Here is a 138,824-nt window from a genome sequence, read left to right as displayed (position 1 = left end):
CCGAGAGAGGATGGCCAGCAGACCCTGCTGGGCCCCCTGGTCCCCGTGACCCCCACCCCAGCTGTGTCGTCCCAGTGACGTCATCCCGCAAGCACCTGGCTGAGGTGGAAACATTCATTTGAAACCTACACAAAAGCAGGAAATGCCTGGCATCTCTTCCTCGGGATCTCCTCAAGTCCACCGAGCCCCCAACACTCTTCGAGTGACCTGGGGGGGTCCTTTCGGTGGGACGCCAGTGGAAAAGCCCCGCATACAGAGCACCTGAAGGCTGTAGCAGACCCACTCCAGCGCACAGTCAGTATTTACTGCAGATATGAATGAAAACATTGGAAGGCGAAGCGAGGCCCCTTTCAGTTGGGAGCTCCGAGGATGTGACTCTGGGTCTGTGATAATAAATATACTGGACGTGCACAAGACACTGCCCAGCAGAGCACACAGAAATCAAGTATTGATCGTGCAGCAGGGTATTGGGGAGCAGAGCAGGCAGAAGCAATCAGCCGCGTGTTGTGTAACACCAATAACAACTCTACCGAAAGCACTCAGCGGGAGCAGCCTGAGAGGGGGCTCACTCGCCTGGAGGGAAACTGCTCTCTTCATTGCCTTCTCACTCAGCGTACACTGCCCCTTGAGGTGGCACAGTTGGCACAGATGTTGTTTGCAACTACAAGTATCACTTCAGAGCAACGTGGGGGAGAGCCGCTCAGATCTCATTTCTGCAGGGAGGGAGGTGTGGCGACGCAGCAGAGACTCCTCCTGGCCCCGAGGGGGGCAGAGGGGTAGCAGGCCTAACAGTTTGGTGTGAAGCCCTCTCTACACTGATCCCCAGCTTCTCACACAACTGGTACTTGCAGCTTGCAAAACACAGATGCCCCGGGGGACGCGTGTTCACAGCCCTGTTCTGGCGGCCTGGTGGACGCGTGTTCACAGCCCTGTGTGTGACGGCCCGGCGGACGCCTGTTCGCAGCCCTGTGCGGGACGGCCCGGGGGATGCCTGTTCACAGCCCTGTGCGGGACGGCCCGGCGGATGCCTGTTCACAGCCTTGTGCGGGACGGCCCGGCGGACGCCTGTTCACAGCCCTGTGTGGGACGGCCCGGCGGACGCCTGTTCACAGCCCTGTGCGGGATGCCCGGGGGACGCCTGTTCACAGCCCTGTGCGGGATGCCCGGGGGACGCTTGTTCACAGCCCTGTGTGGACGGCCCGGGGGACCTGTGTTCTTGTGAGAGCTAGCCTATGAAAGTGAAAGAGCAGCTCCCCCACCCCTTGATTCCCTGCACAAAGGAGCCCCAGCACATGCCTCAGCGCACAGGGATTTCTGAGGTGTCGCTGGGGTCGCCATGACAACGGTTGCTAAACAAAGCATTCCTGAGAGCCATCCTCGCTTTTCGGTTGAGAATGGGGAGAAAGAGTTAGGGGAGGGAAAATAAAAACCAGGAGGATTCATCTCTGCAATACGGGCGATTACTGACGTAGTCTTCAAAGAGACCTGAAAGCAGAAAGTTGTTAATGGGATTGAGGGAGTGAGGGCCCCGGTTTTCTCATTACAGCAATGGCTTTTTGAAGAGCTATTCTCTCTCTCTGACTTTTATTGGGAATATAATGTATTACTGCCTGGGAGCCGCATTTCAATCAGGGGGAATGGGGCTATTCGGCACTTATGCATAAACCATTTCCCCGTTGAGACTTTATTTTAGTTCCAGCGCACAGAGGCTGGCCATAGTGCTGTCCCTGTTCCTTCTGCTACGGCCAGTGCCGTGATGTGGACAGCGAGGCCTCAGATGGACAGCAATTGTGAAACCTTTGCAACCTAAATGAGTCACAGAATTGCCATTCCAGGGTTCCAGAAGTGTAATTGCTTCACACTTGACGAGAGTAATAGTAGCTGGGTAGGATTCGCAATGCAGAAAGAGCTCGGCAAACCGTGAGCTCTGAAGACCTGGTCCAGCCCTGGCACTCCTGGCCTGTTCACTGCCTGTCTGCTCTGCCTCCTGCCTCATGATAGGCCCCCTCCATCACCCTCCTGCCCCGGCACCCCTGGGCTATTCCCCACCAGCCTGCTCTGCCTCCTGCCTCATGATAGGCCCCCTCCATCACCCTCCTGCCCCGGCACCCCTGGGCTATTCCCCGCCAGCCTGCTCTGCCTCCTGCCCCTTGGAAGAAGAACACTTAGCTGAGATACATGATGAAAGAGAAACGACAGAAAAACAAATACAAACTCAGCCGGAACCGGTATGGCAGGCAATTTTGAGAATATACAATTTCCTCTTTCTGTGGCAGCGCGGCTACCCGACGCCTGACACAGCAGCTGTTTGCAGATGTCTCTCTCACGCGCACTTTTCCCACAAGGGCCTGACACACCGCTGCACTGAGCTGGGCACAGTTCACGCAGACCCTCGCTTGCTCCAGGCTGGGAGGAGGAGGGGGGCGGCTGGAATTCCAGGATGGACCTGCAGCTGTTGCTACTTCAGGAAGAGCAATGGATCTCACATACAGGACAGCAACTGGCACAGGGGCAGCCCCAGCTCACTGTCCTTCGATTGCTCAGCAACCTCCCCGCTTGGTCAAGCCAGGAAATGGGCTGGACCGGGCCAACTTGGTCCAAGCAAAAGACCCAGAACTGAGACAAATCCGAGGCAAGTACAGGCTGAGGCAGCAGTCTGGAGACAGACGTGGAAAATCACAGAGGGGAGAGTGGGAGGAAGTCAGGGATGTGCCTCACTTCCTACCCTGCCACAAATACACAAGCTACACAGGGGGTAAAACAGCACAGCGATAGCCCTGCTAGGGCAGGACAGACAGACAGACAGCCAGGAACAGCTGCAGAATTACATCCCCACTTGCTGCAGGCCGGGGGAGAAGGACCCAGCACTCAGGACTCCAAATCAACAGTGAAACACGACCCAGGGGGCACAGAGGGAAACTGGGGGGAAATGAAGGCTATTGTGTATCCAGAGATGTTTTTCTAAGCCCTGATATCATGTCAGTGGAGAGGTTTCCACTGCCTTTCTCATTATCCTCCTCCTGCTCTGGTGTCAGGGTGACAGCTGTGAAGGCTGCGCTAGCGCTCCCAGTTCCCACCCCAGGAGAGGGGCCAGAGCTCTTCAGCTCACCCAGGAGCAGCGCTGCCTGCCAGCTGAGGCTCTCTGGAAATTGAACACTCCGGGATGACGCTCGGACCCGGTACCTCTCTGGGCCTATCCTCTGGTAGAACAAAGCCCAGCTCGGCTCTTTAGAAACCGCTGGGCCTTGGGCCCTCACTTCAAAAGGCAGCGCATATCAATGAGCCTGCCGTAACCTCCCAGCCCAGGACAAAGGGCCTGCACGCCTGGCCGAGCCACGTCCTGACAGGGCGGCAGGGGCAGACAATGGCTGACTCTGCCTGTGTGAAACGGGAAAGCAGGCTCTTGGGGGGGGGGGAGGGCACACTGGCTCTCTCTGGCATCAGACAGACCACACCAGCTCTTCCAGACACATCCTCCAGGCCCTGGACCAGCACCCTTTCGGTGACCTGCACCCTCGTGGGACTGACTGCATCAGGCCTGCGTGGCGACTCCATGGTCATCCTCTCATCTGCTGCCAGATTCTGTCCTGCATGTCTAACCGTCCCCACAATTTTACTTCTCTGCACTGCTCTGACATTACCGCGGCTGTACTGCGCTTAACACCCCTCTCCTTCTGTAGCAACTTTGAGAGAGTTCCACTGTGAATAAGGTGTGAGGAAGGTGTTGTGCGGGATGGAGAAGACGTTATTTTCATTTGATAGAACAATAAAATAAAAAAAAAGCGAAAAAGCAAAAACCGATCATGACTGGTAACTAAAATAGAAAAAGAGGAGAAATCTAATTTTAGAACATTTAAAAAACAGAGACATCAAGACTGTCATACAACTGAACAAAATTTGATTGAGCTCATTTAGGTAACAGGAAATTCATCCCTGCATCTATATTAAAGATGCACGTTCTCTATGTGCACATCACTCTCTGACTGCAGCGTTACAAGACAAAAGCAAGCAGAGATGTTTAACAACCTCTGCTGGCTCAGTTCTCCCTGACGAGAGTAGTAGCAGTTGTCTATTTATAGCTCACATGGGCTGTGCACAAAGACAGCTGCCCTCCTGGGGTTCGCACTGAGGAACAGGAGAACTCTTCACTAACACCTCCTGTCCTAGATTAGTATTTCTGCTCTCGTCAAACACTCCCCCTGTTGCTCCAAACTCTCGCACTCCTTCACTTGTGTGATCCTGGCACACTTGTGTGCGGGAAGACGCAGCGCACACTCTCAGACCACAAGACCACAGGGCGGCCCCCGGGCTGTGCTCAGTGGCTGTTCCACGTCCGAGCCCTGCACTGTGACTGAGAGGAATGACCACCTCCAGGGCCAGGATGAAAGACGCCACCAGAGGGAGACCCCTGCGGACCACAGGTCTGGACATGACGCAGAAGGCAGTGATGGAGGCCAAGAACCTCCACGTCTTTCACAGGGGGTGGGGGAGAGTGGAACCAGAACTGCTCCTCTGGGACTGAACTTCCCTGCGGAGCGTGTTCAGCCCAGCCCCGCGCCAGGCACGGCGAGGCAGGGTGAGACAGTGGCAGCCAGCTCCGAGAGGCCAGGGACAGTGTCCAGCCAGGTGCTGCTCCCTCACGCGGCTCAGGCCTGACTCTCTCCCTGCAAAGAGCAGCGCTCCGATCTAGAGTTCACCAGCCACCTCCAGGGCATGAGGGGAAGGAGGGGGTGGGGGGGTGACGGTTTATTTTTCCCTTTGTCCACTCTGATAATCAGTGGTGCATTTCTGTCACACGTGGCTTTGTCAAAACACATGTCAGACTGCGCGAAAGAAGCTGCCCCATCCATCTCCAGACCCTCCAAGCGAGGACACAGCTCTGCCGCCTGTGTCCTGAGGCAGATTAGTGGCAACAGAGCCAATTAATCATTAATGGGATCCCAATTGGGAGGCAGGGAATTCTCTTCCCAGAACTATTGGATCACAGGGCCCCAGATATCTTTCTTTCAGAGGGCAGGATAATAGAGCCACCTACAGCTCTTAGGCCATTATCAAAAGACACTTCCAGCATTCCTGGCTCACAAGGGTTAACAAGGAGGACAGGGAAGAAAGGGTGGGAAATGCATACTGGGGGAGGGGGGGCAGGAGGGGCCCACTCTGTTTTTTTTGTCATGACAACATTAATGTAACGTTGGGACAAGAGCACAGACAGCTCAGCCATGCGAGTGGCCTGGGCTTTTCACAGGAAAACAGAAAGACAGAAAACGAAGGAGTGAAGCGTTCCGCTCATAAAAGGCCTTTTTGTACGCAACTGGGGGCCAGAAATCCAGCTCTGTAACCCCCGACGTTGGGGGAAAAAAAACTCGACGCTTTTTTTTAAAGAGAAAAAACCCCAAAGCCGCTCAGCTTGTCATAAACTCCCGTCTGGAGACAAAACCCCTTTTCTTCTCCGCTGACCCTTCCTGCTCCGCTGGGGCGGCCCTTTCTCATTCAAATCCCCGGCACAAAGGGGCTGAGGGGACAGGCAGCCGCGAGAACGGGGGGAACCACACCGGCTCCCCTCAGCCCCCACCACGCCGGCGCAAGAAGGGCACAGGGTACACCTGTCTCCGCCAGGGCTGCCCCTCCGGCCTGGAGCGGCCCGGGGAGCTGGGAGGACAGCCCAGCCAGCGCCGCTCCGGGCCGGTAGCGGCCGAGCGCAGGAAGGAAACCATCCAGTCCGGCCAGAGAGGCGGCCGAGCTGCTCAACCAAGTGCGAAGGAGGGAAAAAAAAAAAACGCTGTTACGCAACCAAAACATTTTCCACTAAATTAAGTCGGCATGATCTCCTTCATCGGCTGGGGGGTGGGGATCAAACTGCATAGCCTGCAGTCAAAGAGCGCTGACTTGGAATAAGCGACCAGAAGGCTGTCCTGGATTGCTGTGCCTTAAACAAGAAAACAAGAACTAAAGCACCCCAGTGGAACAGCTGAGGAGTTCGCCAGTTGGCGAGGGGGGTGACGGCGTGATTTATTCACACGCAGGTCTGCAGAGAGCCGCTGATCTATTGATCAGCCGCGTGAGGGGCAGGGGGGTGGGGTTCACGAGGAGAACGATGGAAGCCTTATAACAACGCCACCGGGGGTGGACGGAGGAGAAGGACGCGGGGGGAGGGGGGAGGACGCAGAAGTAAACTATCAATCAGCGTTCCACTGCACTGCGCACACGAGCTGCAATTGATCCAGCTGAGGCCAGACTCCATCACAGAGCCCCCCTCAGGGCCACTTCTCAGGACCACTGCTGCGCCCCAGGCATCCGTACACACACTCGACTTCCAGGGCATGAGCAGATGACTGGACTGACTACCACTGCGCACGGGCAGCTTGGACACGCCCTCCACACAGGTGTGACAAGCAGATGAGCAGGCCCGGCTGTCCTCACTGAATTCACAAAGGGATGAACGCTCTCGTGAACACTGCGCAAACAGTCAGAGCAGTCGTCTGGCTCGACTATCTCCCGCTTTCTCGCAGAGCTGCTGTGGATGAAACAGGCAGCCCACAGTGGATGGGCTCCTCTAACGCAGAGCACAGATAAGAAACAGGGCTGCACATCTGCCACCACCCCCAGTCAGAGGGGGAAGGAGAGATCAATATGCCCAGTCAATACAGTAATCAACCTCAGCAACTGATCAGCACTGCTGAAGGCCCCAGGGAGACACTGGGGGGAGACTCTGTGAAGGAGGGGCTCAAGGAATTGTGCCCATCAGGGTTGAATGGCCATGTCCAGCCTCTCACAATCAGCACCCACAGCTTGCAGGGGGTGAAGAATTCTTCCTTGTGTCAGTAAACCCCCTTTCCCTGTGCACTCCACCCGGGGCAAACACACGGAGAGCCACAGAGAGAGACAGACAGACCTCTCCCCTGCAAGCTGCCAGTCTCCTGCACTGACAGGGCGCGCAGGAGCAGCACGGCCCATAAACCCGCCGCCCCTGCCAGACCCAGCCGGCACACCGAGCCCGAGAACTGCGCCCGACCCGGCTGGCAGGGAAGAAGGAGACGGCTCAGTCCCCCCTCCTCAGATTAACGTGGAAAAACCGGGCTCCTGCTGCAGAGCTAAACCCGATCCGTGGAAATAAATTCTCTCTTCTCACTCAGAATCTGCATCTTCCTTCGCTGGAATCACAAACAAGGAGGCCCAAGTTAAAGGGGTTTTATTTCAGCCGACTGCCTGCAGAGATCAAATCGGCAACTTCTCCGACCTCCTGCGATGGTCGCAGCTCTGTGTGAATTTACTGCTGCAGTCTCACTGAAGCGCTTTCAGTTTGCACTCCGGCCTCCCAGACACAAGCGCAGAGCCCTGACCAGTCCTCCGCACTGAGCCCCAGCTGGGGGTTCAGAATGACAGAGGTGCGGTGATGACCACAATGTGTTCCCAGGAGGCCTTGAGTCTGGTTCCTCTCCAGGAAGGAGGACTGACAGTCTTGGCAGAGGAGCCACACAAGCAGTTCAGCTGGAAGATCTGTGCTGCCTACTGCCTTCCTCACCAGCCCTGTACCCTGTTCTAAAGCCGCCCGCCTTGCAAGCGAGCCAGCGTGGTGCAGGAAGCACTGAAATAACACACACAGGGCTGCACAGCTGCTGGAGAAGTGGCAATCAGGACTCCTGTGTGCTCTGATAACTGTTTACATGAAGTATTTCCTGCTCTGCTGTGCAAGACTTAAATCAACACCCCACACTAAACTGAGCGTCAAGCACTTATTAAAGACAGTGCACACAACTTCAAGGTCAGCAGAATTCAGAACGTACGCCCCGCATGCCAGCGATGGAAAATTAGATGGGACACCGACAGGAGCTTCCCGCCCGCCAGCTCTCTCAATGCTGGCCGCGTGCCGAGCCGCGGAGCCCGCTGCGCCGTTTACGGTCTACACCACAGCCACGTCTCGCCGGCATCAGTCGCCAGTCTCCCCCCGCCTCGTCCAAGCTGCTTATTAGGCAGAGGATATAATTAAGAAAATAAAAATGCAGATTGAAACACCGAGTCTGACGCTCACCCACTCTGCCCCTTGCTAACCCATTCTCCTGGTCTCATTAAGTCTCATTATCGCAGTCACCCAGCTCGTAATTAAACCCACCGGATATCTCCCTGCCGAGCCCATCGTCTGACACTAAACACTATCTGCCACACGCCTTTGTTTCTGTAGGCGTTACCCCTGTAGTCCTCGTTCGTGATGAGGCACTGCACTGCCAGTTGCTACCAGAACTCTGCAGCGTTTAGCTCTTCTCCAGCACAGCGCTGAAGGAAGCAAATGTCTCCTTCTTCTCTGCCTGGGAGGCACTGCTGCTATCAGTTTATCCAAACAGTCTTCCAGGTGCGACAGGATCAGTGTGGGAGCTGGGGACTGAACTCCCATCCCCCCAGCAGTACAAGAGCTTGACCACTGGAGCACAGCCAATACTGGCCAAAGATATGCTTTGGCTGTGTTACGGCCTCAAGTTAAACAACCCCTGAACGAGACCGGGAACTGAGGGTTATCATAATGAGTCCAGCAAGTCCTGTGGTCCACCTGCACCAGTGCATAGTGCACCAGGGCCAGAGTCTAGGAAAGAGCGAGAGACAGTGTCCTGGCCTGGCTGAGAGCTGTCCTGGAGGAGAGAGAAGAGACAGAGCCCAGGCTGAGAGCTGTCCCACGGGAGAGAGACAGGGAAACAGGGAAGCCTGCCACAAGATGAGAGAGACACCAACAACCGTGTCTCTATATACAATTCACTATAAACTGATTCTATAATGCAGCTGTGATTATCTAGACTTTAGATTATGTACAGACGTTTTATAATTTTGCATTCTGTACTTCCGGATACCTGTAGTCCTACATTCTCAACATGTCTACCTGTTCCCCCTGCCCCTGTGCTTTAGGAAATCATGTACAATCTTCTTAGGCCAATGAAGTGGATTTGCTATGATTCTGAAGGCTGAACACTGTGTATGCTGTAAATGCTCTGGCCATCGCGGTGTAACAGGGTGATGCAGCAGACCGCTGGACAGACTCTGCCCAGAGCAGGCAGCTCTGCTGATTGGCTGCTGTCAGCGAGAGAGTGCAGACAATAGAGCCACAGCTCAGGCTGCATTTCTCACACACACAGTCCCCGCAACCCCCCGCCCCTGCCCCCCAGTTCGTCCATGAACGAGCCCTCTCCAGCTCTGCAGCAGCATTGCATTAACATAACGCAGCCAAGACCCTGCTGCGCACCCGCACTTCCCACCGTCTTGCGCCCCTGAATGTGTCCTGTCCTCTGTGCTCAGACACACACGTATGTGGAAAGCCACGCACTCAAACCTAGGGGTAAAGACAGACAGACAGACAGACAGACAGACGCACGGTCACTCCTGACACATCGCACAGATCTCTCCGCTGCTCCTCCCTCCCACACTGCCCCAGAGTGCCTCAGACACACACCGACGCCCCAGCCTGCAGAGGCACGGAGACCTGTCCTACTTCTGCTGTGCTGAGGGACTCAAGCCCACAGGCTACTTCAAGGCAATTAAAATCTGGGAAGTGGCAATTAGCACAATTAACAAGAAAGGTTTATGACACTGCACAAGAGAGTGAGTGAGAGGGTGGGTGGCGAGGTAGTGGATGTGTGGGAGGCAGTGGCAGTGGGTTTGGGAGGCTGGGAGGCAGTGGCGGTGGGTGTGTGGGAGGCTGGGAGGCAGTGGTGGTGGGTGTGAGGGAGGCAGTGGTGGTGGGTGTGGGAGGCAGTGGCAGTGGGTGTGTGGGAGGCTGGGAGGCAGTGGTGGTGGGTGTGGGAGGCAGTGGCAGTGGGTGTGTGGGAGGCTGGGAGGCAGTGGTGGTGGGTGTGGGAGGCAGTGGCGGTGGGTGTGGGAGGCAGTGGTGGTGGGTGTGGGAGGCAGTGGTGGTGGGTGTGGGAGGCAGTGGCGGTGGGTGTGGGAGGCAGTGGCGGTGAGTGTGAGGGAGGCTGGGAGGCAGTGGCGGTGAGTGTGAGGGAGGCTGGGAGGCAGTGGCAGTGGGTGTGTGGGAGGCTGGGAGGCAGTGGCGGTGGGTGTGTGGGAGGCTGGGAGGCAGTGGCGGTGGGTGTGTGGGAGGCTGGGAGGCAGTGGCAGTGGGTGTGAGGGAGGCTGGGAGGCAGTGGCGGTGGGTGTGTGGGAGGCTGGGAGGCAGTGGCGGTGGGTGTGAGGGAGGCTGGGAGGCAGTGGCGGTGGGTGTGTGGGAGGCTGGGAGGCAGTGGCAGTGGGTGTGAGGGAGGCTGGGAGGCAGTGGCGGTGGGTGTGTGGGAGGCTGGGAGGCAGTGGCGGTGGGTGTGAGGGAGGCTGGGAGGCAGTGGCGGTGGGTGTACAAGACTGCAGCGCTCCTCTTGCTGCAGACAATGGAGCTCCGGATTAAATCTGTCGTGTCAAGACCGTCTCTTTCCGGTTCGCTGCCGCCCGGCCAAGCGACTCCGTGAGGCTGGTAGGCCTTTGATTCTCTGTCTTGCTGCGGTGTGAAGAGGTGCTCAGAGCTCTCTTGGCACAGCCAGAAACACAAAAACCAGCTACTGTAACTCTTCGCAGTCAAGTGCCTCTTCATCATGCTCACTTTACCGAAACACCTTGCCGACAGCAGCACACAGACTCCAGGACAATGGATTCCTTTTTGTGTCAACAGGCATACTAGCAAAGTTCAAGAGCACGTCTCCACTCCCAGTCATGATACATTAAGCATTCTTTAAACCTAACCCTCAGTTAATGCACAGCCTCAAACAGCTACTCCAGGTCACACAAGCACCTGAGTCACGGGCGGTGTGGTGGCTCTGTGGCTAGAAGGTTGCCGGTTCATATCCCGCAGCTGGCAGAGGAATCCTACTCCGTTGGGCCCCTGAGCAAGGCCCTTAACTCTAACTACTTCAGGGGCGCCGTATAAATGGATGACCCTGCGCTCTGACCCCAAGCTTCTCTCCCTGTCTGTGTGGCTCATGGAGAGCACGCTGGGGTATGTGAAAAGACAAATTCCTAATACAAGAAATTGTATATGGCCAATAAAGTGATCTTATCTATCTATCTATCTTATCACTGTGTTTGAGCAGATCTATGAGATGCTTCCAAACTGAAACAGGGATGCCTGTCGTAAACCCCACTGGCAAACACCTGTCATTCACAAGACTCAACACACCAGTGGACACGCTAACCTGAACCCTGCACACTGACAGATGGACGGACTGACCCGAACCCTGCACACTGACAGCTGGACAGATCGACCTGAACCCTGCACACTGACAGCTGGATGGACTGACCCGAACGTTGACCCGAATCCTGCACGCTGACAGCTGGACACGCTGACCCGAATCCTGCACGCTGACAGCTGGACAGATCGACCCAAACCCTGCACACTTACAGCTTGACGGACTGACCTGAACCCTGCACAGTGACAGCTGGACGGACTGACCCGAACCCTGCACACTGACAGCTGGACCTGCTGATGAGGGCCCTGCAAACTTACAGCTGCACATCCTGACAACTCACAACTGACGCTGACAACTCACAGAGTACCGGTGCAATAATGAGAAATACTTGTCTGCGCCTTTAGATGCCGACGCTGGATCAGGAAAACCGGCAGGGAACATCCACAGTGGTAATGAGCCCTTCCCATGCTGCTTTAGGAGCCGGGGCCCAGGGTTTGTTCAGCAGCCCAGACCCCGTGGCTGCATGCAGGGAACACATACCGCTGCCCGACAGGTGCAGAGTGCAGTGTGCACCCCAGGCTCCTAATTGCAGGGACGCGATGACAGCTGCTCCACAGTGACCTGCCCTTATTGTTTCCCTCAGCACATCTGTCACCGGGGGGACTGCGTTCTCACCCCACAATCAACGAGCAGCAGAGCGCTGTGGTTGCTCTGAGCCACGACGCTGACTTTAATGAAAGAAACAAGCCACACAGCACCATGTCTCTTTCAGAACATCCCTCTTACCCCACAATGAATACCAGCTGGTCCAAGTGAGATGGGCATTGCAGCCCACACTGTGCCAGTGAATCCACACTGAATACTGAAACACAATCCCATCGTCTCAAACTGAGGAGGCGTTCTGCAATATGCCGCCTAACGTGTGGCATTTTCATAAAACTGCACTTTATTTTCATACAAGCCTGCAGTTGATCACAGTAAAAGAAAACCATGGGGGTTGTACTTGTCAGCCCAAAACTCATTGTCGGCTGTTGTTCCTACACACTTTGTGAAGGTTAAACATTGAAGGAGCTGAAGAAAAGGTGAAACTAGGTTCAACCGGACAGTGAAACAGCAGAATGGAATTCAGATGCAATCAAGAGACCGCCAGTGTGCAACTCCACTCTGGTTCGGTAGATTGCTCCTTCTGTTTAAGGCTCATGAACAAGGCAGAAATCCAGTCACTCCTGGTATCTGCAGGCTGTTTACAGGCAACCAGCACTGGCATGGCCCTGTAATGAAGTTCTTCCAAAAGTAGAAACAGCACACAGGCTAAACCCTTCTGAGACACCAGAACCACTCCGGTCTGCCCCTCTGGCTGTATAAAAAAATCAGCTCAATTAACAAGAATGTCCCCCAGGGACTGTTGCTTAAAGGGCCCAGTGGCTAAATCGACTGAGCAATGAATCTTGTGTCAGAGTGCCTAGATGACAGTTATGTTCAAGTTATTAAACCAATACAGCAAAGCTAGTCGGTAAGCTCTCAGACAGCACTCTTCACTGCACACGCGGCGCAGACTGCCGTGACAAACAAGGACATCGGCAAACCCTGCAAACCAAACAAAACAAGCAGGCAGAAACAAAAACTCAGCTCTTACCGGACACAGAGATCCTCATGGTGGCCTCCAGCGGGCGATTGTTGTCCAGCGCGCTGCTCAGCCGTATCTCCCCAGTGGTCTGGTTCAGGAGGACAAGGTTGAGCTCGTTCCCCTGCTCAAAGGTATAGTGCAGCACATCGGAAACGTCGGGGTCGTGAGCAGGGATCCTGCCAATCACTCCCGTGGGGAAGCTGCTAGACTTGTTGGTGACGTAGTTATTGAAGATGATCTGGAAGTTCTTGAGTACGGGCAGGTTGTCATTCTTGTCAATCAGCTTGATGTGCACAGTTGCCCGGCTCACCAGAGGTGCGGAGGTGGCCTGGACCACAATGACGTACTCAGACTTGGTCTCGTAGTCGAGATCCACCAGGGCAGTCAGTTCCCCGGAGAAGATATCCAGCTGGAAGACCTCGGGGATGTTGCCCTCCACAATCTGGTACATGATCTGGGCATTGCTGCCCTCGTCAGGGTCGGTCGCAGTGATCCGTGCCACCACTAGGCCGATGGGGCTGTTCTCCTCCACAAAGATGTCAAACTCATCCTTCTCAAAGACAGGGGGGTTGTCATTGACATCCAGTATGGCCACCTGGATGTCCACAGGTGACTTCAGAGCAGGGACACCCTTGTCCACGGCAAAGGCACGCAGGTCATACACAGGCACATTCTCACGGTCCAGCCGACGCAGGGTGCGCACGGTCCCCGAGGTGGACTCGATAATGAAGTCGCCATCACCATCATCCCCTCCTTGGAAGGTGTAGAACACCCGACCATTGAGTCCAGAGTCGCGGTCGGTGGCAGAGATCTGGACGACACTGGTGAAGGCAGGCACATCCTCGAACACAGACCCCTGGTACTGGTCCCGCAGGAACTGGGGTGCATTGTCGTTGACATCGTTCACAAGGATCTCCAAGTAGGTTGTGTCGGACTTCTGCGGGATGCCATTGTCCTTTGCAGTGATGGCCAGCGTGTAGGAGACTTGGTCTTCATAGTCCAGTTCCATCCGGGTGGTGACTGCTCCGGAGTCTGGGTCAATGCTGAATTGGGGGATGCTGTCCTCCATGAAGTAAGTGATCCGCGAGTTCTCGCCGGTGTCTTCATCCGTGGCACTTATGGCAACGACAGTGGTGCCGATGGGACGGTCTTCGTTGATGTTGACGGTGTAGTGGGAGCTCTGGAACACCGGCCGGTGCGTGTTGGCATCTGTGACGTTGACAAAGACCTGTGCCGTGTCGAACCGCGTGCCATCGGAGGCCGTGACGGTCAGCATGTACTGCCGCTCCAGTTTGTAATCTAGAGGCAGCGCCAGGGTGATGAGGCCTCCCCCGCTCTGGCTGGTGATGGCAAAGCGGTTGCGGGTGTTCCCGCTGGAGATCTGGTACGTCACCACGCTGTTGACGTCCCGGTCCACGGCAGACACCGTCACCACGCTGCTGCCCACGGTGGCGTCCTCGTTCAGGCGCATGTAGTACGACCTCTGCGTGAACTCGGGGTTGTTGTCATTGACGTCCAGGATAGTCATGCTGACGCTGGCCGAGGAGGACATGGCGGGGCTGCCGTGGTCCCGGGCCTCCACTCCGAAGCTGTAGAAGTCCACTGTCTCGCGGTCCAGCTCGTCCGCCACCACGATCCAGCCGGTGCTGTTGTTGATGGTGAAGGGGAAGTCGGGCGCGGTTTCCACCAGCCGGTACTCCAGCCGGGAGTTCTCTCCTGAATCCGCATCGATGGCTTGGATGTGGATGACAGAGTAGCCCAAGGGCACGTTCTCCAGCACGGTGGCCTGGAAGGGGGTGCTGACGAAAATGGGCGCGTTGTCGTTGACGTCCAGCACCTGCACTGTCACCAAGCCGCTGATGTTCGAGAGAGGGGGGCGGCCGCCGTCCTGCGCCCGAATGCGCAGCGTGTACTCCTTGTTGGCCTCGTAGTCCAGCTGGCTCACCACATCCACCTTTCCCGTCTGGGCGTCAATGTAGAACTGCCCCCGCGTGTTGCCGCTCATGATGCTGAAGTGCACCACCGCGTTGCTGCCCCGGTCGCGGTCTGCCGCGGACACCTGCAGGATCTCCGTGTTGGGCGCCATGTCCTCGGGCACTTGCACGATGTACCGCTTCTCGCTGAACTGCGGGGCGTTGTCGTTGTCGTCCTCCACCGTGATGCAGACAGTGGCGGTAGAGCTGCGCGGCCCCGGGTCCCGGCCTTGATCGTTGGCAACCACCAGCAGCACGAAGGCCTCCACCGTCTCGCGATCCACCGGCCCCTTGGTGCGGATCACACCTGACCTGGGGTCGATCTCGAACACGTCGTTGGTGCCATTGGTGTTGAGGATGTGATACAGGATGTTGGCGTTGGCCGGGGAGTCGCCGTCAGTGGCGCGCACCGTCAGGACCTCGTAGCCGATCTCCAGGTTCTCCCGCACACTCTCCTTGTAGTCCTGCTGCTCAAAGACGGGGTCGTGGTCGTTGGTGTCGCTCACCAGGATGGTCAGGGTGGCCATGGCGGACCTGCGCGGCGTGCCGTGGTCCAGCGCCGTCACCCTGAACACGTGCGTGTCCTTGGTCTCCCGGTCCAGCTCCTCCGCAGTGCTCACTGTCCCGGAGTGCGGGTCGATGGCGAACAGGCTGTTGGAGCGGCTGTCAAACAGAGCATCAAGCGAGTATTCCAGCCTGCCCGCTTCTCCCTCGTCCGGATCCACGGCCTTAACCACCACCACCGCCGTTCCGGCAGGCTTATTCTCCGGCACGGACACCTGGTACATGGGGGGCTGGAACTGAGGGCTGGAGTTCACGTTCCTCTTCCTCCGGTTGGCGATCCCTGCCTCCGAGAGCGCAGCCTTCTGCAGCAGCTTCTCCAAGCGGCCCTGCCTGAAGGAGCCCAGTGCGATACGCCAGTGCACCGACACACTGTGGGCCCCCGCGGCTCCTCTCCCTCCCCCTGCTCCCTCACTGTGGCCTCCGCTTACGCACCTGCTACAGTGGAGATCCAGTTCCAGAAAGGCGCTTCGCCTCAAACAGAGACGCTCAGAGGCGAACAGCTCACCGCTTGAGAAATAGACACCCGGATTGCCCGCCACGCCGCAGCGAAACCCACAGGCTGCCAGTGACTCGGGCAGGAGCTCCGCTGCCCGAAAGAGCAGAGCCCCGGCGTCATAGCAAACTGGCTGGTGACCCCGTTCGGTCAGCAGGCTTATAATATCCATGTCCCGTGTGTCTTTCCTGCGATGCCTCGTAAAACAGTTCCTGCCGTGTACGTGAACATCATAGCGGCTGCTGACCAGGTGGCTGAAGAGGGGGGACGAGTGATCTCTGCAATCGGCGGCGGTGTAAACTGTGAGCGGGTTCGAGGGCAGCTGGGCACAGCTCAGCTCCTTCGAGAGGAGCACGGTTCCCTCTGTCGGGCTCGTCTCCAAGAAGCTGTTTGTGAATCTGGGGGTTATTACCTGGTCCAGCGTGCAAGTCCTGCCCAACCTCGCCACCACTGTCCCAACACTCGCCCCTTCACTCAGGTGAACACTGTACCCATCCGAAAAAACCGCGAGCGCGACGAAACAGGTACAAAACAGCAACACATCCCACTTCAGGAACAGCATTGCCCCGGTAACAGGTTTACCCATCTCTCGTTCTCTCTCCTTCTTTTTGTTTTGATTTTTGCCCGCAATCCTTCCCTCAAACTTTCCTCCGGGTCGGTCTCCGAAACTGCTGCGTGATATCCATGTTTGGCTGTAATCCGCTTTGGAAATGAGAAGACTCCAAAGGCGCTTCGCCTTAGCCGACGGTATATTCCCACAGACGCTGTGTATCCTCCGCCGTGCTGCGTGTGAATGATCAGCTCAAAATGGCTTCTACTATTCCCTGCGCCTTGTGGGCAACTCATTACCATAAACCTGCTCCAGTACAACAGGAGGAGAGGAGGGAGAGAGAACACAGCGGCTGCCTGGATTGTTAAAGACAGCTCTTAAAAGGGCAACTCTGCTGCGCCCGGGGGGTGGAGTGGGGACCCTGACTTGTCAAGTCACGCCAAGACTGGCAAACTCGTGAACCCCTGAGCAACACCGGGCGAGACAGAGAAATGGATGAGAAATGAAACAGCTATCAGATGACAGTGTTTGATTCCAAACAGAACATCCCTGCGGCTCGCGTCGATCGATCCACCTAAGAGCTGAAACTCAGTCTGGGTTTTATTTTTTTACAAGGAGGAAGAAATAATAATAATAATAATAGTACAGTAGTACAGGTAGCGTGGGGGGGTAAAAGAGGCAACTGACGGAGGCAGTTGATGCGACAGACACTATAGATTGTTTAAAGGGATGTGAAGTAACAAAAAGTACTCCAGACGTGTTATTTTTTTCCTGAAACAAGGTTCAAAATATCCTGAACACCGAACAATTTACCCCCGGACTGCAATTTGTTGAGTAGATTCAAGGCCTTGTCTGTATTAACACAATGATAAAACGAATTTAAAAACCGCCTTCGGAGTTTTTTTTTTGTTTGGTGGTTGACAGCAACTGTAAGATTAATAATCCAAGTGTGAGAAATGACCTCGATGATCCCGAGTTACGAGTTATTTTTACTTTTTCGGAATCCGAAATCTCCTACCCTTCCAGATTCCAGCACCGTGCTCGGTACACCCATTTACTGCCTAAGTTTTAATATAGGTGTATAATGAAACGTGTTTCTTTTAAAATTCAAATAAAAAAATAGCGAGGGGCTTTTTGTTCTAAATAATTAAAAGTTCTGAAAGATGTTTCTGCTCTGCTTCCCAGAACCAGATGCTCAGCGGTTTAACTTCCAGTGCGATAAAATTTACATGACAGTGGCTTTGCGGCTCTGCGGGTAACCCGCACACACCCGCCGTGAGGAAGACGGGTCTCGGGGGAATGCGACGCATTGAAGTTACGCCAGTGGACATGCGGCCTCAAATACGCTGTGTTGCTGCAGAAGGAATGCAGCTCGGTAATAACTACAGCATTGTTCATAAACGGAATAATGTTTCTTCCAAAAAGTCAAACTTGTTTAATTGTAAATCACGTATAAGCCAGGGAAATCTATATAAAATATATGAAACCGTAACATCATTGAGAGGATTTATCTCGATAAGATAAAAGAGAGTTATCCTAACCTACTGGCGAAACAGGGGTCTGAACCCCAGTTCCTGCAGGGGCTCGTCTCTTCTTCTTTTGACCCCCAAGAAAACCCCGGTTGAAACCCATCTGCTTTAAAGACCAAAGTTAATAAAGACGGGTGAAGGAGACGTATTGGCTGGGCTACAAATAACGACCAGTACTTAAGGGATAAAACATTTTCTACCATTAATATCTGGAATTTAAATTCAAGTTTTATTTCCTATAGTCAGACGCATTGATCAGGTGGTGTGTTATTTAAAATCTGTTGCTTATTCAGCTTGGTTGTGCTGAGTGCACCTGCCTGGAAAGTTCAATTAGGAATGAATTTATAAGAATCCTTTCCCGTTACTCAGCCTGGAGCCCGAAGGAAAGCCCAAAAGTGAAGTAACATCGCCACCTACTGGCATAATTGAAAATTGGTTGCACCTGTTAGGAACAAAAGGAGGGAGGCACTTTTTAAAAAACTAAGGCATAATATGGAAAACAACGTTTAGGCTGTGAAGCCTTCTTCAGGTGTGAGCACACTTGAAGGTTTTGCAGCCAAAACGTTGTTTTCTCTCTTCTCTTTTCAGCATGGAATAAACCTTTACTTGTTCCGCTGCAGCCTATGCATACTGACACAGCTATCCACCTAAGGTATAATATATAGCATATAAAGCATAACCTTCTACATTTTCTGTTACACCTAAATACCTTATTACTGAAGGCTACAAAAGCACTGTATATAATATCCAAATCATGAATCCTCCCCTTGTTACTATGCCACTTGGTGTCAGGAATAGTAATGGGTGAAACAAGCCCACAAAAAGCCAGAAAAAACACTGAAGCACTGCTGTGGTTTTGACAAGGTAATTTATTGTACTGTACAACACCAATGCAACAATCAGTAGTCCCTTTTCTCTGGTCACTGGTGCAGACAGAAGAGAAGCATGACGGGACAGCGGTCAGGGCGAGACCCTGCAGGACTCACATGCACACAGAGGGATCCCTCTGATCCACGATTAAAAGAAACACGAAAGGCTCAGTTTCTGGACAGTGAATTCCTGCTACTGTCACTGTGTTTCTCTAAAACAGGGGAGGGGGGGTCAAACTTCAAACTGAATTCTGCCTCTTGTCCCCCAACAAGGGCTGCAGGCTCCTCCAACTCCTCACTCCCTCCAGGCTGGTCTTACTTAACTGAATTAACCGTGTCACCTTCGTTTCTTCTCTCCAGACCCCCACAGATGAGGCACTTCAAATCTCCTCTGTTAAACCATCTACACAAGGTGAAAACCTTCCAGGGCTTTCCTGTTCAAATGCATGATCAACCAAGAGCTGAAGTAGGAAGGACAGATCCTGCAGCCCTGCGGGACTGGAGCTGGGCTCCCCTGTGAGCACATGGGGCTATAAGCATTTGGCCCCAAGGCGCCCGAGACAGAAGGCATGGCACCGCAGCACCTGAGGCAGGATGCAAAGGCATTCTGTTCTGCACTTCCCTTGCGCCCAGTCAGAAAGCGTGTTCTTGATTTGCATTGGAAACAACTAATTTACTAATTAAAGGGGAACAGGCCGTACATGTCTTGCATGGGCTGCCTGAGGAAGTACAGCACAGAGCACTACAGCGCAGCTCCCTGATCTCTCAGCGGGGTGCAGAGAAACCTGTGGCTCACAGGCCTTGGCACCCAAGCCTGGGGGGAGAATGTGATGTTCCTGTAACAGCAGGGGGCCTGTGACAGGCACTAACAGAAGTTCTTGTCACTTGTGATGGAAATAAAACTGCGCGCCTATGAAACGAGCCTGCGCACATCTACAAGCACTGCTGTAACGGCACATCTACAAAGCTCAGTTCTCACTTGCCCTGACCACACGCAGACAGGCTCAAACTCAAGCATTTCTATTTGCTGCGTTTTCTTTTCCTGAGATTTTAAGCCTGAGTGGTGTGACCAGGCATCTGTGGAACATGCAGGTGGCTGTAGTTGTGACTACATGTGAAAAGACCTTGAGATGTAGTTTTCCTGGGGACTCAGACTGTGGCGGGGGGAGAGGAGGGGGTGGGGCGTTTAGGGTGTTTAGGAATCGTTAACAGACATGTTCTCGACTTGGTTCTGGAGGGCCTGGTCCACTGAGCCCTGCTGCTTCTTTTTCCCGGCCTCCTGCTGTTTCTTCTGTTTCTTGGATGGCTCTTGGTCGATGGGAGCGGCCTTCACGAATTTGATCATCTCGTTCATGCCTGGACACAGACACAGAGCATGGCCATCAGATCCCACTCTCTCACACACACGCAGAGACACACATGGCCGTCAGAGCCCACTCTCTCTCTCACACACACACACGGCCGTCAGAGCCCACTCTCTCTCGCTCACACGCTCACACACAGCCAACAGAGCCCACTCCCTCACACACACAGATGCACACGGCTGTCAGAGCCCACTCCCTCACACACACTCACACAGCTGTCAGACCCCACTCAATATTAGCATCGGCAGTTGTACAGAAGCGCTGAGGTTTGTCAAACCCTCCCAGGACAGTACGCTCAAACAGGCTTAGACATGGACATATCTAGCCAACCCCCCAAACACTAATGGTTCACCCAAAATGTAAGGATCTGGACCTGCCACTCAGAGCTCATGCACAGCCACAGAATGAACAGTTCTTCTCAGATGCCACTCAAGCTCAGGCTGGCGGCCCTGCTTCACTGTCATGACAAGGATGTCTCAAGTACTCCCACACGGGACAGTGCTACATCTAGCAGAGAACTGGAAGCCCGACAGGTCTCACCTGGTGGCATGAACTCGCGGAGCTTCTCTGGGATGATGATGCCCTCCTCGGTCTGGTAGTTCTCCAGGATGGCGCAGATGGCACGCGTGGTGGCACACATGGTGGCATTGAGCATGTGGACGAACTCCGTCTGCAGGAGGAGATAGCGAGAGAGAGAGTCAGGGCCCGCTGGGCAAGGCCCCAGCTCTGCAGGGGGTGTCAAAACACCACCGAGGGACAGATACATACACAGAATTCTTCTAGCTACCAGGACAACATCAATGAGTAGAAGACCGCCGATTCAAGAAACTCCAGCCGAAAAGTGAATTTTGTAAATGAGATTTCTATAATGGAAAGGATAACGTTTTCTCTCAAACGTATTTGCTAAAACTTTCTGCCTGCCATTTAACACGGATAAAACTTATGTTCCTATTAAGACTTGATTGCAATTGAGTAATATTTCTGTGTAGACTAATATTTTGTTTTTTTATAATGACCAATCCAATACAGATTTGACCAAACCTATAGATTTATGTATTTAACACTCCATCTTGGCTGCCACAATGTACACGGTTCTAAAAAAGTGCAATGGTAAACTAAATGAAGTGATAAAAGAAAATGGAAATATCCTCTGTATGTTTTACTTGTAAACCAGATAATTAATAAATCAAAAGTGAATAAAACAACAGTGAGGATGAGATTCTCCCCATCCTGTTCTCCTCCTGGAATGTTTTCTCATTCAGACATGGACAGAACTAATACCACTTTTTTTCCATTAATCAAACAGGAGGTTAGGAGAATGAGAGCTTGAAGAGAATGAAGGCTGAGCTAGACAATTCTCCTGTACAGATTCCTCCTGCTGCAGGGGCCTAGCTGTTTTGAAAACAGCATTACCACGCTGCGGCCTGATCGCGTCAGAGGTCGGAGGCCCCCAAGGAAAACCATGTTGCTGCTGTGATTCATTTCTCTTATTACTACAGCCGAGTCCAGCAGGCATCACCTTGTCCATCATCTTCTTGGTCTGCCCGTAGCGGATGCGAAGCCGGCGGGCCTGGTAGTCAGTGCAGTTGGAACAAGACACCAGCTCCCGGAATGCCGACGATCCGGGGAACCAGGCTTCCAGATCCAGCTTTTTACTGGCGGCGTGGTTCAGGGAGCCTGAGGTGACAGGAGGGACACACGCAGGTCAGAAAGCATCACCACTCACACAGCCCTGCAGCAGGGCACACAGACAAGACAGTGCAAGCTGGATCAAGGGCAGAGATGATCAAACTGAGCAACGGGTTAGCAAGAACGGACTCGGAGCACCGTGGACATCACTGGTCCCCAAGCTACAGAAAAGACACTGCTGCTCAGAAATCAGTCCAACAACATGCACTCAGTGGACTTCAGAATCAACAGTGAAACACTGTTTAAAAGTGGAGACTACATGGAAGTGCATTCAGAACAAGAATAGGAGGCACTTTGCAAAAAAGGTTGTGGAACAAGCTGTGCCAGGAACAAGCTGCACAGTCATGTTATTGCAGCTGAAGCCCTAGTTTTCATTCAAGACTGACAATATGCTCAGAACAGTTAGCGGTTAGCAGCTGAATGAACTAGACATATCAAAAGGTCTCTTCTTGTTCTGTAACCATACTGAGGCTCTTGGCAAAATGAACGGCGGTCAGTTGTACAGCTGAGCTCTAGTCCGTTTCAGAAAGAGCTCTCTGAGTAAAAGCCGATCAGAGCAGAAAGGCACTGAATCAGGACTCCTGGCTCTGAACTACAGCAGAGTGGGGTAACTCCAGTACTGCTGGTTTCACTGCAACTAGAGAACACAGGCAAACTGACTGCCTATTTCACACAAGGGGCTTGATGAAGCAATTAAATTTCGAGCTGGAAAGGAAAGGGGGTTCCTCAGCTGCCCCCCCAGTGCGCTTCGGCCGGACAGACCAGAGACGATGTTGACGATGCGGTAGGGGATGCCCAGGGACTGGTAGAACTCCTCCGCCGTCCCGATCATCTCCTCAAACATCTCCCAGGACTTGTTGTCGTGCGGAGAGGCGTAGACGAACTGCTCGATCTGGTGGAAGGGAAAAGGCGAGAGTGTTTCAGCTCTTCGGCTGAGGCTTTCCGCGTTCCAGTTCCAGCTGGAGAAGGAGAGATGGCGTGAGGAAGACTGAGGGAGGGGGAGCAGGCCGAGGGGCTGACCTTCTCGAACTGGTGCACACGGAAGATGCCGCGCGTGTCGCGGCCGTGTGAGCCGACCTCCTGCCGGAAGCAGGTGGAGATGCCGGCGTACCGCAGCGGCAGGTCCTCGGGCTTCAGCCACTCGTCACGCAGGAAGGCGGCGATGGGCTGCTCCGAGGTGGCGATCAGATACTTCTCGTCCATCGTGTTGTCATCTGCCTTCTCGCTACCCTTCCCGATCACCTGATCACAAGGACACAGTCACGCGCAGAGCCCTCCTCAACTGCGCACATCTATCCAGCGCAGGGACACTGTCACGCGCAGAGCCCTCCTCAACTGCGCACATCTAACCAGCGCAGGGACACTGTCACGCGCAGAGCCCTCCTCAACTGCGCACATCTAACCAGCGCAGGGACACTGTCACGCGCAGAGCCCTCCTCAACTGCGCACATCTATCCAGCGCAGGGACACTGTCACGCGCAGAGCCCTCCTCAACTGCGCACATCTATCCAGCGCAGGGACACTGTCACGCGCAGAGCCCTCCTCAACTGCGCACATCTATCCAGCGCAGGGACACCGTCACGCGCAGAGCCCTCCTCAACTGCGCACATCTAACCAGCACAGGGACACTGTCACGCGCAGAGCCCTCCTCAACTGCGCACATCTATCCAGCGCAGGGACAGTCATGTGCAGAGCCCTCCTTAACTGCGCACATCTAACCAGCGCAGGGACACTGTCATGTGCAAATTTGATCAATGCAAACTGTTCTCAGTGTTCAATAACACCCAAAAGCTGCAACTGAGCCTCTACATTGAAGGAGCTTTACCAAAGCAATGGGTCTGAACCTCTGAACAGGTTATATCATGCCATATAAGCTCAGGTGATTACTGTCTAAGTGGGGTACAAATCTGGTTTATCAGACACGTACTCTTTCCTGACCTCAATGGGATTTTCATGAGTACAGATCCTAAAGATTGTAAGTAGAGTGCCATTAATGCCAGAGATCACAGCTTAGATCTACAAGCACAGACAATATGCAGGATAATTCTTCCGCAGATGTTAATTTTAATGATGCAAACTCAGCCTAACTGCTTGCTATTACACAGCACTCTTCATGCTAGGGAATGAAGGGGACCTACTGAATCTGCCACTGGAATGCAGCTCCCGCAGAGACATGTGGCAGCCCCACTGCATGGCAGACCCAAACCCCATATCTCCCGAGTTCTGGATATTCCCTATCTGGAAGGCTTATGGATCAGGGTGGCATTTAAGTGAATGAGCAGAGCAATGCCAAAGGGGATGTATGTACGATCAAGTGTATTTACAAATGCTTCTGTAGTAGGAAATAATAAACCAGTATCTGAGATCCAGATCGGTAAGGCAGTGGAGCTGCTAACCCGTGGACCACAGAGGGAGATGGGTTAGCAAGTACCTTGTAGAGCTCCTCGTCGAACTGGCTGAGCTGCGCCACCTCCTGCATGACCTCTTTCTTCATGAAGAAGGGCGTGTACAGCGGCGTGTAGCCCTTGCTGTGCAGTATCCGCAGTGCGTAGCTGATCAGGGCCTGCTCCAGGAACACCAGCGGCCCCTGCAGGACAAAGGCAGAATAGCAGCAAACACTTGCAGGTCTGAGCTTGCGTGATAGTCCACTACGAGCGCACAGAACTCAGTGCAGGCACAGTCCAGTTACACTGCAGCTGGAACAGTATTTACCTACTGCCACGTTTCCTGCTGCTTGTAGCATGCAATATTAGCTAAGCAGCTGCATGATTACTAATCGAGTAGTCATTTCCTTACAGAGTTGAGTTTGGCACAGACGACACAAATTACAGGGCAGGAGAAATGGCAGCTGCAGTCACCTGCGCCCAGGAGGTTCACCAGTGAGTGAACTGTCCACTCCTGGGCACTTTCAATAGCACGAGTGAGGGTACCTGCGAGAGCTGCGGTCAGGAGGCACGTTACAGGAGTGCGGCCTGCTGGTTTTGCTGACCCGAGGGGCACCAGTGGGCAGGCTGTGCTCTTACCTTGAGGAAGTAGCCTCGGCTCCCGGCCACCACGGCCCCCTTCTCCCCCTCGAACCCGTCCACCATCACCACGAGATCCACATGGGAGTACTTCTTCTGCACCGAGCAGTCCCCCCAAGTCCGCTCCACCTTGTTATCTGCGTCCTGGGAGCAGAGGGAGACAGGACAGGGGAGGCCAGAGAGGAACAGATTGTGAGCGAGTCCCTCCGCTGCCCTGACGGTCATCACTGTGCCTCTGTCAGCGTGGCTGGAAAGGAGCCTCTGCTAAACAACTACCAGTTTTTTCTCATTTTTTCTTCTGGTGTAGCAGTTTTTGAAGACTGTCAAAAGACGTCCTTGGTAGCAGATAACGAGATATTGAGATACTATTTCATTAATGCTAAACAAGACTTAGAAATTTCCCTCAGTGACTCACAAGTCCAAAGCTCCGAGCAGAGCCCCAGCAGCGGTTCATACCACAGCTCAAACTCCGCTGATTTTAAAAGCATGCAGTGCTGATCCACCCTAGACCGAGGGCATCAATTGTTTATTATGAAGGAGAGCACTTATTATGAAGGAGCTACAGCACTCCACACAGCAGGAGACCCAGTTTTAAAAATCAAGAGCCAAATAAAGGTCCACTGACTTCAGTGTCTACAGACCTGGCGGTGCACCAGAAGTGAAGTGCCACAGTTTTAATAGCACAGAGCCTTAGGAAAACTGTCTCCACTATGCCAGCATGGGGAGTTTGCAACCTAGCCATGCATCTCAACTCGAGGCTCAGCAGGCAGAATACACTGCTATAGCAGCTGCTCCCAGCTCTCTGTCTGACAGACACTGCCATGCCTGATCTCCCAGTCTCTACACGGAGTGGCCCACCTCTCCCATCTCCAGCTGTGGAACAGTGCCGCGCCCCTCACCTCGTCGTTGCTGATGGGGACGCTGGGATGCAGGAGGTTGCCGATCTCCCGCAGGTACTCGAAGCGCTCGGCCTCCAGCTGCAGCCGCGAAGCGTCGCCCTTCGCGATCGCCTCGTCCACCAGGACACGCACCTTCTTAATCTGCGTCACCGTCAGGCCCTGCGCAGGAGGGGTGAGAGGGGCTGATCAGCAAGCAGGAGAGTTATCAGAAAACGGCGGTCATGCTGGTGCAGGACGAGTGGAGAGGGAGACAGGGGTTTGATTCAGAAACACAAGCTTTCAGTTTAGTGCACTTCTCTTTGACACAGGCTAGTGACTGGGCATAATATTGTATTCTGTTTTTATACACCACACGCCACCTCATGGCCTTACATCCCTAGTTCACAAATTTCAGAAGGTGCGAGTCCTGCATCATCACCTCGCCTCAGACTAGCGCAGGACAGGCCTATATAGTGCCCAGCCCTGATAGCAGCAGGATCTCCAGGACACTGGATACTTAGATTAGAGTTTTTCTGAGTAGAGTAAGTTAAATTAAGAACAGACAAGATATTTTAAATCTGCACAAATCCTAACCTGTCCCAAAACAGTTCGTGCTTAGAGCACGAAAGCTTAAAGTTGGTGGACAGCAGACGAGTCCCTGCGGCATAACAGATAAACAGTTGTGAAACTCTCTGAACACGGTCACTGGGTTTTTTGCTTTGCTTGGAGCGCCTGAGCTGAGGACTGCAGGCACCAGCGCTGCTCCAGCTCAATGTCCGCAGAGACACCGAGTTTTGTCGCTGGGACGGGGGGCCCACTTACCGCCAGGAGCTCTGCCGTCAGGGCCTCAAGGTTCTGCACCTCCTCGGGGAGAGAGTCGTCATTGCCAACTGGCTCCTTCTTCTGCAGAGTCAGAAAAACACACGGTCACGCGGGGCCCCCACCGCGGCGCGCACACGGTCACGCGGGGCCCCCACACGGTCACGCGGGGCCCCCACCACCGCGCACACACGGTCACGCGGGGCCCCCACCACCGCGCACACACGGTCACGCGGGGCCCCTACTGCGGCACACACACGGTCACGCGGGGCCCCTACTGCGGCACACACACGGTCACGCGGGGCCCCCACCGCAGTGCGAACACGGTCACGCGGGGCCCCCACCGCAGTGCGCACACGGTCACGCGGGGCCCCCACCGCAGTGCGCACACGGTCACGCGGGGCCCCCACCGCAGTGCGCACACGGTCACGCGGGGCCCCCACCGCGGCGCGCACACGGTCACGCGGGGCCCCCACACGGTAACATGGGACCCCCACCACCGCGGTCACACGGTCACGCGGGGCCCCCACCACCGCGGTCACACGGTCACGCGGGGCCCCCACCACCGCGGTCACACGGACACGAAGCAGCTCAGGCAGGAGGCAGAATGTTTTTTTCCTGGACCACAGGCACACAGGTCCAGTGCATCCACACCGCTGCTGTCCCCCGACTGCCTGCGGCCTCACCTTCATCTTGTCCCCGATGGTCTTGCTGCACAGGTTCTTCAGCTTGTTGAGGTTGTCAGCCTGGAACCGGCCTGCAGAGGAGAGCAGACAGGCGTCACTCTTTACCCTGAGCAAGCAGCTCGCAGGCGCTGCCCCATCCTGCGGTCACAGCTCAGGTAAGTTCAAGGTGCTAACCGATGCAGTAGTTAATGAACCAGAAAGACTGACAGCATGGTCCCCCGGGACGAGTGGCGAGGGGAACAGGGCTAGTGGACATGGACACTGCCTTGCAAGCGATGACCAATTGTGTGGAATCCCAAAGTGTGCACGTTTTTTAACATGGCAACTATTTCAATCAAAACATGAATATTCCAATTAAACACCTTTACAGGTTAGAAAATTAAACGCCAGCAAAACGTCTGAAGACAAATTAAAAACTACAATGTTCATTTTACAAGCATTCCCCCCCTTTCCTATGGCAAACCTACAGTCGACTGTCTGTGTGCAATTAGTGGTCCACAAGATTTCAGAATAACTGCATCAGTACGGACCCTCAGTCAGGTAGTGAGGATTAAGCAAAGATTCAACCATGAAGACCAAGGAGCTTCAAAACAGCTGAGGGATGAAGTCAGAGAAGAGCACAAAACAGGGACATAGTGTATCAGTTTTCACAGATATGAAATATCCCTTTGAGCATAATGAAGTTGATTGTTAAGAACCGCATACCACCCAGACACTGTCTGGGTCACACTGTCTCTCCAGACAGCACAGCCAAACAAGGGGCAGCAGGGTGAGGGATGCCACCGCCAGGCCCAGTGTCTCTGAAAGAGCTACAGAGCTCAGACGGGAGAAAATGTGCACCAGTCAACAATAAGCAGGTCACCCAACAAAGCCAGCCTGTCCAGCAGAGTGGAAACCCATCTCAAATCCCACATGGAGTTGCAATAAGGTATTTAAGAGGTACTGCCAACATGTGGCAAAACAGTTTGTGGTCAGGCAAGACATAATTGGAACTTTATGGTCTAAATGCAAAGTGTTTATACAACAGGAACCCAAAATAGCGCATGACCCAGTCAATACCACCCCTAGCATGGGGTGGCTTCTCATCAGCGGGGACTGGGAAACTGTCAAGACTGAGGGAAACCTGCTTCAGGCAGCTAAAGACTTTAAGCTGGGATGAAAATCCACTTTTCCACAGGACAATGTCCCAGAACCCAAGGCCAAAGTGACACTGGGGTGGTTTAATAAAGTCAACCACCAACAACTGACTCGAGTGGCAGAGTATTTATGCACTCAAGATATTTTTCTGTTTTGCTTTGCCGTTTTTCCTGACATTTCTTAACACCAATAAACGCGTTTAATTCGAGCAATTCAGTTCTGATTCAAGATATCCATGTGTAGTGTTTATTTCTAATGCGGCGCAATGTGACATCTTGGAAGGGGGGGAATACTTTTCCTCTGTTCATTTTAACTGCCCCCTCGTTTCGACTCCACGTCCTTAACTGCCAGCAGAGGCAGCTGTAGGAACCTCAGTGCGTGGGAAGAAGACGCCGACTGCACCAGCAGTTTAAACTGAGAAGCCTCGACTGCTTGTTGTGACTGATCTGCCGAAAACACATCGCGACAGAGCAGCGCCGCTGCCCGCACGACACGCCGATGACACGGCAGCCGCACAGCGCCCACACCGCGCCCCAGGTCCACGCTGTTGCGGCACGATTGCATCAGCTCGTCGTGGATGGGCGATTCCACGGCCGCGCCGTCTAACCCTGCCTGCTCAGCCCCTCCTCCTTCACCCACGCCGCGCTCAGCTGTCAGCGGCGGCCCGGCTCGGCACTGCGAAAAGCTCGGGTTTGACACGAGTGGACGTGACAAGCAGTGTGAAAAGGCACGACCTCTAAAAGACTTCACTCAAGTTTACGTTTCCCTAAACCGTACCTACCTTGAGACCGATCCCCATTCAGATCAGCCTATTCAGCGCTATTTGACTTAAATTTCTGCAGGAAACTATAAGGCACCTGCTCACGCACAGTGATTATTTGCCAAGAAGCGATTCGCTTCTCAGCAGACCTCGAAGTTACATTATTTATCTTATTTCGTACTAAATACAACAGCATCTTTTCCAACCCACATTTCCTCCATTCTTTGTCCGCTTCCACCAGCTTATCCACGAGCGTGACATCTTTGAACCGCTTCGCCTGAGTTTCTCGCACGGTCTCCGGGTTTCCGCCTTTGTCCGTGCGGAATAGGTCCAGATCCAGCACCATTCTGCCGCCCCTCGGTTCTCTTCCCGGTCCCCTGCGATGAGCTGTGTCTGCTAGGCTCAGCGCGACGAGTGCTGACGCTCTACAGCCTCTCAAACTGCAACCAGCAGCACACTGAGCAGGAAGACGGACTGACGCCACAACCGCAGAGGCAAGAGCAGCCCAGTCGAGCGAGCGATCTTCCGCTGCTGGGAAAGACGCCTGGCGCCTCCTGGCGGCGGGATGAATATATACAACCAGATGTGGTCTTCCGTGCTTAACGGCAATCGTTTAAATAAGGTTTAAAGATATTAAAGTTTTGGCGATACCGTGCTATAAATTGGTCCTGCCAGCTAAGCACTTTGAATAAGAGAGTTAGATAAGAAAGCAGACAGGGGGATAATGAGGGAGAGAGATCCTTCACACTGTGATTGTTTCAGATCTACACCTTCACCTCAATGCGCAGGTGCAGACATGAGAAAGGTCACAGGCCTTTCAGGGCTGGACTAGCCCTCCCTGCGGCTCCCTGTGGGGCCCCTCAGCTGCGATAGTGATAGGGCAGTGAGAGGGCAGAGGACGAGGCTGGGCAGGAGGGGGGGCACAGATCCCATCCCACTCTGCTCTGGAGAACTAATAATAATATAATTGCTTACTCTTATATAGCGCTTTTCTGGACACTCACAATGATGAAGCCAATTCATAGACAGGGACTATTAGGGGCCATGATTGGTAAGGGCCAAATTTGTCCAGGACACCTAGGTTACATCCCTACTCTTTTTGAGAAACGCCCTGGGATTCTTAAAGACCACACAGGGTCAGGATCTCGGTTTTACATCTCATCCAAAAGATAGTGCCTTTTTGTGCAGTATAGTGTCCCCGTCACTATACTGGGGCATTAGGACCCACACAGGGTGCAGGGTGAGCACCCCCTACTGGCCCCACTAACACCACTTCCACCAGCAGCCTTAGTTTTTCCCAGGAGGTCTCCCATGCAGGAAGTCACCAGGCTCACACCTGCTGAGCTTCAGTGGGTTGCCAGCTGTGAGTTGCAGGGTGATGCAACTGCTGGCAACTGGGAGCACAGAAGAATGAGGACACTGAGCTGTAAGGAGACAAGGGCCCAGGGAGTCTCAGTTGCACAAGCACCCGCTAGGATTAACTGGGTTCTTGTCCCCTGACTGGGGTGCCCAGCTACTGTTAAACTGGCCTGGCGCTGATGGAGTTCAGCCATGGCGTGTCACCATGACAACGAAGGCCCAAGAATGCCTCAACAGGGGCAGCAGACAGGGCGGTTCTAAAGCGGGGGGCTCTACCCCACTTTTGTCACACCAGCTTCTCCCAGAGCCCCAAGAAAGCTAAGGCTGACACCCCAGGGTGTGCTTCACTCTTCCAACGTGCTCCTGTTTGCACAGCATCAGACTGGAAATGAAGAAGTGAGGATTTTCCCCAAGGCTTGTTTCCAGCTGTGTTGTGAAACCTGGCCACGGCAGACAGCTCTCTGGGGAAGTGGTTTGGGTCGTGCTGGATTACAGTTTCATTTCGTGGGAGGCTGGCCGAAAGCCACAGGAAGGAGTGACTCCATTTCTCCACCACGACTGTTGCTGCAGTTGTCTCCGGTCATCACCATGAGGGGATCGCTGCTCGTACTCCTCTTCCTGACCACAGGTAAGACCCCGTCAGCTGGCAGCCTAGAGCGGGAAACACTGTGTCCCAAGACGAGACTGCCTGAGCCGAGCCTGGGTGTGGAGAGGGGGTGAGGGGTTGAAATCCCAGTTGGAAACACTGTAGCACTATCATCGTGCTTTAGCTCACCAGTTAGGCTAAATGGGCATCAGGACTGAATTTGTGAAAGGACAGGTAATGCTGAAAAACAGAAGCATTGAAATGTGCGAACAGATTCACTCTTCTAGACGGTTTGATTTGTCCAAGAAGTGCAAATTCTTACAAAATTACGCAATACAGAAAGGGTGTTTTCAGTAAGGAACTCATAACAAAGTCTTTGAAACTTGGTGTCTTTTTATATGTATAAAACATCTCAAAACAGAATGTACAGAACTTATGAGACATTTTTTCAATTTGAAGTAGTTCAGGTTGGTAGCTGTGTCAGCATGCGTAGGCTGTAAAGGAAAAAGTAATAGGTTTATTCCATGCTGAAAAGAGAAGAAAAAAACACAACGTTTCGGCCATGGAGCCTTCTTCGGGTGCTAAAATTAAAAAAAACATTGAATTTCATTTGTGTGAAAATATTTGGAATAAAATTGTACCGCATTCTGACAGCCTGGCAAATAATGACCTGTCTGGGGATGAAATCAGAATGAACTAACAGACTGTCAGCCCAGTGGGGACTGAAAGACAGAAGCATTGAACAGACTCCCTCTTCTAAATGGTTCAATCCGTCAAAGGAAAAGTGCAAACTACACTTTGTCCTCAATTTTCTAAAGCAGAAAAAAATAGTTGACCTGCTGCACATTGTAAAACTCAAAGAAAGGCTGCAATGAGAGCAGACCGGGATTTCTCATTCGTCTTGTTTTTGGCTCTTCAGCTGTGTCTTCCCTCACTGGGCCCGAGCGCCTCACAGTCTACACTGGGCAGAGGACGGAGCTGTCCTACTCCTACAGCAACGAGTACTACTTCAGCCATCGCAAGTACTGGTGCCAGGGCTACTACAGGAACAGCTGCCAGGTTGTGGCGTACGCCGACGAGGATGGCGCAGGGGCGGATGTGCAAGTGCAGGACGATAAAGAAAACGGGCGCATAACTGTCATCATTAATGCCCTGTCGCTAACGGACCCCACCGATTACTGGTGCGGCATCGAGAGGAATCACCTCCTGGACATCATGGCCTACACCAAGCTGGACATCGTCGAAGGTGGGGCCTGAGCGAGACTAGCGCAGGCTGCTTCTGGGTAATATCGCCACTCCCACCTCGCCCAGGGGGAGGCGCTGCTGTGGATAGGCACCCAGGAAGCCACAGAAATAGGGTTCAGTGTAACCTGTTGATATTTGTTCACTTAAGTCATTTGGAATCTCTACGGTACTAGTTAGGGTGAATTAGCGTCCAATAAACTTCAGCTCAGGTGCCCTTGTGCAGTGAGTACAGTTTAATGAGCAGTATTTATTTAACTAATGAGCTAGCCATAGCGCTAGTTCAGACTGAAAGGTAGTCTTAGTCATACTGTTGTCCACAGCTGAATAAATGTAACGATCTTCTCTATAGCACCTCAGATATAGAGCTCTCAGGTTTACCTGCAACACAAATCATTTGCTTTTTGCTATTTTGCAAGCACCTGTCTTTGCTAAAGTCACCCCATTTAAAAGAAGCTCTTAGCTGCTCTTTAGAGTCAAAGATGTGGCCATGCCAGGGCTGATCCACTGTAGTGGTATCTGTCAACCCCCAGTATTGCTCTTGGTGCACACGGTCTGTGGTGGGGCACTGCGGGTGGCAGGGTCAGTTGCGCAGTGCAGAAGCAGGCTGCAGTCTTTAGTGCAGTAGCTGCGCAAATGGGGCAGGAAACTGGAGTCATGTGACCTGACCACAGGAAGCCTGAGAGCCACTTGCCAAGAACAGAAAGTACATGTGACAGATGAATCTGTGTTCCTGTGATTCTGCTTATGTATATGTTTTTCTGCTTTTCTGCTTTCTTGTCTCAGACTTTGTGTTTATCGCATTCATAGGAAATGTTATTGTTAATTTGAAAAGTGGCCTAGACTAAAGACAGTGAGCTCTCAAAAGCTCACAGTAAAAACGGGCAGAATGAAGAGACCCAGCTGATACAGGAATCTAACACACTAAAAACGACTGAAACAGAAATCATCTAAGATGGATAATATAATCTGTCACAATCTTTGATTGTACAATCGAAGGCTCCAGACGTTTACAGTAATTGTGGAATTACTGAGATCCTGGGATTGTAGAATGGATCTGCAGGATGAGAAAGGGGCTCAAGTTGGGACTGTTCACTGAGAAGGACACTGTCCTGTCAGGCGGAGAGGACACAGGGCTGTCCATTGAGAAGGGCTGTCCTGTCAGGCGAAGAGTACACAGGGCTGTCCATTGAGAAAGACACTGTCCTGTCAGGCGGAGAGGACACAGGGCTGTCCATTGAGAAGGGCTGTCCTGTCAGGCGGAGAGGACACAGGGCTGTCCATTGAGAAGGGCTGTCCCGTCAGGTGGCGAGGACACAGGGCTGTCCATTGAGAAGGACACTGTCCTGTCAGGCGGAGAGGAGACAGGGCTGTCCAGAATGGGGAGAGGGTAAACAGCCCAGTTGTGTGATCTCAGGTGCTGTGGTGCCCTGGTCAGACACAGACAGACATCATGTGGTTTGTGCATTGCTTGATGTACATGTGGTCTCTCTCATTAATCACTGCTGTTTTCCCTTCTGTCTCTGTTGTGTGCAGGTCCCAGGGAGCGCCATGCACGGTAAATACATATATTTTAATCTTCTGCTCAGTACGGTTAATTGTAATTTATTGAGGTAAGTGCTGTGGAATTGATTTAATCTTAGAAGGGGATGCAGATTTAGCCGGTAAACTGTCTTGTGGAGTAGCTGTGTGCAGCCTCAGGTGGTGAGCGATGCTCAGAGACACTTGTGTTCCTACAGCCTGGACGCCCCTCTGGAGTACATCTTGCCCTTCTGCATGCTGGGCGTGCTGCTGCTCCTGGTTGGCATAGTGTTCCTGGTGAAGTTCCTGTGCCAGCGCAGCAAGGCTGCAAGCTCAGGTGAGAGAGCTGTGCCAGGGACATGGCAGGTCTGCTTATGTAAATCAACATAACAAGCAGGATATGTGTGGCACGTACAGAACATGTAATATATTCATCAGGTATTTGTATGCTCCTATATATAAAGCACTTGTGATGAAAAGTGCTATATAAATGTAAAGAATTAAAATTAATATTATCTTGTAGTGTAGTACTTATTATATTCTTGTAGTGCCTTTGCCTTCTAAAGTGTTTTGCTTAGCCACCTATGTCCGCTATCTGCAAATCCACAAGTGCTCTGACAGATCCTGACGGCTGCAGCCGCGGCGTCTCAGCAGGTAATGATGATGTCATTCCGCAGGAGTCAAGCCGCTGGGGGAGGAGCTTGTGGGGGACAGCCAATCAGGGGACGAGGTAGGTTCTGACTTCACAGTGTGGCGACCGGGTTTCCTCCCAATCCCCCCCACCACTGATCACCCCCTGATTAACCCCTAAATCATCTCCTGGAAACCTTGACCTTTCCTGCTGAGCTACAAATGTTCGGATTGCTGGCAGCCGTTACGTTTCGGGGTTCTGTATGGGCACTGGGGTCTCACAGCAGCATGTTTTCTCCTGATTTCAGAGAGAGATAATCACACAGTTCATCACCGCACGCTTCCTCTGATCCTACTCAAAATATTTCTGAGCTTTATTGGAGGCGTTTTGACATCTGTTCTGCATATGATGGGTCGATCAGGTAAACGCACAGATGACTGCAGAAGCAGGAGCCTTCTTGCTGTCCTCGGGCTGTGCTGAACGCTTTCTGTCGTCGTTACCTCTTGATCCACCGGCGTGCTCCTCCAGTGCTCCAGCTGTCTGGGAGAAGGTTGTCCGTGGGGAAGGTGGGTGCGTGTCTGTGTGCTGCCTGACCAGCTCCTGTCTCCTGTGCCGCAGGCGGGGCAGAGGCCGGACCACAGGGTGACTTACACGGCGGTGAAGGGGGGCGCCAGGGGGTCCTCGCCGGCTCCAGGGGGTGCTGCCGCAGGGCAGGAGCCCGAAGCCAGTGCCAACATCCACTACAGCAACATTGAATTCGTATAGGAGCCTGTGGGCGTGCTCGGACAAATAAACTCTCCAGAAAGTCCCCCGGTCACGGCTGCATGCTCTCACCACAACAAGAGACACTGCTCTACTGCCGCGTGGCCAGGCTAGGCCCGGGTCAGGCCCAGGCACTGTGCCAGTTTCACCCCGTCCAGCAGAATCTCCAAGTCACTCTACAGCAGGAACAGCACAGGACCTTTAAGTGTTAAAATAATCCATGTCAGCCCATACAATTCTGTACTCTCTACAGGTCTCCCTTTATCAGTGGGCAGTGACAGACAGAGCCTCCTGTCCTCCGGGGCTTTACAGGTGCTGTCAAAGGGCTTTTCAGTTAACAAATTAAGGACTACAAAAAACGTGGTGTCACTGGAACAGCTATCTCAGTTAGATATCAAGAACACCACAGGACCTGTAGCCCTTCAGGACAGGAGTTCTTCATCCCTGTTTTAATGATAAAAAGGTTTCAGCACAAACCCGTAGCTCCGGGGGTTGGGGATACAGTTCCTGAGTTCTTAGAGTAATCGGAGAAATAAACGCAGAGAAAAACTTCCTGTCGCTTCCTGACTGTCCTTAAATAGGTCCGACCGCAGACCACGTGGCTTCAGAGCCGGGGAGCGGCGCTTTACACCTCTTCCTGCGAGTGGGCCAGTTGGGCTGGTCCCGCCCCCCGGCCCCGTCTTTCTGTCTGTCCGGGTAGCGCGTTCCCGCTGCGGACGGGTGCGGGGGGGGGGGGGGGGGGGAGGGCGTTTCAGTCTTGAGCTTTGCACTGCCCAGAGCGGGACAGATACTTTACTGTCTGAGCTGTGGTCACCTGCTTCCTGTAAACCAAACGCTGAGACCAGAGGCTTCGCGGATCTCCAACATTCTGCTACGCTGTGGAGAAGCTGAGCTGAGCGCATTAGGGGTTCGGACTTCAACAGAATTAAAGACGAATAAAATGGGCATTTTGACCACCGCTCTAGTGCTGACAATTACAGGTAGAGACACTAGAAATCTTACGACTTTGTATTGAATGCAGATACATTTATACATAACGATATTTATTGGTAGCAATAATCTCATTGCTTATTAACTTGAAAATTAAAAATGGTGTTAATCTAAAGTTTCAAATATTGTGCAATTAATGGGTTGCAAAAAGTAAAACTAGATACATATTTTATAATCACTTAAAGTACCACCTGTAAAAGTGAAATCATTTACAAATTTCAGAAAATATGATTCCTAAATGAATCTACAAAAAAATCACAAGTTTAGTATACTGCATATTATTGCAAAAGAAAATGTGTCGTGTAATGGTTTGTAATTATTGATTTGATGTTATCGTTATGAATGGTCAATTCCAGTTAGACTATATTGATGCTAAAATCACTTCAAAAAATTAAACAGACACATAATACATTTGTGTGATCTGATGTTCATGTCTAATATTTGAAAGTGTATGATTACTGTTAGCACCAGGAAAGCGCACAGTGTCCTGACGATGACCTTTTCAGGGCATGATGAAGTGTGTACTTCTGCTAAGTGTGTATTTCGAAAACTAAAGAAAAGTAAACCATAACCCAGCGCAGGAGCGAAGGGGGTCATTAAATAGTCTAATAACAGCAGAATTCGAAATTGTGTATCATGTGTGTTAGATTTTTCTGTTTTTCTAGAATGTCTTCCAGACTCTACTGTTTTAGCGGAACTACTGGGTTTTCTATAAACTTTAACATTTCAGAAAAAGAAAAAGATAATCTTATCACTACTGTTTTGTTTGTACTGGTTTCAACAAGACTTTTATCCAAGATGTTATGAATGTTCAAATAAGAAATTAAATGTAAATGATAAAAAATGGGTAGAACAACAATTTATATTCGCTATCGTGATTTTACATTTATGTAATTTAATTCATCATAGTATTGTCTTATTGTTGTTTTATAATTTCTTTGTTAGCCTCTTATTAAAAATCATTAACAGTTCATTAATATGTCAGACAATAAACCTCGAATTGTTAAATACGAGCAGTTTTCAGACCTTTAGTTTCAGTCGCAAACGATATTTCTGTACCGCGGTCTAAAGTTATACAAGAACTCTTTCTCGAGGTCTGTCACTCACTTAAAGATGTTTGTATGTTGTAAAAATGGAAAAGAAATATTGTATTAAACATCTCACAGTGCGAAGTGATAAAAATGGCTCTTCTGAGTTTACAGCGCGGTTTACAGATGGCTCGTCTTTTTCGCGCTGAACCTTTTTTGACGCCTTAGACAAGCAAGACGAATGGTTTGTGAGAACGGTGTTTGGCAATAATGATTTAAGAATCGATATTGCCAGCTCGGAGACCGGTGCCGCTCTCCCTTTGCACGCCCATCAGAGGTAGGGCATTTTTCATCTGAAGAGCCAGCCGTCTGTGCCTGGACACGGACACGGACTCGCTCCGTGCGCCGAACCGCCTCCAGTCCCCCTGCAGTCTGTGTCCCCACTGTCTCTGCCTGATGCGGCGCCCATCCTCGCTGTCTGCCCGCAGGGCTCGGGGTCGGGGTGGCGCAGTTCCCCCAGGAGATGGAGTGTCGGTTCGGGGAGGGAGACCGGGACAAACCCAAGGTCTGGTGCAAGCAGAACACCACGCAGTGCTGCTCGGGCTTCGCGGTGTCCAGCGCGGAGGAGAGTCTGTACGGCGGGCAGGTGACCATCCGCGTGTTGAGGGACCAGAACAAGTTCACCGTGTCCATCGCGCAGCTGCCCGAGGGCGAGGGGCGCTACTGGTGCGGCGTGCTGAACCCCGACAACACCATGGTCAAGCTGGGCGAGGCGGACTTCTCCGACGGTGAGACCCTAGAGGCACTCGTGCCCGCACAGTCGTACAAACGCCACAGGCATAAAACGCGTACACGAGTCAGACCCGTTCTCTTCACACTCACTTCACACTTCACATTCAGATGCTGCGCAGCTATGATGTTGATAAAAATATTTCTAACGATCTACGGAAGAGTGAAAGCGAAGCCTAGAGATGAGAGGATTTTTACAATATCCTTCGATTTACCGTGCATTAAACAGCATTAGAATCTACCAGTTGTTAGGAATGTGTGCGAGCGGAGCCCTGCCAGAGCTCGCCTCTGACGCGGCCTTCCTGTCCTGTCGCGCAGGTGAGGTGCCGGTGTGGGACATCCTGCGCTGGGCGCTGCTGGCCGCCCTGCTGCTCAGCTCTCTGTCCAGCAGCCTGTACGCTAAACGTGAGTCCCGCTCGCCTCTCCGAGCACCGGCTACACAGATACTGACAGTGTCCGTGTCTGGCGCTCTCTAACCCAGCACGCCTTCTTGTCTCTTTCTGTTACAGGAAGAACCGGGAAAGAAAAGGTACGTCTCTCGTGTCCTTCTTCTTAATAATAATAATAATAATAATAATAATAATAATTATAACAACAAAGCATAGGTGACACCTGCTTATTACTTGGTCAATTGGTCCTTCCTCATTTCTTTAACAGAACTTTCTGGACATTATAATGTAAATGGTTCTGGGGCCCATTGGGATTAAAATGCTGTAGAAATTCAATTGTATTAATATTTTATCACCAGATAGGTCTCGTATCTGAAGCTTGGTACGGGTAACAGACGCGTCTCTAGCCTGCTCTGTATCGCTGTGTTTCAGAGGGACGAAGCCCCCAACGAGGACATACAGATGATCAATCTCAGCGCCAAACACGACTAGGGACCCCGTGACGTCACCCCCCGCGGCCCGCGGTGATGCCGGGGCGAGCTGTGGAACGGGAGAGGGGTGGGGAGGGGAGCAGGCTACCGTGGTAACGTTCATCACTGAACAGATCTGGGGTGGTAGTGTAAAACAAGGACTCTGTCGGTCCGCCTCCAGTTGTATATATGTAAATATATATATATATTTTACGCAGAGTAAACAAAGTTAAGCTTCCAGTAAATTATAACTCGGACTCATTTTCTATGTAACTGTGCAAGTTTAACGACATCAACAGATAAAAATGTCTACTTCTTATTTTTTATATTGGTTATATGTTACTTGCCTCCACAGACAGGAAATGTATAAAACGAAACTTATGAGCAATATTACTTCTGATTCCGTCTAGGAAACGTGATGGGTGCACTTGCGCCGGCTTCCCACCAGGGGGCAGTATCGCTTTACTGCTGAATTTCTTTTTTTTCTTTAATGTCCGTTTTTATTTTTCCGAACAGTTTCTACTTGTCACCTTCCTCGCCCTATCTGTTATTTTTGTTGTTTTTTTAACTATTGCAATTTATGACCGATGCTCTTTGTGGTCTTCCAATCAAGTCTGTAACTGCTCAACCGGCAGTGGAGGAGCTGGTCGAGGTACGGTGCAGCCGTGGTGTGACAGGGGTGGCTGTGTGTGGTGCAGTGAGGAATGAATGAATTTCTGCCCCGTGCTGTAGCTCATATGGACGGCCCACTGGCCTGTCTGCTGCCCACAGCTCCAGGGTCCTGGGTTGGTGCCTGTCTGTGTGGAGCTGGCGTGTTCTCTCTGTGTTTAATGGGTTTGGGCCGGGTCTCACCGCCCACAGACAAGCACATTAGTCTGGACTGGCTGCACTACATTCTCGCCCTGCGGTTTCTCCTGCACAGGAAAACGGTGGCTGATCCCCTCCAGCTGCAGAGTCTCCTCAGGGCTCGCTGTGCTCTGCAATGGCTTCTGAGCTCTCAGTTGCCTAATCGGTCCTTTAATTGAAATTTTGATTTGATACATTTGAACGCTTTACTTGTCACAATTCCAGATGATAACATTTTAAACTTTTACTGTTATACAGGCAATTTGAAGCTGTCAATTGCTTCAAATTGCTGTCAAGTAAATCTTTAGCAGCTGAAAACAACAATTGCATCCTCAATGAACAAATTTCCACTGCTGTAATCTGAGTGCCTCCTAATTAAAAGGTCACTGAAAGTCCAGTTTCACCTGCTGCCCTTTAAGGCCAGAGCTGCCCATCTCTGCTGTGCTTTCAGACACGAGGGGTTTGGTGCAGAGAGCACCTGGGTGTGGCCCACTCTTCACAGCCAGGTGCATAGAAGGTGATTATTCAGGCCATACGAACCTCTGCTGTGCTCACGAGTTCATTAATTCTTCGTTAAAGAACGATGTTTTCTTTCCTGTTTTGGCAGGAAGTCATTGGGTATAAGAGACCTGCTCTGAGCTGGGTTTATTTTTTTTTCAGTTTAGTTGACCTAGTTGAAAACGGCACTCGTGATAAGTCTAAAAACATGAAGTCGCGTGTGGCTGTTCATGGCTTAATCCCTGAGCACAATGAGGCGTAAGGGTATTGAATGTCTGACATTGACTGCTGTCTCGCTGGTGCTGAGACCCTATCATTACCGCTATGAATCCGCAGCACAGATATGACAAACTGCAAGTGGATGCAGTGACTTCCCCTTCACCTCATTGCAGATACACACTCGGAGATAAGGGTTCAGGTTTCTGAGTGCCGGAAACACAGCACCAGAATATTGTTTGCCTTTGGCTGCCCTGCCTGTCTAAATATGAAACGTGAGTCCTCTCAGTGCTCAGCACCTGCCAGGTTTTAGTCTCTTTAGCCCCGAGAGCTTTCTGGTGATCTGGCATGTTCCTGGGTGCAGAGGCCCGCAGTGTGTTCCTGTGCCTTGTGGGCCCCACCAGTGCTCCCCACTCCAGCCCTTTGCCCCCGGACACCTCTGTCCAGACTCGCCAGCCTCCAGCCCTGCTCAGCTGCTCTTCCCTGTTCGTTGCCTGAAGCGGGGAGGAAGATGTGCGGTTTCTCACAGGAGCTTCTCGGGACTGCGCAGACCTGTGTGTCTGGTTGCGGCCGGCAGGTGCTGAGAGGCTCTGTGGGAACCGCGCTGGAGCGCCCTACAAGCCTGCAGCAAGTCTCGACACACCTGGCGATGTGGGCACACAAGTGAGGTGTGTCGATTCCAGCTTTTGCTTCCTTGTTTACTGAAAGGCTGCTGAGAACAGGAATTCATGAGAATATTTATTTGGCCTACATTCCAATAGTACTGATCATGAATGCAGTACAATGCAGAGGCCAGGTGTGGTTTGGCTGCCTTGTTCGAGTGTGCCATTTCTCTTTAGCAGTCAGTGAAAGGAGGCTCTAGCCCACAGATCACAAACTGCTCTAGAAACCTGAGGACTCAGCTATAGGGACTAATTGAAAACATGGGCCTATTTACACATGCAAAAGCCTCTATGGAAAAGATTTCCCACTAACTCAACAAAGAATTAAGTTTGTTAAAGACTCTTTCCTCTCACAGCTTCAACATGGGATCATTGAGCAGACCCAGGACACGTGGGGTCCACAGGAGAGCAGCCTGGGACAATTGGGGTTCCACAGGAGAGCATCTAGGACAATTGGGGTTCCTCAGGAGAGCAGCCTGGGACAATTGGGGTTCCACAGGAGAGTACTGGGACAATTGGGGTTCCTCAGGAGAGCAGGCTGGGACAATTGGGGTTCCACAGGAGAGCACCTGGGATAATTGGGGTTCCACAGGAGAGCAGCCTGCGACAATAGGGGTTCCACAGGAGAGCACCTGGGACAATTTGGGTTCCACAGGAGAGCAGTGTCCCACAGGAGAGCAGCCTGTGACAAGTGGGGGCCCATCGGTGAAGCAGAGGCCCATAGGAGTCTCCTGCTTTTGGACGCTGTCCAAACCCTCAGGAAAATGAGATTCAGGCTCACGGTACAGAGCTTGCTGAAATGCCAGGTGAAAAGGGGAGCAGCATGGACTTCCCCTTAAGTGCTGTCAAGGAAATTTCAAGTTGCCTTTGTGCAAACCCGAAATCCAGTCAGAGAACTTTCTCAGGGCCCCGCGGGGCTCAGCACACTTTCTGACACTTTTCCAAGGTGCCTGAGGGCAAGAGCAACAGAGACAGCTTCTTCCATGGAGCGAGTAGAGAAGACTCCATCATAACAGCCATGGGTCCCGCTCCCCCCCGAGACCCTGCCTTCCTTCAGACACCCTGGCAGCTCTGTGAACATGAGACCAGGAGAGCCCCCTTATCAGGGCTCAGGCACCCCGTCTGGTGGAGTCCCTGGGGCATCCTGGAGCAGGACGCGTGTGTGTTTGTGTGTGCGAGCAAGCGTGCACATGCGTGTCATGTGTTGCAGCCCATTGTCAAGACCTCAGTCAGGATGAGCTCACTCATTCATGAAATCCCAGAATTACTGACACAGCTGGTCACCGGCAGAACCGCTCACTCTGGACCCCTAGCTCCCACCCAGAGGACAACAGCTGTTCCACTGTGTTCCACTTAGAAGTCACAAAAAACTAATAAAGGGAAGGGACATAATCAAAATAAAATAAAGTGAAAAATATACCTATTCCACCCATGGTTACTAAAGTTAAGCACCTGAAAAACCTGGGCTAAATGCAAAGCACCTTCTGACAATTCACCTTGAATCACAGTTGTTGAGTAACAGGTGACTTTCAGTCTGTTGAGCAATTTACAACATTACGCATCTATTGCAACTGAGATAAAACAGACTGCTACTACAGCTGCTGCTGACGTCACTCTCCTCCTCCTCCTCATCAATAACAGCCCAACGAAATGTTGCTGTCATGCGTGGGTCGGTATAATGAGGCTGATTGTTCCTTTGTTTTGATAATCCCGAAGCGGGGCGAGAGGATTAAATCGGGCGCTTTGCGGATCAAAGCGCTGACCAGGGTCCTGCTGCGCGCCCGCCGACCCCCACAGCCAGGGCTGCGGCGTGCCGGTCACCTGAGCACACGGGCGGCGGTGTCTTGCACGCCAAGGCTGCGCTGACTGAACACCGCTGCCCGCGCTGACTGGAAACTGTTAAACACGTGTTTTAAATCACGGCAAGGCGTTGCCTGCCGAGAAACTTGACTGTAAACTGTGCTTTGAAAGGTGTAAACCTGCGCTGATCTGTAGCCTGTGCTTTGCCTCTGTATCGTGGCGCACCCATGCAGAAAGGCAGGCGAACGCACTGCGCAGAACTCCTCTCACTCTGTAGGCTCTGCAGACCTGGTCCTCACCTGCAACCCGGCTGTTCTGTAGAGGCTGTACATCAAGCTTAAACGCGTGTGGCGTGGACTACGTGATGGTGGTTCGGAGTGATCATAAGGCCCCTCGGGGGTTCCGCGTCTCAGAATGATCTGTGGTGCATCGTGGTATGTCAGCATTGCAGATATGAGTACTGCAAGTCTCTAAAAATGCATGGAATTAATATGCCAATTTGATACCGCCGTTCACGCAGGTGTACTCCGGAGCCGATTCAGAAATGACCGCACTATCAATAAGGATTTCTGAAATGTTGGTAAAGTGTCAGGATACAAAGGGTATTCCGCACTTTACACTCCTGCGTTATAATGCAGTCTGTGGGGGGACTGCAGTGGCCTCTATTACAGCAATACTGGGCTGAGCCTCAGACTCAGAGAAGCGCAGGGAAATCAGTAACCGCCGCCCGCAGGGTTAGCAGGATAGTCCGCGGGGTTTAGCGATAAATTCATAAGATGTCCGTTGAATGGCCGAGCAGTGAGGTTTGGTGCGTTCAGGGGGGATGTGTGAATATTAAACTATTCTCTTGGGAAGACACGCTGTGCCGAGGTAAACTGGCTGGGAAATTGTGACCCCGGTGAGCCAAGGCCATAGCGAGAGAGCCCCGCTGGCCAGGACCAAGCGCGGTCTTCAAGAGCGAGGCGGCCGCCCTCCGTCCACCGCGCTCTCTCTCGGGCGGGACTCAGGATGCGAGAGGCTACAGCAGTACATACCAGCCCGGCTGTACCTGGGACTTTTCTGCTAACAGTGACGTGTGTGCCAGACTAAGACAGAAATTCCGTGGTCGGCAAAGAAGAAAAAATACATACAGTAGACGCAACTGAAAAAAAAAATGAGTATGGAGCACCAGTTATGTTCAAATGGCACCGACACGTTCTTTGTGCTAGATTCAACAATAACGATAATTAGCGTGTGTAAAGTGTGTGCAAAAAATAATACAGCAGTACAAACAATACAGACGACGCGTCTTTTAAAAATACTGGTCATCACGACTTATTGCCACAATGATGTGTGCCTCTCATCCGGAGAGTGAGTTTGTGTTTCTGTATTTGTGTGTGCAATGTGCCTGTCATTCTGAAAGTGAGTACGTGTTACTGTATTTGTGTGTGCATTGTCTCTGTCATTCTGAAAGTGAGTTTATGTTACTGTGTTCGTGGCTCTTGTCCCCGTTTCCAAAAGCTCTGCTGTTTGTGCATCAGCTGTGCCAGAGGTTTCCAGTCAGTGTGACACCGTGTGTCTTGTGTGTGATTTTATTATTAGGCCACGGACATTTCTCACGTAAGGCTATTACAGAAACTGCACAGGAAGAACACGAAAACCACGAGGCGAGAGGCTGTGCTTTTGAAATTCGTTTTACAGTTCAGACGCACCGCAGACATCCTGCGAGAGCGAGAAGGAACATCGTGCGGGACATCGTTGGTGTAAAAAAAGAGCCTCTTGCTGAGGAAAGTCAAGAAAACGTCCGGCTGACTCTCAGTGACGTCTCAGCGCACGCAGACTGAAAGCCCCGTGTGAGGCAGGCTGCGTGGAAGGGTCTGTAACTCGGAAGGACCGGTCTGGCTAGTTTTTTTTCCCCTGCTTGCTCTGTGTTTTCTTTTCAGAAACAAAGCAGCGGAGTGTCGAAAGTCATTGGCTCACTGCTTCGAAATTTGCATTAACTGTCCGGCCCCTTCGCTAACCTCCGAGTCTCTTACCTGGACCGTCGAACTTTGGACCAGTCAGCCGTGAAAGACTGAGCAGCACGCGAGCTGTGGGAAATTCGACTTGCATGTGTACATTTTAAACAAACAACCTGAATCTGAAAGGGGCCGTTATCTGGATCTTCTTAATTAACACCCCAGCGCTTGGATATGTCCCAACTGTAGCGTCAGAGTTGGTAAGTTAAAACAGCATGCTATTTTACATTCTTTTCTAAAAAACTGGCAGGATCTTTATCCCAGACATCTGTCAATCATTAATGGTAGGGATTAGTCTGGTCTCCGGACACAGAGTAGCGTTTTCTGTCTGGAATCTTTTAGACTTGTCTGGGTCCGCGATTCTTCAGGCGAATGTGAGTGACTGTTTCTTGGCTCGGTGGAAGATTCACAGTTGTACTGGGGAAATAGAATGTAGCCTACAGAATCCCTGCATGTGTTGTACATTCCGATCAATAGGTGTGATTATGGTTGATTTCTGGTGTGCACGTAAAGTTAATACAGACCCGCACCGTGTGTCAGCCGAACTTCGCGGCGGGTTCTTCAGATAGCGGCTCGCTCCTTGAATCGTTACCCTGAAAGCAGGGTAGAAGACGCTCAGTTATTCACGCTTCTCGTTTTTCAAACTTCACACCTTAAACTGATTTGTCTCTCTCTTAAGAGAGTTCGGTGGTTTTAATTGTTGAAAAAAAGCAACTTCTTGACGTGCGAAATGTTCGTGATCCTAGTTCCTGACTTGCGTCCTATTCATGCAATAGAACAGTAAGTTCTTTGCAATATTACAAAAGTGTTTTGAAACGTCAGCTGAAGTTCCGGAATTAAGTTTGTTTGACCCATTTAAACAGTGTAATTTATTCTTTAAGGGGTGTGTAGTTTGGACGTGAAGCCCGAGCGACAGACTCGGACACTATATGGGTCTGAATTCTTCAGTCAGGGTCCGTGTGCGTTCAGTCTCCTGGTTTGCAGCCAGCCCACAGCAGTAACATACAAAGGCTTATAGCATATGCAAGAAAAGGGATATCAGCAGTGTATCCATAAAAGACGACGAAGAATGGTTTTCAGTGAATTTATTTTTTTATTTGCTGTCTCTGGGATATTTTTGGTGAGAAAAGTGCCAACCAACTGCCAGACTAGTCAGAACACCTTCCTCCTCCACACAGAAGTCTTGCATGTTTATGCAGATCAGTGAGCAGTGAATATTTTCCTTGATGTCTGCTGTCCCTAACTCTGATGTCTCCTTTGCCCTAACCTTGAGCTGTGCCTGACACTAAACCTGAGCTCAAACCCGGAGCTTTCCCTGGCACTAACCCTGAGTTCTCCCCAGTACTAACCCTGAGCTTTTTCCAGTACTAACACTGAGCTCTCCCTGACACTAACCCTGAGCTCTCCCCTGTACTAACCCTGAGCTGTCCCTGACACTAACCCTGAGCTCTCTCCAGTACTAACCCTGAACTGTCCCCAGTACTAACCCTGAGCTCTCCCCAGTACTAATCCTGAGATCTCCCCAGTACTAACCTTGAGTTCTCCCCAGTACTAACCCTGAGCTTTCCCTGACACTAACCCTGAGCTCTCTCCGGTACTAACCCTGCGCTGTCCCCAGTACTAACCTTGAACTCTCCCCAGTACTAACCCTGAGTTCTTCCCAGCACTAACTTTGAGCTCTCCCCAGTACTAATCCTGAGCTCTCCCCAGTACTGACCTTAAGATCTCCCCAGTACTAACCCTGAGTTCGTCCCAGCACTAACCCTGAGCTCTCCCCAGCACTAACCCTGAACTCTCCCCAGTACTAATCCTGAGCTCTCCCCAGTACTAACCTTAAGCTCTCCCCAGTACTAACCCTGAGTTCTCCCCAGCACTAACCCTGAACTCTCCCCAGTACTAACCCTGAGTTCTTCCCAGTACTAACCCTGAGCTCTCCCCAGCACTAACCTTGAGCTCTCCCTGGTACTAACCCTAAGCTACTTGAGTCCTGTCAATCCAGAGCTGCTCCCTTCCTCCCTTCTCTGGCTTGAAAGAGCCCTGTTGATCATTCTCTTGTCTCTTCCTGCAGGAAACTGTCTTGGCATGTCCTCTAAATCCAGGGTCCCGGGGTTTCTGATGGAGCTGCCGGTCCAGCGCAAGACTCCTCCCAAGACCTTCGAGGACCTGACTTTGGACTCGGGGTACGGGGGCATGGCGGGGTCATGCCGCTCCTCTGTCCTCTCACTGTCCCCTGGGCCTGGGGACAGCCTATGGACTCTGCCCGGGGATGGGCCTTTCCGCAGGGACCTGGGTGCTAGTGAGTGCCACAACTGCTCTGGGGGGCGACCTGAAGACCTGGAAAAGGTGGCCCCCAAACTACCGCCACTGGAGCACTTGCCCTGGACAGAGGAGGAAGTGGGGGCTGTGATGAGGAAGTGCCTGCCCTCCTGGACCGTGTCCGAGGGGCTGATCCGCCGCGTGTCCACCTGCCTGGGCCGGACGCTGCTCAGGGTGGCGCGGGAGGCGCAGCGGCTCAGCCTGCTCTGCGGGAAGTGCACCCGGCACGAGGTGCAGACGGCCGCCAAGCTGGTGCTGTCCTGGTCGCTGTCAGAGAGCTGCGTGGCCGCCGGCGTGCAGGCGCTGTCCCTGTGCAGCATGAGCGCCGAGGAGCCCGGCGTCCGCAGCAAGAGCGCCCGCTGCGGCTTGGCCTTGTCCGTGGGCCGGTTCTTCCGCTGGATGGTGGACGCGCTCGTGGCGCCCCGGATTCACGAGTTCGCTGCCGTCTACCTGACCGCCGCAGTGCAGGCGCTGCTGGAGGAGCTGTGCAGCCGGCTGGGGCGCGGCCCCAGGGCCGAGGGCGGCCCGCAGGAGGAGGAGGCGGCCCTGGAGCACATACTCAATAACGACGCGGAGCTCTGGGGACTCTTCCAGCCATACCAGCACCTGCTGTGTGGGAAGACTGCTTATGGTAAGGAGGAGTCAAATCAGCTAGACCAGATCAGGCAGCTAGACCAGTCTTCTCCTGCTCCCAGAGCTTGTAACGTGCTACTACACTACACTACTTTACTCCATTAATGCTTCCTTTTGCCTGTGATACTGACCTACTCACTACCTGTACTGGTCTGGGCACTGTAATCGGGTTTCTCTGTGTCTTCAGTGAGTCTGATAGAGCCTCACCTGTCATTGGGCTGGCTCTGGTAGAGCCCTGTAAGCACTGATGGAAACAGCAGAAATATAAACAGACCCGACCCCCGTTTATTAACTGGCTTTGATTAAGGCCCAGACTGCTCAGTGGAGTTTTTATTTATGTGTTTCGTTTGAAATATTACAGAATTACCTGGAAACAATATTTATATAATCACAAGCTGAATCATGAGTTCTGCTCACCGCTGCACCAACATGTTCCTCATTGACAATTGTGCAACAACAGTGAGGAATCTGGTCCAAATGGTGGGGCCGTGCTGAGAGAAGGCAAACGGTCCTGCCTGATCAACAGTAGAGAGAGCTGTCCCTGTTCCTGGGGCTTTCACTGCAGAGAGTTTAATTGGCATCAGACCCCGTGGGTGTCTTGAGGAGTGGAGGTGGGGTTCAGGGGTGAGGGTCTATGGGCTAGGAGTCAGGGGTCGGTTTCTCTGGCTGATACTGAATCATGAGAATACTGACAGCCTCAGAGGAATACCAACTGCCTCATATCTCTAAACAGAGCCTCCCCCGTCTTCCTCAAACTCTCCCAGCCCTGAATCATCCCTGTTTCCTGTTTCCCAGTGACTCCATGCTGATTTCATTCAATAAAGCACAAGAGATCCTCTGTCCTGCCTGAGGCTGAAATGATCTGGTCAAAGAGGGTCAATTGCTCTGCCCCCGTCCGGCATACCAAAGACGACACTTGTGCAATCCTCAGTCTTCTGAGAATGGCTACAGGGGTTAGAATCCTTCAGGACACCTAAGACACAAAGTCACAAACTCTGGTATCAGCAACCCTGTGTTGATGTTGCAGTGGAGCCTGCTATTTCCTAGAATGAATGTGTTTTGTGCAAACTTAGAAGAGGGTGAAGGCAGTAGCTGCGTGTCACAGGTTGTAAGCACACCTAGAAAATCCCGTTTTTTAAGTTTTATTTTCATGCAGATCCTGCACGGCGCTTCCAGGCTTTTATAGCGCAGGGTGTAGAAGGCAGGACGAAGCAGAGTTCTTTAAAGAAACAGTAACAATAATTCCCAGACAAGGCCAGGCTGAAGAAGACTGGAAGGTGACACGAAGACACTTGAAAAGATTCCTGTGCTAACTAGAGAAAAGCCATTTCTGTAGGCATCTCTGTACTGTTATGTAACAGAAGAGCCGGTCTCACACAAGGGTTCCGTTTTAACCTGAGTGCAATTTCCGATGCTAGCTGCGCCATGGGAACTTGGATTAACAGATTGTCTGGCTTTACTCTGCGAAACTGCGCCCGAGGACGCGTCTTCGGAAACACGAGAGACAGAAGGGAAGAAAGCGTCTTGCAAGACCGCGGGCCTCTGAACCAGGACCCACATTGTGTGGGCGTGCTGTTAGCATCACAGTGCAGGAGCGCAGAGTGAGGTTAGCGCTCCCGTGGCCTCTGGGCCGACTCACAGCTGTGCTGCATTGTTCTTTTTTTCAAAGTCTTCTCTTCCTGCGCCCACATGCCTGGCCTCACTTGGGTGAGTCTGCTCTCGTAGCCTCTGTCTTCAGCTCTCGCTCCGATCTGAGAGATACAGTTGTTTTCTTTTTCATGCTTCTGCCCCGGCTCTCCTCTCTGACAGTTCCAGCACTTTCCCATCGGAGCGGCCTGGCTCCGTGCCTGGCCCAAGGAGCGCCAGGGCGTGCCGGCTGCACACACTCCGAGGTGGAGGTGCGTGTGTGCAGCGCGGGCCGGAGGGGATCTGGGGTTCCTCTCAGTGTACACTCCATTCCCATCACACAAGCTGTTGTCTCCTTGCAGAAAGAGGGGGCCCCCTTGTACTGGGACTTTTTTCCAGGGCTTTACGTTCATACAAAGCAATAGCTTGATTAATGGCTGGTCATTTCCTTTTTGTTTTAAATCTCATTTTCCAGCCTTAGCAAAAACACTAATCTGAGATGTTGCTGATTCTTAATCACTTAAAAAAAAGCCCAGATAGCGCATGTGGGACAGATTATCTGTTACAAGGAAATGAAGGTCTGGGCTTTGCAGCCTTGGCAAAACCCAAGACAAGGACATGGATTTCCAGAGGCAGGACTGGAGTGGCTGAGAAACCCCGCCTCTCTTAAAGACCTTGCTGTCTTTGTCAGCTCTGGTCTCGTGCTGAACCAGCCAGCAGAAAAATGATGAAGGGCACTGAGGTCGAGCCACTGCTGATTGAAGCTGTTTCTCACAAACAATGGGGTTAGTGGGCGAAAGGGGCTTTGAAAATAGCTAAGCTGGGCTAAAGCAAAGAACAAAAGAGCTGCTGTTGTGCTCAGATGTGCGGGGTGGCTGGCCGTGGCGCGACAGAGCAGGAACAGGAGAGACTGAGCCCACCGGCACAGAGCAGTTAGCTTAGCCAGCCCTTTTCCTGCTGGACTGTCCAGTGGGGATTAATCACAGCTGCCTGGCCACCACAGCTCTGCTGGGTTTGCTGGGTACACCTGGATAAGCCTGCGTATGCCAGGCTAGGCCTATAGGAAAGGCATGGCCTCAGGCACCAGTGTTGCCCTCCGCCATGCGCCATGCCTTTTAAAGGTCACAGAATGGTATCAAGTCTTCAACGAATTGTGAAGAGTTGTAACTCACAAAAAATACACAAAGGACAGAAAAAGGATATACCCACAGACAAAACTAGAAGTCCTGTCAGAGGGAATGGCAGGGCATGAAGCACTGAAGACGTTTTATTTTCTGCCACACGCATGCTGGAGTCTGTGGAGGAGGCAGAGGGAGGGGGGGTGGGAGGAGGAGAGAGTGGCGGGGTGGAGAGAGTCGTTTCGCTACTCTCCTCCACAGGAAACAGTCACATGCTCCCCCCCCTCCCCACTGTGCTGCTATTTTTACACCCCCAGGTGGAAACTACAGCACCTTCCACTCCATCTCATGATCTCTGTAGGATCTGTGGTAAAAAAATCTCAGTCAGAGTGACGTGGCACCTATCTCCTGGGGACTCCATCAGCCGAGTGACGAATCTAGAGGATAGAGGACTGAAACTGAACCCCCTTTGTGGTTATTTTGTGACCTCATTGACCTGAGAATCCCCCGTCTCGAAAAAACAAAAAAGCCCAACAAGATCTACGCATGAAAGAGGCCGCCAGTGCACTGGGCAGTATTCAAATGTGAATTTGTCTACGTTCTGGTTACAGTTGCTTTGGTTGCTGTCCGTGACCTGTGTGACCTCTGGGACTGGCTGCTGTGCTGTCAGAGGCAGGCGAGCAGCTGTCCTGCTGGCTCATCGCCTGCGCTCCTGTGTCAGTCTGAGCACCAGATAAGGGCCAACGCTCGAATTTCACTAACACCGCCTTGATATTTAAGGATGCTGACACCTCGGTTTCAAAGGGAAAAGAAAACTGGAAAGTGGGTGTCTTGGTGTCATTTCTAATCTGCTTTTTAAAACGAATCTGACCGTGATAACATGTGAGGTAAGGAGCAAGATGAGGTCACTTCCTGGAAGCTGCTGGTGGCGTGCTGCCTCCAGGCCTGACACAACCTCTGGCTCCGGAGGGCGAGCGCGGCCCGGGTCTCGGCTCAGTGCTGTCCTGTCAGATGGCCCGGTTCTGGCGGAGCGGCAGGGGACCATGAGGATCCTGGACTGAGCTGCCTTTTCCTCACAGACAGGAGAGGTGCATCTCCTCACAGATCAAGCTTGAGAGATCACGTATCGGCAGAAAGTCACCCTGTCCTTGACTTTTCCGCTCAACAACGTTCTGTTCTTCCGTTTCTGTGAAATAAGGCCAAGGCAGGCTTAGGCTGAAAGGCTGTGATGTCATTTTCTCCCCAGTGGGCAGCAGGATCTGTGGGTTTTCCACAGCATTGAGGTTCATTTCCTCTTTACTGTCAGCTCTGGGGTGTGAGAGTGACAGACAGCTTTCAACAGGATGGAACATCCACATTTACCTGGTGACCTGGTGTGTTCCTGCAACTGAAAGGATCTCTCTTCCCTCTTTCTCTCTGTGGGAATTTGTAAACACTTTTCCTTTCTGTTTTGAACCCATTGAATCAACAGAAATAAGTCTGACTCCCACTGTTACACAGTCCTAAAGGCGGCCTGACCCTGTTCCTCGGAGATGTTAACAAGACTGTCAGGTTTTGTCATGTTTTTTGATGAAGGAAAAATGCGAGGGCATAAACTTTACTTTGCCAGAGATTATGATCATGTCCTTAAGTATAGAATTTCCGAACTGCTGTTGCAATGGGATGACAGCACATCTGTTCTGTCATTGTTCCCACCCTCACTGCTCTCTGACCCCCCTGCCTCTCCTGTTTCCCCAGACACCCCGGTACTGCCCTCCTATGTCAGCGTGTACACTCGGGGGTCCCTGGGTCGCCCCGGCAGCACCTCGCCCCTGGGCCCCACGGAGCTGCAGAGCCTGGAGCACAGCCTGCTGACCAGCACAGTGGACAGCGTGGCCGAGCTGAGTGAGTACCGAGAGCCCGAGGACATGACTAATGTGGGGACTCGTGAAAGGAGACGCTCCGGCCAGGGCAGGGAGCCGAGCCGAGTCGTGGGTGAGTCACTCTCAGTTGACGGGCACTGGGGTGGCAAGAGAAACCCCCCAGGAGCTCCCACTCACCGCGGGTCCCCCGCCTGCCGGGTCCCCACGCGCTGCCGCGTGGCCGCGGTCTGTGAGCGCGTGAGCGAGTGTGCGCGCACTTCAGGTAGAGCGGGCGGAAGGCAGGGAGGAAACGCTGTCGAGTCTGCGGCCTGGTCCCCAGACTGGCGGAGAGTCTTAAAGCAACACATGGTGTAGGATACAGAAGGGTGTAAAAGCACTGTGAATTCATGGTAGATTCCCGGGGGACACTGTTCAGATTTCTGTCTGTAAACTCTTAGATCACTGGTCTATCGGCTGTGCTCTTTGTCTGCTATCTTCCCAGACATGGCTGTAACTGTTGTTCCGATATCTCTCCCTCTGCCCTCCAGGCGCCCTGGTCATCAACGCCATGTACTGTTTACAGCGGCTGGGCTCTTGTAATCCCGGAGGGATGTTCCAGCTGCACTTCAGGCAGGGGGCACTGTCCTGGGAGCCCGAGGCCCTGCACAGCTTGTTTTACTACACCCGCAGGCGCCCGGCCGAGTGGGACAGCGCGCACGCCGAGCCCCGCCGCGTGCGGCTCACCGGCGACAGGTGAGAGCAGGTCTTGCTTTTCCGGCTGCCCACACCTCCCCCTCCCGCCGGGGCTGCCTGGCGGTGATGTCATGGCGTCAGACGGCCGGAGCCGGCTGAGTGCTGCTCTGCCTCTCCTGCCAGCCCCCAGGGGAGAACCTCCAGAGAGGGAGTTTCCCAACGCACCTCTGAACCCCCGTCACTATGACACAGAACACACTTCTCTTGCTCACCATTAAGGCTACTGAACAAAACAGGCTGCTGCTTCTAAGTCATCGTGCTTGTTGTTGTGGGGAGAAGAGATCCATATATAAGACTCCTTGTGTTTTCTAACTCTGCCTTGCTGTGGGGTGTGGCTGTTTGAGTAATTCTTGCAGGCAGACGAGAGTCATGAACAGCTCACAAGGCTCTGTCACAGTCTGGGCTGCAGGTCTTGTGATGTGGGAATGAATAGCGCCTTCGTGTGCTGGAAAGGCAGCAGGTGGCCTGTCTGTGGGCAGGACTGGGTACCTGTCTCTGGCCCGGGCCCGCTGGTGCCAAGGTGCTGTACCTCTGTCTGTGGGCAGGACTGGGTACCTGTCTCTGGCCCAGGTCCGCTGGTGCCAGGGTGCTGTACCACTGTCTGTGGGCAGGACTGGGTACCTGTCTCTGGCCCGGGTCCGCTGGTGCCAAGGTGCTGTACCTCTGTCTGTGGGCAGGACTGGGTACCTGTCTCTGGCCCAGGTCTGCCGGTGCCTGGGTGCTGTACCACTGTCTGTGGGCAGGACTGGGTACCTGTCTCTGGCCTGGGTCCGCTGGTGCCAGGGTGCTGTACCTGTAACTCTGTCTCTGCTGTTCTGAACCAGGCCAACACTTGAACCAGGCCAGTCTGCTGTTCAAAAACACAAACCCAACAGTTACAGCTGAGGGGGAGGGGATGGACAAAAACGCTGACTAACAAGCTGTGATATTTGGTGATTCCCACAATCTCAGGCTGCAGTAGTTGTAGAGTACAGAGAAACAGACGCTTGAGTAAATTATGACACAAGGGAGATAAATGCTCTAGACCAGCAAAGGTCAACATGAACAATAACAAAGAGGGAAATGGAATTTTTTCAAAGTTTCGCTTCTGTGTGATCCCTTAGCAGCTGGTGGGAGGTGATTTCCCAGCGCGTCCCGAAACAGTGTGGTTCTGACAGTGAGGGGAGCTGGGTCGAACTGGTGTGGTGTTCCCCTGTGACTTCCAGTCCAGCCCCTCTTCATTTCCCCTCCTAATTCTTCATTGAGCGTGAGACCTCAAGAAAGGTTAGAAGCGAGAGGAGCCATTCTGCCCCTCTAGACTCTCAGGCAGTTAGTAGCTCATTGATCCCAGGATCTCTTCCAGTTTTTTGAAAGGTCCCAGGGTTTCGGCTTCAACAGGATGTTGGGTAGCCTGTCCCACACCCCAGAAACCCTTTCCTCCGGCGGCCTCTCCCTTCTCTGTAACTGCTCCTCATCCTCCTCAGTTGACATCACTGCTCTTCATTCCTGCGGTCCCTCTGATAGAGGACACCCTCTTGTTCTGCGTCTTGCTGTGCAGAGTATAGCTGTCTCGTCGTAGTGGGTCAGTCTGTAGCGGCCTCTTTCTCTCTCCAGCCCGGAGATGGCCCTGCCGCCCCTGGGGGAGTGGCTGCGTGTATGCCTGGCGTTTGCGGAGCACCGACACAGCCAGACCGTGGACAGTGGGGATGTCCAGCAAGCAGCCCGTCTTCTCCTGCCGGGGGCCGACTGCGAGCCGCGTCCACTCAGGTACCGACCTGGCCGACTGAGGGCCTGTCTCTCTATCTGCATTCCAAGCGCACTGTACCTGGGAACAATCAGTCTCCCGAGTCTGACTCTTCATTTGTCCATGGATCAATGGACTGTCCGTGCTCTATTGAGAAGGCTGGTGTTTGATTTCTTTCTGGGTTACCAGCAATCTGTAGGACTGTTGATTCAGCTGTATTCACACGGAACGGTGACACTGGTTGTTTTAGTGATTAGTCAGTCATGGTTCTCTCAAAGAAGTGATTTCCCAGAAGTCTGTCTGCTTCCTGTGACATCACTGATAGACATGCTGCTCCTCCAATCAGCACTAGCACTCCTGTGCATCTACGGAGTTAGATGAGTGGGGGGAGGGGTGTGTGGCAGGGGCATGTCCACACCTGCTCACTTTGCCTGTGAGGTCCAGGACTCATTTCCTCATAAAAAAGATAAAAAATAAGTGACAAAGACAAGATATTGATGTACTTCAGGGCAGCAAGCGTGAATTTCTTCGGAACTGCTGGAGGCTGACGGTGGTAGTTTCCTCTACTGCTGAAGTCGGGCTGGTGCCCAGCAGGCAGCCGGCCATGTGAGAGAGAGGGTTGGATTGCACACCTGGCAGGCTGTCTGACCTGGATCTCAGCCCAGCCCCTCGCTATTCTGTGCCAAAATAGTTCACTGAAATTGCAGTTAGAATTTAGAAATGGAAAATAAACCTGCCCTGTGCCTCTCATTCTCCTGAGGGCTGCGATATGCCCAGCGGGGCCCGCGTCAGCCTGTGGTTTGGTCATTTTGAGCGGCAGGAATGTGAGGAATGGAGGGAACAGCTGTATCCCAGCTGTGTGCCAGGCTGGTGTGCATCATGCACAGCGCTCAGTCCAGGTGGAAAAGTACAACTGTGGTCATTTAGTAAATATTCTGCAGGATTGTTTGATGGTGATCACATTTAAGAACTATATATAGTTCAATTTGTGGTGAAAGATTAAATTCCTAGATAAAGCCTGGTCCTGTAGTTTGTGTCCTCGTATGTGTAGTAGGATAGAAACTATTTAATACTGAACTCTTCAAAAACAGCAAACAAAAACTTGTTATGGGGGTGTCTCTTCTTTTTATACTGAAATATGGGTTTACAAAGAATCAAACTTGTGGTTTCAGTGTATGGCTTTATTTTGGACCTCTTGCTTGGGGCAGCAGCTCTCACCCGTGCCCCCCTCTCTCCTCGGTGTCCCTCTCTCTCTCCCCTGTGACTCTCTCTCTCTCTCCCCATGCCCCTCTCTATCCTCCCTCTGTCTCTATCCCCTGTGACTCTCTCTCTCTCCCCATGCCCTCTCTATCCCCCCTCTGTCTCTCTCTCCCCTGTGACTCTCTCTCTCCCCATGCCCCTCTCTATCCTCCCTCTGTCTCTATCCCCTGTGACTCTCTCTCTCTCCCCATGCCCTCTCTATCCCCCCTCTGTCTCTCTCTCCCCTGTGACTCTCTCTCTCCCCATGCCCCTCTCTATCCTCCCTCTGTCTCTATCCCCTGTGACTCTCTCTCTCTCCCCATGCCCTCTCTATCCCCCCTCTGTCTCTCTCTCCCCTGTGACTCTCTCTCTCCCCATGCCCCTCTCTGTCCCCCCTCTGTCTCTGTCCCCTGTGACCCTCTCTCCCCATGCCCCTCTGTCTCTATCCCCTGTGAATCTCTCTCTCTCCCCATGCCCTCTCTATCCCCCCTCTGTCTCTCTCTCCCCTGTGACTCTCTCTCTCCCCATGCCCCTCTCTGTCCCCCCTCTGTCTCTATCCCCTGTGACTCTCTCTCTCCCCATGCCCCTCTGTCTCTGTCCCCTGCGACCCTCTCTCTCCCCATGCCCCTCTGTCTCTCTCCCCTGTGACTCTCTCTCTCCCCATGCCCCTCTGTCTCTATCCCCTGTGACTCTCTCTCTCTCCCCATGCCCTCTCTATCCCCCCTCTGTCTCTCTCTCCCCTGTGACTCTCTCTCTCCCCATGCCCCTCTGTCTCTATCCCCTGTGACTCTCTCTCTCTCCCCATGCCCTCTCTATCCCCCCTCTGTCTCTCTCTCCCCTGTGACCCTCTCTCTCCCCATGCCCCTCTGTCTCTATCCCCTGTGACCCTCTCTCCCCACTTTGTCCCTGTCTCAGGGTGGAGTGCTGCCTCTATGCCTCTAAGCGGCTGGAGGCTGTGGTGGCAGAACAGGCCCTGCGCTGGAACCTGGCCTTTCGGATGCTGAGCTGCGGGCGGACAGACCTGGTGGACCCAGCTAAGGCCCTGCTGGGTCCTGACGGCATCAACACCCTTAATGATCAGGTACTGCCGGCCTGGCTCTGAACCAGCTCCTGCACTGCCCTGTACACCTGCAGAGTCAGGATGGGAGTGGTGTGCCACAGTGAAGTGTTCACTACTGTTGCAGTCATGAGACTGTAGGCACTGTTATAGCTTTCTAACCCGTATGCAATGCAATTCTACTCCTGTAGTTAAAGGACCCTGTCATTGAAAAGGAATCATGTGCCATAGCAGTGAAGCATGGTAGTGTGATAGTGTAATTGTGACAGTGAACAGGTGAACACATCGAGGTTTATGCAGCTGTGGTAGAAGAAAAGGTTAGTAAAGCAAGGAGATCCTGTGATATGAATAGAGTCTGAGGTCAGAGAGCTTGGCATTCAGCCTGATGCAACTGTGTGGGGCCTCGCCTGTCTCCCCTGTGCCCTGTTAACTGTGCCCTCTCTCCGCAGGGCCTGTCCCCTCTCATGTACGCCTGTGCCAGTGGAGATGAGGCCATGGTGCAGGTGCTGCTGGACGCCGGCGCGTCTGTGGACCTGCTGGTGGGTACCTGTACACTGGGCACAGTGGTGGCACAGTGGGGGGTGTGCAACCTGGGACAGTGTAGATTTTCCAAAGTACATTTTCCTGCTCCCGACACTCAAGTGTGTGCTGGCACCTGTTCCACTTCAGCTCTCAGTATATTAATCTCTCTGAAATTCAGGGCTCAGAAAAAGGTGTTGTGTACTTCCAGTGAGGGGTGGCAGGGTTGTAACGCCTGTGTTTCCCTCCAGGTCCCCTGTGGGATACAGAAGGCACGCTGCGCCCACCCTGAGACGCGTCGCTGGACTGCCCTCTGCTTCGCCGCCGCCTTCGGACACACCTCCATCGCACAGGTACCTCGCCTGCACACCTGCCTGCAGCAGGGAGGGGTCTCGGGCTCGTCCTGGATGTCCTGTTCTGACTGGGCTCTCCATTTCAGCTCCTGCTGGACTCGGGCGCTGATGTGGACGGCTGTGTGGGCGAGAGCGAGGGGGCCGAGTCCCCCCTGCAGCTGGCTGCTGCCGCAGGTCAGTTCTGTCACTGTCTGAGCACAGGCACGGTGACGTCTAAACACAGGCTCTGTGTTGAACACGGGCCCTGCACTGTGTGGTCCTGGTCTCTGCACTGTCTGAACCCAGGCCCTGCACTGTCTAAACCCAGGCCCTGTGCTGTCTGAACCTGGTCTCTGCACTGTCTTAACCCAGGCCCTGCACTGTTTGAACACAGGCCCTGCACTGTGTGATCCTGGTCTCTGCGCTGTCCAAACCCAGGCCCTTCACTGTCCAAACCCAGACCCTGCGCTGTTCAAACCCAGGCCCTGCGCTGTCCCAATCCGGGCCCTGCACTGTCTGAATCCACGCCCAGCACTGTCCAAACCCAGGCCCTGTGCTGTCTAAACCTGGGCTCTGCGCTGTCTGAACCTGGGCTCTGCGCTGTCCTAATCCGGGCCCTGCACTGTCTGAATCCACGCTCTGCACTGTGTGATCCTGGTCTCTGCACTGTCCAAACCCAGACCCTGCACTGTCTAAACCCAGGCCCTGTGCTGTCTAAACCTGGGCTCTGCGCTGTCCGAACCTGGGCCCTTCACACTCTGAATCCAGGCCTGGCTATTTCTAAACTGAAGCCCTGCTTTCTATTGTCAATGCTGCTCATTTCCAATAATGCTCTGATATTAACTTCTGGCAGTAAGACCTTCTGTTTGTAATGAGATCTTACTTGGACAGATACAGTACCTGTTCCAAGTTGAGCCGGGGTCCATTAAGCCAGCAAACTGGACAGCAGAAAGTCTCTTTAAGAATAATTAACTGACCACAGGTCTGTCTTCCCTCTCTCCTGCAGGTCACTACGAGCTGGTCTCCCTTCTGCTGGAGCACAGCGCTGACCCCCTCTCAGGGTCCTGCAAGCCAGGGGGCGACACCTCCCTGCACGGGATCTCCAGTGCCTTTGCCCTGGCGGCAGCACACGGGCACAGGTGAGGGGCAAGTGTACTTGCTCTCGAATGTGTGCCTGTTAGCAAAAAGCGGATGTCATGTTCGCAGGAACCGTGGGCCGTGTGGGGGCAGAGTGGGGTTGCTGTGCTGTCAGTACTGACCAGAGAACACAGGCTGGTAATAAGCAAGGGGAGGTGGATCAACACTTGATGCTGGCAGACAGGCTGTGTCTTGACGGCTTGCAGAGGTCAGCCCCCAGGCAGCTGTCTGCTGTGTGATTATGGGATCAGTGGCAGAGTAAAGCCAGAGCCCCTGTGTTTCCTGTGTTTCAGGAATGTGCTGAGAAGGCTGCTGACCCAGCCCACCAGCGACATCCTCACTCTGGAGGACATGCTGGCGGAGGGGGCGGGGGGCGGAGCCCAGTCCCGCCGCATGGGGCGTGCTCAGAGGAGGGCCCTGCAGGAGGCGCTGTTCCATAGCGTCGAGCACGGCTACATTGACATCGCACTGGAGCTGCGACAGCAAGGTGAGGGGAGTGGGGGTGGTTTCATTAGTTGTGTATTTTTTAACTGAGTATTGTGCAGCTGTTACACAGCCAGCAATTTGTACTGAAGGCTGGAACAAACCTGGAGGTTGAGCTGGACGAGATCTGTTTATAAGGGATTAAGAATGCTGTTAAAGAATCTTGAATAAGAACAACACAGCCTGCAGTACACAGATTTAAGCCTTTTACTGTCACAATCCAGCAGAGCTTATAGGTTTGTCTAAATCACCAGTTACTAAACAAACAGGAGAGGCTGTTAAATTGATCCAGTTAAGCCAGTTAGGGACGTAAGTGGGTTGTTAGCTGGGGAGGAGGGAGACTGGAGCGCGCTGAGCCGTGACTGTGTGTGGGTGCCAGCTGGGCCACGTGATGCTCACTAGGCTCTTCTCCCCCCTCAGAGGCTGTTCCCTGGACTCTGCACACCTGGCTGCAGTGCCTGCGCTCCTCCTTCACACAGCGCCGCTGGGACGTGACACACAGCCTGCTGGGAGATTTCTCCAGCCTGCGGGAGGTGTACAGCGACGAGATGGTGTCGGAGGGGCTGCCCCTCCTCATCCACATCCTGCAGTGCTGCCAGGTAAGGACTGTGGGCGGGCCCAGGGGCAGGCTGGGGGTATGGCCAGGGGCGGGGGTGGGGTCAGGACAACTGTGAAGCTTTTGTTTTAAACTCTGTATGATATTGCTTTTGCAAGGAGGGTGAATCGTTTGTCTTGGTATTGACAAGAAAAAATACTTTTGTTTGTGCACCTAAACCTGAATTGTCCCTCTCATTCTTCTCTTTAACCAGATTTACTAACTGTTCTGTTGCATCTGAAGGATCAGAACACTGGGGTGTAGGTTGGGCTTCTTTCTCAGCTGACTCAGGAGCTCAGCCTCAGGCATGGCGACTCAGCTCTGACCTCTGACCTCTGTCTGTTTCAGAGTGAGTCCACCGGCCAGCTGCTGGCTACCATCCTGTCCTGCTGCTACGGGCCCTACCCCGTCCCCACAGTGCACGACAGCGCCCCCGCACATCGCCCCCGGCGCGGTACGCTCCTCTTTTCAATTCAGGCTTCATTTCAGTGACTTGATTGATTATTTGATTTTACATTCTCAAAGCTTCCGCTTGGTGCTCCCTTGGAGAGCCATCTTGTCTTGAAGTTGCAGTCATTTAGTGCAGTATTTCTCCCGCAGGAGGTGGGATCAAAACTCGTTTGTCAGTAGCAGAGTGGATGTTCACTCGCTGAAAACGTGTTCTGTTTTCGTTTTGATGGTTCAGACCAAGAGCGCACAGAGCAGCTTGCATGACTTGATCTGGCTGATCTAGGAGCCTGTAAGTGACATCTGCTTCTCCGCCGCTCCAGGTTCTGCCTGCCTGAACAATAAAGAGACGTCCGATCTCACCTTCCTGGTGGAGGGGAAGCCTTTCTACGCCCACAGGGAGCTGGTTTCGTCTGCCTCCCCCAGGTGAGGAGTCCTGTGCACTTGCCCCCTGAGGTTAGGCTCCTGAATGCCTGGGGCAGGAGAGCAGGGGCTGCAGCCCAGAGAGAGCTGGCACACACAGGCAGGCCCTCTAACCAATAAATGTGTCAGTCATGCCCGGGGCACACAGCAGAAATGATGCTCAAGCTTTGCAACACACTAGTAAGGCCTTAGTTAGAATATTGTGTTCACTGGGCTCCTTCAGGAAGTGAATGGCTGAACCTTTAGATTTGTTTAGCTTTTAACTACCAAACCAGCATGTTTCTTCTGTTTATCACTGAGGCTGCTCTTGGCCTGAAACAGGACAAGTTCTTTGTTACTGTCAGAGGCATGACTCTGCTGGCTGTATTGCGAGAGCTGGCTGTGGCTCAGTCTCTCTCTTCCTTCACAGCCTGCAGAAGCTGGTCTCCAGAGCCGCCCAGCCCCCTGGCCAGGTGGAGATCAGGGATATGAAGTTTCACACCTTCCAGGTAAGGATGGCATGGGTGTGGTGGAGTTCTTGTGCTGGTCTGTGTGGGGCCAGATAAAAGTGCATTCAGAAAGAGGAACCCAATCAGCCCGTTCAGTTGTTCAGAAAGAGGAATCCAATCAGCACATTCAGATTTGAGTTCCATCTAAGGATTGCATCTTTTAACACTATAAGAGAGGTCCAGAAGGGTTGTTTGTGGAATGTGTTGCAGTAGGCTGGTGTGGCAGAGGGGTTTATGTGCATCAGTGCTCCTCCTCCTTTTCAGTCCAGGAGAGTCTTCCCATTTCCCTTTCATTTCGGATTGCTTGTGAATTAATTGAATTGGTAATTGGCTTAATTGGCCTTAATTACCACTCGTCTAAAGCTTTTTATCGTTGTGAGGATGTCAGGGCCAGGGGTGAGGAGCACTGATGCGCAGCTCCCCCTTGAGGTCACTGGTGGAATGTGGCGCATCAGGAGTCTTCATTGCACCCTGTGTCTCTTTGCAGCTAGTGATGCAGTACATTTACAACGGGGGGACCGAAGGGCTGCACATCGGCCAGCAGGATGCTCTGGAGGTAAGGCTACAGGGGAATCAGTGGGGATCAAACTTTGGGATCCTAGGATCACATTGTCTCCTCCAAAGAATACTCTGCCTGAAGAAAACCAAAAATGACAGAAACCGAGTAATTCACCCTCTTGTGACTTGTGCATTAACCTCAGCATGCTTCCTGCCTGCATGCGCTGACTTCATGACATTCACACACTAGTGGTCAGATGTCAACAGTGTCCCACCTCTGTCCTCCCCCAGGTCCTTCACGCAGCCCATGTCTTCCGGCTGAAGGCCCTGAAGAGACACTGCGAGATGCTCTGTTCCAAGTACATCTACCCTGCTGAAGCCGTCAGGATCTACCAGCAAGCCAAGGTGTGGTACCTGTGCCCCCCAGCTCCTCTAATCACTGCCTGGGAGGGTCTCTGATGTGCTTGAGCCTCGTTCTTTCCATGCGTTGTCCTGGCTGTATTGCTCTTGTATTGTGTCCAGGCTTATGAACAAGTGTGTGAAAAGTCTTCTCTGTAACCCTTTTCCATCTGCGTGCTGCTCATTTCTCCTCCTCTCTCCCAGCTGTGCCAGGCCTTGGAACTGAAGGCCTTCTGCGAGGGCTACTTCCTGAAGAACCTGGCTGTCCTCCTGGAGGTCAGCTGCTTCCGCTGCCTCCTGCAGGGCAGCGACAGTACTGCAGCCGACGACAGCCTGGCTCACGACCTCCTGCAGACCCTGACCTCCAGGATGAACGCCATCCACCAGCCCACTGCCAAGGAGACCACGGTGTAGAGGGAGTGGGCAGGCAGGGCAGAAGTGCAGAGGCCCGGGCTGTGTGGCCAGTGAGCGACACACACTGCTGTCATGGGGCTCCCCTGAGCACATTGGGTAACAGAGCCAGCCCAGAAACAGGCTAGGGACACTACTGCTGCCCTTGATCGTCACCTTTCCCCTGAGCTGCGCCTGAATGCCTTTCCATCTGCTTTTGGGAGTATGAAGGACAGATTAAAGTTGCTCAGTTTTCATTTCTGATGTTAAAAGGACTAAATCGGAAATGAGGGGGCAGTTCAATGACATAATTGGCTGTTTGGCCGCAGCAGCAATCTCCATGTGGAGAGTGCGCCCCCTGCTGTCCGAAGTGCCGCTCCTGCCTGGCGTGATCTGAGAGAGCTGGTATCTCCCTCTGCCTCTGGTATATTGCAGCTCGATGGGGCAGTGCCTGGAATACCCCCTCACCCCCCCCAGAGGGGACCCCCTTTTCCCCAGAAGGGAAAGTGGGTGTGAAGAAGCTGTTGCAGGGCTGCAGCAGTGTGAGGGGTACAAACAGGCAGTCGGGGTGTATTCACTGACCCACTTGTTGACAAGGTGTCGCTGGCCGGTGCTGATCACTATTCCCAGTGGATGTGCAATACTGTGAAATAGTTCACCCCCTCCTTTTCAGTTTTGTAATTTAACTATTTTTGGAGCTTTATTTAATGGCATTTTATGTTTATTTGGATATGTTAAAGGTGTCTAATTAAAAGTATGCATTTATGGCGAGGTGTGAGATTCGTTTTTTAAGAAGGTGGCTCTCCACTTGACAGTGTCAGACTTTGCTGCTTCAGGTCAAAGGTCAGCAGAGCTCCATCCCTCCACAGCTCCTGATGGAGTCCCAGAACTGACCCATTACATGCTCTAGAGTCACCGCACAATCCACAGACTCCGAGAGCACACGGACACCAGAATTCAGAATGTTTGGATGAAGAGTTATGAGTCTCGTGCTTTAAATGTTCAGAGACCAGTTTTGCAGCTCTCTACTTCTTTTTCTTAATCTTGACGAATGAAAGGCCAAGAAAAGATTATTGCATGAGAAATGGCCAACAGAGCATAATCATGTGCTCATCCCCTCGGCCCGCGGCCCTGCCAACTGTACCCCGAGCCCACACCAGGCACAGCCGACTCCCTGCTGATCAAATGGCAGCTGGGATTCTAACGGGCTGCAGAGCCAGAGAAGCCGAGTTAATTCATTAAGCCACTATCTGACCCTTGAGCAGGGGCGTAGCCAGGAATTGATTTTTGGGTTGGCCTGTGCAAAAGTGGGTGGCCCTGGGTTCTAACTGTCCGTCCTGCCAGCATAGGGGCACCCCTCCAATTTACAATGCAATCCTCGAGCGGTATAATCAAACAGCAGAATTAGCGGAACCTTATATATACACATACCATCTCTATCTCTCACACACACAGGTTAAGCAACAATTACCCAGGCTGCCGAACGCTACTGTGCCATGGCGGACACACAAACAATCAGTGCCTATCTCTGTTGGGAGGTTTTGACTTTCTAGACCAGATGCAGGCGTCGGGGCGTGGAATTGAATATGGCGATAATCTCGTCACTGTCTCTAGAATCTGCAAATTCCCGTTCAAATGACAGCTAGTTTGCAAAGGTCTCTCATATGAGGACTTTGTCTTTAGCTAAAGAAAACCTTCAAGAGCTCATTTTCACTTGTTGCTTGTAACAGTTCTACGTATTTCGTATGCCTGCTTTTAGATTGTTCAGTAGTTTTATATGGAAGCCCGTTTCCGCCAGGGAGTAAAAAAAACCGCTATGGTATCTCAGAATTGCGACTTCGAAATAGCCCATATTTCATTGTCTGTCCTTTTGTTAGTGTAACGGATTCGGGTTCTAGGGCTTGTGCCCTCGCCGCTCCCACCCTACTTCGTGCCTCACTGCATTGGCTCTAACAACACGAGAGCCCATATAAGTTTCAAGATCGATATAATTTAACAATAAAAAACAAAATTGAAAGCACGAGCATAATATAATGATCATAGACTTTACATTTCTATTCATGTTTTAAGTACAAAGCAGAAGTTGTTTCCCCTACCTTAAATATACGATTAAAAGTGTTCAAATATCATGTATTCGTTACAGAAAGCAGCGGAGACAGTTATATTGCAAATAAAAATGTATTTATTTAGAAGAGTATGGGACATTGTGACTCAATAAAGACGTTAAAAAATTAGCCGATGTAGTTATTTTGCAAATAAGTAAAACATTTTAGAAATAGATTCTCATTGACAGTAAACAAGCCGATCCACCTGGCGCTGCTAGCTTGAACAGCTCTCAGACCCGTGATTGGCTAAACCCCCGAACAGCTCGGGCCGCGATTGGGTGAAGAGTGAGAATCGACACTCTGATTGGGTAAAAGCGCCATAGCGGAAGTTCCGAGAACATGTAGATACATAGGTGATGGATGTACTGTAGCCCCGGTTAACCGTGTGTGCTCTATGAGCACGCTGGATATACAGTAACACATCCATTGGTTTCCAATTACTAATCAATCTAAGAGAAGTCGCACTGAGGTCAAAACTGAATAGCAGACAAAGAATGCCATGGCATCCACAGCGCGTTCACGACTCCGATAGCATGTCACGATAGGAGTGCGCGCATCACGATTACATCGGGATACCCATTGCGACTGGCGCACTGTCATGGCGCCACTGTTCATATATCGCAATATGGCGTACCCCCGACAAAACGCCCACCCCCATGTCGCGACACGGAGTCCATATATCGCGATATGACAAAAAAAAATTCACGCCCATGTCGCGACATGAAGCCCGCATATCGCGATATGACATACTCGGGCAAAAATACCCCCGCCCATGTCGCGACATAAGAAGCCCTATATCGCGATATGACACGCCCAGCCAAAACGCCCACTCCCCCATGTCGCGACATGGAGTCCATATATCGCGATATTACAAAAAATTCACGCCCATGTCGCGACATGAAGCCCCTATATTGCGATATGACACTCTGACAAAATGCTCCGCCCCCATGTCACATATCGCGACATGTCCTAGCCGGGTATATCACGTCCTCATACGAGACCTTTGTTGCAACAGCGGTGCCAGGCTGGCATGGAAGCAAGGCGCCTGTCGTGATATACACTGCCGCGAAACACATGGGGTCCCTATCATGATATGCAGCGGAGGTCTTATCGCGATGGTTTCCCCACAGTTACGCGTTGGACAACAGCATGTCATGTGCCTTAGAAAATAAAACCCATAGATCTTACAATCACGGTGATTTTACATGCATTATAACCACGGGTTTATGTCATAGATGGTTAACTTGTTGGCATGCGTCATGTCTTAGTATTATTCACATCTAAGGAGGCTCATATGTTTATGGATATTGATATTGAAGCGCTAAACTGTATCAGAGCGCTTGAACTCGGCAGACGGGGTCACTGGAGGTCAAAGGCACCGTGCATGGTCACGTGAACACCAGAAAAACAAGGCGCTATATCGCAGTAACGAAAGCAGCACAAACGCAGCACTAACGAATGAGGTGGGTTTCATCGTTTGTGCTGTCTATAGGGGGCGCAACTTCACGAAGCCTTTACCTTGACTTTAAATATTAAGTGGACTTGAGCATAACATACCATACGTGCGTGCACGTTCTTCTGGATTTCAGAGGCTGGAGTAAATGCATCGCCCCAAGGGTAATATCATGTGAGGCGCCTTGAGAATAAAAACTGCGAAGGTATTAAAATATTCAGTTCTGAAGATCTTGTTTGATGCTTCATGATGCTTTTAAACTTGTATGAAACCCACGAAATTAGTATTCTATTTTCGATGCCAAAAGACACCTAATTTGGAAGTTCGTGACTTCACACAAGACTTAACACTGAATTGGTATAGTCGCATTACAGTGCTAAACAATTCATCGTACCTTTACTTGTAAGAATGGCCTGCTAATAAAAGCGTCAAATACATACTTTGGATGTATTTTAGCTCTGTAAACGTCGTTCACTTATAAATACTACAGGGCATTTAGAGGCGACCTGAATAGTTATCCGTAAAATGCACACTCGCATCTATCCTTCAATATTATTCATGCATTCCAAAACTTGTCATTTGTTTACAGGAGAAATTTTAGAACCTCTCCGTGCTTAACTCCTACAGGTCGAGCATGTATCGAGCTGCTACAAGCTAACGCGTGCTCTTGCGTTCCAGAAACACTTGTATTCGGGAAGCCAGGCTGTACTCCCTAAAACCCAAGATGCCTGTAGCATCTCATGTGTCTTATTTGTTTCGGGACTGGTCTGGTCATCTACGGGCGGCTTTCTGAAAAAACTAGATATATGCATTTGTTTTGCCATGTTGGCAAATAAATCAAAAACCTAGCGCAAGATAGTCTGACGACAGCGATAGCCAATTAGGCTACGACTACGTATGCACCGCCGCACTACATTTACATCATTTTCTTATTGGTCACAAAAGATACAGCGAGCCAATAGCAAATAGCATACGATGAAAAAAAAATCAAACTCGTAACATTAAAAAGCAAATTATGTAACGCAAACAAGGGGAAAAAAACTTAAATTCCTTTGGATTGATTGGGTAGGCCTAGGATCAGTCAGGTGGGCTATGCCCATGCGCCTCGGGAAGGCTGAGAGCCCCAGTTCGTACTGTTCTTTCGCCACAACTCACAGGCGCACAGGAGTTGAATGAGGCTGCGTGGTTTCACAAGGCAACAGAAAAGGTGACATAGCCCAGAATAACAGCACGGGGGTCTTAACAGCAGCAGTGGCAGGAAGTTGATGTTTCTCTGTGCATCGAGACCAGCGCTCTGCACACTCATTGCAGAATCAGGGCTGCTGTCAAGCACAGACGTTACTGGGCCAGCTCGATTTGTTTGACTTGTTTTAGGACAAAGCAACAGCTTCTCCCAGCACACTGCGCTGCAAAGCCAGGGCTGTGGCATTTTCTCAGAAGAGGAAAACTCACTTTAAATGTTCAGAGTGGCTGCTGGGCTTCTTGAATGTGCTCTCTGAAAACACAAGTTTTTCTTGCATTAAAAGTAACAGCTACAGGCATCTGTGCTTGATGGCCACAGCTCCAGGCGTGTAGCACAAGAGACTGAGTGTGTTTGGAGCTCATTAATCCAGGGAGAGCAATAAAGTAAGCAGCACATTGTTTTCTCCTCTCCTGTCTGGATGTCCACACAGTGGGCAAGAAAACAAAATCAAATTAAAAAAAAAAGAGAGAAATAGAAAAGTTGAGCACTTTGTGCTCTAACTCACCTGGACACCCATGCCTAATGCTTATCAGTCCACTGCTGTTGCAAACCTGTCTACAACATTGAGTCGCTGTGGCCCTGCCATCCTGCTGAAAGAGCCTCCCTGCTTCACCTGCTGCAGGTGTGTCTCATAGTCAAGTCTTCACCTGTGCTCACAGGTCACAGCTCTCCCCCTGAACTGCAGGTGCTTTCACCTGGTGGTTCACTAGTGTTGCATCCCAGCAAGCATTTGACTCATCCTCTCTACAGCACTGCATCGCCTGGCACTCATTCAACATCCTTCTCCATTGTCTTCATCTCTGTAACCACCCTGGCATGTTTAATACAGTTACAGATCAGTGTAAGTTATCCCTGCTCCTCTTCCTTTGAGGAAGAATTTCTGGGTCTCCTTAAATCACTACCTGTTTTTGACCTGGAAGAAAAGGGTTTGCAGCTGTTTACTGAAGTGGTAAATTAGGTCCAAGATAAGATTAAAGTGCTAATTAAGAGGACCGTTGAATCAGCTCTGGTTAAAGTGTCACACAAATTCTTAATCATAAATAACAGAATTTACTGCAAGAGCAGCTTGTATAAATGGGTGGGATGGAACTTAACATGGCTAAATGTGTGTAAATGATTAAAAAATAAATGGGCACAAGAGGAAACCAGCACAGACAAAAATGCTAGAAAATGTGTGAGATTAACTTTATTCAGTAGTTTTAGATGCATATTTACAGCAAAGGAACAGCAAACGTCACTGAATTTACAGGCTTCAATCACAAGGGGGAGACAAAGTACATCCATCCACTTTCAGTAGCAACACAGGGTCAGTGAGTTCATGAGCAAGGCAGGGTCCCCCTGGGACAGGATGACAGTTCATCCCAGAGCATGAAGACACACACATACTGTCGCAAATGCATGGACTTTGGAAGGGAACAAGAGCACCTGGAGAAAACCCACACAGCTGGAGATCATATAAACATCACACAGAAGCTCATCATGGCCATACTTGAACCAGGTCCCAAGAACTGCAAGCTCACTAACCACCTTGCCTTTTTACCACCCTATTAAGGTACATACCTTCCTAATAAATTGGTTGCAGAGTTAACGCATGCTTGTCTCCATCTGAGCAAGGCAAACCCATTTTAGCAACAGCAATAGTAAACAGTTGTTAAACAGTCAGTTAAGGATGCAACAGTCATAAATAAACTGTACACATTTATTAGCAGTTATTATACACACATACAATGCATACATCATACATGATCAATTTTGAAATTATTTGGATTGCATATTCTAGTACTCTGTGAGTAGGAATTAATGTTACAATTACAGTCTGTACAAAACAATTCAAAGAAGAATGGATGGACTTAGGAACTCCATTATATACAGAGATATAGAACCTGTTCAGTGCACTGTTGTCTTTCACGGGTCACAGCTTCTTCCTGTTGACTAGGCTCTATCATGAGAGACTGCAATAACTAAAACGGATGGCTTGGGTGTCTTCAACAGTCTTCTGTCCTGCTTGTCGGATTCTAAAACTCTGATTCTGTGCACATCATGTACGGCGAAGGGCTTTGTCTTTTAGGGGCTCTTTCTGCTGCAACAAGCTGGCTGGAATATGGACATCTACAGGGATCAGCAGAGTCTTCGGTCCAACCCACAGGCAGCGAAATAAGACATCCTGGGAGTGGCTTGTGTGTTGGCAGACTCTGTGTCTGGTTCATAGGCTGATGTGGCTGCTGCTCAGAAGAGGGTCAGCTGGAGACACTGGGGACACTGGGGTGTGCCTATCCCAGGGCAGGACAGGGGAAGGAGGGGGTTTGGGCCAGGAGAGGGCTGGGAGGGGGAGGGGAGGAGGGGAGGGTGTAGTTAGACCTGGCTGATACCCATGTGAGATGTTGCCCCTTGGTCTTCCTTTCATTTGTAACCCCCTGCAGACTGTCTGATGTGACAGAAGAGGGTCATGGAGAAACACATTCCCAGGACCTGTGGAAAGAAGCAGGGAGAGATGGAGCTGAGCCCTGAAATCCACACTACTTTTCAAGGTTTCTGGTCATAAAAGATGGATCCACAGTCAGGCATCCAGAGCCCACGGCCCCCACGGTTTCACAGGATGGGAGACTGTACCTCGATGATGCACAGGATGATGACGGCCACCCCAACGGTGAGGAAGTTGGTCTCAAACCATTCTTTCAGCAGGGTGTAGCAGCCCTGCAGGGGAGAGATGAGGTCAGGGGGACAAGCACACAGAGGAGAGGTGCATGTGTACTTTATGTGAGATGAGTTAATGTAAGACATACAGTCCAGCTATATGTTTCAAGCTGCGCTTTTGAGGCATCAGAAATGGGACTAATATACAGTGAATCATTTGGCCACAACTAAGCTCCTACTTACAAACTTGTTCACAGCCCCTAATGCATGAACTCCGTTGATGAACTGTTCATGAACTATCAGATATAATTAACTAAGGAATATGTGCTCCTCTTTTTCTGTACCTGAATGAACTCCACACCAATTTGGAAATGCAATCTTATTTCTTTTGTCCCATGCTTGTAGCATTTGAGTTTGTACCTTGACAATCTTACATCTACATGAGTCCTGTCTTGAACCAAAATGTAGGAAAATGAGGAGGCGCTGGTAGACCTCACCTTATCCCAGTACAACTGTGTGGAATTCTTGCAGGAGTCAACACAGCATGACTGGGGAACTTCGGCCCAATCTTGTTGCCCTTCGACTCCACAGCACTTGAACTGCAGGACAGGAGCAGAATCAGTGATCAGACTCCTGGCAACACGGTGACTCTCACAGAGGCGGAGACTCGGGCAGAGGGTGTTGTCAGTCAAGAATACATACCCCTGGGGTAAAACTGGTCTTGTTCATCAGCAAAGGCTATTGTACTTTCTGTAGTTTTTCTTTATTTTTTATTCCTTATTAGTTGGTTATTTTCATTATTGTTTTGCTATTTTTTCCTTGTTACTTTCGGTTCTTGTTTACGCTTGTTTTTGTTTTTTAAAGTGTTGTAGCATATCTGTTTTGGTAAACTACACAATACTATTTGCGACACTGATCCTGTCCGACTTTCTAACTACGTGCCTACTCACGGCGGATCACATTAGGAACAGTCGCGCACTGCTTTCTTATACAAGGGATGCGCTTTTATCATCGCGGCCGTCCGGCGAAGCGACTAGCCCCCGCAGTTTCGCTCAGTTCGCTCAGATAGAATTGAAACATCTGGTAAAAGCAGAGGTGGTGGTATTTGTGTCTTTGTGAACGATGAGTGGTGCAGACAATACTCTGTGAGGAAAAATATTTGCAATAAAAATGCTGAGCTTCTGTGCCTGAGTTTCTGGCCTTTCTACCTTCCGAGAGAATTCGGTGACATTATTATATGCGCTGTTTACGTTACTCCCAGTGGGAATGCAGCGGCTGCTGCTTCTCAGGTAGCCGATTGTGTACATGAGCAACTCCAGCAGACTTCGGAAGCTTCCGTGTTTATTTTGGGTGATTTTAACCACTGTAAACTGGAGATGGCATTGCCTGGGTTTGAACAGTATATCAAATGTGGGACGAGAGGGAACAGAGTTGTAGACAAATGCTACGGTAATATAAAACAAGCCTATACCGCCAAAACCAAACCACCTCTGTCTAACTCTGATCACAATACTGTTCACCTCATCCCCACTTACCGGACAGCTCTGAAGAGCAGCACACCTGTCACTAAGACTGTAAATGTATGGGCTGATGATAGTATTGAAATGCTGAAAGGGTGTTTCCTTTGCACAGACTGGGAGATATTTCATAGTCTGGAGGTTAATGAGGCAACAGAGACTGTTACAGACTACATTAATTTCTGTGTGGACAGTGTCATACCCAGGAAAAAACATTACAGTGTACCCAAATAATAAACCATATATAACTAAGGATGTGATAGACTGCATCAACCGCAAAAGACTCACTTTTAAAAACCAGGATCAAGTGCAACTGAAATTACTGCAAAAAGAGCTTAAACTAAAACTCAGGAATGCAAGGAATCAACACAAGGAGACAATGGAGAGTGACTTTGAAACAATGAACTCCAGGAGGTTGTGGCAAACAATGAAAACAGTCACAAACATGAATTCCTCGAAGAACAGCTTCCATACAGTGGATGAGCTGGCTGAAGCAAACGAGCTGAATGACGTCTATCTGAGGTTTGAGACACAGGACCTCTCTGGTGCATGTGACAATATATTAGATACTATTACAGCTGACAGTAGTGCTGGTAGGCTTGTAATAAGTCCGCAGATGACCACACAATCTTTCAGGCACATATCTGCAAAAAAGGCAACAGGCCCCGATGGCATCACTGCCTCTCTTTTAAAAAACTGCGCAGAGGAGTTAACACCAGCATGGTGTCCTATCTTTCAGAAGTCAGATGACTCTCACTCTGTTCCAGCGCTGTGGAAAAAAGCAATCATCGTGCCAATACCCAAAAAGCCCTGTCCCTCAGATAACTATCGCTACAGGCCGGTAGCACTGACGTCTGTTGTGATGAAAGGCTTTGAGAGGATTATGGTATCCATACTGTGCTCAGAAGTGAACACTGTACTGGATTCATATCAGTTTGCATATAAACACCGGCGGGGCACCGATGATGCAATTAACAGCGTTATGCATCTTGTCCTAAAACACCTAGAGGACCCCAATGCCTATGCTCGGATGCTGTTTGTGGACTTCAGCTCTGCATTTAATATGCTGCAGCCCCATCTATTGATTAGTAAGCTAAAGCAAATGTACGTTAACCAGAACATTATAAGATGGTACCATTCATTTTTAACAAACTGCACACAGTATGTCAGGGTCAACAAACTCTTTCCGAGTCACGATCTATTAGCACAGGTGCCCCTCAGGGCTGTGTGAGCTCTCCAGTTCTGTTCACACTTTATACAAATGATTGTACAAGCAGTAGTCAAAGCAACTTCATTTTAAAATTCTCAGATGATACAGCTGTTCTTGGTTTAATGCATAGAGGTAGCAGCTCATCTGTGTACATGTCAGAAATCCAAAGATTTGTGCAATGGTGTGACAACAACAGCCTAATTTTGAATGCTAATAAAACAAAAGAAATAGTTTTTGATCCCAGAACAGTTGGTGATCACTCACAGGTTGTAATCCACAACACACTTATCACTCAGGTTGACTCATATAAATACTTAGGTGTACACATAGACCGTAACCTGTGCTAGTCTACTCATGTTGAGAGTGTTTGCTCCAAAGTTCAGTAGCGCTTATATTTCCTGCAAAGACTAAGAGTGTTTGGGGTTCGACAGGAATAATGCTACTCTTCTACTGTGCTGTAATTGAGAGCATTGTCATGTATGGTATTTCAGTGTGGTTTGGTAATCTATCAGTTCATTTTAAATCGCAAATTACCCGCCTCATCCAGACGGCTTTGAAGGTCATGGGAGTGAAACAGCACCCCTCCCTGTAGACAGTCTTTGAAAAATCCCTAATCAAACAGGCAGGAAAAATTCTATCAGATCCTTCCCACAACCTCAACTCGGAATATCAACTTCTTCCTTCTGGCAAACATTTTAGAGTTCCCAAATGTAAAACAAACAGATACAAACATTCCTTTGTTCCACTATCCATTAAAGCTGTCAACGCAAATGTCAAGGATAAACCCAATTTTACAACCCACTTGAGTGCAATATGTTTTTGTGCTGTGTTATAAATGTTACACGTTGTTATGTGTTATACTCTTCATGTGCAATAGAATAATGTGCAATGTTTTTCTTATTTTTTGTAATAGTATAATGTGCAATGTTTTTCTTCTCTCTTTTTTTGCATTCTATTCTATTTAAATGTACAGGAGTGCCGGGTGTTCATAGAAAAAATCCCTCAGGGGACAATAAAAATCTTATCTTATCTTATCTCTAGAGACTGAGGAATTAATAAAGGCCATTGTTAACACAGAGCATTACCAAAGGCTGGAGTAGTGTATGAGACTGGAGAATTGCTACCGAGTGTTATTAGGGAGTGTTACAGACTGGGGCAGTGAGTGGGGTGATGGTATGGACTGGGCAGGACTGTGATCTTTATTAGAGTGTGATATTATTGGAGACGGGGGCAGTGACTGGAATTTTTATTAGAATGTCTGGCAGGTGTCTGTGCTCACCAGGCTCTGGATGGTGTCCCAGTCATGTTTCGCTGTTATGTTCTTCGAGCTGTTTATGTCTTTTTTGTATGCCTCTAGACTCTTCTTCAGATCATCCTTGAAGAAACTGTCAATCTGCAGACACAAGAAAACACTTCTTCACTCCTCAGATTTTAATAAAAATTCTGAATCTTGATTTGCTTTTGCGTGTAAAATGGGGGTGTCCTGAGTGGAAGAGATGTTGAGTAGGGGGGTCCCCATCCTTTTCTGCTGGGATGGAAAGTCAAAGACTGACTTGCTTTGCCCAGGTCTCTGGCCACAGCCCTTTAAGATCTGCCCTGACTTCGCTGTCTTGCTCGCTGCACTCTGCTCTCACATGTTGCACTCACATGTTGCTTGGAAAGGTACAAGAGCCAGCTGCCTGTCCCAACCCCAGCCCCAGCCCACTATACTCACATCCTTCTCCAACACCAGCCCCATCCCACTATACTCACATCCTTCTCCAACCCCAGCCCGCTATACTCACATCCTTCTCCAACCCCAGCCCCAGCCCGCTATACTCACATCCTTCTCCAACCCCAGCCCCAGCCCGCTATACTCGCATCCTTCTCCAACACCAGCCCCAGCCCGCTATACTCACATCCTTCTCCAACACCAGCCCCAGCCCGCTATACTCACATCCTTCTCCAACACCAGCCCCAGCCCGCTATACTCACATCCTTCTCCAACACCAGCCCCAGCCCGCTATACTCACATCCTTCTCCAACACCAGCCCCAGCCAGCTATACTCACATCCTTCTCCAACACCAGCCCCAGCCCGCTATACTCACATCCTTCTCCAACACCAGCCCCAGCCCGCTATACTCACATCCTTCTCCAACACCAGCCCCAGCCCGCTATACTCACATCCTTCTCCAACACCAGCCCCAGCCCGCTATACTCACATCCTTCTCCAGCCCCAGCCGCAGCCCACTATACTCACATCCTTCTCCAACCCCAGCCCCAGCCCATTATACTCACATCCTTCTCCAACAGCAGTTCCCCAGCCCACTATACTCTGAGACCACCCCCTCCCAAGCAGGGGCCCCAGTCCACTCACATCCTTCTCGAAGACCAGCAGCAGGATTGCCATGGCCAGCTCCACAAGCATCAGCAGGAACAGCAGGATGAAGAACTGCAGGCAAACAATGAAATAATTAAACTTGTTACCCTTGCAGACAGCTGAGCTACACTCACAGGGGGCTCACAGGCCCAGGATGAGTGGGAACAGAGGACTGCACTTGGGCCAGCACTTGGCTCCGTATTGATTTTGCATGTGCCAGGGTGAAGTTTAATTCCCCCACTCAAATCCTGTCGGTACTCACCGAGATGAGCAGGCAGCGGTTCTCCTTCAGGGCTCCCAGGAACCCCAAGAAGGAGACGCAGGTGACGATGGTGCCAGTGATGACTAGTGTGTTGGCAATGTTGATGGAGGGCAGCGAGGGCACCAGAGTGGAGAACTTAGAGCTCATCATAAGGTAGATCCCAAACCCGAGCACGAAGCTGCCACACAGCTGGAGACACACAACAGTTGCACTCAGGTTACAGGTCTGGGCCACTGGGTGAGCAGGGGGGTCGGGCGTCAGGGGTGAAACTCTCAGGCCACACACAGTGAAGTCCTATTAGACATGAACACTACAGTACACTTGTGCCACATTTAGTGGTGAACCTCCAGGCAGAGGTGAAGTGTAAACAAACTACAACATGTCTTCAACTGGACAGTAGTCTCTCTCTTAAAAAACAAATTACATGCACTCGTATTCCAGCCATTGTTAATCACACACAGAGAGAAGTGCTGAAGCCTATCTTTCTTGTGGAAGATGTCCTCTCAACTCCACAGACACAAAGACTAAATGAAATGTTGCCCAAATACGACAGCTTACCCAGCACAAGAAATTGAAAGCACACAGAGTGTACTTCAGGCAGTTCAGGCAACGCTGGGTCATCTTTCAACAGCAGCTCTCCCCCTGTGAGAAAAAGAGGCAGGTTGAGCAGAGACAGTGAGGCTGGGTGACCCACTCAGCCGGTGTGCAGCAGTGTACAGGGGGCTGGCGTGTAGCAGTGTGGGCGCTGTGAGTGTTGTCTCTGGCAGCAGGCTGCTCCTGTGTGCGTTCTCCTACTGTCAGTAGAGCTCAAGGGGTCTTGCGCTCTGCAGGCAGTGAGCAGTGAGGTGTTTCAACCACTTGCAGGGTGTTAGAGGCGCACTGGTGCTGAGAAGCACGCCTCCGTGTCACTCCATCTGCTTTCTCACGGCATGTCGAGCTACCCATAATAACACAAGAAGCCACTTCCGGCTGTCATTTCCTGGATGAGCTTCTGCACAAAAGGGCTAACGAATGCGGTCCACCCTGCAGCACTGACGCCACAGTGTGATGGAGCACAATGAGCGAGGCCGATGTGTAGACGCCACTGTGAGACACTACTCAGGATCCTCCAGCTTTGATCCATGCCCATATTCCTGGTCGGCAGCTGTCTACTCCTGTCTCCTTATCCTCTCCTTCCCAGCAAATATAGCGTCAGAGCTGTCAGCCTCAGACCTCAACAGACAAGGACTCCTTCACTTGAACCATTTCTAACCCATTACTTCCCCTTTCAGGAATGAACTGTGGCCCAGAAGAACCTCACCCAAGCAGAGCTACACACGTCTGAATTTTAAAACAACAACGCAAACTAAAAGCTGGGGAGAGGATAGTGATCCAGGATCTACAGTAACCTGGCCTTCAGCTCTCCTGAATCCACTCCTCCTCATGGCCCTGCACCAGAGCCAACTCACTTTAGCCACCCGGCACCCTTGGGCCACTTGTCCTGCCTCACAAGTTTCCACATACCTCCACAGCTTCCACTTGTGCCCTCTAGTTTGTGTCTCACTCTTCATTCTGAGAAAATCCACTTTCTTGACTTGTAAGTCCTTCAAAAATGGTGATATTGTTCTCTGGTCAAGACTAAAATTATTCGGTTGTTTTAGCCTTCCGGTGTAGAAAACTCCCTTCAGACTAAAGAGACTCAGTTCCTTCAGCCTGTCAGTGTGGGACACTCCTTTCAGACTAAAGATTCAGTTTCTAGTTTGTCAGTTTAGGACATTCCCTTCAGACTGAAGAGACTCAGTTCCTTCAGTTTCTCAGTGTATTTCATTAAGCCCTGGAATGCTGGAATGTAACTGGTTGCTCTTCACTGGCTTCTCTCATTTCTGATACCAGACATGCTCTATCTTTTCTGAAAGTACAAAATATTCTAAATGAGACCTTTCTAGTGTGTACAATTTTAACATAGGAAGCCTTTGATTTAAATTACAGTGGTGTGAAAAAGTGTTTGCCCCCTTCCTGATTTCTTTTTTTTTTGCATGTTTGTCACACTGAAATGTTTCAGATCATCAAACAAATTGAAATATTAGACAAAGATAACACAAGTAAACACAAAATGCAGTTTTTAAATGAAGGTTTTTATTATTAAGGGAAAAAAAAATCCAAACCTACATGGCCCTGTGTGAAAAAGTGATTGCCCCCCCCTGTTAAAACATAAATCAACTGTGGTTTATCACATCTTTGGAAAGCTGAGTTCAATTTCTCTAGCCACACCCAGGCATGATTACTGCCACACCTGTTCTCAATCAAGAAATCACTTAAATAGGACCTGCCTGACAAAGTGAAGTAGACTAAAAGATCCTCAAAAGCTAGACATCATGCTGCAATCCAAACAAATTCAGGAACAAATGAGAAACAGAGTAAAGGTTATAAAGCCATTTCTAAAGCTTTGGGACTCCAGCGAACCACAGTGAGAGCCATTATCCACAAATGGCGAAAACACGGAACAGTGGTGAACCTTCCCAAGAGTGGCCGGCCGACCAAAATTACCCCAAGAGCGCAGCGACGACTCATCCAAGAGGTCACAAAAAACCCCACAACAACATCCAAAGAACTGCAGGCTTCACTTGCCTCAGTTAAGGTCAGTGTTCATGACTCCACCATAAGAAAGAGACTGGGCAAAAATGGCCTGCATGGCAGAGTTCCAAGACGAAAACCACTGCTGAGCAAAAAGAACATAAAGGCTCGTCTCAGTTTTGCCAGAAAACATCTTGATGATCCCCAAGACTTTTGGGAAAATACTCTGTGGACTGACAAGACAAAAGTTGAACTTTTTGGAAGATGTGTGTCCCATTACATCTGGCGTAAAAGTAACACAGCATTTCAGAAAAGGAACATCATACCAACAGTAAAATATGGTGGTGGTAGTGTGATGGTCTGGGGCTGTTTTGCTGCTTCAGGACCTGGAAGACTTGCTGTGGTAAATGGAACCATGAATTCTGCTGTCTACCAAAAAATCCTGAAGGAGAATGTCCGGCCATCTGTTCGTGACCTCAAGCTGAAGCGCACTTGGGTTCTGCAGCAGGACAATGATCCAAAACACACCAGCAAGTCCACCTCTGAATGGCTTAAGAAAAACAAAATGAAGACTTTGGAGTGGCCTAGTCAAAGTCCTGACCTGAATCCGATTGAGATGTTGTGGCATGACCTTAAAAAAGCGGTTAAGGCTCGAAAACCCTCCAATGTGGCTGAATTACAACAATTCTGCAAAGATGAGTGAGCCAAAATTCCTCCACAGGGCTGTAAAAGACTCATTGCCAGTTATCGCAAACGCTTGATTGCAGTTGTTGCTGCTAAGGGTGGCCCAACCAGTTGTTAGGTTTAGGGGGCAATCACTTTTTCACACAGGGCCATGTAGGTTTGGATTTTTTGTTCCCTTAATAATAAAAACCTTCATTTAAAAACTGCATTTTGTGTTTACTTGTGTTATCTTTGTCTAATATTTCAATTTGTTTGATGATCTGAAACATTTCAGTGTGACAAACATGCAAAAAAATAAGAAACACTTTTTCACACCACTGTATATGTTTTTGACCAGGTATTCCAACATTTTGTTTGTCTTTTTAATTGCTTCCTGACATTATGTAAGATGTAAATGAATTGTGTACCTAAACATCTAAGTCTTTTTCATTAGTAGCTTCTTCTATCTTGATGTTTCCTATATTCTATTTATAGTTTGTGTTCTCATTACTTGCTTCAAAATTCAAGACTGGAAAAACACCTGGCAGAAGATGATTAATGTAGACAAGTACAGAGTAATACATGTGCATATCAAAAACAAGCTACAGTATAAATACAAACTTAAGTTGATATCTTTTAATGTACTGTATTATGATTTAGGATATTAGTGTTTTCTCATCAGGCTTTAAAAATGTGTCAACATGAAAATGTGGACCAATATCTTAATGGATAAGCCAGTGACTTCACATTATTGTTATTAGTGTCAGCATGTTGTTCAGTCTCTACTCTCTGTTCACCCCTGATTCAATTATAGTATCAGCACCAGAACACAGAGGATCAGTCTCTGTTCTCACTCTTAAAGGTCAACATTTAAAGACTCAGCAGCTCCTGACTGGAAACAAAAACGCACTAGAAACTTAGGAAAATGATGATTCTGCAATTGACAATACTGCAGATTCAATATATTTAAGGAACAAACCTACTTTCTGCTGCATGTACTGTATGAATATGCTTACAAAAACTATTGCACAACACAAACTCCAAGAACCTTTTGCTTGCTCAGAGGCAGTGAGAAACTCGTCAGCGTCCCTCTTTGAGCATGATGGCAGTCCTCATGACCTATTCAATATTTAGATCTGAAAGTGTTTTTAAACTGCTGATTTTCTCTGCAGGCTGCGTTGCTTGGTTTGACTCAGTGCAGTGATCTGACACAGCGAGCACTATATAGAAATAAATCTGATGCTTTCTCACAGGGACGTACAAAGACAGCACTCAAACACAGCCTCTGCACTGACAGATGAGGGTCTCGGGACAGATAATATCACACTCCAGCAATTGTGCGGGCTCCTTGTTTACAGGAGGGATAAAGTGTTTGATTTGACAATAAGTGGCAGGAACATTTTTGGCGTCACCTCTCTGGCACCGCACCAGCTGCTGAACTGTGTGCCCACATCATGTCAGGACTCTCATCAGGTCAGCTGGCAGCGGCGCCTCAGGTCCTGCGAACCCCACTCCCCTGACAGGCCCTGTGCTGCTTGAGCTCTGTCATGCAGACAGTAGTGAGAAGCGTGGTGCCTTTGTCCGAGCTGCAGCACCGTTGTGATCGTCTGCTCCAGAGCACAGGCCGGTCTCTGGACCAGCGTGGCTCTCGCAGGCTCAGCTACTGAAGTATCAGGCTTTTCACAACCCTAAGCCCCCAACTCCTTGGTCATTCCAATTATTTCAGGAGCTGGAAAAATTCAACACTTCTGCCCATCTGAGTCGCACACCAGCTGTTCTGGCACTGCTGTGAAACAACGGCCTAAGAGGGCCTTTCAAGATGAACTGTACTGAGATGAGGCAGTGATTGATCAAGTTAATTCTGAGTCTCAGACCAGAGAGCAGCCCCACCTGCTCTGAGACTGTCAGCACCCCATACAGGTGCCATACAGGGAGGAGAGACGATAACTATTACTGCAGTTATTCAGGAAAAAATAAATTCAGTATGGATTAAGATTTTCTACCTTGATTATTTTTTAAAAAGCTTGGGGTCACCAATTTAATTACTATTTTCTACCTCCTAGATCCTGAATCAACTCAACTGGGCCACCTTAATCCCCGTGTGGGCATGGGTAAGAGGTGGAGGACTGGCACACTTTACTCCACACTGGCGCACCACGAACCCTGGTATGGTATGGCACACCTGGACGAGTGACGATCCACCAGCTCCCATCAGACTACAGGGGCTCCTGCGCCACAGCAGGGCCACTCTGGTCACCCCAACCTCATAGAGCATGCTGGCCGAAGACATGGCCCAGGCGGCACCTGTCTGCACTGCAGGGCTCAGCCTGGAGAGTGACTGTGACAGGCTCTCCGTCAGGCTCTCCGTCAGTGTTAGGGTGAGACCTGGCCTCGACCTCACTGCGTACCTCGGACAATAACGTGTAACAGCTGCCCATATCCCGAGACACACTCAGCTGATTCAGCCTCGCTGGAACACAGACCGCCTCAGAGCCCAGCCACAGTATTTTGTCTGTTTCTTTCTTTTTCGATCACCTCCTGGAAATGAGAGCCATGTGTTGCAGTCTTTTTCTAAATTTCCTCTTTGTTGCATCATGGAAACTACTCCTACTGATCCGCAAAGGTGACTTGAATCGGTGTTTTTCAGATTGAATCATTTGAGATTTTGTTACGGATCGCAGACTACAGACAGCCAATCGGACCGAGCCTGGCTTGAATGAGCTGTGCATGTCATGGCTGTCTTGAGCCGTATCTCCTCGTGCAGGCTTCTAGAGTGAGTCCTCCATTTCCTCTGTCAGTATCTCTGAGGAAACAGACCTCTTTTGTAACTGTGGTAAACCAGTCAGTTCTGCTCCAAAGACCTTGTGGGAAATGTGACAAGGTTCCTCTTTTGAAACAGGTGTTCGATCTTGCTCCTTGCCTTCTTCTCAAATCATGGTAACCCTTTAAAGTGCTGATTTCTAAAGACACTGAACAATTTGCTGCTTAGGCTCAATGACTTAGTTCCCTGCCTGCAGTCTCCCAAGAGAAGAGCTGACTGAACCGATTTTCTATACTGACCAAAAACTTTCTCTTGGCTAAAGTTTGACCAGTGACCAGTGAAACGGGTCAGTGTGAATCTGCATGACCATTTTGATGCGGTCATAAATCTCTTCTTGGTACAAAAGATTTCACTAACTGCTGGTACCAGGCTTTGGATATTCTGCGGCTAGACACTCTGAAATAAATGACACAGGAGAGGCTCCATATCAGTGTTCTAATCCTCAAACTACACAGCTTTGAGAACAACATCCTCAGCAAGCCACAATAAGAAACACACACGAGCCTTCCAGTCATGGCTGTGACACCGTGCAGCGCGGTGAGTGTGGCGAGTGCTGAAGACACGAAGACTGATCGCAGGCCGGAGAGCTGGGCCACTGGAACAAACAGTCCAGCTCCTCATGCCCAGAATGAGGGTTCACACTCCCGAAGCGCGCTTACCTGGACAATCTGACGTTGCTCTTTCTGTCGTCTTGAGAAGCAGAGGCAAGTCCCCCGGTGGCCTCTGTACGCCTGTCACAGGATGTCAGCGCGGAGCACACTACTGCAAAATTACAGCTCACCCCTGAGTGAGTCACCGTCTTAAAGATCCCCTCCCCTGGGTGTAGGCAGTGCAGCTCAGGGGTGGAGCTTAGCTGAGAGTGGAGGCGGAAAGTTTCTGATCTTCACTTTGCTTTTGTCTCTCTAGAGGGGAAACGTCAACACTGTGTCAAAACTTAAGAGCTTAAACAACACTGCAGAGCCTAAAGAGCAAGAGACATTCCTTCCCCTGTGCCAGCCTAGAATACTGGCCTTACCACCATTGCATTGTTGACATGGGTGACATGGGCATTGCCATGGTTTGCCCACAGCTAGCATCACACTTCAAAAGGCCCCTCTTTACTTTACCATGATTTCATTGCGCTTTACTACAATTTCCTCTGCTTTTACCAGCCGTGTCCGGAGCAGCAGACTTTCAGAAAGGGAGACAGGTAGTGGAACTCTGCCTTGCTCAGAAGTGTCAACAATGCAGCTGGAACCTGGAGGGACAGGAGCCTAGAGCCTGGAGCAGGCTTACCTGCCCTCGCTGCACAGGGGGTTTTCTTATGCCAAACAACATGTCATCAACAGCCCCCCCAGCTGCTCATGTCTGAAACACAGTGCTGTTTTCTCAGAGAGACACCCGTCACCTCCTGCACCAGGCGCTTGTGTGGCCCCGAGTGCAAGACCACTGCCCTGAGGCCTGCAGTTTCTCAAAGGAAGTGCAACATCCTGTTCAAGCCAGCTTCCCTAAATCTGGACATTTTTTCCACTCTGTACGATGTGCACTTGCACCGTTTTGCTTTCGCAAGGGACCAAGGAAGGGAAATGTGTGTTTTCTGAGCTGTGATGTTTGCTGTTTGCTTGTTTTTACGGTACACAAGCTAAAAATGAAAGCTAAGTGCTCTCTGCTTTCCCCTTCCAGGCTGACCATCTGATCTAGGTTGACCGTTAGCTTCATGCCCATCTCCCTGTCCCACATTCCAAGTGTGTGCCCTGACTCCCTCAATTTACGGAAAATCTTAGAGAGGGAATGTTGCTATTGTCAGTGAAGTCAGAGGTCAGAGATCAGAGGTCAGGTCAATCATTTATCATTCATTTCATGGCACAAGCAGACATTTTGGATCTCGCCACTGAATATGGATTCAGGCAGTATTTGCTGCTTCATTACAATCATTGAGCTTCGTAAAAGGACTAGTGTTGACACTGTCAAGAAACAGATATCAGCATCCCCTGTTGAGCTCAGTAAGAAACTGGAATGCTATTTTGGTTCTGCTGATGTTCACTTGCACATGTAAGCCTAAAAGGAAGTGAAATATTCATGTTTATGGGCAGCATATTGTAAGACGTTAAACATTTTAAGAACTGAAGGGAGCCAGAAGATTGAAGGTGAAGAGAACTCTTCAAGCTCTGCAACTGCTCAGCTGCGACGCTGGCCTTTAACTGTGAATGAGTGAGCTGTGTTGTTTACTACCGGCCATTTCTGACCCTTGTGCTTCAGAAAGCTGATGTCCCCACAGCGCTATCTGAGCTACCCACTTCCTCTTGACAATGACAAGGGAAATGGCACTTCGTTGTCTTTTATCTTCCTGCCTCATTCAGAGAGTTTGAAAATGACCCTGTCTTTACTGAGAAACAGACTTTTTCATTCTTGCATTGTCTGAAAACACAGCTCATCTCATTCTAAGAAAGGGGAAACTATTTTATTTTCTAAAAAACCCAAAATAATTGATGACCTCATCTGTAGGTGTCAGGGAAATTCCAGTTAATTTTTAGCTCTGTTGTAATAATCCTCATGTAATAATAATACTTTCCATTTCTAATAATCTCTCATTTTATCTGTATTTTAAAGTGCTGTACCAAACCAAGCAGATAAGAACCCTCAATCAATAGGTCTCCTTTAAATTGCCAATCTCTACAGACTTTGAACTATTTCATTGTAACCAATGAAGCAGAGAGATTCTGCAATTCAGTCATTTAGAGGTCATCTGGGACCAAACCATTCACCTCCAGGGTTAAGAGTTCTCTTAATTGAGAAGATTACTTGCTTAATTGATTGTTAACTTACTAGTGGGCGGTGCAGTAGCTCTGTGACTAAGGATCTTCACCTGTGGCTGGAAGGTTGTCAGTTCGTACCCCACAGCTGTCAGAGGAATCCTACTCCGTTTGGCCCCTGAGCAAGGCCCTTAACCCCAACTGCTCCAGAAGCAGAAGCAGGTGTCTCATGAGCCTAACAGGAGCAGAGCTCTTCAGCTCCAGTGTTGCAAGTTGGAAGCCCTGTCTGTTCCACAGTCACATCACTACACAGCACGCTGTCCCCCATAGACCATGGGTATATACTTCATCAGTAAATCCTTTCATAACAAGGAGACCAACTGTTTATTTTGCAGGAAGCCAATGTAATCTGCACAGTACTGGAAATATTCTCTCAGACCTTAGTCCTCCAAGGTCAACCAGCCACGTTGGAATAGGGATCTACAACACAAGCTCACTCTCAAGTGGAGATGAAAAGCAGGGATCCAGACTATTTAATGAATTTACTAGAAGGTTGAAATAAATTAAAACTTCTCAAGGCAGAACTCCTCAAACAAGAAACAGCACTACAATTTTGGTTGCTGCACACTGTTAAACATCAACAACTCCCTCTTCTCAAGCCTGCTCCCAAACCTCAACAGCACCCTTTTATCCAAGTAGCCCATGTGCAACTTCCCACATTCCAATCAATCAGCCTGATCAAACACAGGTGAGCTCTTCACAAAGGTGAGTTCCCACAGCAGCCTCTAGTGGTGGCTCCTGGTCACTGCTACTTTCCAAGGCAGTCTACACCCTGCCCTTATAATAGACTTTGGTCACATACTGGTCACAAATCTAGATGTCTGCAAATGCAAGAGTTGAAACAATGTAACAAGGTGGCTTGAACAATATATCTTCTGCATTTAGTCTAATAAATCCATCTGAATGAGTATGAATTGCTCATAATTAATTGTCTTAATGTCCTTCTCAAAGCCTGCATAGGTGGCTTAAAGTGTCTGTTTTAAAAACACTGTACTTAGCTCTAAAATGTTCCTGCAAAGCAATAAATGTAAGAGACTGCAGTGCTTCATGTAATCAGGGTGTGGATAGTGAGTTCATTTTTACAAACTAGGATTCTTCCTTTGCCTAATGACTGGTTGCTCTCCTGGAATTGTGTAATTGTATAGATTTCCTGTTTTAAGTGTTTGTTTATTATTGTGGAAGCAATGAGTCAATTTAAATGCGATCTTATTAAACTAAGCATGAGCAGTGTGTTTTTAAGGTTGCACTTTGTAACAATAAATCCTGAGCCAGAATAAAGCCATGCAGTATGTGTTTATCTGTTCCTTGGTTTGTTGTCTGATGAAAAGCACCTGCTTTAGTATCGGATGCCGGTACAGAAAAAAATGGATAATCAGGGTGGCATCAAGTCTCATTGTCTTGTTGAGTCCCTGGTTCATTCTCACTGCTCAGGAAGAACTGGCAGCATTGTTTCTCCCGTTGCTGTCTTGACTATAACTGACCAGACACAGTGCTACTTCACTCCAGTTCTGGTCAGTTTAACAGCACAGCCCCTGTGACTCCCAGCCTTCTCTGCCCCACATGGACTCTGTTTGTCACAGTCCTGGTCCAGCTGTCAAAATGAGTCAACTTCTTCCTAGTGTTTCACTGGAATCACCCTGACAGTCACACACAGGATCAGGCACGGTTATCTTTTACCTCCCTAAATAAATGACTGCAAACCATCCTACTAATATGGGCCATTACAGTGTAGGTACTGGAGCCCTCTGTTCTAAATGAGATGGTTTCTGTCCTAAATATCACTGACTAGAATCCAAGAGAGCTCAGGTGCTTTATCCCGTACAACTGAACAGATTGTAGATATGTAAGAATTTTACATTTAGACCAGAGACAGCTTTTGCATAAATATTGTATTGCAGGTGATGTTTATTATCAATAAAAAAGGTTGAATTTACCTTAAATACAGTGATGCAGACAGAAAAGTCAGAGAATAAAGCAGAGATCAGAACTTCAGCTTTATGTATGAATGTCTTAGATAACAATGCACCTGTGATTAAACAAAATAAAAATCTGGTCGATCAAGTGGAAGATTAAAAAAAATAGAACTGTCTGTAATTGCACTGTTAATACAAAGTAGGTTTGAGACATGTCATGAGAGACCTCCCTGTACAGTCCTGTACAATCCTGTCCTGTATGGGACTTTGAACCTCCTGGCTCACTAACAGCACCCCGACTTCTTCTTTGGGGGCTCCTTCAGTGTGACCATGTCATCCTGCCCCTGTTCCTCACGGTCGCTCAGCATCCTGGGGAAGCAAGCACAGACGTACACTCCTCTCAGCGGGTGGGGAGGAGGTGAAGGAGAAAGCCCCCCCCCCAGCTGTGCCAGAGGCTGTAGAAAGCAGGGGGCCAAGCCTGCTGCCTCCCTGCAGTTCTGCAGTCGAGCCTCCATGTTGTCTGCACACACCTGAGCTTAGCAGTGAACTAGTACAGCCGTCCCTCTTCACACCGCCCTTGTATACCAGCGGGTTCTCCTCAGGGACAGTGCACCACAGTCCCCCTGTAACCCTCCACCCCAGTCTGAGACTCCCACAAGGACCATAGGACCACTTGAATTCTCCTCTCTGGTGAAACAATCTCATTGCCCAGCCAGACCTGCTCTCGACAAAGCGCTCTTGAGCTCCAGCCGGTGTGGCCTGTGACACGTCTCTGTGTGGCTGTGAATGTGGTCATTGAGGGGGTCAGGGCAGGGCTTACCTGGCCAGAGTCTCCATGGAGCTCGTCACGTTGTAGCCAGAGGCGGCGCTGCACTCCAGGAACTGAATGCCATATTCCTGTGTAGCAAGCCAGGGCCAAACAGAGAGGGTTGCAGAATCAGTACAGTGTTGCTCTAAAAGGTGCACATTTGGTATCTGTGTTTGGCTGAGGAGCCAGTGGGGTGAAGAATCTGTGGAATTATGACTGAATGCCTCTAATTAATAGCCCCCCTCCCCAAAAAGTAAATGACACACCAGCATGCCACAACAAATGATGTAAAGTCACGCAGCGATGTAAAGGCATGCAGCACCAAGAACAGTCAGAAAGTGATTCCTCTCACCAGAATAAACCTGCAGAATAAAGGTAACCCAGGGAAACGCCCCCCCGAGCCTCTGCAGAACATTGTGAAACTGAACTGCAAAGGAAGGAAGCTGCTCTGATACCAGGGCATCACAGAAGTTGCTGACAGCCACCACACCCCAGTCTAATAACCCGATAAAAATATACTGCTGACTGCTGGGAAGCTAGTGTTGGGTAATTTCCTGTGACAATTCGAACGAAATTATTTTTGTCCTCATACTTATTAATTGTCTTTCCTTATTGGTCTAACAACAGCTTCACACTGAGACAAAGATAATTTAAGACCATAGTTACTGCTACTGCAGCCGAAACCACAGGAAAGTTTCACGTTGCTCTGAAGTTGTATTACTTACACTAACTGTCTACTAAAAGTAAAAAGGAAGATCTCAGCAGTTTTATTTCTTTTATGGGATTAACATTTAGAGACTTTAATGTTTAGAATACAAAGCAGATGCACTGGTGGCAGACAATTCTGGTCCAGTGGTGCCATCACCTACCCTGGCTAGCCGCTCCCCTTCCTGAGGCGGGACTTCCCTTGTAGTGAAGCTGTCACTCTTGTTGCCCAGCAGCAGTATGACAACATTATCTGCGGCTCCTTCCTACAAGAACAAGACCGTTACCATGGCAGCCTCATGGACAGAACCACTCTGGACACACAGTCTCTCAGATGCACATACTGTTGGACCACATACAATGTTGACTCTGGCACATGGAAGAGTCACAGTCTGCACCAGTTGGAAAAATGGAAAAAATAAAAAATATTTGCCATTAGATTCAAAAGCTTAGTAAATTGGTCTGTCCAATTAACCCAATAAAGTGCTGGTTTAGATTGTTAATAGCTGTAGACACAACGGCACAGCAGGACAATGATTCAAGACTCCTACTCAAAATAACTGTCTTCCCAGGCCTATGCTCTCTTCCAGCAGAGACTAAATCAGGGTTGTCCGGGGATGTGAGGCCACAGCACAGGTGGATTCAGCTGTCAAACCTCCCAGCATTGACTCGTACCTGAATGCAGGTTATCCAGTAGCGAACAGCAGCAAAGCTGCGGGCAGAGCCGATGTCATACATGATCACCAGTGCGCTGGCCTTGCGCAGGAACTGCTTGGTGATGCTGTGGTACCTATGGCGACAGATGGTACAGGATCTCACAGAGAAGTACCTACTACTTTTTACTTGATGAATGAGAAGCATGAAGTGCCTCCCTTTTGTACATCACAGACTCTTTTACAACTAAAACACGAAATGCTGTATGTAATAAATCTGGAGAATGAAGATCAGGAAATCCTGGTTCCTCACTGAAATGTGACAAGTTTTCTGCCTCCTAGTTTATAAACATGTACAATCAATTGCTGTGAAAATTATTTGCTCAAATAAGAGTATTGAAACCTAGAGAATATTTACTGTTTTAGCAGTATGCTACAATACAATTGACTAAAAATATATTACTTAATGACTATTTCTAATCCTGTTAAATCCTTTTTCTAATCCTAAACCAATAAGGTATTAATAACATTCCTAACCACTCACTTAGTATATAACTACATCATAACTGCATATGACTGATCCCCAGGCAAGAGTGACACCATTCCTGAGAGTTTTGTACACAAAGAGAACCAGTCACCTCTCCTGTCCAGCGGTGTCCCAGAGCTGCAGATCAATCCGTTGCCCATCCAGGGTGAGTTTCTGGATGCAGCTGTCCATACCTGCACACAAGCACACACATGTGAGCATTGCTCCTTCACCAGAAACACCCCTGGGCAGGCACGAGCAGAGGTGCTGAGGGGTGCTCCAACACTAGCGAAGACACCCTTCACAGGTACCTCTGTGCAGGAAGATGGGCTCAGAAGCTGGGCCCGACCTCTGCCTTGATGAAGAGAACGCCCGGAATACTCACCGATGGTGGCACAGTGGTCTGCGCTGAACACCCCGCTCTGGAACCTCTTCAGGAAGCATGTCTTGCCCACGCTACTATCCCCCACCATAACCACGTTGTAGAGGCGCTCTGGGCCCAAGAGCGGGGGTGTCCATTCGCCTGGGGGGAGACAGGCAAGGCCACGAGGCTCATCACTGGCAGGGATCAAGAGTCGTCTCCCAAATCCCTCTGCCCCTCCCTGTCCTTTTGTATCCAGCTGACCTACCCTTCCTCTTCTGTCCTCTACACCTCCTCCTTTCACTTGCCCCCATGGCTCTTGGCCTTGTACTGGGACGTTCATTATTTCCACTTCCTTTCTGCCCCCTCTTCCTTCCCCTTCTTCCAGTCCTGTTGGGATGAAGTCCTCCCGTGCAGATTTCACTTCTTTACTCAGTTTGTGGTCTTTTTCCTGGATTACATCCAATCCTTGTCCTGTCTCTGTCCCACCCACAGTATGCACCACTCCTTCCTGTCCTGTCTGAGTCGTGACCACAGTGAGGATCTCCCTCTCCTGTCCTGTCTCAATCACACCCACAGTATGCACCTCTCCTTCCTGTCCTGTCTCAATCACACCCACAGTATGCACCTCTCCTTCCTGTCCTGTTTCAGTCATGCTTACAGTGAGAAACTCCACTTCCTGTCCTGTCTCAATCACACCCACAGTTTGCCCTTCTCCTTCCTGTCCTGTCTCTGTCCCACCCACAGTATGCCCTTCTCCTTCCTGTCCTGTCTCTGTCCCTCCTACAGTGAGGACCTCCCCTCGAAGTTCCTGTTTCTCCTTGACCTCTTCATGTTCTGATTCTTCTCTCTCTTCTAGTCCCCCTTTTTTCTCTTGTCCGTCTTTGACTTTCTCCCAGTGCAGTTCTAGAGCAGTTCCTGTCTCAGCTGATATCTCTCTTCCTTTCTCTGCCAGAGACTTTTTGTCTTTCTCCAGCCCTGATTCTCTCCATTCATCCCTTCTTACCTTCCCTTCCTGGCTCACCTCTTCACCCAACTCCTGCTCTTTCTGCTGAGTTACCTTTTTTCCCTGTTCTTCAGTCCAGTCAGTTTCTCTCTCCACCTTATTTTCAGTTTCCTCCTTGCTATATCTGATACTTGCTTCATCTAGGAATTCTTGCTCTACTACTTTCTGTTCTATTCCATTCTCCCTCAGTATCTCCTCTTGCAACAGACGGACTGTGACTGCAGTCCTCCCAGCTTTCTCTTCCTGGTTCTCATCTCTGATTTTCTCTTCTTTCTCTGAAGTTGTCTCTCCCTCTGCAATTATCTGTTCCTTCACTGTTTGTACCTCATTTGTCCCTTTCATAACCTCTGCTATCTCTTCAAATTCCTTCTTAATATCATCCTCATGTCCTTCTGTTACATGTTCATATTCATGCATGTCTCCTAGCAATCCCATAACTTTGTCCTGTTTGTCCACAAATGTCTTCATTATTTCCTCTTCCTGTTCTTGGACTCTGTCTTTCAGTTTGACTTCCTCTGGCAATGTATTTTGACTGAGACCCTCCTCCTCCTCTCCTCGTTGACACTCATCTCCTGAGATTGGCTCCTTTTTCTGGGATTCTTGTTCTACCCATGCTGTTTCTCCTGTTGTCGCTCCCATCTCTTCCCCGTCCTGTCCTTTTTCCAAGTCTCTTCCCTCTTCCTTTTCCTGACTTGTCACTTTCACTTTCAAGCCCTCCTCCCTTTTATACTCACTGTCTTCTTCTGTTCCTGCTTCTCTGACTGGCATCCATTTCTCTTCCCTTACTGTGGTTTCCTCTCCAGCATCTTTCTCTGTTTGCTCTTTTTCTTGCTCTTGTGTCCTTGTTATTTTTTGTTTTGATTTCTCATTTTTCTCTCTCTCTTCCTCTCTTGTCCTCTCGCTTTCTGTTTCATCCTCTTTCAGGATGTCCTCTTCCACATCTGGGTGTCTCACTTGTTGGGTTGGGTTGTTCACCATTGCAATCTCCTCACATCCTGTTTCCTTTGCTGTGTCATCTAGCTTCCTCTCGTCTGGATCAGATAATCCTTCTTCTTTTAGAAGACCTCCCTTGATTTCCTCATCTCTGCTGTAATCATCTTCTTGGAGATACTGTTCTGAAGAACCTGCCTCTTCGATCTGTGCTAGAAATACCACATGCTGGTCTTCTAGTCTTGCTTTGTCTGTCTCTGACTTCACTGTAAGGTCCAGCTTTTCCTGTCTCTTCATTTGCTTCTCTTTTTGATTACCATTTTGCTGTTGCTCTTCATCCTTGTACTCGTTCAACATGTCATCTTCCTCCTCCTCATATCTATCTTTAGCATTCCTCTTCTCCTGCTCTGTGTCCTCCATTGAGTCAATGGGGGACACTCCATCCCTCAGCATCTCCTCCTCTCGTTGAAGTGTTCTAACGTTAGTCCTTAAAGAGTTCTGGTCTAGTAGCTTCTCCATCGTTCCTTCCCATTGTTTTTCCTCTTCTCCCTGTTGCATCTCTTGTTCCATGTGAGATATTGCTCCTTTATTCTGGCCTATAACACTGGCTCCTGCTGCATGCTGTCCTATCCCTTGAGCTGTGCCCAGCAGTTCGGCTCTTACTTTCATTGCCTCCTGCTTGATCACTGGTTCTAGACTAGGATCTTGGAATTCATCATTTTCTTTTCTGATCTCCAATTCTTGAGTCTGTTCTTCTCCTGCTTTCCCCACCCAGTCATCAGATGAGCCCACTGTAGCTTGTGTGATTTCCTGGACTCCCTCCCCTAAGCCTTCCTCTCTCAATACAAATGGCTCTCCTTTCTCTCCAACACATCCGACCCCTAGATCCATACCCCTGTCTTCTTCTACCACTGTCTCCTCTTCCCGTTTATGGCATTCTTCTCCTGCTTTCTCTGCCAGTTCTCTTCCTCTATTCTCTTGTGCTTCTATCTCTCTTCCTTCTACCTCTTTCATTTCAATTTCTGCTATCTCTTTGTCTCCCCCTTCTCCTCCAGCTGTCTTTGGTTTCTCTTCCTCTCTCATTTGCTCTTGTACAGCAGCCTCACTGTCTTTTCCTTTCTCTTGCTCTCTCTTAATTTCTTTTTCTGTTTCTTCAAGCTCTATATTCCCTTCCTGATTCATCTCCATCCATCCGGTGACCTTGTGGTATCCCGTCACCACTTGCTCCTTGCTTTGTGTCACTTCTTCTCTCAGCTTCTTTTCCTCCTCCAAGAGTGAAGCATTAGCTTGGAAAATGTCTACTTCTGCAAATAATTCTATGACATCCTCACATTTACTTGCCCCTTCCTCCTCCTCAGTTATTACAATGCTCTCTTTAACATCTTCCTCTTGGCGTTTTTTGTCCATCTTCTCTTCTCCTATGCTTTCTTCTGCTCCAGCTAGTTGCTTTTCTTCTCCTTGTACTTGTGCTTTTGGTCCTAATGCTTCTTTTATTTCTCCCACTTGTCGCATTTTTCCTGATCCTCCATCTTTCCCCTCCTCTGTGCTCCTCAGTTCTTGTTTGACTTCCGTTGCTTTTGCTTCATCTCTACCTTCCTCTGCTTGTTTTTTTGTAGCTACCCCATCCTCCCCCACAAAATCTACCTGCTCCACTCTCTTTTCCTCTGCCTCACCTGATACCATCTCATCTTTCACTTGGATGTCTCCTTCCACTTCAAGGACTGTGTCTCTATCTCTTCTCTCTGTAGTTTCTCCTTTTCCTCCATTTTCTCCGTCTTTCTTAATTTCTCCCTTTCCTTCCTCACCTGATGCTCCTGGATTTGTTTGGTTTTCTGACACAATTTCTGACTCTATTAGGATTTTGTCTTCGTCTTGACTGTTCATTACCTCCACGCTTTTCTCTTCTGCCATGTGTTCTGGGGTCTCATCATGTTCTGTGTCATCTCCATGATTTCTCTGCTCTTTACCTTCTCCTTTCAACACAGCTTCCACCTCTCTCTGATGCACAACTCCTCCATCCTGCTCAGTTTCCTGCTCCATCAGTCCTTCCCTTCTTCCTCCTTCACCTTCTTCCTCTTCCTCTGTGAGATATTTCTCCTGGAGGATGTCACCTGCCAGACCTCCCAGGGCCTCCTGATCATCTCTAAGGTCTTCCATTGCTCTTGCAGCTTTCACTTCATCCAGATGTGTCTCCTCTTTCTCCTGGAATACACTCCTGTGCTCCTCTTCTTTCATCTCTACCAGTAGATCAGGATGGTCCTCCTCATTCTTTACCAGTGGTGGTCTTTCATTTTTAAATCCTTCATCTTCTTTTTGCTCATTTACTTCATCAGCTTCTCCAGAAACCTTCTGGTCCTGGACTTTTTCCTCAACCTCCTCCTTTGTTACTGTCCTTTGCAATGTTGTTCCTTCTATGTCTTTGTCCTCTGTCCTCCCTCTGTTCTCCTGCTGTGGACGATCTGTCCATGATATGTCCATTTCTATCTGCATTTCTCCAAGGTCCTCATTTTCCAGCTGGTTATTCTCTTGGCTTTTACCTTCAGCTATCCCAGGCCCATCTTTCTGAGATCTGACATCTTTGATCTCCTCTGCTTGCCCCTGTTCTTCAGTTCCCTGGTTTGTGTTTTCATCCTCTTTCTCTTCAGCTTCTCTCACTTTTCCTTCTGTGCCAAAAACAGAGACTCTTGTTTCTGTCCTTCTTGTTCCAAAGAGTGTCTCCACCTCCTTTAGTTCCAGGGATGGTATCTCACACTCTTGGTTAAAGTCTTCCACTCCCTGCTCTGTAGGTGTCTCCTCCTTGTCCTGTGTTTCTAAAGGCTCCTGTCCTTCATTCTGTGCCTCTGGTTTCCACATTGAAATGTCCACCACTGTTCCAAGGATCTGTGCAGACAGGCTGCTTTCCTCCATCTGCTCTTCCTTTGAAGATTCAGACACCCTTTCCCCTTCCTCAGCATGAAAGTCTTCGTTGTGCAAGTCCTCCTCCTTAAAATCTGTGTTATATTCCTCTCCCTGCACATCTCTCAGAATTGCTGCTCTTTCTTCGTGTCCTCTGAGCTCTTCATTCTTTATCTTCTCTTCTCTTTCTTCATTTTCACTCTCTATTTCCTCTCTTCTTCTTGCAGTCCCTCCTTTCAATTCCTCTTCCTCCAGCCTGATTTTCTGATTGTCCAATCGATCCTCTTCTTCCTCAGCTGTATCACAGCTTCCTTCTGCTGCAGTTCTATCCCTTCCTTGTAGCAATTCCATGTTTTGGTCCTCACAATAATCCAATTTGCAGGCTTCTCCTTTCAATGCAGCTTCCACCTCTCTCTGATGCACAACTCCTATATCCTGCTCAGTTTCCTGCTCCATCAGTCCTTCCCTTTTTTCTCCTTCCCCTTCTTCATCTTCCTCTGTGAGATATTTCTCCTGGAGGATGTCACCTGCCAGACCTCCCGTGGCCTCCTGATCATCTCTAAGGTCTTCCATTGCTCTTGCAGCTTTCACTTCATCCTGATATGTCTCCTTTTTCTCCTGGAATACACTCCTGTGCTCCTCTTCTTTCATCTCTACCAGTAGTTCAGCATGGTACTCCTCGTTCTTTACCAGTGGTGGTCTTTCATGTTTAATTTCTTCCTCTTCTTTTTGCCAATGTACCTCATCACCCCCTTCAGAACCATTCTGGTCCTGGAATTTTTCATCAGTCTCTTTATTTGTTACCATCCCTTCCTGTGTTAGTTCTCCCATGTCTTTGTCCTCTGTTTTCCCTCTGTCCTCCTGTTGTGGAAGATCTGTTCTTGATATTTCCATTTCTATCTGCATTTCTCCAAGGTCCTCATTTTCCAGCTGGTTATTCTCTTGGCTTTCACCCTCAGCTATCCCACACCCATCTTTCTGAGATCTGACGTCTTCGATCTCTGCTTGTCCCTGTTCTTCATCTCCCTTGTTTGTGTTTTCATCCTCTTTCTCTTCAGTTTCTCCCACTTTTCCTTCTGTGCCGAAAACAGAGACTCTTGTTTCTGTTCTTCTTGTTCCAAAGAGTGTCTCCACCTCCTCTAGTTCCAGGGATGGTATCTCACACTCTTGGTTAAAGTCTTCCACTCCCTGCTCTGTAGGTGTCTCCTCCTTGTCCTGTGTTTCCAAAGGCTCCTCTACTTCCTTTTGTGCCTCTGGTTTCCACATTGAAATGTCCACCACTGTTCCTAGGATCTGTGCAGACAAGATGCTTGCCTCCATCTGCTCTTCCTTTGAAGTTTCAGACACCCTTTCCCCTTCCTCTGCATGAAAGTCTTCACTGTGCAAGTCCTGCTGATTAAAATCTGTGTTATATTCCTCTCCCTGCACATCTCTCAGAATTGCTGCTCTTTCTTCGTGTCCTCTGAGCTCTTCATTCTTTATCTTCTCTTCTCTTTCTTCATTTTCACTCTCTCTTTCCTCTCTCCTTCTTACAGTCCCTCCTTTCAATTCCTCTTCCTTCAGCCTGGTTTTCTGATTGTCCAATCGATCCTCTTCTTCCTCAGCTGTATCACAACTTCCTTCTGGTGCAGTGCTATCTCTTCCTTGCAGCAATTCCATGTTTTGGTCCTCACCATAATCCAATTCGCAGGCTTCTCCTTTCAACACATCTTCCACCTCTCTCTGATGCACAACTCCTCTATCCTGCTCAGTTTCCTGATCCATCAGTCCTTCCCTTCTTCCTCCTTCGCCTTCTTCCTCTTCCTCTGTGAGATGTTTCTCCTGGAGGATGTCACCTGCCTGACCTCCCATGGCCTCCTGATCATCTCTAAGGTCTTCCTTTGCACATGGAGTTTTCACTTCATCCTGATATGTCTCCTCTTTCTCCTGCAATACACTCCTGTGCTCCTCTTCTTTCTTCTCTACCAGTAGTTCAGCATGGTCCTCCTCATTCTTTACCAGTGGCGGTCTTTCATGTTTAATTCCTTCCTCTTCATTTTGCCAATGTAAATCAACAGCTTCTGCAGAACACTTCTGGTCCTGGACTTTTTCCTCAACCTTCTCCTTTGTTACGGTCTTTTCCAATGTTGTTCCTTCTATGTCTTTGTCCTCTGTTCTCCCTCTGTCCACCTGTTGTGGAAGATCTGTTCTTGATATTTCCATATCTATCTCCATTTCTCCATGGTCCTCATTTTCCAGCTGGTTATTCTCTTGGCTTTCACCCTCAGCTATCCCACACCCATCTTTCTGAGCTCTGACGTCTTCGATCTCTGCTTGTCCCTGTTCTTCAGCTCCCTTGTTTGTGTTTTCATCCTCTTTCTCTTCAGTTTCTCTCACTTTTCCTTCTGTGCCAAAAACAGAGACTCTTGTTTCTGTTCTTCTTGTTCCAAAGAGTGTCTCCACCTCCTTTAGTTCCAGGGATGGTATCTCACACTCTTGGTTAAAGTCTTCCACTCCCTGCTCTGTAGGTGTCTCCTCCTTGTCCTGTGTTTCCAAAGGCTCCTCTACTTCCTTTTGTGCCTCTGGTTTCCACATTGAAATGTCCACCACTGTTCCTAGGATCTGTGCAGACAGGATGCTTTCCTCCATCTGCTCTTCCTTTGAAGATTCAGACACCCTTTCCCCTTCCTCAGCATGAAAGTCTTTGTTGTGCAAGTCCTCCTCCTTAAAATCTGTGTTATATTCCTCTCCCTGCACATCTCTCAGAATTGCTGCTCTTTCTTCGTGTCCTCTGAGCTCTTCATTCTTTATCTTCTCTTCTCTTTCTTCATTTTCACTCTCTCTTTCCTCTCTCCTTCTTACAGTCCCTCCTTTCAATTCCTCTTCCTTCAGCCTGGTTTTCTGATTGACCAATCGATCCTCTTCTTCCTCAGCTGTATCACAGCTTCCTTCTGCTGCAGTTCTATCCCTTCCTTGCAGCAATTCCATGTTTTGGTCCTCACCATAATCCAGTTCGCAGGCTTCTCCTTTCAACACATCTTCCACCTCTCTCTGATGCACAACTCCTCTATCCTGCTCAGTTTCCTGCTCCATCAGTCCTTCCCTTTTTTCTCCTTTGTCTTCTTCATCTTCCTCTGTGAGATATTTCTCCTGGAGGATGTCACCTGCCTGAACTCCCAGGGCCTCCTGTTCATCTCTAAGGTCTTCCATTGCTCTTGCAGCTTTCACTTCATCCTGATATGTCTCCTCTTTCTCCTGGAATACACTCCTGTGCTCCTCTTCTTTCATCTCTACCAGTAGTTTAGCATGGTCCTCCTTGTTCTTTACCAGTGGTGGTATTTCATTTTTAATTCCTTCCTCTTCTTTTTGCTCGTATACTTCATCAGCTTCTTCAGAACCCTTCTGGTCCTGGACTTTTTCCTCAACCTTCTCCTTTGTTACGGTCTTTTCCAATGTTGTTCCTTCTATGTCTTTGTCCTCTGTCCTCCCTCTGTTCTCCTGCTGTGGAAGATTTGTCCATGAAATTTCCATTTCTATCTCCATTTTCCCCAGTTCCTCATTTTCCAGCTGGTTATTCTCTTTGCTTTCACCCTCAGCTATTCCAGGCCCATCTTCCTGTGATCTGACGTCTTCGATCTCCTCTGCTTGTACCTGTTCTTCAGTTCCCTTGTTTGTATTTTCATCTTGTTTATCCTCTGTTTCTCCCACTTCTCCTTTTGTGCCCAAAAACAGGACTCTTGTTTCTACTCTTCTTATTCCATAGTATGTCTCTTCCTCTTCTACTTCCAGGGTTGTTATCTCATCCCCTTGGTTAAAGTCTTCCACTCCCTGCTCTGTAGGTGTCTCCTCCTTGTCCTGTGTTTCCAAAGGCTCCTCTACTTCCTTCTGTGCCTCTGGTTTCCACGTTGAAATGTCCACCACTGTTCCTAGGATCTGTGCAGACAGGCTGCTTGCCTCCATCTGCTCTTCCTTTGAAGTTTCAGACACCATTTCACCTTCCTGGTCATGTAAGGCCTCATTATGCAAGTCCTCGTCTTTAAAATCCGTGTTATATTCCTCTCCCTGAACATCTCCCAGAATTGCTGCTTTTTCATCATGGCCCCTGAGCTCCTGATTCTTAGTTTTCTCTACTCCTTCCTCATTTTCACTCTCTCTTGCCTCTCTCCTTCTTACAGTCCCTCCTTTCAATTCCTCTTCCTCCAGCCTGGTTTTCTGATTGTCCAATCGATCCTCTTCTTCCTGTGCTGTGTCACTATTTCCTTCTGCTGCAGTGCTACCCCTTTCCTCTGGTTGTGCTTCTTCCAGTGTGACCTCTGTCTCTCCCAGTTTTGGCTCTTTGCCATTATCTGAACTTTCTCGCTCCTGTTCTTCTCCTGTGTCAGCCTCTGTTTCCTCTATCTGTTCCTGCTGCTTTTCCTTGACTCTCTCTTTTTCCTGCTCTGTATCAGACAGCTGTCCTGCAACCTCACCCTCTCCTATATAATCTTCCTCATTCTCATCCTCTTCTAGTATGGGGTACAGGTCCTCTCCCAGTATCTCAATTATCTCTTTCTCTGGTCCTAACATTCTTCCCCCAATGTGCCAGAAGATGTCCTCTTCGTCTGGGATCTGTTCCTTCTCAAACAGACCTTCATCTTCTGTCCAGTCTTCATCTTCAGTGAATTCCTGTTTCTCATCCCATTTCTCCTCAGTCCCTCTCTCTGTGCAAAATGTCTCGTCTTCCTCAATTCCACCATCCCTGTCCAATCCGTCTTCTTCCAATATTTCATCCTCATCTTTTGCTCCCACTTGTTCACTTCTTATCTCTTCTTCCTCTTCTTCGTGTTCTTCCACTTGCTTGTCTTTCTGGCTAACTGATTCTGCAGTTTCTCTCTCCTCATTTAACTCCATTTCCCTTCCAATGTCCCTGTCTCCTCCTAATATTTCCCCTTCCAAGACAGCTTCCCTATGCAGCTCCTCTCCCTGAGCCTGAGTCTCCTTCTCACCTTCCTCTGGCTGAGTCTCTGTTTCTTGCTGTTCGAGAAACCCCTGCCTCCCCAGCCTCTCCCCCAGAGTGTCCTGCCTGTCTGCATGTCTGAGCGGTTCTTTGAGAATGACTGTCTTGCTCTCTTTTGTCTGTTGGATTTCATTTTCCTCAGCCTCCTCCCTCTCCAGCTCTACTTTGACCACTGATCCCCCTCCCTGAACATCTTTGACTTTTGACTGTTTAATCTCTGTTTCTTTATCCTTAGATCTTTCTTGCACAACACCCTCAGGCTCTGGGCTGTCTATCTCCCACTCCATTCCCTCTGACCTTTCTGTCTCCTGTTCTTGGTCTTCTGACCTCTCTGTCTCACTTTCTTCAATCTCCATCTTGTCTGTTTCTCTGTCTTTGACCCCTGGCCCATCTGCCTCTCCTTCTCTGATTCTTGTCTTATCTGTATTGCCCTCCTTAGCCTCACCAGATTGTGTTTCATTTTGTGTGAAGCCTGCTTCTCTCGGCTCTCTCCACAATCCTTCCTCATCTCTGATCTCCCTCATCGGCCTGGATGTTTGCTCTTCCTGTCTGTCTCCCTCTGCTTCCACTTCCTCAGTCTCTGGTTGTAATCTACACTCCTCTCGTTCTCTTGGTTCCTCTCCTCTCTTCATAATCTGCCCATCCTTCATCTCTCTGCTCTCACCCTCAACGCTTTCTCTGTCTCGCTCCCCTTTCTCTTCGGCCTCCCTCTCCTCCCCTCTTCTTTCATCCTCCTTTCTCTGTCCTCTCTCGTCCTCTGTCATGCTGTGCAGACATTCCTCTGTATCTCTGCTTTCCCCCTTCTCTCTCTCTCTGTTCTCTCCCACTGTTTCCGGGTTTTTCTCTTCTGTCTCTCTCCTTCCGCTCTCCTCTTCCTTACTCTGTGCCCCTCTCTCCTCCTCCCTGGCCTTCTTTTCCTCTTCCTCCCAGAGTACCTCCCCTTCGAGCAGCCTGCCTGTCTGGCTCTGCACGATTAGGTCAGGCAGAGGATCTTCCTCTATCGAGATCACTCGCGTTCGGTGACCTGATGTCCAGTCTGTGGGAACTTTCACTTCAGGAGGCCTGCTGCAGAGAGAGAGAGGCAGAGAACTATGTAAATCTGTTTCACTGTCAGGCTCTTCCATATGGACATTCATGGATATCCAGCTTCCCCAAACACAGTGTCCTCCTTAGCCAACCTTGAGAACATCAGTGCACTCTGAAAGGATTTGGTGCCATTTCTTACTTTAAAAGCATCTAGCTTTATTTTTTTAACAATGCATAAGGCTCTGTAAAAATTGGACTAACAGTCAACAGCCCAGTGCTGTCTTTCTGTGCTCACCTTACACAGTGATTCCAGTGAGTGGAATGTTCTAGCACATTGTGTCTAAAGAACTACTTTACATGTTCAGGAGGATGAGGAGTTCAATGTATTTTCATATGATTGTTGGATATTGGATACAAATCATTGCTGAAGGCCTAGAATATATGTAACAGTTTTAGAAAATAAATGTACTCTTCCCTAGAAGTACAGCTACTGCCACATACTAATGGTAGTGAGTGTAGTAGTGTTTCTATTTAGTCAGCACAGGACAGACTCAGATCGTCCTGAGTCCACATTCCACATTCCACATGCTTTCCCCATGTCGCACAAGAAAATGGACCCAGGCTTTAAACAGTCACCACCCCATGCCAAAGGAAGGACATTGGGGTGAAGGGTGTCTATACACCCTGCAGAGTCTAAGGATCTGAGGTACACACGAGCTGGGGGCTGTGCAAGAAAACGGTCACTGCACCCAGCTGCAAAGACCCCTTTAAAAACCCAAATGCAGTCTCCTCCTCACCCTGCAGGGGGCTCCTGTGCCAGGTATTTCCCCAGCTCTGAACCGGCTCTCAGCAGCTCTGCTGGCTTCCTGCAGGATGACTCCTTCTCATCCCAAACTGTGCATTTTGAATCTGCCATCTGGGAAAAAGACACAAAATGGTAAAACAGCCTCCGCTTACCCCTGGGAGCACTCCTGCAGAACTGGCTATCCTCTGTTTATTTTTCTCAGGAGATTCACGTTTCTGGGTGTCTCCCTGATGCTCTGCTCAGGAGAGTTCAGCCCTGCTCTTTCAGTGATAAGGGTGAAAGTGCCCCGACCCCTTCTGAAAACCACTGCCCCCCACCACCCAAGTGAAAACACTCCCTGTGGCTTCAGCAGCTTTTACACTGGCAGGCCTGCATCCAAATTTCTCCAAAAGACTCACTCTTGGACAGTGGACAATGTTACACCAAGTGAAAAAAAAGTGGCTTTGCAGTTTTTATGGGAGTTAAACACCAAGGTTTTAGACATTGATCTATAATTGCAAATAACCAGGCTCCCACATCACTAAAGGGCACACTAGTCACTGAAGCTACTGCACTGACCTATACAGTAAATAGGCAGTGACCTTGGTCACATCACACTCTGTGCATATTTTTATTTTTGCAAAATCGTTTATATTTTGTCAGCCTGCTGTGATAACAAGTGTGTGAACAAGTGTAGGCTTTAAATAAAAATAGATTTGGTTCAACTAGCTGTACATTTTAAAATTAGTAGCAGTCAGTGTGTTTTCTCACATCCGTGTGGTTCTGTGAGGCAGCGCAGGCACACACAGGTCTGTATGGCAGGAAGGAGCTGCTGCAGATGTGCACAGCGGACAGCTGCTGTGCAGGCAGCTGTTCCCTCAGCCATCTGGTAAGACCCCCAGCACTCCCAGCAGCCCGGGTGCCAGACAGCTCTGCTCAGTGCACAAGGCTGTTCCACCTGTTTAACTGCACGGTTTAGCTTCACTACATTCGTGGCAGTAATATTTTCACTTCAACCACCAGGAGGCAATATAATTCCACAAACCCAGGTAGCTCATCATTCACTGCATTAGACAAGGAAAGCAAAACTTGTAAAGCGCAATACTGGAACAAGTAAATAAGTATCATTCGTTCAATAAGATGTTTCGCTTTCCTCCTGCTGTTTTCTGATAGCATCACATCCTAAAATCTCTCCCATGTCACTCCCCCTCACTCTCCTAACTGCAGAGGCCACACTCAGTCAGACAACACGACCCTGTCCTGCTCTTCTCACAGTAGTTACAGAAAGAATGACACTACGTTACCTCCGGTCTGGACGCTGTCTCCAGCTCCCTGAAGCTTTGCTCAGCATCTCTGAGGCAGATAGAATGTAGGCATCTTTAGAAGTTGAAAGCATTTTTTCACGCCATATTTAAATAAAAATCCATTATCTATAATCACCTCTGAGGACAGACAGTCGCACCCTGAGGCTTTCTGATTTCTCTTTGGAGCAGAGTGGGGGTCTATTAAAGGCTGGGCTTCCCAGACCCTTGTTACACAACAGAGCATTTCACTGAACTAAATTGAATTTCTGAGTAATTTCACAATTTTGCTGTGGTTAAATGTCTCATTTAGTAAATAATTAGCTCAATTTTGTAATAGGATTCCTTGATGTCTTGCAAAGTCAAGCGTTGTACAGACGCACCAATATTTCTGAATCTGTACTATAGGTGGCACAGAAATCCAAAACATTTTTTCTCAGGTTCAATCATTCTGCACGTGTGTGTGTGTGTGTGTGTGTGCTGGGATTGGGGGTCTCACCGCGCCTCTACCGCAGCAGGGAATCTGGGCTGGTGCTGTGCTACGGAGCTGCGCATGTCCCGGACACGGCTCTGCGCCTCCTGCAGCTGAGCACGGATCCTTTCCAGCTGCCCCTCCAGCTCTCGGTTTGTCCTGCGCAGCTCCTTATTCTCCGAGCTGGTCTGCCGCTGCTGGCTGCGCAGCTGGTGTAGACTGTCCTCCAGCTGCAAGACATTGACACTGCTATTAGCTTAGGCCAACAAGCACTCTCAGAGCAAAAACACACAGCAGGGATTCACTGAGCTTCACAATGCACTGCATCTGCATTCAACCCTAGGGGACTGCAGAATGTATGATTGCACTAGGACACTATACTGTGCTTGCTCTATGCCAGAAGCTGTCCACAGAAAGAAATCATTGCTTGCCCTGGTGGTTGTGTGTGTTAAGTCTTTCCTAATCATTGACCCACAATGAAACCTCAACAACGTTTGGTATTTGCACAACAACACATAAAAGAGATCAGTTATGTGCCTGGAGGTGAGCCACAGCGCAGACACCAGCAAAATTCCACATGGACACAAGTCACAGTGAAAGATAAAGAAACAGTGGTGCACATTCAACAATACTCCCCAACCAGCAGCATCTGAAGGTCTACAATCCCATGTAGTGAGGCACGCGAGGACTGACAGCTCCTGTCCCACAGTCCCAACAGTCTCACAGTCCCCCAGTCCCCCAGTCCCACATCCCCCAGTCCCATAAAGCCCCAGTCCCCCACTCCACCAGTACCCCAATCCCACAGTTCCAACAAACCCAATGTTCCACATTTTCCCAGTCCCCCATCCCACAGTCCCACAATTCCAACAGGCCCACAGGCCCATAGCTCCTGTCTCACCTGGAGACAGGCTTCTGGGCCATCCAGGACTACCACTACACAGAGGTAGCAGCGGCACAGTTTCATGCCACATGGTCCTCCTGCAGCCTCCAACAAGAGCTTGTTCTTGAACTCATGGCCCCAATGCACCATGTCAGAAAGCTGCCCCTCTTAGGGCCTGTCTGAGACCCCATATTACAGGCCCTTAGAAACTGCGCCACTGTGGGTCTCTAGTTTGTTATTTCCTCTCGCTGAGTAATTCTCTGTGTGGTTCGTAATGTCAGATCACGACTGTGATAACCCAACCTCATGCATAGCAAGAGGAGCTGCTGAGAAAGTGGCTGTTTCACAGTGGTCGGCAGAAGTGATCTTGAAAGACTTAAACTATTTACTGGTCTCCGACCGCAAGAACCCAAGAAACTTTGAAAGGAACTGAAAGCTGTGGGATCAAATCCCAGCTGGGGACACTGCTGCTGCACCCTTTAGCAAGGGAACCATACCCAGACTTCTCCTGCAAACCCCGGTGTACTGTACATACAGGTGGCACACAACCTAAAAGGGCTGCTTGCCCTCCTCTTATTTGTAACCTTCCTTTTGATCTTACATGCTCTTTCTCACCTCCCACTTCCCTTCATACACTCTTGGCTTGCACCCCAGCTGTGTATTAACACTATTCTTCTCTCTCCTTTCAATTTCAGACTGATCCCGCCCTGCCACTGAGGCCACGCCCCTTGAGACTCCACCCTCTCAAAACCCGCCCCCAGGCCCCTGCCCCAGTCTTCCCTCACCTCATTCTGGACCTCAATTAGACTTTGCATCTCGCTGGTCTTCTTCTCCAACTCCCTCTGCAGCTCTGTCCTCTGGGTCCGACTCTTCTTAAAGCTCTGCCAAACAACCAGACTGGCTGTCACTCTCCCGATCACAGACAGCTCAGCAGGAATGGTAAACCGGTTTTAGTTCCCAGCACATGATGGCTGAGCTGTTGTATTGGCCCATAATTCACTTCTCTGAGCTAAGGAACATGGTGAGTCTGGACTGAAGAAGCTCAGGGAACTGCTGGGACAACACACCACTGCTAAGAGATAATATACTGTGCAAAACAAGGGAAATAAAGGGCTCTGTCTCCTCTGCATGTTCGACACTGCTGGGGTTATCAGAAGAGTGAAGTGTTAAGAGCAAAGCTCAGAAACGTCTAATGAGAGCGATCAGGGAAATCTGTGTTTTCAAGGCCAGCGTCAAACATTGTCTCAGCCTGGGTGGATGTAAAGAATAAACTCCAGAGCACCTTCACAGGTGTTAACACCAAACTTCACGTATCGTTAACTCCATTCACCAAATGTGAAATAAATAAAATGTGTATTTGTAGGACTTGTGGATTAATGTTCACCCTTCCTCCCCCAGCATAAGAGATTTGTAAACACGCTGTGGCTCAGTTTGACACTGAGGAAGTCTGAGGTGTTAAAACATCAGAACGTGTTTTCCCACGTTCTAAGAGCTTAAATCCCCCTGTGAAACGAACACACTGCGGCTCAGTGCGGAGCTCTCAAGCAGTTTGATCGTGGGTATCAAGGGGCGCTGCACACCAACCTCACTGCGCACTCTCTCCTTCTCCTGGCTGATTTGATGCTCCATCTCCTCGTACAGCTGCTGCACCCCCTGGTTGTGCTCCAGGATGCGCCTGCAGAGGGTTTGAGATAGAGCAAAAGAGGGACAGAAGAAAGATGGAAGAGAAAGGAGGGAGAATGGCAGAGAAAGAAATGCACAGAGACAGGAAGAGAGGAAGATCAGAACAGGCTGGATTGCACTGGCTAGCTAGTAATTGGAGTTACATGACTACCTACAGACTTTGGTTAGGATAGTTTCACTTCTGATAGCACTATATATTTCAAACCAACTTCTCTCTAAGTGTAATTAATAATGTTCTATATTCCCCAGCAGGTGCCACACCCAAACAGCCCTGTAGACCATGGTATGTTAGTGAGGACACAAGTTTTAAGGTGCTAAATGTAGTAGCATGTACATTCTGGTAAACGGGTGTTCAAAGAGACCCACTTTTTCAGCGTCAGCTCCAGGGTCTCCTTCTCTTGTTGGGCTGCCCGGATCTGGGCCGTCACCTTGGCGACAAACTCTTCCAGGTTGCTGAGGAGGTGTGGCTCGTTGTGTCGTAGCTCCTCCCACAGCTTCCAGATCTCTAATTGGCTGTCCATTCAAGAAGGAAAAACAGGAAAGAGACTGAATTTGGACAGGTTGTGGGAATTCATGCTGGATCTTTAGCACACATACTTCCAAGTTCACAAGTGCATATGCCCACAACTTTCGTGCTCGTTCTTCATCTCTTACTCCTGCAGCAGGTTGTGGGCTCCCAGGTTGTCCATCATGGAGAGGAAGTGCTGCCTTTCCTCGTCATCCACATCCTCTGGCGGCACAGAGCTCTGTGACTTGTAGACTAAGGCAACAGGGGTGGATTTTGGATTCTTCTGGGACTCCAGGAATTCTCCTGCAGAGAGGAAGAGTGAGCAAGAGGAGGAGGTTAACTAGTGTAAGAACCGTATGAACATCTGGTGTGAGATTTGCACTACCGGTCCTCTATGTAATGTTCTGATTGGAGCACAATAGTTTGCTGAGTTAGATGACCATGAGCTCAGATGAAACCAGAGGCCACGTGTCCCCCTGGCACATGGTTCTCACCTGCACCATAATCTCTAATTACTCTAATTACCAATGTGGTGAACAGCAATGAGGAATATATATTAATGTGCTTGACCACAGATGCAGCTGCTGAAGGTCGTAGTCAGTAAGGTTGCAGTTCCAGGGCTGATCATTTCTGTAGTAATTACAATCTTTATTTAATCACTTAATTGATGTAATTATTTGTCAAAACTGCACTTTGGTCTCATTAGCACTGATATAATAAACTCTCCTGACAGCTGAGACCTTGGATTATTATAAAGATGTGCTGATAGCCAGATGAGCTGTGTTACTCACGGATGCCTGTGCTGAAGTCCTGGTGGGTGACCAGCCCATCACCATCTCTGTCCAGCCCATCAAACACCTGCTGTAGCTCCCTGGCACTGAGACCCAGCTCTCCGCCCAGCTCCTGGCACACAGGGACAGGGGTCACCACACAGACAAACAGCCAGAGCTGCCCCAGCACCTCTCAGAGCAGTCCTTCTAAGGCACTTTCCCACAATCGTTTATTAGAGGTGAACAAACTCCTAATACTGCAAAACCCAAAACATGTATTTGTACACTCTCTCTCAAATTAACAGCTTGCTAGATTAACATGACACATTATTGCACCTCCCACTTATTAGGAAAAAAACTGTAACTTTGCAACCAGATGATAGGTTTGCACTAGGCAGAAGCCAGATAAGAAGCCGCCATCACCTGATGGGTTAGAAGTCTCGGTTTTGGGACCAAGTTTTAAATTAGTCTGAGCTTTAGCAAGTTTCAAGTGGAATTTATTAATAACACCCATTTGTGTTATTTAAGTATTAACATGTTTCAAACATTGATTTTAATCAGTTATCCAGGAAACCCAACAGGAAGAGGATGATGCTGCACATGACCGGGTTTACTCCTGAGGCCAACCACAGAAGCTGCAGCCCAGCACGATACAGCTGAAGATGGAGTGTTTATTTTTCTTTTCTATTATTTCAAACTTCATCGTTTGTGATCCATGAATTCAGCTTCCATGAATGGTGAATTGTGCAGCACAGTATTGCCATGAGGTAAAACTACAGCAGCACCCTGGGCTTCCTCCCAGCTCCTCTGAGCCTTACCTGCATGTCCTCGCGCGTGATGAAGCCCTTCTCCTCCCGGTCCCAGCTGTGGAAGATCTCCTGGATCTTCTGTAGGATGTCCATGATCTCTGCATCCTCCTCGCCGCTTTTCTCCATAATCTGCCCCAGACCCCTCTCCCGCTTCCCTCCTTCCGAGTTTCCATGAAGTCCTGGCTGTGTGCGGAGACCCCTGCGGCTGGAGCCCATCTTCTTCCTCCTCTCCGCTGGGGCTGCATGTTCACGTGACCCCTCTTTCTCTGCCTTTAGGGGTTTGGAGAGCTCTGCTGCATGGGGTTCTTTACTGGGGGCGCTATCCTCAGCTTTCCTTGACAACTCGGGGTTTAGGGATGGCTGGGAGTCAATCATAGGGGTAGAATCCTGGGCTTCTTGCCTGCCTGTCATCTCCAGGTGCTCCGCTGTACTCATTTCCCTCTCTCCTGCAGCCTCTCCCTCTTCCTGTCCCTTGTCCTGCTGTGACCTCTCAATTACTTCATTCCTGCTTTCCTCTGCCCCTCTCCCCCTCTCTCCTTCTTTCTCCTGCCACATCTCTCTCTCTTCTCCAACATCACTCACCCCTCCCAGGCCCTTCCCTGTCGTTCTGCCCTTGCGCGTGGAGCCCAGCTTCCTCTTCCGCTCTTCGAGAGACGGTGCTTTGTGGGAGTCTTCCTCTGGAATCTCTGAGGCTTGTGATGGAGGGGGGCTGTGAGTGTGGGAGGTATCCTCAGTTTTCTCTGAGGGAGCTAAGCTCTGTGACTGTTGGGGCTTGTCATCAGAGCTGAGATTCCCAGAATCCACCTTCTGATCACAGATGTCTGACAGGATGGCCTCTGGTGTGTGGTCTGGACTCTGTGGATCTCCTGGTAAGGACGTGACAGAGAGCTCATTTTCCTCCAGTAGAAGCCCAGAGGTCTGTGATTGCCTGTCCTCCTGTTCAGAGGTAGAGTTGCCCTGACTATCATGAGGAGTTTGTCCTTCCCCTTCTCTGTACCCAGACTCTGCCCTCCTCCCTGTTGTCTTCTCATGGGGCTCCTTACCCAATACCCCCTCTGCCCTTATCTCCTCTCTCTCTTCCAGTTCTACCTCTGCATTTCCTAATTGCTCACAAGTCTCTCTCTCCCTCACCACATCCCCTAACTCTGCTCCGTCTCTTTCCAACTTCAGACCTTCCTCTCCCTCAGCCATGCCTCCCAGAACCTCCTCTGCTCCCTCTCCTGTCTCTTCCCTCAGCCGCTCCGGGCTGCCCTCTCTCTCGTGCCCTGTCTGTTGGCCCCTCCGGACCTTGCGGGTTGAGCCCATTTTCTTCTTCTTTCCAAGATAGGGAGCTCCTTGCTCCTGCTCTTCTGCCCCCTGTTGTACAGAGTGCTTTGATTGATGGTGTAGGAGATCAGGAGTGGTGTCCTTTTCATTCTCAATGCTATTGGAGCTCTCTGATTGTTTGGTCTGGTCAGCAGAGGTAGAGTCCAGGGATTGATGGAGCTGTAGCATATCAGTAGCACCTTCAACTTCTTCACAATGCAAAGCTCCCTCAACCTTATCTGCATTAGCTGAGCTATCTGAACACAAAAGTTCTAAGGTGAGGCTTGTAACACCAGGCTCTTCCTGAGAAGCAGGACTTAATGATGGCTGATTCATCCAGGGACCTTTCAGATCATAAACGTCTGACTCTGTGGCCTCTTGCGTGTGACCTGGACCCTGTGGATCTGCTGGGAAGGACGTGACAGGGAGTTCATTTTCCTCCACTAGAAGCCTGGAGGTCTGTAATTGACTGTTTTCCAGTGCAGAGGTAAAGTTGTCATCACTTATTTTGTTCTCTGAGCTCCCTGGTTGATCAACTGGGAAGGTGTCTTCAGGTTTGTCGATGTCCATCATGATCTCTGACTCCAGAATGTGGCTGCTGTAATCCTGTGCTGGGTGGTGCTCCTTGTCTAGTGTGGCATCAGAGTCCTGTGCCTGAGGAGGTGGCCCTGTGATTAGGGCTGTGCTGTCTGGAGGGTTCTCAGGGCTTTGGTGTTGTGGAGTGGAGACCATGTCCTCCAGTTCAGAAACGGTGAGCTGATCTGGGTGGAGCTCCAGGGCCTGAGATGAGGGATGTTCTCTATCACTGTGGACAGAATTCTCTGATTGGTCTGCATGGTGAGTGGTGGCTGTGTTTCCAGATTCTGAGCCCAGTAGTTGGTGGTGTTTCCCTGTTAATATAGTTTTCTCAGTAGGCACGGGATAAACTGATTGGCTAAGCTTGGGACTTTTGGGTGGTTTCTCTGGCTCCTCATTAAGCATGGAGGTCTGGGGTTGGTGAAGCTGTAATGATAGCACAATGCTTTGGGTGTCTTCTGATGGCAGAGATCTCTCTGACTGATGGAGCACAACAACTGAGGCAGTAGTCTCTCTCCCTGTGTGCTCCGCTCCTCCTTCACTCCTCTCTTCACTCTCCTCTCCAAGCTCATCGGGGGACTCGTCTCCCATTCGGCCTCTTTGTCTGCCTCGCAGGCCCCGGCGTGTTGACCCCAGCTTCCTCTTTCTCTCTGACAGGCTGGAGACCTCATGTTCTGCCTCCTGTTGCTGCAAAGGGGGTTCTGATTGCTGGACCTGGGTAAGAGGCCCGGTGTCCACAGATATCGCACTCGGGACAGAGCTCTCTGATTGGTGGAGCCAGCCAGCAGAGGCTAACTTCTTAGGTTCTGAGCTCTGTGAATGTTTGGGCTCCGTAGAAGCCGTCAACCTCTCTGATTGGCCGGGCATCGATGTGGGGGTGGAGCTTTTCTCTCTTCCCACTGGCCCTGTTTCCTTGCTTTCTCCCCTCTCTTCCTCCCCCAGTATCTCCAGCCCCTCCTCCAGCCTCTCTTTCCCCGTGAGGTTCCGAAGCCCCTTCCTGCTGGAGCCCATTCTCCGGCTCTTCCGGCGGTCTGACATCGTGCTCCTGGGGGATCTGTTCACAATCCTGGGGAGGAACACAGACTGGTCACACCTGGACGCACAGCAGGCTCAGGGTTTTCCCATCTTCATTCTGGCTGGCCTCTAAAAGACGTAACTGGACTAATTGCTGTGCTGAACCGGAACAAGCTGATTTCCACTGCTCCCTTCACAAACTTCTTAAATCTACCATTAAACTCTGCAAGAGCGTGGCTCTCCAAGACTTGGGAGGCAGATCAAATCTACAAAGTAAATTGTTCTAAACTCCTTTGTACTAACCAGATCTAACGCAGGCATCAACTTTTCACATTCAAATACAGTACGATGTTAAAAACAGGAGCCAGAAAGTTTCAATATTAGAATTCTGTAAGACAAATGACTCAGCGTGATGGTTCTGTTTTTCCAACTCCCACTCAGAACACACTGATTGATGATGACCTTTCTGCCATGTCTGCTGAGAAGTAGCTCCCTGGAAATTGCATTAGTAATATAAAATTTATTACCATGTAACTGTACCATATTATCACTATAGCACCACAGAGATAGAGAGAAACTTGAACACCGCAAAACCCCAATAGTCCCTTATTTCCTTTGCTTCTTTCTCCGTTTTGACATAAGAGCTATCAATCAATTAATCTACCCAACAATTAACGCTGTGCCCTTCAGAAAGAGGCCGGCGTGGGGAATGGCGTCACCATGTGAAAGGAACAGGTTAAAAGGCTGAAAAGGAAAGAAAAACACATTTCAGTTGTGCAGCCTGGGGAGGTTAGCACACAGACTAAAACATTGTGGTTCTTCCTCTTCCTTATTTTTTCAGCCTGGAATCAACCTCTTGTATTTACAGGTGTGGTGCACTGGAGAGCCACAGATTTAATAGACAGGCCTTAGAGAAGGATTTCGTCAGAGGCTTGAACCCCTTCCCAGCACTCCAGCTTCATGGGTGCAGTGCCAAGCCCAGGGCTGCTTCTGTGACCAAGAAAATCTGCTCGACAGCAGGCAGTCTGAGAGTGCAGGGCGCACTGCTGGAGTCATGCTCCTGAAATGACACTAACTGTTGTGTAGAGAGCCGTGATAGTTGTGTGCACTGCACTCCTGTGTGTAGCTGGTGTGTAGAGAGCTGTGATCGTTGTGTACACTGCACTCCTGTGTGTAGCTGTTGTGGTTCCAGGATCCCCACCTATGATGAAACGTGAAGCCAGCTGTATTCTGTCTAAAGCTGTAGAGAAGCGTTAATATTCTGGTTTAGAAAACCAGCCTCATGTCTGCCTTCACCTGAACCTTATCCCAGAAATTCCTGCTCCAGGGAGGTTCTGATTGGCTGCTGAGATGCACAAGGAATGGGCTCCTCTCAGCTCTGGGTGTCTCAGGTGGTCTGCAGCACTGTGCAGTCCTGTGACCTGCCCCTGGGCTGGTATCATTTACTTCAGATTCACTTACGGGGCAATCCTGAAACTTCTTTCTCGCCTGGAACTCAAACAAGCCAAGGGCAGAGTCAAAGACTGCATCTGCTCTAAACACACTGATCACAGTTTACCGTGGTTAACAGTAGTTAGGAGGCAACACTGAGCAGGAGGTAGTAGATCACAGTGAAATCTTGGCAGATCAGATGTTTGGCAAAGCATGAGACAAGCAAGATTGCACATGGTAAAGGCACAGTAAAAGTCAGCAATAGGCATTGAATAGAACAGAATAGAAGTCCGAAGTGCTCAGCGAGAGAGAACAGCACTTTAGTTCGGCTGATTTACTGCCTTCAAGACGTGAACAGTGCTTTATATAAAAACCCTTTCTCAGTACAGCTATGTGATGATGAGTCAGTTGGGCGTGCTGTTCAACGGGACTATGATTGTGCTGCAACAGAGAGGAAATTTGAAGACATACCTAACCTGAAAGGGTCTGTGCCACTCTCCACTCCCCTGAGTGTGTGTGCCCGTTGGTGTTGGCGTGGACCATGAACGCACAGGGCTGTCCTAGGCTGCCACGCGTTTCAAGCACCAAAGTTTGTTCCCAGCTCAAGCCTGATGATGCACTTCACTTATCAAGACCTCTCCTAAAGTAATAGCTGCAACCCATCATCCTGCCTCCCTCCCCGAGCTGGAGATGACAGTGAAGCCAGCCGCGACTCTCACCCGCAGGGCTGCTCTTCGGCTCCGGTGTGGTGTGGTGCGGCGCGGCGAGGTGGGTGTCTAGACGCCGCCCGTGAAGCAGGAGCCCGTCGCTGCACTGTAGCCGCCTTCGGACGATGCGCTCACCGGGGCTCTGTCTTCAAAGTTCGGCTTTTTTTATTGGGTGGTTTTCCTCTACCAGATACCATGGCAACGGAGGAGGGCTTCCTGTGCTGTTTGCCACCTACCAACAGCTCTAGTGAAGTAAAAAAAAAGTGCTAATGCAGCTTCCGCTTTCGGTGAGGCTGAAGTGCAACTGTTGCAGGGTGTCGTGTGTCATCACTGAAGGTGCTAGTTTATTGCAACGCCAGCTTCTGGACCATTGGTGGCGCTCTCCCGGGGAGCTGCCAAGACCCAGGGGCTCGGAGCAGAGAGATGAGAGCGGGCAGCAGGTGCCACAGTCCACACTGGAGCTGGAGGTCCTGACACCCCAGGACCCCACACTGGGATAGAGAGCCCACTCTGCACCAGAGCCCCAGGCGCACATCAGCGCCTCGGACCCCCGAGCTGGGCTCTCAGCTGCTGTCGCAAACAGCAACCCCCCTCCCTTAGTCAAGGGCCTCTTCCTTGACACTTTTGCAAGGATGGTTACAAAACCCGGGGTTTCCCAATCGCCACTTCCTCCTTCGCGCAGTCAGCACGAAGCGCGAGGGAGACGTGGGGGTGAAGGGCGCCGGCCAGAACCACGAGCCCAGAACCACAGGCCCAGGGCCCAGTGCCAGCGCTCCCTGATCCCGTACGCATGAGCCCAGCTCACCGGACCACACCAGCTGCATGGGATTGAATCCGTTACAGTCCAGCACTTAACATGTTCCCCTGCTGTTCTTGACAAACCCAATTACAATTTATTAAAATAATCAGTAACATTTGAATTTAACCTCAGCTGTTGGAATTTGGTGGCGCCCAGAAAGGCAGTCTTCTCCTTTTATTGCACCGTTTGATTTACCTCAAATCTACCTCAGACTGCTGTTTGAACAGATAACAGGCTCAGAACACGTTTCTGAAACAAGCAAGTAAACATCTCACTTATGAGAGAAATGACTTTTGAAATTAAAACAAGCTACAGACAAAATGATACAAATATTTATTTCACATAACATAAAATAACCACATTTTACAATAAATAAATTTTATATCTTAACATTTCTTTTTTGTTAATCTTCAAGCCCTCTGAAAAATTTTGTACATCATAATTTAAAACAATATTACATAACAAATAGCTACAAGTGCAATTAGGGGATGCTGACTGTAGAGGGCAGCACTGTACCAGGTCTGTGAATGCAGGGTCCCAGGAGAGGTGGGACAAGCCTGGCCCAGACAGGGGATCTGAACCCCTGCTCCAGTAGGGGTCTACTGGTCTCCATTACGGGTGAGCCCTGACTGGATTCAGAGATCAGTTTAGCTACTTAAGCAGTGTGATTATTCGGGGCTCCCTGTGAACCCCACCCGACCGGGACGTCCTCAGCACGGATTGAACCGAGAGCCTGCTCTGGAGCAGCAGAAGCCGTGCCAGACCAGCGCTGCCGTGTCGATCCTAGCCTTCCCCTGCTGTAACCATGAGGGCAGACGGTCTACAGGCCCAGTGAATCACAGGAAAGGCCCGAGGAACCTCCTGGTTCACCATGTGAAGGACCCCTATGAAACACCCCTCCCTCCAGGAAGACTGGGGCACTGCACTGCAGCAGACCGAGGGCACAGGGAACCCAGCAGTCTAATTACATGCCAGCTCTCCAAAACAGAAAACCATTTTCTAATGGTATCATAATCTACAGCATCTGGAGTTAAAGAGGATATAAACATAACCTCTTTGTCCATCACCTCTGCTCACACTGTCCTTACAATGAATTCTAGTGTACTGTATTGCAATACTTCACCAGCGGAAGACGATTTAAAGAACTAAAACAGTTGCAGGATTCATGCTCCCTCTCATCTGGAGCTGGGAATCCCTGATTTAGAGTTACAGTACTGCTACAGACATACAGAGCACTAAACATACCACAATTACAAGCAATTATTTGACAGAAAGTCCACAATACTATTTGCACAACCGTTACTTTAGCCGCTGTGCATACAGGCAAGGCTATAATATAATCCAATTCTGCTCAATTATTCACACCGTGGCTCCAGTGCAGGTACAGCGAAGACACGGACCCTAACCCCCCCCCAGTAAGAGCTTATTAAATGGGCGATCCAGTGCTCGCCCATCCCTCCTCTTCCTCCCATCTTCCAGTCGAAGTTTTCATGCACATCTGGCTTCCCGAGAGCCGCCCCCCACCGCGTCGGCGGCTGATCAAGGCCGGGACTGAGCGCCTGAGACGACGCGCTTTATGCGTGCTGCCCTTCCTGCTCCAGGATCAGACGAACTGCAGCGCAGACCGTCAAGAGACTGCCTTGCGTTTCTCAAACCCACGCAATTTCAGAACCTGTAGCTGCAGTGGCTGGTACCAACACGCACACAGAGCCAATGAGAATCACAGGAAGCCCACAGACCGAAGAGACATTTGCTGTGAGGAAACATCAAAGGGGACCTGCATCTGTGCAGATTAACTCCTTACTCTAACCAGGAGCTGCATCTGCGCAGATTAACTCCTATTAACTCCTTACTCTAAACAAGATGGCTTGGCAGCTGAGTTAAAACAGTTACCAAGGCAGATTGCTCAGTAGTAACATTTCAATGTCCATCTTCCCAGCCCGAGGGGGAAGGCAGTGCTGGGCAGAGGGTTCAGAGACTCTGGATGATCCTGCTGTCAGCACTGCACTTCCAGGGAATCCCGACACTGTCCATCCGGGAGAGATCTGCTGCCAGCAGGCTTCCAGCTCTCGCCTCAGAAGGAGGAGGGCGAGACGGGGGCCCAGGTGGAACAATGCCACAAACGAGGAGGAGGAGGAGGAGGAGGAGGAAGAGAAGACAATGGTGGTCAAGCAGCTTTGAGTGTCAGATACGCACACTTCTATAATATTTAACCAGCAGTCCGTGTGCAGAAGTCCCTGTGTGCCGTCTACCCCTTCACTGCCCGGACTTCCGTGGCGTGGCCACCAGCCGCCGCTTGGCCTGGTAGAAATCTGCAGAGGGGAGAGAGGGGCGGGAGAGTCAGGGTCAGGGTGCCACAGAGCTGGAGCTCTGTCCCTGCACATTTCAGGAACAGCCTCACAGCACCACTATTAAACTGCATTTCTCACTACTGCACATTCACAGAGCTTTATTACCATGACCGATGGACTACAATGCTCCCAAAGTGGTGACAATCAATAAGATATTTAGAGACTCAGTGTGGTTTACTTCTTCCTGCTCTTGTGTCATTTCACCAACTTCACAAAGGAAACAAGGTTTCATGAGTCCCTGAGCTCCACCTAGTGGACACTCCGAAGACGGCATGTGCATTAAGGGCAAGACTGGACATGTTCCAATCTGATGCAAGGAAAGGCAACAACTTGGCTTTTTCCAAGTTCAACTTGTGGGGAATCCAGCCTGAGAAAAGCAATGGAATCAATTATTCTGGTAAACTTGCTCTTTTACGGCCCACAGGTTCCCCAGTCAAACGGTTCCTCAATCAAACGATTATCTTTGTAACGGTAGATGTGGTATAAAACCAGATGAAATTTGCAGACTCACTGCACTCATCTCATTACTGCTCAACACTACCCAGACTGCCTTTCCTAACAAAGGCAGACTTCCTACACCTTTCTAGCAGTTTGCCTTTTTTATTGTTATTGTTGTTTATTCTGCACTTTTACAGGTTCTTAAAAACACCAGTCATTAACAACACTGAAATACATTGCTGTTACAATAAAAGCATCCGTGCACACAGTTTTAAATACAATAATTATACAAGATCTACACACAAATATCTAGACGCATAAAATCCAGTTGCTTTAACCTCATGTGTAATGACCCAAGTCTACAGCCCATTCCTATTTAATAATCTACACATATCGAGGATTGGTGATGGCCTATATCTCTCTCTCTGAGATCTTGGAATAACCAATTTATTTGAGTTCCTTGTATGGCGACCAGTAATCTCCTCCCAGAAAGGGGGTAGCCGATCCCTAAAATTAGATTTAATCGGTTTTCTGGCAAAGTCTAAACACAACCAAAACTGGCGCAAACTGGTCAGAGCCCTGACCTCTGCCCCCTCTCTGGACCCCACCTTCCTCCCCCGCTGGGCGCCAGCTCCCCCCGTCCTCCCACCTGTGATGTTGGTCTGCTTCCTCTTCAGCGTCTGGGCGGGGCTCTTCTCGGGGGTGCTCTCCGGACACCGGGGCTTGGCCGTCCGCTCCGGGGTGCGGGGCACGTTCTCCTTGCCACTCTGCTCGCCCTGCGGCGCCCCCCGCTGCTGGCCCACCATGCAGGTGCGGTACAGCGCGGGCACCTTGGCGCCGGGCACGCCCTCCCACTCGAAGTCCCCGCCCGCCAGCGGCCGCTCGTTCAGGAAGTCGAAGCCCCAGCGGCGCGAGTGGGCCTCCAGGTCCCGGCGCAGGAGGGCGCGGGACTCGGCCAGCAGCTCCTCGCGGTCCACCGGCCCGAACAGGCTCCGGCACACGGCGGCGGCGGCGGCGTTCCCCAGCGGGTTCAGGGCGCGCTTCTCCATGTCGACGGTGCCGCACTGCCGGGGACAAACCGCACGATTAGGGTCACCAGTGGGGCAGCCCGTCAGACTCCCAGTGCACAGCAGCCCGAGCCACCCCACTTTTCGCCGGCAGCCGACAACCGCGCACCGCGCACCCGCGACACATCACCCTCCTCTCACAGCCACGGGAGCGACCACTCGGAGGCACTCGCCGGTGGGTATCGGACCCGACAGGTTCGGCAGCCTGTCCCTGGCAGAAAAGCAAGTGCCTGCAGCTCATAAGACCTGGAGCGGATCAGGCTGCTCTGCCATGGGAGTCTGTGCTGCTCCCTTGTGTATTTAGGCAGAGATACACCACAAGCCACTGCCAGCCACGGACTCGACTGTCGTCTCGTAAACACGAAGGACGAGATTGTCAACTAGCCCCAGCATACAGATCAACCGCCTTCACCCGTTAGGATCCAGAAGAAGGAAACTGGATGTTTCATCTGGGGGGTGATCTGATGTCTCTCAAATCAGTTCCAAGCTGTCTTTTCAATTTATTTACCGACATTTTAATTCTAAAAGCAGGTGAGCAAATACATTCACTTCTGTAAGTTTTCTTTAGAAAATCAACTACAAAATGAAATGAAATCCCCCTTTTATGAACAGAAACAGCAATTCACATCACTGGGATTCTAGGAAAAGCACAATACTGCCTCAAAGTCAGACTGCTTCTTCCCGTTTCTGTGAGCAATTCTCCATTCTCATGCCGATCAGTTCCCCCCCTGCCTCAGCTGCTCACTTACCATTCTAGCTGTCCCTTCCCAACCAGACAAACAAGCAGGAGCCCTTCAGAAGTGAGCCTGCACTCTGCCTGCTGAGCCTTTTAAACCTGCTGGGTTTTGAAGCCAGGCTGGGTGGGACTCAACAACAGTACAGTGCCAGCAGAGTAAGCTACATGCCTGGACACATTCTCAGAGAGAACATGTGAGGGCAGATCCCAGCACACAGTGATGTGGAAATACGGCTACCATCGGCAGGACTGCAAGTCAACAGCTCCTTCCCAGAGGAGGTCCATCGTTGGGTTGGACTAGATTTTGGGGTGAGGTTTCCCCTGTTCTTCCCGGGCCCCTCAGGCCCATTTTTTCTAAGGACTCCAGGTCTGAGACGTTTAAGTGCCACTGCTGGGACCCCTGCCCTGCGCCTGGGGGTGGGCTCTGAGAACAGGAGCCCCTCTGAGAGACGGGGGGAGCTGGGGGGGACATGAAGACAGGAGGCTGGGGGGGACAGGGGATACAGGAGGCTGGGAGGACAGGAGGCTGGTGGGGAAAGGGGTACAGGAGGCTGGGGGAGACAGGAGGACAGGAGGCTGGGGAACAGGGGGAAAGGAGGCTGGGGGAGACAGGGGGTACAGGAGGCTGGGGGGACAGGAGACTGGGGGGCACTCTCGGAGTGCAGCCGGGCCCACAGGAGACAACAGGGAAGACAAGGGAGAAACAGGGGGGAGATAATCTTCCCAATATAACCCCCCCATACACACACACACATCCTGATCGTCTCTCCTTCATATTTGTCTTTCCTTTTACATTAATTCAACTAATTACTCACTACACAAGGAGAAGGAAAATTTGGATTCTTGTTCATTCAAAATGTTGTTTAGCTGCAGATGTCAAGGAAGATTTCACAACACTGACAAAAACAACTGCCCTCAAGGAGCTTCCCTTTACAAATGTGGTACCACCAGGCTGGTCAGGGGCTTTAGTACTATTACTCAGTATTACTCACAGATACACACTGAGTGTGAAGGCAGACTGGACATGTCATCCTGAAACCGACTGTTCCCGATGAGGGAGATTCCCGCTGTGGCAGCAGTCAATGGCTGCTCCCTTTGGCTCTCACCCTGAACCGAACAGGCCTTCTGTTCTCCACCCCAATGGGGAACGGCCTTGGGGGCGAAGACGCAGACCCGAAACAGGGATCTGACGGGCTCCGGTTCTCCCGCGCACACAGTACTGACAACACCGAGCGCCGCCGACTAGCACGTCAACACCCAGCGCTAATCACACCGACGGGCCGCTGTGGACACACAGGTACCACGGCGACGCGCTGGCACGGCTCCAGGCTGTCTGTGGGCAGGGACGGGGGGGCAGGCTGAGCGCGGGAACACTGACTAACAGCAATGCTTGGCACAGAGACACGCCGCCCACCGTCACAGCAACAGCACAGCAGGACCAGTGCTCAGGCCTCACGCTGCGTGCTGGGAAGGGGGGTAACTCTACTGGCCAAGGAGGAGGAGGGGGGTAACTGAGCCCCATGCTGGCCCGGGGAGGAGGAAGAGTGGGTAACCTTGCTGGCCAGGGAGGAGGATCTATCACAGAGCACATCCTGGCTACACTATCTCCGGTGAGCTGGTGAGTCACTGCAGTGATGTCAGACGGACAGACTCCCGCCTCCATGATTCCAAAAAGCAATAAGGAAACTGGCAGTGCTGTCATCCCCCACTCCCACCCCCACTGTATGCAGACAGGCCAGCAGGCCATGACCCTCTCTGGGGCTGCGGCACAACACAGGTGCGAGGATGAGTCTCCCCACTACAGCACTGCAGGCAACTACCCCAACAAGCAGAAGCAACTCTGGATAAACTGAATACATCTCTCCATTTGCGGGCTCTTACAATAATCCCAGGTCTTGTACAGGAACAGAAACGTCCAAGCTGAATGAGTCTACAACTCCGCTGTGCAGCTCGATGGAGTTCCCCCTCCGCGAGCGAGGAACTGGAGGAATTCGGAAGAAACTGACGTCACGGCCAGCTCTTTCTCGAAAGAGGCGGGGCCACCTCCGTGTGAGTCCACAACAATTCAACCGTGTGGCGCGAGAACGAGCGGGAGCGGGATTGGCTCTTCGGCCGCTGACGACACCGCAGGCTGGGCTCGCCCCTCCCCCCTCATTCCGCAAGGCACACGTGAGAAGCTCGCCCGTGTGCGCGGCCCTGCCAGGATCCGAGTGGACTGTTGCCGTCTCTAAAGAAGGAAACAGCTTGATCGTGAGGGGGGGAGTGAAGTGGGACACTGTCAAAACAACCGCCACGGCAACGAGGCTTAACCCGAATTAGAGGAAGGAACTGAACAAATATAAATAAAAAATGTCTGAATGGTAACCAGTACATGGGCTACAGATCACAAAAATACACCATCGTTCATGTCTTTCATTGAAATTGAAACGGAGTTTGATCATGTCCCTCTTGTCTTTACGGACCAGAAATCAATCGCGTTCACGCGAAAGAGTGCTTTCTTTTTTTAAGTCTCGGTGCAGGTTTACAATGACAATCGTCAATTCGTGTTTCTTCTGCGTGACGAACTGTTTGCTCACCCGGACGAAAACCCGCAACCCGTCCCGACCCGACCCGACTCAGCTCTCGGGGTAACAGCTTGACACCAAGCCCCATCCAACAGCCACCCAACACGGCAGCACGCTGCCAGAGCCCCGGCCCCAGGCTGGGCAGGCGCTGCGGACACCTTCAGCACCACACTGCGCCCCGGACCGCTCACACAGCAGGTACCACAGCAAGCAAGCACGCAGGACCAGCGACAGGAACAGCAAGCTCATACTCACACTGTGTTTGTCAGGGGAGGGTCGATCAGGCAGGAGCGATATCCAATATCCAGGGGCGACAGGTCCTCTTCTTCTGTAAAGACAGCGGCAGCTACAGCGTCTCAGCTGGCAGGCGCTGGTCGTGTGCGAATGTAGTCCGCCCAGAGGAGAGCCGTGACTGCAACCAAAAGGGATCGCTCAAGCTCTGGGCTCCCCCGCTCGCCCCCGCCCGCTCTTGTATTAACATCTCGGTGGGCGGGGCCGCCGCCGCGGCGCGTGGGGGAGGGCGGGGCCTGAGCTGGCCGAACACGTTTTTTTACTCCAGTAAACACAGGCGGACACGTGCAGTCGCTTCCACGTTTTCCTTCCTGCGGAGGCGGAACAGTCTTGTTGCGCGGCAAGCCGGAGATGCGATCCGTAATATCCATACCCTCTTCCCCAGGATTCTTCTTATTGCTTCCCCGACCGACCGACCGATCGATCGATCTGCCGGACACCCCCTGCCGCCGCCTCCCAGCGGTCCCGGTACACTGTCCCTGGTCAACGCTACCTAGTCAGCCTCTTCCAGTAAACAAGTTTGTAGTGCTTTGCAGCATATCTTGTTAGGTGAATACACACACCAGTGATATATATAAACAGAACAGAGAATGATCCTCTTAAATAGTCATGTTTTTATTGTAATCATCTGTAAAGTTTTATTGTTATTGCTTTGAAAACACTGTATTTAATCGGCTGTATTTAGTTACAGTTAGGCGTCTTAAATACTTCAGCGCGCTAAGCATTGTTACTTAACTGTACAATTCGAACAGCAATTGCAACAGCCTTACTAGGACCGAGATAGAAATAGTGGCGCCTCTCCGCCGACGGGGCTCTGATAGGTCAGCAGGCCGCTCCGTCACATCGAGCACCCCCGTCTGCAGGCAGGAGATTTGATTAGGCTCCGCCCGGGCCACGTGCTGACAGAGCGCAGTTTGTTTATGTCAGCTGCACCGGGCAGCCTGGCTGTCCCAGCACCCCCTCCCCTCCTGACTCAGGCCTGGCTCCGTTCCCAGCACCCACTCCCATCTCGTTCTTCAGGAAAACCAGCAGAGACTCCCTGAATGACGAGTACAGTTTGTTCTCAATGAAAGCTGATTGTTTCAGTTTTCCTTTGGAGGGGCTGACTTTAATGACATACATGGCTGGGAAAGTTAAAAGTTCTGAATGTATATCCTGTAGCTCTGTTCTCTCGCAGGGCACAAAATGTTCAAAGCCTGTACTGCTGTTGTTTGCCTCCTGTAGCAGTAGTGTGACGGGGAGGTTATAGGGACTGTTGTTGTGAGTAATAAGCTGTAGATTTAACAAGAAGGCGTGAACTGAGGCACTGACCACTGACACCAGGACCAGTGATTTTGTTTCACACCAAGGTGGGAGTTTTAGCTGTGAGACTGAGACTGGAAGATGTGTGGGAGTGTGAAACAGGCTGTCTGTTCTTGGTGGCCAAGCTGATACCCTGGCTTCTTTCGAGAAACATCCAGGTGAGATCCTCCAATCAGGACAGAAGGCACTATCTTACACAAAGGGTTGTGGGAGTGTGGAACAAGCTGCCTGTTTTGGTGGCCAAGCCGATACCCTGGCTTCTTTCGAGAAACAGCCAGGTGAGATCCTTGGATGGGTTAGGTCCAAGCAACCAAACAAGCTAATTGGACTGCTCGCCTCTTGTAACCTTTCTGGTGTGGTGATGTTCAGGGTGACACATAGTGAGCGAAACCTCTGGTAACCCTATCTGTACCTTCACCACTGGATCCCCTGACTCTAAGCCCCTGTCCCATGAACTGATATTGCCTGCGCAATGGAAAGCCAGCTCAGAGATGAACGATCAAAGGTTAATCAACTCTAAAAAAGACACATGACAAAATTTTCATCTAGCTCGGCTGCTACACTGTTTCTTATCAGCTGTGGTTGTGTAACAGGTGTTTCATTATACTTTCAGATAAGGCGAAGTGTTACACCAGATCAGGTGAAACGTTACGGTGCTCTAGTCCAGTAGCAGTTTTGCTCAGTACAGTCCAGATTTTACAACTAAGTTGAAGAGGGCAGCTGAAACAGTGTTTGATGAAACCTTTCAGAACTTGCTGAAATGAGTGTTTTAACACAATAAAAAAAATAATAATACTGATTGCTATATGAACGAACAGTCCCTTCCAACCACACGAAGGAGGGTATTTGCGTCTTTGTGTATTTTCTTCACTCTTCGTGAAAAATGTGTGCAGCAGCAGTGTATAGGAGGAGGAGAGAAAGCCAGTCAGTCTTGTCCAGCTGCCAGAAAGCGCCTACAGTGGAGAAGGAACAACATGGTTACATAACAAGGGCCAGCTCTGCACTCTGTGTTCCCTTCTATAGGTCTGGTTGCCATAGAGACCTGACTCATGGAGCTGTGATGTAATAATCCTTAAGTAACTGTGGAAAAGCGCGCGCAGGTTTGACTCGCTCCCTCCCCACCCCAGTGAGTGTTCCAGCAGCATGTGGATACTGGGTGAACCAGCGCAGGACGTGAGAGGCACAGATCAGAGATGTCAGCATCTCACGCAGACTTGAACTGGGTGAATAACACATGAGCAAATTGAAGACACTCTGAGCACACTGAACAAGGCCTTCCTGTTATCTTTTTGTTTTTTTAAAAAAAAAGGTTATTGTCCCCCAACAAGTGTTTTAAAAACTAAGCAAAGTTCGGTAATATTTTGTACTGCATTTTGCATTAATTTCTAAACACTCCCTTTGAGAAAGTAAAGAACAGTCCCTTTTTTGTTCGTTTCAAGATTCCTTTTCCTGACATCCTCCCACCTTGTGTCCTTTGGGATAGAGGTCCCAGGACAGGCTCCGGGTTGTCCAGACCCTCAGAAAACATCCCCTTCGCCCAACACCTCCCCTGCTCGGCCCTGGGGAGTCTGTGGACAGGAGAGGTACTCTACGCTGGGGCAGGTACTGGCGAGCTTCACTGCCACCAGGGACATTGTTACTTCACTCCGATCACTCCCACAGCCACTGCTACCCCGTCACCCTGTCGAAAAGCACTGGACGGGCAATGAGCAATTTCAGATCATCAATAATAAAATCCCTAGTAGTCTGAACTGAAATCGCTCTCTCAGTTACCAGTCCTCCACTCACACACTGATGTTATTTCCTAAAGCCCTGATCAATTTATTGAACAATTTTTGCCTTCAAATAGGCATTCGTTTGTTGACTTTCTAAGGCGCATCAAAACCAGATCTCTAAAGGCACTGCGTGGTTTATAATGTGTTATGCTGTGCTGTACCACGTCTGTGTTCACACACAGAATGACATGGACATGCTTTTTTAAAAACAAATGTGGTTGCAGTGGCGCGGCTCACAGCCCGGACCAGGAACGCTGAGGGCAGTTCCTGCTTGGGAAGAGCTGGGCAGGGGGCTGCTGGGCTAGCAGGCACCCCCACTGGCCCCTTCCCCCCCTTACATAACTCCCCCAGACAGGCAGCCTAGGTCCGCAGGAATGGAAGGAATGTTGAGGGGTCGGAAAAAGACTTTGGTGATGCCGATCAAACAGCGCGCGCAGTGTTCCCTGTCGTGTTATGGAAGTGTTTGGCTGATGACCTTACTGGGAGCAGATGCATGTTCTATAGAAACTGTCTGGAGAGAGGCAGGAGAGGTGGAGCTGCAGTAGTTTCCCCATTGTGTGAGCCGGGAAGCCTTGGCAAGAAAAGTAAAAGAGCCGCTTTATTCTTCCTCTCTAATTGCAGAGTGTCCTTTTTCTTCCTTAATCCTGAAATCCCAGCATCATTCCAGCACCTGAAGTAGTTCCCAGGACAGTGAAGGAAGTGGAGGAAGTTACCTATGATACATGTACGTTTGTGAGCTTCAAAATAAATTCAAACTTCCTGCCCACGCCTATCAATACCACGACTGCTACAGCTTCTGCTTATAATAATGAATGCATACAACAATTTCATCCCATAAGACCACAGAAGGCTTCTGTGAAGAAGGGGACCCATTCACTTAACCAGCTGACACATAGCAGCCCCACTGCATGGTCGATGAGGGGTGAAGAATTAAGATTGAATTAAGGAGGAACTTGAGGTTGGCTGTTCAAGACCAGAGTGGAATTTAGGCAGGACACTGGGGTAAACACCTCTACTTTCCTACCAGAAATCTTTAATGGCCAAGCAGTCTGAGAAGAGGAAAGAGTACCAACTACTAAATAGGTAGAGGGTACAGAACAGATTTTAGAAATTAAACACAGGGACCTCCGATTAGGTTGGAGCAAGACGCCTATAAGAAACACAGTAGCCAGCCAGTCACTGCTGGTTTGTCATTTTCAGATTTTCAAACACAATGGGCCGCAGCGTTTTTGCAATCCGAGCTTTGGTTTGTACTGTGAAAGAAATGCAGATCTTTTATGTTTTTAAGTGCCAGGTTTCAAGTTAAATGGCAGTTGGCGTGAGCATGAAATGTGTGCAAAGACGAAGCAGAGCTCCATTTGAACCCGGGCTGTAGTAGAGGTGATTTTGCCCACATGATAGTAACGATGTATTGTGTTTTGCCTTTAAGTCATCAACAGTTGAACCCCAGGAAGGGGGTTGAACTTACTGCTTTTACATAAAATTGAAGAGCTCCCGATTTATAAGAAACCTGTAATGTCTCAAGCCAGTAGGGCCGAGAGTCTTTGCTCTTGATCAGTTCCTGTGAATGAGTGAATGATAGTGCAGTCATTACCTCATACTATCAAGTGCTGTGGGATTAAAAATGAACCCGGAGTCTGAGGAGGGCTCCAGACAGTGAGGCACCAGAGAGGGATGAACACCGCCTGGCCAGTCCCGAAGACGGGACAGGCTGAGTCACTGCCCTCCCAGCCCATGACTCAGAGTGTCGTAGGTAAACAGAAGACGTGGTAGGGGTGAGGCAAGAGGGGAGTTTCAGGTATTAAGATTCCTGAAAGGTACTGAAAAGGTAGTCTATTGAGAAGGACAGACCAGGGACTGTCCTTCTATTTCAGCACTGAAAACAGGACCTAGACCACAAGTGGACTTCAAAACAGGAAGTGTTAAGGACTTCTCCCTCGAGTTTACTGCAACAGATTTACAAAGCATTTGTGTTTTGCCATGGTTTTGCCATATAGGCCATTCACCCACTTTGCTTCCATGTGGACATGTTTGCCAAAATTTGAATACAGTCATGGAGGAAGGGTGGGTGGAAGGGATGTTAAGGGACAATGTCAGGTTTCAGATAACCAGTCCTGGGAGGCTTTGACAAGACTTTGAGGGAGCTTAGCTCTTCCCTGACCTCCCCTGGAACCCCACTGCATCACCCTGCTCTTCCCAGGAGACACCCGCCTTGGGGCCACAGTGCTGGGAGACGAAGAAAAAATCGTAGTGAACATGCCTGCAGAAGGATAGACCCAGGGTCCTGGGTACCTGTCTGTCAGCTGCAAGAGCTGTCCGCTTTTCTGTAGGACAGCGGCCATCAGCAATAACCGTGAAGCCCAGAGCACCTGCAGTTAGCAAGAACTCTGTAACCACCCCGTCTTGTCTGGGGAGAAAATGATTCATCCGTCTGTCTTACTAGGCACTGACAGCCCCCTCTCCTCAACCACAGCCCCAAAGGCAGAGTGAATGGCAGGAATGAAATCATCTTGAGCCTGTTCTCTCAGCCCCAGGCTACTGGCCTGCGTTATTACTAGAGCATCCTGATCGGATGCCGAGTTACCCGCCAGGAAATTATGCATTATTACCTGTAACAAATAACAGTACGTATCCTACAAATAAAAAAAAGCAGCTTCAAATGATGCAGAGGAGGTATGGGAATGTGGAAGTAAGCACTGCTGTCTTACAGATCTCACGTCCAAAAGGGGGAACCTTATGTGCAGAGTTTGTATGTTTTGCTAGCACATCATAAACCTCTGGATGATGTCCTGGCAGAATTATGCGGAATGCCAGGGCAGTATTAGGTTAGTCCACTGACTCAATAGTTAATTCAGCACATATCTGTGTAATCTGACAATTGCAGATTATACATCTCTAAAAAATATGAATATCCCCGATTTCATAGGTTTACTGCCTCCACAACTTTGTTTTCCCAGAAAGACCATAGAAAGTGTCAGAGCTTAGTGGCTAAAGAGGCCAGGATTGGAGTAATCCTGATTTGAGTAATTAAGACGATTGGATAACGGACACCACAGGAAGTCTGCCACTCCTTGAGTTGACAGACGAACTGCTAGGGCCCACATGGCACCAGCTCCCCAGTCCTGAAAAACAAGCTTTGACCCATGCAAACCTGCCATGATGAGGAAATCCAGTGTGGTGAACATCTCCTCAGGAGGTAAGTGTGCTCTGTGACATCTACACAATGAACACTACAGTAGACAACCCTCTTACTAAAGCATGCGTTTGTCAGAAATTAATGTATTTCATTCAAAACTCGAAAGACTGGGTGCTAGGCATAGTGCTTCACATTGCAAAAGATTTTGATGCATTGCACAGATAAGGTTGGGACTCACTCCAGCTCCCACTCTCCAGGGCACTCAGGTGCTGTACTGAAGAAAGAAGGGCATGGAGCCTGAGGGGTCTGACAGGATGAAGGGGGCTCCATGGGATTTGCATCAATTACAGTCTCAGCTATACAGCTCTTCTGTAACATATCAGAACTACAGCAGCTCTAATTTGAGTTCACAAATTCCTATAGTGGGTGACATGAATAACAGCTGTTTCATGACTGTTGCTGGTATGAAGAATAAACCCTGACCTGTAGCTTGCACTTACAGCTAATAGCAACCATCTGCCTTAAGGATTAATAGGTTAGATGAAGACCAAAGCCATGCACATTAAAAATATGCAAAAGTTTCAGCTCTAAATTCAGTTAGCATTCACCCAAAGAATGTAGCACTGAACTGACAATGCAAGTTAATAAATGCAGAGCATACTCCACACCCACATTAGGATGTTACCAACATTCCTCGACACCACTGAAGAGCGAGAATTCAAATGGATTTTTCTTGGGAAACTCCAATATCGAACAAGGATATGTAAAAACTGAACTGAAAATCTTTTGAAAATGGTTCAATCACTTCACTTTTACAAATGGAAGTAACCTTATTGCTGTGGTCTCCACACCACAATAGAGCCCATTACATATATCCCCATTCCAAGGATGGGGACTTCACCTTACAACAAGTTTCACATGAAACCAAACATGCCGCCATTTTAAAAATGTTATGTAAATTTATCAGCAAGATGGACTTAATTTCAGGCACCTATTATCGAACAGTGCCCTCTTGTGGAGAAAAATTCTAAACAATACTAAGAGGACGTAAAGGAACAATAGATTTATTCCATGCTGAAAAGAGAAGAAAACACGTTTCAGCCATGGAGCCTTCTTCAGGTGTCACACGGCCTACGCATACTGATGCAGCTACCCACCTGAAATAGTAAGGACTACCCTTATGTGATAACATTCATCTTAAGGTCTTTTTAAAAATGCCTAAATGGTGTATTACTGCAGAAGTCACATTTGCAGCACTACTTTAGACTTTCCAGTACTGAAGATAAAAATTAGTTTCCATATAAGACACTGCCACACCAAATCCATTAAAAGCTGGAACATTTAAAAGTCTTGCTCTGACATTAAACCTTAAGGTTACAAGATCACGAAAAACTGTAACCATGTACTCCAGAACCCGGACAACAATTCTGTAGCCAAATTTTTAATTCAAAGGTAATTACAAACAGTACAAATAGCAGAAACAAAAACAAAGGATCAGACCGTTACAAAGTTTATTTCTTCATTAATCCACAAAAGGATTCTACTCCTCCTTTGCACACTGAACAGCAACATCACCTTTCAGGTGAACAGTGAAGTGACACAGGAGGACAGACCAAAAGAGCAGAACCAGAACTGTTCTTCCTCCAGTGGCTCCTTAACGACGGCTACGCCAACGCATACTTCGGAAAACTGAGGACAGGAAAGACTGCAGGAAACCTTCGGGTTGTTGGCTACAACCTCCCCCTCTACACCTCCACTATTTAAGAAGGAAAGCTTCTCGCATCCCTTCAAAATTGCTCATTTTCTCCACAAGAGATGAGAAATCTAAACCCGATTAATCTTGTCCCAATAAATCAAGAACAGTACTACGATGCTGTTTTTAGAAACGTACCCCCCTGCCCCATCAACCCCCCCACCCCGCCCCCCCACTCAGAGGTCACGCCTGCCTTACTGCCTGCTACACGCCTTCCAAATCCCACCCACCCAATTTTTAAATTGATGCGCACACAACCACTTTAGGAAAACATTTTAATTTCTATGCAAGGTGAATGGAATGGTACTAGGAGACTGAACATCTCACAAAAATTGCTATCACTGGTATTTCCTCTGTACAGCACAGATCTCAAAACAGCTCCCACTTACAGACACTATAGTAGCTTTTACCTTGCATGTCACCAAAAAAAGCAAACTAAACAGCTAAAACAAATCTTTAAAAAAAGCACATCTAGTTTATGGTAAATAAGGGATGACCACGGTGTTTAAAAATTCCACTGCTCTTCCGTTACTTCCTTTCGGTAGACCTAGAACGGCTGGAGAGAAAAGAGAAAAATGAATCATTTCCAGTTGTACAAGAAAGATGAAACACGCGCCTTCTAAAAACTAGATGTGTTATAATCTTTACATCCATGATTGATGTCAATGCTAATCTTGGGAAATTCACCAAGAATTTTTCAAGAAAAACCTTAGGCGTTTATTGAAAGACCAGTATCTAAGTAGCAACTAATTACATCTTCACCTCTGACAGGGAAAGTAGTTAATTTTAGTTAGTAGTGTTACTAGTCTTGCAGATTTTGGAAAGCAAGTTTTGATAGGAGTGACAAAGTACACATTTTATACCAGAATTGTAAAAATGAAGGTAAGCATAACATCTTTCCAAAAGAGCTTGGCCATATGTACGGCGGCTCATAGCGGTGCTTAAAAGTCCTTGTGGGTTAATCCCCCTCAGGACTTTACCAGAGCTATTTGGGAAAGTTGCCCTTTTCTCTGGAGATCCCCTGAACATCATTCTTGCTAAATACCCCTGGTCCAAGATACTGGAAGGCAGTCCTGGTTCTTGTAAAGATGTACAGGACCTACAACTAGCCAAAATGACTCCACACTGAACACTTAAAAAAATTCCTGAATTCCTTATGCCTTGAATGCAAGTAATGGACCAAGCTAAAATGAGTGTGACAGATTCAATTTCACTTGTACTCTAGATTCTGACCTAGTTTCTATTTGAGGACACCTTTCTACGAAAGAAAAGTTGCCAAGTGAGCAGAAGCACAGGCTGGCACTCCCCTAGCCCTGCAGGAGGATAATCATCACCTACCTGCGCGATCTGGAGAAGGAGCGTGAGGGTTTGTGGTTCCTGTCCCGAGACAGAGATCTTTCCCTCCTCCTGTCTCTAGAGAGAGATCTGTGGAAGGAAAAAGTGACAGGTGTGCTGCACAGTCTAGGAAAACCAAGCTAGTAGTAGACAACCTTTCAGGACTCAAGCTACCACTTGTTTCAAACAATGCAAGACAAAGGGGCACATCTGATTGCCAATGTTTTCTTCCTAAACAGACAAACTACTGGAAATTGATCAGGTGGTTTGGTGGGAGAGGTCAAAAAGATTTATATATAATGTTTCTCACCTGCTACGGCTCCGACTGAAACTCCTCCTGCGTGGAGATCTAGAAGTTAGAAGAACAGCATCACACAGAGGCTCCCTGCAGCTGTAGTCCACTGCACCAAGCCTTCCACACTGCAGACCGACCCCAGCTCCCTCTACACCCTACCACCTAACGCTCTGCCTGGCGGACAAGGCCAGGGCTCAGCCACAGCCACTACAGGGCCTCTCTGGCACTGAAGTGAAGCAAGGACAGGCGGGTTTATAGCAAACAAGAAGGCACACTGGCCACCACAGGGCCCTGCATTTCTCTTTTAAGAAAAGCATAACTTCAAACCTATTTCAGAATCTCGACATTTTGGCATTGAAGATTCAGACCTATGTGCAAGTGCAATTCATTGCGGCACTCCAGCTTCTGTCCTATGAAATTTGGCAGTCCTTCTCATACAGTAAGAGATACTTCAGTACTAACAAGAGCACCTTTAATTCCCCACAAACTACACAGCTTTCAACCAGGAAAGTCTAAAAGGTGCTTTGTTGCTTTACTGAAAAAAAGTCCAATGAAAATCCACTAATCAAAATCCTGCAAATACTAAACTTTAGTGGAACAAAAAGAACGGAGGACAGCAGGAAACTACAGCCTTAACTTACGGAAAGAAACATCTTGTGCACATACCCAGCTCAAACTGTACTTTAAAGCAATTCTTGTCCACAAGGTATACAAGGAAAAAAAGTGATCTGATTAATTTCTTACCTCGGTTAATTTTACATTTACCATCTTTACACTTTAAAGGGTGACAAATGTCCATTATTAAAACAGAGCAAAATCTCAGCACACTGATAAATTCAAGACATCAACATGTGCCTCCTATAAGTCAAATTAAGCTGCTCAGCCCTGGATGAAAATGGACAATTATCCACCTTTAAAACTACTCAAAACTGAACTAATGCCAACCTTTGATTAAAAACAAGTTCAACAAGTCAATCTTGTCATGAAGCAGCTTACTCTTTTAAACTGTAACCAGCAGTAAACTGTATTAAGCAGGAAAAACTTACTAGTCTTTTGGTTTTCAACAAGCTAGAAATGGCGAGGGATGCCACACTGGCGGCCAGGAAGGTAGAATTTGCAGAAAAGGATTTGCCAGATGTTGCGAGGTGTTTAGTTGGTTGGCGGATGGGGGCTGGCTGTGGATTTTTCCTGCTTTTATTGGTTAGCCGAGGGCTGCTGCTGTAGGTTGTTGTGTAGACATTTGGAAAAGTAAACAGCTGATTGGTCGGGAATGTGAGGTAGGCCGCTGCCGATTGGGTTAAGGTTGGAGAGGAGGCTGAGAGAACACAGCATGCTCAGGAACCAATGGGCGGTGCAACCTGACGACTGGCCATGCCTGGGTCATGTGATACGACACCAGCCAAGCTGATTGGGGCACGCTGGTCAGTGGTCACATGACGCTGAAAGAGGGCTAGTTGACTGACTCAGAGGGTGGTGAGAAGAGGCATGATGGTGACTCTGCAACGGGGTTCATTTTTATTAATATAGATGGTAAATAAAAAAGCAACCTTCAAAAATGAAAAACAAAAGCTATCATTACAACCAATCTAGCATTCTCAAACTTTCCCCTTTAAACGTTACTGCAAAGGCCAACAAGAATAGAACTGGGCTTTCTTGAAATTACAAGAGGAGTGCAAAAGGCCAACATGGACAAAGGTTTCTGATCACACCTACATTTAACAAGTTATTTATAATCAGCAAGCAGATATGCAGCAGGTTTCAAAAAACATTCCTAAGTGCTTGAACTTAGGAAAACAAGGTAGAAATTTGGGGTTAATATAAAAGAAAGCTAAACCAAGTAAAAAGTATGAGAAATCCTGTAGAGATTTTACCATTCACAAAAATCAGTTTGGGTCATGTTTACAATATAAAATGTTTAACAATTAATTTTGTTTAATAAGAAATGCCCAGTCCTATTTTACTACACTGAATTCTAAACTCATTATAAATTGACCACCACTAATCCCTCCCCAGATCCCCACCTTAAGTCTCAAAACTGACCTTCCTAATGATCTAGTCTCACTGTTAAGCGACTAACAATGACAATGAGGATGAAATTGCATATTAAAAACAGCACTTGCATGCCCCTCCTGTCAGCAAATTAAAGGAGACAAGACATGTTTATCCTACTTCTAAAGCATTTCCCCATCTGAAACACTCAAGCCTATAAAGGACACTGACCAAACTGACAATTTAAGACTATGCAACAAGATGCTACAGGACATAGCATTGAAGGAACTATAATCTTGGGAGAGAAAAAGGTTAAGTAATTTTGCATCAAAGTCAGTTTAGTAAGAATTACTCTTTCCAAAACTGCAAAGGATTAACATTTTAAGGACCTAAATTGTTTCCCTCTAGTCAACACGTAACTAGACTAGCTCGCTGACGGATGGGGCCAATACCTGCGTCTAGGTGGCGGACTGCGTCGGCGATAGTCATCCCTTGGGCGCCGGCTCCAGGAAGGCGGCGGTCCTCTGTTTCGTGTTCGCTTCTCCCCATTGGACAACTCAACTCGCACCCGGCATCCACAAAGCGTCCTGTGGACAAAATGCCAAGACACCGAATTAAGCCACACAACACATGGCTACCATGGACAACAGGAACTCCTAGCCCCCTGCTGACACTTGTGGTCTGAGGGGGCAAAGACACCCAAAACCTCCCACCTTAATAGCAACAGAATGCTTTACATAAAGTGCACCCACACAACCACACTGCTGGGGTAACACTGAAGCAGATACCCAGGAACCCCAGAAAAAGTGCTGTACCCTAACTCAGCCACCTGATCAAATGGCACTCCACAGCTTACTGACGCCTACATAAACTCAGGAAAATCACACAGCTACAAAGCACTGAAAACTCCTCAGGTGACCACAAAAATTAGTTATGCATGCCATACACGCATAACTGAAAATCTTGTCCACAGGAAAGGAAGAGCTGTTAAGAAGTACAGCCAGGTCAGACAACCCCTCTGGAGAATGAGCCGAGTCCGATACCTTCCGTCGAGCTCTCGCACGGCGTCCGCAGCATCCCGCGGGTCCTCGAACTCCACAAAGGCAAAGCCGGGGGGATTCCGGGCCACCCACACGCTACGCAGTGGCCCATAGTAGCCAAAAGCTCGCTCTAGCTCTGTCTTGTTGCCATTGTTGCCAAGGTTACCAACGTATACCTTGCAGTCAAGAGGACAGTCTCTGTGCATGGTGGGATCTGGAAAACAGAACAAAGGGCACTGCTGAAAACCCCGAAAAGACACTCGGCGGTGTAAAAATATTGCAAAGCACAGAACAGCACTAATCTGACAAATGAAACGGGATTTAATGTCTTTAATTTGAAATGATCAATTTGTTGGGGGGTGGGGAGGGGGGGGGGGCAGGAGAGAGAAATTGAAAGAAGTATTAAAAGAAGCATTGGAACACTTAACATGCAAATGTCCCACTTAACACCTAAGAACACCACCAGGTTCCCCAGCCAGAGAACCCCTGAAGCAGCTGCTTTTCATCCCCCCCCAAAGGTGAACAGACCGAAAAAAGCTACTTCAAGCACTTTCAGGCCAGTAATGTGGATGCAGGGTTTTCATTTTTTTTAAAGCAAAACGTTTAATCTGCTGTGGGATGGGAGGGGACAGGGGCACATGGTACTATAATCTTAGCTGTAGCATGCAATGTATAAATAAAGCCTTGTATTTACCTCCCATTTCAACAGGCCCCAATTTTCTAAACACTGAAAGAAGAATTGTCTAGTTTTAATTTTCAAGTCATTACACATTTGCCAAACATCAAATCATTGAAGATCCACATTACATTATGCTTACAACAGAGCAAGTGATAAAACACCTAATAACACTTGAAATAGCCTAATATGAAAATGCAAAACTCTCCACGAAAGCCGAGCCCACGGCTTTTTCTCTGTGCAGGGGAGGTGGGCAGACAACACATTAAGCCAGATATTCACCCCTGATCCTGGAGGGACAGTGCCTTCTACCTTCATTGCACCCTAGATTCTTGACTACTGAAATCACAGGGATATATTTAAGCAGTGAGTATTTTCAGTTGGCTATGAAAATGAGCGCAGCACATGGCTACCTCTGGACTAGGAGTAACACCCATCGGAGCTAAAACCACCCGAGCATGGAGGACAGCCTCCCCACTCCACTTTGGCGGAGTGACGTCAGCCACAAAGGGTTCGGGTTACCTGCTCGGGGAGGAAAACCTCTCCCCGCGCTTTGAATCAGTTACCCCAATACAGGGATCCCCGTTCAGGTCTCAAGAGTCCCAATCCAGCAGATTCTGTTGGTCACCTCTAAATTACCATTAATAATCCCATTGCAGATGGTTCAGCGCGCGATTTGCTGGCTGGCTGATCTACCCTGCACAGATTCAGTATTCAAAACCACGGCGCTTTTCGTGGTGTCCACCCTCCCCACAAAGAAAAAAACATGCTCTCGGAAATTTTATTCGAGTTACAAAATGCATCAACACCTGGAAATAAAGAACTTAATCGAATGCCCTAGCCGTGAGTAATTTAAATCAAACTTAGCTAAATTATTCGCAAATAGGCCTACACACGGCTAAGATGAAATTCAAATCAGTAAACTGAGGAAAAAAAAACTTACCTTAAAAATAATATCCCCATAAGAAGTAACACACCCCTTTACCTCGTACAGGCGCCTTTGTTCGTTATTAAAATGGCGAATGCTGCGTGCAAATGCGCACCGCTACGATTAACCTACTTTCCTAAAACCCGCGTTTCGGTAACAAGTAATCACAGTGAGCGTTTTGTAAGTATTTTGGCGGTTAAGAAGACGTTCTTCGTCATTTTATATACAACCGTGGACCGAAGACGATAAGCTTTGTAACAACGAAGCCGCATGCACCGGAGAACAAAGATGGCGGCCACAGTCCCTACAAGCACAACCATTGCCGTTTCGTATTGTCGCAAAACAAATACTAGAGCACACTACAATGGACTTTTTTGTTTGTTTTTGTTCAGAGCAATGATTATTATATAATCTCTGAAGGCAGCGCCTCCATCACTCACCGATTTAATTTATGAATTGTTGTTCTTGCCGTGCTCCTCCGTCTCTCCTTCTCCCTGACGCACTGCTTCTCCTGACGGGAAACACGAAATGGCGCCTGGCCGGAAATTCTCATTTATACTGCGCCATTGGTTTGCGCCATCACGCTGAGCCGGTATGCAATGAATCGTGACGTATAATTGGCTGCGACCTGCTTGACGGGAATGTAGTACCGAATTTCAGATTATTTGTGCCTGTGTTTTGGTGTTTGGGAGTTTAAGAGTTTAAATTCCCCAGTGAATATTTTCCTTTATCAACTTAAATGTTTGTTTTCATCCGTATTTGTGCCACACTCAAGTAAAATATTTATAATGAACTTCAAATAGTCCATCCAGAAATCCACGAAAGTCATTTTCTGACAGAGTGATATATAAAAGAAGCTCAGAGCATTATTCAAGACTGTTCAAGCTGAATTAACGTCATCATTCGATGACACATAAAAGTAAACAGATTTGGTAGAAACAAATTTTAGTTTTAGCAGAATGTTGGATATTTTAATAATGCTTTCTCCTGTACTGGAACTATAGCCCAGTATAGGAACTGTTACATAAAACTAGTTAGAATTGAAAGGGGGCAATTCAGCCAACCGAACCCATTTGGTAGTTAGTAACTAACTGATACGAGGATTACATCCAGATGTTTCCCGAAAGAAGCCTGGGTATCAGCTCCCACATGGCTGGGCAGCTTGTTCCATACTCCCCAATCCTTTGTGTAAAAGAGTGCCTCCTCTCCTCAGGTTTCATTGCACTTCTGCATAGTTTTCACTTGTGTCCTTTGGTTCGTGTTTGTGTTTCAGACAATAAGAACTGAATATAGATCAATTGCTAGGTGAATTTGTGTTAGTTTCAAGGGGAAATGGCATTTTTGATGATGGTGTCTGCAAGCAAATGTAAGATACAGGGGTCGGAAGATCCTGCTGGGCTGGGTTTTGTGGGGAGGTGGGGGGTCCTGGAGTCTGAGGGGATGGAGACAGGGGGAGGCGCTGTGGCAGGACTAGAGAGGTCTAGAAGCAAAAACAGGGGTACGAATCAGGCCCCTCCAGGCGATGCTAAATTGAGGGGAATGACCGTTTGTTCCACCTCCTCTCCCAGAGCTGTGACGAGCCTGTGGGTGGCGCTCTGTTCTTGCAGATGGAAGGGCTGCCTGGCTGGTTGCTAGCCTGTGGCAGCAGGAGCTGGAAAGAATCCCTTTTGTAATTGCAGAACAAAGGGCCCCTCAGCCCACTGGACTCAGGAGAGGACTCTCTGTGGAGCAGAGCAGCCGACCTCCGAATTGTCCCTGGTGAGGGTGATGCAGCCATCAGCGCTCTCTCATCAGCTGTGCTACATGCCTCACAGAGGGATACCGGCCAACAGGAGGCCATTAAGACAAGAAGTGGTAATCAAGAGGTCTGGTGCAGGCAGGCCAGCACCATTCCTGGGGGAGATGGTGTAGGGTGTCTTCAGAACCGCCTGGGAAACCTATTGAAACCTGCAGAGTGGACATCTTAATTAGGACTTCTGAAGAGGAAGGTTGGGTTTTGTGCTGGAAGTTGTTATCCAGTTGTTTAGTTATTGTAAAGCTCCCAGGCCATGGCATCTTAACTGCACGAGGAGCTGTTGTGAGTCCTGTTATTTTTAGCTAAAGAAAAGGTTGAGAGCTCTTGTGCCTTTGCTTCAGACAATGAGCTTCTCTACTGAGCTGCTGCACAATGGCATTCCCTCTGCAGTAAAGGTGGTAAACCTGGAGCCACTGACACACCGCTGCCTGGCTCTGTGTTTCCACTGCAACAATACCTATCTGAGATCCCACCACTAGAGAAGACCTATTTGAGACCTATTTGGCGTATCTATCTTATGCATTTACAAAAACACACGCTGTCATTTACAATCCCATCGACCTTTTAAAATCTGTTCTTAGTTTTTCTGATTTTTCTTCCAGGGAAGAGAGTGTCTATTGAAACCAGGCAGCGTGCAGGGGAAAGCTGGTGCACTCTCTCAGCCCAGCCTCATCCCCAATTCGACACCACGTTCGGCCTCGTGTGGCTCAGAGCAGCGAATGGGCTCAGGGGTGCTCAGGCACCGAGAGATCGAACGCTCCTGGATCTGAGAGGATTTGCCTGTGCAGCGCAGCACATCTGCACAAAACCATTCAGCAGATAAAAGGGGAAAACAGAGGGAATTGATTTAAAAGTACTTCAGTCTAGAAGATTAAACTAGAAAGCAATCTCTGACGGTGTTTTAAAATTTAAAGGAGGATGCATAAATCACCTAAAACCCTCCTGATCAAGCTGATTGTGTCTTCTGACTCAGCCTCTTGTTAGCATTACAATGGGCGGGGTGGGGGATTAATTCGCCAGACAATGGCAGGTCCTCATCGCCTGCCCCCGCACGCTGGCACTGAGCCGCGGGACTGACAGGAGGATGAAAGAGAGGAGAGGACCAGCACCCTGGCGATGATGCAGCAGGTGTCAATGACACCTGGTGGCCCCCCCCCCGCGGGGGCACTATTGTCCTCCGGCTGAGCGCTGGGGTATTAAAGGCGGCAGCTGGTACCGGGCTCAGTTACAGAGCGACGGGAGTGCCGGACCGAGGAACCCAGCTGACAGAGCAGAGCGCCCCTGCACGACCGCAGCGCCTGTGCCCCCCTGCCGCGCTGCGCTGTGAGTACACCTCCACACTGCCTGCTGGTCTGTCTGTCTGTCCGCCCGCCCGCCTGTCTGTCCGCCTGTCTGTCCGTCTGTCCGCCTGTCCGCCTGTCTGTCTGTCTGCCTGTCTGCCTGTCCACCTGTCTGTCTGTCTGTCCACCTGTCTGTCCGCCTGTCTGTCTGTCTGTCCGCCTGTCTGTCCGTCTGTCCGCCTGTCCGCCTGTCTGTCTGTCCGCCTGTCTGCCTGTCCACCTGTCCACCTGTCTGTCTGTCTGTCCGCCTGTCTGTCTGTCCACCTGTCCGCCTGTCCGCCTGTCTGTCTGTCCGCCTGTCTGCCTGTCCACCTGTCCGTCTGTCTGACCGCCTGTCTGTCCGCCTGTCTGTCCGTCTGTCCACCTGTCCGCCTGTCTGTCTGTCCGCCTGTCTGCCTGTCCACCTGTCCGTCTGTCTGTCCACCTGTCTGTCTGTCTGTCTGTCCACCTGTCCGCCTGTCCGTCTGTCCGTCTGCCTGCCTGCCTGTCTGTCCATCTGTCTGTCCACCTGTCTGTCCGTCCGCCTGTCCGCCTGTCCGCCTGTCTGTCTGTCTGTCTTCCTGTCTGTCTGTCTGCCTGTCTGCCTGCCTGTCTGTCTGACAGGAGTGGTATTTAGTGATAGAGAGCATAAAGAGAAATCAGAGCT

The 138,824-nt window shown here is 49.7% G+C and overlaps 8 protein-coding genes across 12 annotated transcripts; 3 read left to right on the top strand and 5 right to left on the bottom strand.

Annotated features, from left to right (window-relative positions):
• Positions 1-18,740: 18,740 nt before the first annotated feature.
• On the bottom strand, positions 18,741-29,616 carry sars1 (seryl-tRNA synthetase 1). Its single transcript, XM_088919870.1, has 11 exons — positions 29,325-29,616; positions 27,218-27,288; positions 26,535-26,615; positions 25,734-25,892; positions 24,835-24,978; positions 24,243-24,398; positions 22,832-23,053; positions 22,574-22,703; positions 21,642-21,799; positions 20,663-20,792; positions 18,741-20,114 (listed from the first exon to the last, which is right to left on the bottom strand). Exons 1-11 carry the CDS (start codon positions 29,458-29,460, stop codon positions 19,954-19,956), a joined length of 1,548 nt encoding a protein of 515 aa, XP_088775996.1. The 5' UTR covers positions 29,461-29,616; the 3' UTR covers positions 18,741-19,953.
• A 1,378-nt stretch (positions 29,617-30,994) lies between these two features.
• LOC148831080 (CMRF35-like molecule 5) lies at positions 30,995-37,378 on the top strand. The gene is made up of 6 exons (XM_088921527.1): positions 30,995-31,101; positions 31,979-32,305; positions 33,838-33,859; positions 34,041-34,159; positions 34,500-34,552; positions 35,072-37,378. The coding sequence occupies exons 1-6, from the start codon at positions 31,062-31,064 to the stop codon at positions 35,216-35,218; spliced, it is 708 nt and encodes a 235-aa protein (XP_088777653.1). The 5' UTR covers positions 30,995-31,061; the 3' UTR covers positions 35,219-37,378.
• Positions 36,124-39,115, top strand: LOC148831079 (uncharacterized). The gene is made up of 5 exons (XM_088921528.1): positions 36,124-36,195; positions 37,722-38,021; positions 38,341-38,427; positions 38,532-38,551; positions 38,844-39,115. The coding sequence occupies exons 1-5, from the start codon at positions 36,156-36,158 to the stop codon at positions 38,901-38,903; spliced, it is 507 nt and encodes a 168-aa protein (XP_088777654.1). The 5' UTR covers positions 36,124-36,155; the 3' UTR covers positions 38,904-39,115.
• A 4,832-nt stretch (positions 39,116-43,947) lies between these two features.
• On the top strand, positions 43,948-63,685 carry LOC148831078 (ankyrin repeat and BTB/POZ domain-containing protein 2-like). 2 transcript variants are annotated; one of them, XM_088922311.1, is made up of 18 exons: positions 43,948-45,100; positions 46,969-47,847; positions 52,331-52,477; positions 52,983-53,187; positions 54,781-54,933; positions 57,065-57,230; positions 57,656-57,745; positions 57,977-58,078; positions 58,165-58,252; positions 59,064-59,196; positions 59,488-59,681; positions 60,098-60,276; positions 60,621-60,726; positions 61,043-61,145; positions 61,552-61,630; positions 62,118-62,186; positions 62,420-62,533; positions 62,732-63,685. In XM_088922311.1, the coding sequence occupies exons 2-18, from the start codon at positions 46,983-46,985 to the stop codon at positions 62,939-62,941; spliced, it is 3,003 nt and encodes a 1,000-aa protein (XP_088778437.1). In that variant the 5' UTR covers positions 43,948-45,100; positions 46,969-46,982; the 3' UTR covers positions 62,942-63,685. The 2 variants fall into 2 exon arrangements, with proteins under 2 accessions (XP_088778437.1, XP_088778438.1); XM_088922312.1 differs by lacking the exons at positions 61,043-61,145; positions 61,552-61,630; positions 62,118-62,186; positions 62,420-62,533; positions 62,732-63,685 and adding an exon at positions 60,958-61,015.
• Positions 63,686-68,879: 5,194 nt separating this feature from the next.
• Positions 68,880-82,527, bottom strand: LOC148831077 (leukocyte surface antigen CD53). Its single transcript, XM_088921842.1, has 8 exons — positions 82,398-82,527; positions 76,260-76,343; positions 75,702-75,890; positions 75,437-75,511; positions 74,359-74,472; positions 70,850-70,951; positions 70,329-70,412; positions 68,880-70,187 (listed from the first exon to the last, which is right to left on the bottom strand). Exons 2-8 carry the CDS (start codon positions 76,320-76,322, stop codon positions 70,119-70,121), a joined length of 696 nt encoding a protein of 231 aa, XP_088777968.1. The 5' UTR covers positions 76,323-76,343; positions 82,398-82,527; the 3' UTR covers positions 68,880-70,118.
• A 3,890-nt stretch (positions 82,528-86,417) lies between these two features.
• On the bottom strand, positions 86,418-112,725 carry LOC148831076 (uncharacterized). Of its 2 annotated transcripts, none has more exons than XM_088922155.1 (16): positions 112,333-112,725; positions 107,545-110,482; positions 106,748-106,859; positions 106,103-106,259; positions 105,815-105,961; positions 105,350-105,440; positions 104,551-104,646; positions 102,913-103,115; positions 102,417-102,465; positions 101,126-101,244; positions 89,521-100,367; positions 89,248-89,329; positions 88,632-88,746; positions 88,121-88,222; positions 87,264-87,340; positions 86,418-86,812 (listed from the first exon to the last, which is right to left on the bottom strand). In XM_088922155.1, exons 2-16 carry the CDS (start codon positions 110,452-110,454, stop codon positions 86,728-86,730), a joined length of 15,192 nt encoding a protein of 5,063 aa, XP_088778281.1. In that variant the 5' UTR covers positions 110,455-110,482; positions 112,333-112,725; the 3' UTR covers positions 86,418-86,727. The 2 variants fall into 2 exon arrangements, with proteins under 2 accessions (XP_088778281.1, XP_088778282.1); XM_088922156.1 differs by having other exon boundaries at positions 112,581-112,647.
• Positions 112,726-113,680: 955 nt separating this feature from the next.
• cdkn1a (cyclin dependent kinase inhibitor 1A) lies at positions 113,681-120,982 on the bottom strand. 2 transcript variants are annotated; one of them, XM_088921621.1, is made up of 3 exons: positions 120,779-120,982; positions 116,806-117,220; positions 113,681-115,679 (listed from the first exon to the last, which is right to left on the bottom strand). In XM_088921621.1, the coding sequence occupies exons 2-3, from the start codon at positions 117,203-117,205 to the stop codon at positions 115,624-115,626; spliced, it is 456 nt and encodes a 151-aa protein (XP_088777747.1). In that variant the 5' UTR covers positions 117,206-117,220; positions 120,779-120,982; the 3' UTR covers positions 113,681-115,623. The 2 variants fall into 2 exon arrangements, with proteins under 2 accessions (XP_088777747.1, XP_088777748.1); XM_088921622.1 differs by lacking the exon at positions 120,779-120,982 and adding an exon at positions 117,973-118,042.
• Positions 120,983-128,455: 7,473 nt separating this feature from the next.
• On the bottom strand, positions 128,456-135,594 carry LOC148831074 (serine/arginine-rich splicing factor 3-like). 2 transcript variants are annotated; one of them, XM_088920454.1, is made up of 7 exons: positions 135,484-135,594; positions 134,134-134,166; positions 133,443-133,653; positions 132,852-132,986; positions 130,426-130,464; positions 130,119-130,205; positions 128,456-129,336 (listed from the first exon to the last, which is right to left on the bottom strand). In XM_088920454.1, exons 2-7 carry the CDS (start codon positions 134,138-134,140, stop codon positions 129,309-129,311), a joined length of 507 nt encoding a protein of 168 aa, XP_088776580.1. In that variant the 5' UTR covers positions 134,141-134,166; positions 135,484-135,594; the 3' UTR covers positions 128,456-129,308. The 2 variants fall into 2 exon arrangements, with proteins under 2 accessions (XP_088776580.1, XP_088776581.1); XM_088920455.1 differs by lacking the exon at positions 134,134-134,166 and having other exon boundaries at positions 135,484-135,573.
• Between the last annotated feature and the right edge of the window lie 3,230 nt (positions 135,595-138,824).

This window comes from Atractosteus spatula, chromosome 7 (genome assembly GCF_055471065.1).
Source record: "Atractosteus spatula isolate fAtrSpa1 chromosome 7, fAtrSpa1.hap1, whole genome shotgun sequence".
NCBI classification, from domain to species: domain Eukaryota; kingdom Metazoa; phylum Chordata; class Actinopteri; order Semionotiformes; family Lepisosteidae; genus Atractosteus; species Atractosteus spatula.
This window is presented reverse-complemented; position numbering and strand designations above follow the sequence as displayed.

What these genes read in the sequence shown, in the direction of transcription:
- sars1 (XM_088919870.1), bottom strand. Translation starts at nt 29,460, where the DNA reads ATGGTGCTGGATCTGGACCTATTCCGCACGGACAAAGGCGGAAACCCG. An exon ending in TCGACGAGGAGCTCTACAAG is followed by an intron (nt 23,054 to 24,242) that starts GTACTTGCTAAC and finishes CCTTGTGATCAG; the next exon opens with GTGATCGGGAAGGGTAGCGA. An exon ending in CCAAGAAGATGATGGACAAG is followed by an intron (nt 20,793 to 21,641) that starts GTGATGCCTGCT and finishes CTCCTCCTGCAG; the next exon opens with ACGGAGTTCGTCCACATGCT.
- LOC148831080 (XM_088921527.1), top strand. Translation starts at nt 31,062, where the DNA reads ATGAGGGGATCGCTGCTCGTACTCCTCTTCCTGACCACAG. An exon ending in ACTCCTCTTCCTGACCACAG is followed by an intron (nt 31,102 to 31,978) that starts GTAAGACCCCGT and finishes TTGGCTCTTCAG; the next exon opens with CTGTGTCTTCCCTCACTGGG. An exon ending in ACAGCCAATCAGGGGACGAG is followed by an intron (nt 34,553 to 35,071) that starts GTAGGTTCTGAC and finishes CCTGTGCCGCAG; the next exon opens with GCGGGGCAGAGGCCGGACCA.
- LOC148831079 (XM_088921528.1), top strand. Translation starts at nt 36,156, where the DNA reads ATGGGCATTTTGACCACCGCTCTAGTGCTGACAATTACAG. An exon ending in CGAGGCGGACTTCTCCGACG is followed by an intron (nt 38,022 to 38,340) that starts GTGAGACCCTAG and finishes CCTGTCGCGCAG; the next exon opens with GTGAGGTGCCGGTGTGGGAC. An exon ending in CAGCAGCCTGTACGCTAAAC is followed by an intron (nt 38,428 to 38,531) that starts GTGAGTCCCGCT and finishes TTTCTGTTACAG; the next exon opens with GAAGAACCGGGAAAGAAAAG.
- LOC148831078 (XM_088922311.1), top strand. Translation starts at nt 46,983, where the DNA reads ATGTCCTCTAAATCCAGGGTCCCGGGGTTTCTGATGGAGCTGCCGGTC. An exon ending in GTGTGGGAAGACTGCTTATG is followed by an intron (nt 47,848 to 52,330) that starts GTAAGGAGGAGT and finishes CTGTTTCCCCAG; the next exon opens with ACACCCCGGTACTGCCCTCC. An exon ending in GACACACCTCCATCGCACAG is followed by an intron (nt 58,079 to 58,164) that starts GTACCTCGCCTG and finishes TCTCCATTTCAG; the next exon opens with CTCCTGCTGGACTCGGGCGC.
- LOC148831077 (XM_088921842.1), bottom strand. Translation starts at nt 76,322, where the DNA reads ATGACCCAGCGTTGCCTGAACTGCCTGAAGTACACTCTGTGTGCTTTC. An exon ending in CACAGTTGTACTGGGATAAG is followed by an intron (nt 70,413 to 70,849) that starts GTGAGGTCTACC and finishes TCTCCCCTGCAG; the next exon opens with GGCTGCTACACCCTGCTGAA. An exon ending in TCATCCTGTGCATCATCGAG is followed by an intron (nt 70,188 to 70,328) that starts GTACAGTCTCCC and finishes TTCTTTCCACAG; the next exon opens with GTCCTGGGAATGTGTTTCTC.
- LOC148831076 (XM_088922155.1), bottom strand. Translation starts at nt 110,454, where the DNA reads ATGTCAGACCGCCGGAAGAGCCGGAGAATGGGCTCCAGCAGGAAGGGG. An exon ending in AGGAGAGAGTGCGCAGTGAG is followed by an intron (nt 104,647 to 105,349) that starts GTTGGTGTGCAG and finishes GTTGTTTGGCAG; the next exon opens with AGCTTTAAGAAGAGTCGGAC. An exon ending in AAGGGGAGCGGCTAGCCAGG is followed by an intron (nt 87,341 to 88,120) that starts GTAGGTGATGGC and finishes CTTGCTACACAG; the next exon opens with GAATATGGCATTCAGTTCCT.
- cdkn1a (XM_088921622.1), bottom strand. An exon ending in GAAGCAGACCAACATCACAG is followed by an intron (nt 115,680 to 116,805) that starts GTGGGAGGACGG and finishes TCCCCTCTGCAG; the next exon opens with ATTTCTACCAGGCCAAGCGG.
- LOC148831074 (XM_088920454.1), bottom strand. An exon ending in AGTCCGCCACCTAGACGCAG is followed by an intron (nt 130,465 to 132,851) that starts GTATTGGCCCCA and finishes TCTAACTTCTAG; the next exon opens with ATCTCCACGCAGGAGGAGTT. An exon ending in TCCTTCTCCAGATCGCGCAG is followed by an intron (nt 129,337 to 130,118) that starts GTAGGTGATGAT and finishes TTTTCTCTCCAG; the next exon opens with CCGTTCTAGGTCTACCGAAA.